This window comes from Prionailurus bengalensis, chromosome B3, assembly GCF_016509475.1.
Source record: "Prionailurus bengalensis isolate Pbe53 chromosome B3, Fcat_Pben_1.1_paternal_pri, whole genome shotgun sequence".
Classification (NCBI taxonomy): domain Eukaryota; kingdom Metazoa; phylum Chordata; class Mammalia; order Carnivora; family Felidae; genus Prionailurus; species Prionailurus bengalensis.
The window spans coordinates 45,410,031-45,531,926 of NC_057355.1; the positions used below are offsets into that span (position 1 = coordinate 45,410,031).

The window sequence follows — 121,896 nt, forward strand, 5'->3', positions numbered from 1 at the left end:
AGAGAGAGGGAGAGAGAGGGAGAGAGAGGGAGAGAGAGGGAGGGAGAGGGAGGGAGAGGGAGGGAGAGAGAGAGAGAGAGAAAGAGGAATTCCCAAGCAGGTTCCGCACGGCCAGCACAAAGCCAGATGTGGGGTTCAAACCCACGAAGCTGTGAGATCATGACATGAGCCGAAACAGAGTTGGACGCTTAACAGACTGAGCCACCCAGGCGCCCAAACCAGCTCAACTTTTAAGGTGTAAAACTTCGAAGGAAGTTTCAGAGGAGGGGACAAAGGCAGGCTGGCCCCAAATGTGCCACTGGGGCATACTATTTTAAATAAAAGTTACTTAAGAAACAGCTAATACAAAAAGAACATGCTGACCCCACCCCTACTCCACTCTGTCTTTAGAAGGCAGGAAATAAATCTCCCGTGTGAAAGGTGCCCTCCTGGTACCAGGATGTAAAGAGACATCCTTATCACCAGAGTTAGGGAATTCAGAGCCAACAAGTTCATACAAACAATCTTGTTACTTTTTTACTAATTTATGATCCCAGCCCCAATTCTGTGTACAATTCCTTACTAACTGAAGCTCAAGAACATAGAGTGTCCTTTATCCTGTCAATTCCTCAAAGATTTATTGCCTCTTTGTCTAAATAGTATAAAAACTGCTGGTCTTGGTCATTATTGGGTCTCCAAGCACATGTAATTAAACTTTCCCCCCCTCCTGTTAGTCTGTCTTGTATCAATTTAATTCTTGGGCCACCCTGGAAGAACCTTGCTGGACAGAGGCAACCAGAGCAAGCCCGTGAGCAAGGCATTATTACTATTCTAATTTTACATTTGAGGCAGAGAGAAATTGAACCATTTGCCCAGGGCCATATAGCAGTGAGGACAGAGCCAGGTTTCACCCATTGTGCTCTTCACCTTTCACATTTCCTCTCCTGAAGGTGAGGAAAAACGGATAAAGATTCTGGAGATAGAAAGAGGCAGAATAGACAGGACCTTGTCATCAACTGGGTGTAAGAAAGGGAAGAGTCACACACGATTCCCACATTTTTAGCTCAGGCAACTGGATGGATGGCAATGCCTTTCACAGAGACAAGTTGCACAGAAGATGGTCAACATCTGTAGGAGAGACGAGGAGCACAGTTTTAGACATGTGGAGCATGAGAGGACTATGGAAAATTCAAGTGGAGATGTTCGGTATGCAGTTGAACATACAGTTTCAGAGTCCAGGAGACAGACCTGGAAAGGAATTCTAGAAACAAGAGTCATCGGTAACTATACCCAGGGAGAGTATGAGTGAGAGGACGTTGGTATTAGAACCCTGAGGAAGCTAACGTGTTAAGAAGGGCCAGGAAAGACTATTCCCAGGAGAGCTGTGGAAGAAACTTCTGAGAAAATAAGCCAACAGAAAGCAATGTCCTGGAAACCCAGAGAAGGCATTTCGAGGAGGAGGGGACAGCCAACACTGACAAATGCTGCTGGGAAGTCACAAAAGAAAAAGTCTGAAAGGTTTAAGAAGAGCAGAAGCAGTGGATTAGTTGACAGTAGGTTAAGGGGTCAAAGCAAGGTAGAGAAGTAGACGAGGTGTGCAGACAACTCCAAAGAAAGTTTGGTTGTGAAGTGGAGAAGGGAGAGAAATTTCCTATCAGGAAGGGCTTTGGTTGTGCTTTTGTATTAATATGGCAGAGACCTGAGCAGCTATGTCGGGTAGGAGGGAATATGAAGAGTGTAGACTGGGCTACGAATAACTCAGGTGGAGTCAGTCCAGAGTTCAGCGATTTTCTATCTGGTGGTTCCAGATTTTATGGTGGAAGGGTGGGACACAAATTTCTTAGATGGCCTGCCCAAGCTTATGCAAGCTTTCTTTGGGACAGGACGACGATTCAGATCACTGTATTCCTTCTGTTAAACAACTTCTTTAAAAGTTCATTTTGCTTTTTCTCAAGTAAATACAATTTTTTAAAGTTTATTTGTTTATTTTGAGAGAGACAGAGAGAGAGAATGAGCTGGGAAGGGGCAGGGAGAGAGGGAGACAGAGGATCTGAAGCAGGGTCTGTGCTAACAGCAGACAGCCCAGTGCAATTCACAAACCATGAGACCATGACCTGAGCTGAAGTCAGATGCTTAACCAACGGAGCCACCCAGGCGCCCCTTAAGCAAATACTTTTGAAATGTTACTTTTCTGAAAGGTGGAATTATATTGGAACACCTGGGTGGCTCTGTTAGTTAAGCATCCAACTCTTGGATTTTGGCTCAGTCATGATCTCACAGTCCTGAGATCAAGCCTCAAGTTGGGCTTTGCCCTTACCATGGAACCTGCTTAGATTCTCTCTCTCTCCCTCTCCCTCTGCCCCTCTCCTACTTGTGTACACGCTCTCTCAAAAAAAAAAATTTTTTTTTAATGTGGATTATATTTAGCATTTAAATAATCTTGTTTAATAAATTGTTTTCACTTTTTTTATTTTTAAAGAGAGACAGAATGCAAGCCAGGGAGAAGGTGGCGGGGGGAGAGGGAGTCAGGGAGGAGAGAGAGAATCTTAAACAGACTCCATGCTCAGTGGGGAGCCCGATGTGACGCTTGATCCCACAACCCTGGGATCATGACCTGAGCTGAAATCAACAGTTGGACGCTCAACCAACTGAGCCACCTAGATGCCTCTGTTTTCATTTAAAAAAAATTTTTTTTTCAATGTTTATTTATTTTTGGGACAGAGAGAGACAGAGCATGAACGGGGGAGGGGCAGAGAGAGAGGGAGACACAGAATCCGAAACAAGCTCCAGGCTCTGAGCCATCAGCCCAGAGCCTGACGCGGGGCTCGAACTCATGGACTGCAAGATCCGTGACCTGGCTGAAGTCGGACGCTCAACCGACTGCGCCACCCAGGCGCCCCTTCATTTTAAAGATAGGACTTTACTTGATAGGGATTTGTGGAGAAAAGAGGATATACTGCATGGTATTTGAAATTAATTTTATATTCTTGAGGTCTGGAAACTCATCTATTGAGAGGGACAAGAAATCACTTATGAATTTCAGAGTGCAATGCAGCCTTTAGAATTTCACTTATAAGTGATATGCCAAAAAATCTTCAGAAAAATGAGTGGTTTTCTCCATTTTGGTTTCTATAAAAAAAGAGAAAAAACTATAAAGGGTCAAATTTAAGATCATGCATGCTGATTTGGTAATGGATGATGTTCTTAACCTTTTATAGTAAGGTTAAGAAGAAATTCACTGTCCCAGAACCACAGTCTGTTCAGCAATATATCTGAATATAGATAGGTGAGTTGAGGGGGGAGAGAGAGGAAAAGAGAGCCTTGGAAAAACTTAGCAAGGACAATTAAGGACAAAATTTCATTCATCTTCTCATAAAACAAAATCTTGTTGGCCTATTTCTAGTCTTTTTTTAATGAATAAAAAGTCATAGTATGTATACAGTTATGGAGTCTGCTCTTTTCACTTGGTATTACATACTAGGCAATGACTCATGCCATGAGGACCTCTTTGTAAACATCATTTGAATGGCAGCAAGAGATCCCAGTCCACTGGGGGTTGTATGTAAGTGATGAATCACAGGAATCTACCACCAAAACCAAGAGCACACTGTATATATACTGTATGTTAGCTAACTTGACAATGAATTATTATATTAAAAAAAAGAGAGATCCCAGCCCAAAGATGTCCTGTAGGCCACTTTCCTCATTTATAGGCCTGCTCTTGGGCAAGGAATAGTTCTTTCTCACTTGCTTGTTTGCATAGTCAGGTGGGACCAGGGGCTTGGAGCCAACACAAGAATGTACAATGGGGAAAAGACAGTCTTTTCAATATTTAGTACTGGAAAAAACTGGACAGCTATATGCAAAAAAAACAAAACAAACACATGAAACTGGACCATTATCTTACATCATATACAAAAATAAATGCAAAATGATTCAAGACCTAAATGTGAGATAGGAAACCATAAAACTCCTAAAAGAAAAAATAAACAGGGGTGCCTGGGTGGCTCAGTCAGTTAAGCGTCCAACTTCAGCTCAGGTCATGATCTCGGGGTTCGTGAGTTCAAGCACCATGTCGGGCTCTGTGCTAACAGCTCGGAGCCTGGATCCTGTTTCAGATTCTGTGCCTCCCTCTCTCTCTGACCCTCCCCCGTTCATGCTCTGTCTGTCTCTGTCTCAAAAATAAATAAACGTTAAAAAAAATTTTTTAAAACAAACAGTAAGTTCTTTGACATAGATCCTGACAATTTTTTACATCTTACACCAAAAGTAACAACAACAAAAGCAAAAATAAACAAGTGGATTGATGTGGATTATATTTAGCATTTAAATAATCTTGTTTAATAAATTGTTTTCACTTTTTTTATTTTAAAGAGAGACAATCACATCAAACTAAAAAGTTTCTGCATAGCAAAGGAAACCATCGACAAAATAAAAAGGCAGTCTACTAAAGTCTACACAGTATTAAAAATAAAACAGCTAAAAAAGAGGAAGACCCAAATAGCCATTTCTCCAGAGCAAACATACAAATGGCCAACAGACACATGAAAAGATGTTCAACATCACTCATCGAATGCAAATCAAAACCACAATGAGCTATTACCTCCCATTTATCAGAATGGCTAAAATCCAAAAGACAAGAAATAACAAGTATTGGCAAGAATGTGGGAGAAAAAGAAACTTCTTGCACTGTTGGTGAGAATGTAAATTGCTGTAGCCACCGTGGAAAACAGTAGGGAGATTCCTCCAAGAACTAAAAACACAAGTACCACAGGATCTAGTAATTCCACTTCTGGGTATGAACAAAGAAAATAAAAACACTAATTCGAAAAGATCTATTCACTCCTGTTTATTGCAGCATGATTTACAGTAGCCAAGATATGGAAGCAATTAACTGTTCATCGATAGATGAATAAAGGAACTGTGGTACACACAACGGAATATTACTCAGCCATAAAACAGAATTAAATCTTGCCATTCATAACAACATGGATGGGCCTATCAGGGATTATGGTAAGCGAAATAAATTAAAGAAAGAGAAATACCATGTGACTTCACTTACATGTGGAATCTACAAAACGAAACAGAGACACCTGTCTGGCTCAGGTGGAGCGTGCAACACCTCATCAAGGGGGCAACTCTTGATCTCAGGGTTGTGAGTTCGAGTCCCACGTTGGGTGTAGAGATTGTGTACATTAAAACATTTATAAATAAATAAGCAAGGCATAGGTAGACACATAAAGAGAGAGAACTGGTGGCTGCCAGAGGGGATAGGAAGGGAAAGGCAAAATGGTGAAGGGGAGTGGGAGATACAGACTTCTGGTTATGAAATGAATAAGTCCCAGAAACGAAAGATACAGTAGAGGAGATATGGTCAGTGTTAATTGTAATACCACCATATGGCGACATGTGGTAGCCACACTTGGGGTGAGCAGAGCATAAGGTATAGAGTTGTCAAACCACTACTATATATACACAAAAACATATATATACATGCAAAGTCCTCAGAACAATGCAACCCACACCTGGATGAAAATAAATGCTTTATAGGTGTTAATTATTATTAATGAGATCTAACTCAACTCTTTTCTTTCCCTTTGAAGAAACAGTGAATAAACCATGGTCCCAGAGAAACCACCATTCATTTGATCATTCAGCAAATCTCTACCAAGTGCTAAGTGCTCTCAGAACTTGAGAGCATGGAGGGAACTACTATGCTGCTAATAAAATCTGCTGTGTTTGTTAACGAACACTTGTTTAGTGCTTTTTATGGGGTAGACATTGCTAAATGTCTTAGTTAGCTCCACAGCAATCCTATCAAGTTATTGTTCCCATTTTACAGACGAGAAAACAGAGGCTTAGAGCTATTAATTGCCCAGACCAGCAAAGGAGGTGAGGAAGAAGGCCACTTAAATTTGTGTACCCCATCTTTGGCAGAGGGAAGCGCATCTTATCCCCATAGATATCATTCACAGGGCCTTGCATTTAGCCAGGTCTCAAAAATATTTTTGAGATTAGTGTACAACTAGCTTGGCCTTTAAGAAAACGCAAACTTCATTATTTTTCACTTTTGAATAATACTTGTCACTATATCCAGCAAGAGACTTATTTAACATCTGACATTATTGGCTATGCACGTGGAAGACGTATGTTATATCTATACTTTGTGCCTTATACAAATTCAAATTGATTAAAACAGTCTAAAAATGTTTTTACAATTTACATAAGAATCATTGCATGTTAGATGAATGCTACATTTATTTTTATTTTTAACATTCATTTTTGAGAGACTGAGAGAGACAGACAGACAGAGCATGAGCAGGGGAGGGGCAGAGAGAGGGAGACACAGAATTTGAAGCAGGCTCCAGGCTCCGAGCTGTCAGCACAGAGCCTGACGCGGAGCTCAAACTCACAAACTGCAACATCATGACCTGGGCCGGAGTCGGATGCTTAAGTGACTCAGCCACCCAAGGCACCCCAGATGAATGCTAAATTTAAATATATATATATCGTGTGTATATATGTATATATGTACATATATATGTATATATGTATATATATGTATATACACACGATATATATATTATATATATCGTATATATTATATACATAATATATATATTGTACATAATATATATAGTATTTATACATATATACTTACATACTATATTCTACTAGAAAAATGGGTATTTGTATTGCTTAAAGTAAAAAGTGATCCTTTAAAGAAACGCAGATGCTGTATATAAAACAAACCCTCCTGAGATTTAACAGTAAAAGAATGAAACTTTCACTATGACAAAAGACACCACAAGCAAAGTCAAATGACAAACAGTAACAGGAAGAATATGTTCCCTTAACATCCATAATAAGCAGAGGACTCCTTCTATATGACAATCAGAGGTTGTCATGTCCTGCTAAAATTTGCAGGGATAGATCTTGTGACCTGCCCATGGTGTCTTACCAAGGGAGTAATGGGTTATGGGACAATGGGCTCTCCCTCTAGCAGAGGTGTAAGATAAACCGAACAAAGCAATTCTATTTTATTGATTTATCAATTTCAGACGTTAATGCTATTCAAATCCTTTTAGCAGCAACTGAGACTTTCAAAGTGCTTTTACACATCACGTCCCCAGCCTGGCCAATAGGCCCACCTGGCCCGGCTGTGGTTGATCTTCAACCACATTCTTCCTCTTCCTCATTCTGCTCTTCTATCACTTGCCTCTTTGCTACTCCTCAACACACACTAGCATCTAGCAAAGGCCTCAGTGCCTTTGCACATACAGTTTTCCTTCCGGTGGATACTCCTGCCCCATATACCCTCCTACTTCATTTCATTCGAGTCTCTCCTCAAATGTCCCTTCTTCAGCCAGGACCTCCCTGACCATAAGGGCAGGGACGCTGTTTTGTTCCTTTAGTGCCCAGAGCTCCTAACAGGAACTCAAATAAAAATCTGTTGAATCACAGAATCACTTCATGTAAGTTAATTCGCGTAATAAAAAGATCTGTTTATCCAGGATATTTGCATTTCTTTGAACACAATGCATGCCTGTTGCTTTTTTTTTTTTTAACATACCTCCAGCTCAACACACTTGCCTCTCTGACGCATTTAGAAGTTCATGCTTTCCAAACATGCTACTGTATTCACGTTACAGAGATTAGTCATTCTTCTTTCTTTGGTCAGTATGGAAACTCGAGCAATTTGACAACTGCTACCAAGCTGTCCCCTGTGGCATTCCTGTCCTATGAAGATTCCAGCTTTATGAAAGTGGCACTTCATTTCATTGTCCTGCAGTAATTTCCACCGAGATGTGATGCCGTCCCGCCACAATCCCTGTGCTCGCCTGTGGTCTCAAGACCAACCTCAGGGGGCACCTGGGTGGCTCAGTTGCTTAAGCAGCCGACTCCTGATTTTGGCTCAGGTCACGATCTCATGGTTCATGAGTTCAAGCCCCATGTTGGACTCTGTACTCACTGCTTGGAGCCTGCTTCAGATCCTGTATCTTCCTCTTTCTGGCCCTCTCCCACTTGCAGGCACATGCTCTCTCTCTCTCTCTCAAAAATAAATAAACATTAAAAAAAAAAAAAAAGACCAACCTCGGCTCCGTCCAGCAGGGCACAGGGATTCATGGAAAAGGATAAATGGTATTTCCATCATCTAGTGTGGGGTGGGGGGTAAACAAAATATATAAAACCGATAAAAAAAAAAAATCCTTGTACTCAAGAGGATAGGAGATTCAAGCCATGAAAACAGATTACATTAAAAGTCAGAATAGAAGAGATGTGTAATGGAAGGCCCAGCAACGTTCTGTAGAAAAGCACATTGAGGGAAAAAGGAGATAGAGCTTTTGTTTGTGTTCAGGGACAGGGATGCTTCGGTTAGACTGGGGTTGACTTAGGGGGTGGGAAGAAGTTAAAATGTAACAGAGGAGGAAAGCTCCTTGGTGAAGAGGAGGATAGGGAGGTACGTGGGTGCGGCATGGGGGTGGAGGGGCAGGACAGTCCTATTGAGGGACCGGAAAGTTCACACCACAGTCTTCTCAAAGAAGTGGAAGGCTAGGTCACTGGGTGTGTCGTGGCACAGGAAGGATGAAGTTGCAAAGGACAAGCCCAGATGGCTAGGGAGAATACCATAGTAACTAGGGGTAAATAAAAGCAGCAGCAGGCAGGGGCGCCTGGGTGGCTCAGTAGGTTAAATGTCCAACTCTGGATTTTGGCTCAGGTCATGATCTCACGGTTCATGAGGTCAAGCCCCACGTGGGGCTCTATGCTGACAGTGCAGAGCCTGCTTGGGGTTCTCTCTCTGTCCCTCCACCGCTTGTGTGCACATTCTCTCGCTCCCAAATAAACATTAAAAAAAATCAGTAACTAAAAGCAGCAGCAAGCATGCAGTCTCTGGCCAAAGACTGATCATGTAACACTGTGATAAAGTCAAGCAACGTGGATCTAGGTTTTTGTTTTTCCAGCACTATTTAAACAGCTCATGTGCACGTGTGCACAGGTTACAGGCAATTTTCAGCTGGCTTAACCTGTGGTGGGAAATCGATTAGGCTCCTGAAAAGAAAAGAAAACCAAGGGTGAGAAGAAAGGAGGAAGATTATGAGGGCAAAGAAAAGGTTGAACACAACGCCCACACTGGATAGGGGGACAAAGGAGGCCAGTGCAACAGGCATTGGGCAAATAAGGAAGACTTGAGGAACCAGAAGTTGAAATGCTATTACAGAGCAGGTATGAGTGCCGGGGGCGGGGAGAAGGGTGGTGTAGAGAGAAGGTAAAAGCTTACCCTCGAAGCAAGGGACTTCTGTGTAATTTCACATTCTGCAAGGGGGCCTGCTTAAGAGGGCTGCTAAGGTGGAGAAGAGGAAGACACAGGGAGGCCAGATACAGGATGAGGCAGTCCTCTGGACACTGGGGATGCCCTGGATGATCATCAGGCCCTGAGTTCTGGGTTAACCTAAGAGGATTAAGGCACCTGAAGGAGACCTGGAGGTAGAGGCAGAAAGCACCGTGGCCACTGCTAGTGGCTTCAGAGGGGATGATCAAATCATGGCCTGAAAGTAGAAATGGAGGTCACAGGTGATACAGTCCTGGCTCCAGTATGCTCCTGGGACTACGAGGTTGTGGGAAGGACTATTAAAAAGTTACCAAAAAAAAAAAAAAGAGCTGAGCCCACAGAGAAGAATGAGGGTAATGACAACAGCAGGGCATCTCAAGGCAAGAGTGGGAGGGTCAGGGGACCAGCACATTCCATGAAGGCCCTTTTCTTAAACTCCCCTGAGCTTCCAGAGCCTTCCCTCCTGCCACCTCCAACCCTAGCTCACTGTGATTTCCTTTACATCATAGGATTTCTACAAACTTTCCTCAAGTTAGGGATTCTGAGTTAGCAGGCTCCCTGCCCAAAGGACCCCCAGCACTTTCTGGGGCAAAATAACAGATTTTTTTTACATTTTCAAAGTAATTACAGCTGCCCTGTAGTGGACAAGAATTCTTAAGTTAACCACAAACAAGGAAATGTTGGTGAAGGCAAAGCCTGGCCAGGAAAGAATCTAAGAAAGAACCAATCGTTCTCAAGCACCTCAATCTTCTGTTCTCCCTCCCCCTGCCTCTCTGCGTGGCTGTAAGAGGCTGGAGTTCATCGCACTTAAGGTGCTACCAGGGGTCCATGCTGAGGAGCATTGACAAACACCAGTTTTGGTCTCAGAGGCAATTGTGTTCCAGTCCTACCTCTGCCTCTCCCCACTCTTGATAACTTTATATCATTTCTATCAGCTTCAGCACCTGCACCTCCAAGATAATACTATTTGCTTCATTTAAGATTCTGTGACTAAGAAGTACAGTTCCCAGAACCTGGCATGTGGGAGCTGTTAGGCATTATTACCTACACTAACCACATTAACGTCAACATTATTAATAATGAAGTGTTATACATATCACACGTATATCCTCAGAAGGTCTATTGAACAAATGCTCACTCACTTCTCCAGGGTTGCATTAATCTATTCATAGACATTTCAGATACAAAATCTTTCATAAGCAAGGAGGAAACCAAAAATAGATTCTCTATCGATAGATTTCCCCATTGGATGCAAGAGTCAAACAGGTCACCCCATTTGTCCTTACGACTAAGATCTATAAAGTCTACCACAATTGCCTGCTGCCTAATTTTCATTGCCTTTGGACTGGCCACCATTTAGCATTTCGTTCACCCTCCATGCTGAACTAAAAGAACTAAAAGAAGTCCTTTCTAAAAGAGCAGTGGTCTCAACATTGCTCTCCGGTATAATGTTGAGTAAAACTGGTACGAGGACATACCCTTGACTTGTTCTTAATTTGGGGAGGAAAGCATTCAATCTTCCACCACATATATGATGTCAGGTGGAAGCTGTTCATTTATTTTTTTAAAGAGGTCATTTGTCAGATTGAAGACTCCTAGTATACAGAGTTGTTTTGTTTTTTTTTACAGCAGAAATGGACCTTGGATCTTGTCAAATGCATTTTCAGCATCTATTGAGATGATGATGCTTTTTCCTTTGTCTTTTAATATGGTGAAATGCACGGATATTTGTATGCTAAACCTTTAATTCCTTGATAAATCTCAGGGCAGTACCCTTGTTATATACTCTTGGATTTGTTTTGCTAACCTGTTAAAATTTTGACATCTATATTCATGTGAGATATTTGCGGTATAGTATTTTCTTGTAATGTCTTTCTCTTGCTTTGGTAGCACAGAAATGCCAGCCGTATAGAAACGACAAATGTTGCCTCCTTTTCAATTTCTGGAAGTTTGTGTAGAGACGTTATCTCTTAAATATCTGGTAGAATTCACCAGTGAAATCAACTGGCTCCAAGATTGCTTTTATGGGTGTTTTTTAACTACAAATTTGTTTTGATAGATGTAGGGCTATTCAGGTTATCGGTCTTCTCAAGCAAGCTTTAGTTTGTGTTTCTCAAGCGTGTTATTTAGTCCAAGCTGTCAAACTCTTTGACATCAAGTTCATGATATTCCTGTGGTGTCATTTGACCACTACCCGCAGAATCTGTGCTGATGCTATATTTTCCATTTCTGATATTGGTAATTTAGGTTTCTTTCTTCCTCATCAGTCTAAAAGCTCATCAATTGTACCCTCACAAAGAGACAGGTTTTGGCTTTTGATTTTTCTCTAGTGTTTCTATTTATTTGATTTTTGTTCTGATATTACTTCCGTCTTGATGCATATTTTGAGTTTCATTTACTGCTCCTCTTGTAGTCCAAAGTGAAAGCTGATTTAAGACCTTTTTCCTACTACAGATGTTTAGTGTTACAAATTTCCTCTAAGTACTGCTTTAGTTACATTCCAAATACACCAATTTCCTGTTTTCATTTGCCTCAAATTTTTCTAATTCTACTTTTGACTTCCTCTTTGGGTTATTCAGAAGTGTTCAAGGATTTGCAAATGTTGAACTTTAAAAACCAATCAATAGAAAGTTAATTTGTTTAAGCAATCCCTGCACCCAACATGAGGCTCAAAATTATAACCCCGAGATTAAGAGTTGCATGCTCAGAGAGCCAGCCAAGTGCCCAGCTATTGTTGATTTCTAATTTCACTGTGATAAGATATACCTTAACATTTGAATTCCTTTAAATTGAGAATGGTTTTATGGTCCAGAATATGGCCTGCCTATCTTGATATTTTACGTCCACTTAACAATGTGTATTATGCTGTTAGGAAGGGTATTCTGTGATCAGATCAATTTGGTTGGTACTTCTGTGGCAGGAAAGGGGGAACTGTAGGAACCCCTCACTGTTCTTAAGTGATTCAGCTGTTACTTAAGGAGTTCATTAGCCAGAATGGGAGAATGGGTGCCATGGCCTACATAACAGCAAGGAGCTGGGAAATGGCAGGGGTGGGGGTGGGGGTTGGAACACACAGATACAGCAGAGGCCCTGGGGGCTTCTTAGCACTGAAGCAGAAGTGACTTCCCTAAACATACCACCAGGAGAGGAGACCTGGAATCCCAACATGAACTCTTGACACTGTTTTACAACTTTTTACCTGGAAGTGAATAAAAGGTCATTTCTTTTGGATTTAGGTCTTGGTCTACTCATTTCTAGTGGTAGGATATTTAATCCAGATTAAGTAAAAAAAAAAAAAAAGTAGTTTCATAGGTTGGGGTGTGTGTGTGTGTGTGTGTGTGTGTGTGTGTGTTTGTACATGCGTGCACCTGTTTTATAGTCCCATCTGTCCCTGGTAATTGCAGTATCATAAAATAGACTGACCTGGAGTTAACTGGAAGCAGCAAGATTAAGGTAAGAGCAAAGGTCATCGTCATTTATTAACTTAATTCTAATTGAACAGAAATTCTTACTAGATGCCTTTATAACCCCTTTTGGAAAGTCTTTCCACACTTGCATACATTTAGGCTGGGACAGTTTTCAGTGACCTTCATGCCCGATAGGGACTGAGATCCTGCCCTCTATGACAAGGTCATCCTTCAAAATCCAGGTCCCTGGTGATTTCCAGAAACCTGCCCAGCAGAATCGCTCCTGTGACCATCTCGCTGCAGCCCTGCCAAAGCTCATTCTAGGCTTCAGTACAGAGCCAAGGGTGGAGGCGAGGACGAGGCCCCCCACAGGACCTCAGCCCTAGTACTGAATCCCTGAAAACCCCCATGTGGGACAAGGGACACTTACTGGCGTTTCCCACTCTGTTTCCTAACACACACATACACACGACCCAAGTGTTGTGGGACTGCGTGAGGGACACGTTTCTTCAATTCCAGCCCCTCTCCTCCGGAACTCAGATCTGTATATTCCTCTCCTCACGTTTCTCCTACACTTCAAATGTCTAAAGTTAGGCCCCTGATATCCCCTCCGTTAACCGGTGCTGCCTCCCCCAACCAAATCCCCTTCTCTTCCAGGTGTCCCTTCAGGAAATGGCACTGGTGGCTTTCATGAGAAACCCAGTTGTTCTTCTTGGCACCAACTTTTCCCCCCTGCCTTTGGATCATCAGGTTGTATCAATATCACTGCCCTATTTCTTTAATTCTAAGACACTTACATATTCTCCAAAGCAATAGAGAAATTGCTTGGCATGAAGCAGGTGCTCCACACCTGGTATTGTCTTCTGACAACCTACATCAAGGGGCCATTCAGCCAAGAGATGGGTTGTGGCACAGACAGCGGTCACTGTTCTATGTGTGTCAACTTGGCTGGACAGGTATTCCTAGATCTTTTTCACCCACTGGTGGGACTCCTCCCAGTGGAACTTTTGTTTTAATCTGGGTTCTTTGTTCTTTCCTAAAATATCTTCAAGGAGACTGCATCATAACATAGTTTTCCCTTTAACTTTGGCCTACTTTAACTTACAGAAAAGTTGCAAAAATAGTGAGGGAGGATAAAATGAGAGAGGGAGGCAAGCCAGAAGAGATTCTTAGAGAACTGAAGGTTGATGGGGTTGGGGAGGTGGGGTAAATGAGTAAAATAAGATAAAGAGAGAAAGAGAGGCAAACCATACGAGATTCTTAAATATAGAGATCTGAGGGTTGATGGGGTTGGGGGGGCGGGTGGGATAAATGGGTGACGGGCCTTAAGGGGGTCACCTGTTGGGATGAGCACTGGATATCATATGTAAAGGATACATCACTGTGTTCTACTCCTAAAGCCATGACTATATTGTATGTTGAGAATAAAAAAATTAAATATTTTTTAAAAATAAGTAACGTGGGGGGGAGAATACAAAAAGTTCCCTTAGATCCTTCAGAGATTCCCCAAATATTGTTTGCTTTCTGAACTATTAAAAGGTCAGTTACAGGGGCACCTGGGCGGCTCAGTCAGTTAAGTGTCCAAGTTTGGCTCAGGTCATGATCTTGCAGTTTGTGGGTTCAAGCCCCACATGGGGCTCTGTGCTGACACCTCAGAGCCTGGAGCCTGCTTCAGATTCTGTGTCTCCTTCTCTCTCTGCCCCTCCCCTGCTTGCACTCTGCCTCTCTCTCCAAAATAAATAAAAGCATTAAAAAATAATAAAATAAAATAAAAGGTCAGTTACAGACATGGTGCCTGTTTATACCTAAAAACTTCAGTTCATATTTTTTTAAAAAATAAGAATTTTCTCTTAAAGTACCACTGTCCAATAGCCACAATCTGAAGACTAACATGGATACATACAGAGCTACCATGGTGGAGGCAAGGGGGTGCGTTGAGCCAGGACTCTGCCCTCACTGCCAGAAGGGAGTCCGAAGTTTGTGGCCAGCCTCCCTTCCTGTAGTCCCTCATCTTGTTTTCCCATCAGTTGCAATGCTGTCAGTTTGAGGCTAAACAGAATGTTCTGCTATTGATACCCACGGTGGAAAGGAGGCCAGTGTGTCACTGGCTCAAGGAAACAAGCCTCAGGGGTGGACAAGTTACCACACATAAAACCCTGGCTGTGGGGGCACCTGGGAGGCTCAGTCGATTGAGCGTCCGACATGGGCTCAGGTCATGATCTCACAGTTTGTGGGTTCAAGCCCCACGTTGGGCTCTGTGCTGACAGCTCGGGGCCTGGTGCCTGCTTCCGATTCTTTATCTCACTCTTTGTCTGCCTCTCCCCCGCTCACGCTTTGTCTCACTCTGTTTCTCAAAAATAAATAAATGTAAGAAAAAATTAAAAACAAAAACAAAAACCCTGGCTGTGGCCTGGTCCGGCCCCTCCCAGAACAGGGTCTGAAGTGGCTCAGGCCCAGGCCTGGAGACAGGCTCAGCGTGGAGGCGGGGGCCCGGTCTGACTATGCTCAGGCAAAACCCCACCCCTCCCAGCCAATCTGAAAACTGAACCGCCAATTCTCAGCTTAAAATGGGATATAGCAATACTTACATTTTTAAAAAAATTATCTACAGATCTTACTCACATTTTGCTAATTATATTAAGTCCTTAGCAGAAGAAAATTCTGGATCATGCACTGCATTTGGTTGTCATAGCTCTTTCATCTTAAATGCAAAGACTAGGGAAATGCTTAATGACATGTTGGAAGAATGCAGGCCAGTTATTTCGTAGAAGTTTCCTCACCTTGGCTTTGTCCGAGGTTCCCTCATGATTGCGTCCACCTTAGCCACCTGTGCTCTTCTTGGTACCGATACACCTTCACAATGGAAGTTTACTGCACACACCGAAGATGACCTAGCAATGCAGATAGAAATTACCCTGTTCCTTTCCGACTGGAGGAGTTAGGAAGTTCTTGAAGGACTGTCACTCAGGGCTGAAGGTCTATGTAAAGGATCCTGGTGACTTTCAAGAGAAGCTGTTTAATTTGTAACACTATAGAATTCAATTAAGAATAAAAATCTAGGAGTTATGTCAAATAGAAAATACAGATATACTTTCACTCCCTTAAAATTATACTTTCAATTCATAAATGTGGTTAAGAGATGGAGATTGCAAGCAAAAGTGTTTGGAGGTAGGGGATGGCGGGCGGTGGGATGGGGGACACCTTGAGCTGTTAACAGCTGAACGGGATTCAGAAATAGCTTTAGGCTCTGAGTGTCTGCAAACCTTAAACTCAGACTTTGTGTTATTTAAATAAATAGTTGTAATTCTATGAATAGGTGTAATGTTACTGCTCATTAATTTAGAATTGGTACATTTGAAAAAAAAGAATTGGTACATTTAATGTTTCCACATTGCCCTGATGCCAAGGCAAGTATTGCATCATGTTCTTATGCACAAAGCACATTCATACATATACCTGATCAGGAGAAACAAAACATTACTATAGAACGGCAAATGACAGGAGTGATTTTTTACTTTAACAAATAGTAATATTTTTATATAAGCTTGGCACTTTTGCCAATCAAGTGTCAGACAATTACGAGTCCTTAGAGAACAACGAAAAGTGGTAGGAAAAAAAAAAAAACAGCGCCCAAGGCTGTCTTCATTGAACTAGAAAGTTTAGCTCCCTAAAGGTAGTCATTTAAAATGTGTCCAATGTAGAGGGACGCTTGGGTGGCTCAGTCATTTAAACATCAGACTCCTGATTTCAGCTCAGGTCATGACCTCACGGTTCAGGAGATCCAACACCACATCAGGCTCTGTGCCAACAGCATAGAGACTACTTGGGATTCTCTCTCCCCCTCTCTGCCGCTTCCCTGCGTGTGCTCTCTCACGCACTCTCTCTCAAAATAAATATATAATTTAAAAATGAGTCTAATATAGAAAAAAACTGGTTTATTTTTCAACCTCCAGTAAATCGCTGAACCAAAGTTCATTTGGCATCAATGATATCACGGTAATACTTGGATTTTTATTATCACGAAATTCCTTACCAGCTCAGCATATCATATCAATTTTTAAGCTGGCACATTCTCCTTTATCTATAATTAAAGGTAAGGTTTCTTTCATCCCTCCTCCTCTCCCCCTGTCTGCTGCCACTGCCCAATCATGTTTAAGTTCTTAGTCTAAGAAGAAGCTCCTACGAGGTGACTGAGCCACCCAGGCACCCCTCCAAGACCCTGTGAAGAGGATGAGAAGACAAGCCACAGACTGGAGGGAGACCTTCGCCAATACTCTATTTGAAAAGAGCTTGGAGTCAGAAAATATAAAGAACCCTCAGAACTCAGCAATAAGAAAAACCAACTTTTAAGATGCACCAAAGGTTCAGAGGCACACTTCAGCAATGAAGATCTTTGACAGGCAAAAAAGCATATGAGAAGATGATCAACATCATTAGTCATTAGAGAAACGTAAATTAAAACCACAAGATACCATTACAAGCCTATTTAAATGGCCAAAGAAGATTGGCCATACCAAGTATTGTTAAAAAGTGGAGAAGTTGGAATGCTGCTGGTAGCATTGGAATGCTCTGCTGGTAGAAATGAAACTTGGTAGGACTTAGTAGAACTACTTTGGAGAACAATTGGACATTTTCTTTCTTTTTTTTTTTTCCAACGTTTATTTATTTTGGGGACAGAGAGAAACAGAGCATGAACAGGGGAGGGGCAGAGAGAGAGGGAGACACAGAATCGGAAACAGGCTCCAGGCTCTGAGCCATCAGCCCAGAGCCTGACGCGGGGCTCGAACTCATGGACCGCGAGATCGTGACCTGGCTGAAGTCGGACGCTTAACCGACTGCGCCACCTAGGCGCCCCTGGACATTTTCTTAAAAATATTATATACCTGGGGCACCTGGGTGGCTCAGTCAGTTAAGCGTCTGACTTTGGTTCAGGTCATGATCTCGCAGTTTGTGAGTTCAAGCCCCGTGTCAGGCTCTGTGCTGACAGCTCAAAGCCTGGAGCCCGCTTCAGATTCTTTGTCTCCCTCTGTCTCTGCCCCTCCCCGCTCATGCTCGGTCTTTCTCTCTTGCTAAAAAATAAACAAATATTAAAAAGTACATATAAAAGGACATAATATACATTCTTTCCTACCCCCCCCTTTTACACAAGATCTAAGTATATTGTTCTCCACCTTAATGTTTGTTGAATTTTGTTTGCTTTTAGTTCAAAGTCGATCTTCACACATAAATCTAAAGCTGTGTGCTTTTCCACTGGATCTCTGCACCGTGGCTAATCCTCTGCTGAGGAACATTCGGATCGTTTCTCATCTTTCACTAGCGCAAAGAAGGCTACAATGAATGGCTTCACATAGTTTCATAGAAGAACACGTGTACCCCACAAGTTAAAGCCCCAGAAATTGAATTGCTGCACCCAAGAGCATGGGCATTTGTAACTTTGATGTTTTCAACACGGAACCAATCTGTACTTCCTCCAGCCACGTATGAAAATGCCTCTTTCCCCACAGCCTTGTTGACAGGTGTTCAACTTTTTTTTTTTTTTTGGCGCACATCTGACATCTCAGCAGAGTGTTAATTGACTTTTATCATGTGTAAAGTTGAGCCCCAACTTCCCCTATGTGTAAGAGCCATTTTTGTTTCCTTTCTGTGAACTGTTTGTTCATGTTCTTTGCACGTCTTTCAAGTTTTATTGTTTTCTTCTCAGTTGCTAGAAGTTCTTTCCATATTGGAGACATTATTAGCCCCTTACTCATAGTCTGTGTTAAGTATTGCCATTCTTTTCCTCAGGTTGCCTTTTTTTTTTTTATCCTTTTCTTATGGTATAGGTTTTGTTTTGCCAGTTGGCAGGTTCTGTGGGGGTTTTAAGTGTGGTCAAACTTATATGCCTTCTCTTTTGGGATTCTGAACCTTGAGTCCTATTTTGAAAGGCATGCCCCACTCTAAGCCTATAAATGAATGCTTTCACGTTTTCTTCTAGTTCTTTTAGGTCTTCCGTATTTTTCTATTTAAATCTTCAATCCATTGGGGCACCTGGGTGGCACAGTTGGTCAAGCATCCAACTCTTAATTTTGACTCAAGTCACGATCTCATGGTTTGGGAGTTGGAACCCCTTGTTGGGCTGTGCCAACAGTGTGGAGCCTACTTGGGATTCCCTCTCTCCTTCTCTCTGCCCCTCCCCGATTCACATATATGCATACTCTCTCTCTCAAAATAAGTAAACTTAAAAAAATCTTCAGTCCGCTTGGAATTTATCACCTTAGTCAACAATGTGAGATGTGGATCCACACCAATTACCCTGTTTAATATCAGGGAAGAGGTAGCCTGAGTGATAGACTAACCTCCAAAGCCCTTAAGGTGGCAGGTCAGTGCTGGGTTCTGAGGTTCCAGATTAGTTAACTAAGGTCGCATCTTCCTTTCCAAAAAGTCCTGGTTGTCCAGTTCTAAATTCTTTCTAAGACTATATTAGCTAAGAAGCTGTTTTGAAAGTAACACTAAAGAACTCACTCAAGTAAACTGTGTGTGACGTTCCTTGTTTTCCCCCACTGCATCACTTTGACCCATGAAAATACAACGGCAGCATATCTCAACTGAAAATACAGGTTATTAAATAAGGTTGTGATGACATTGCAAATACATATTCCCATCGAGTTTAGTGGACAAGAGCAGAGTAACAAAGGCATATTGATAGCACTGATGTACATATGAGAAAGGAATTAAGGAACGTAAACTGTCAAGAGGACAGAGAACCAGGTGGTTTATTTTCTCCCAAAAAAAGTCTTTTTCCCCCCAATTTCTTTTTCTCTCATTTGACCCACAATGTTGAGTACTTCCTATAGGGCAAACCCAAGCTAACCCCTGCCGAGCTGTGGGTGTGTCTCCTTTGGAGGAAGTCTGAACAAACAGATAACTAAAGGGAAATTATTTCTTTCAGTCCTCTGGTATGGTGGAAAGGGCACTGGAAGAAGGGTATGAAACTTGGGAATAACCTAGGATAAGTCACTTAATCCTGGTCCAAATTCTCATTTCCTCATCTGCAACAGCAAGGAACAACTCTTCTATCTACACCCACAATTGGGCTAAAAATTAAATAAGGGGTGCCTGGGCAGCTCAGTTAGGCGTTGGATTTCAGCTCAGGTCATGATTTCACGGTTCATGAGTTCAAGTCCTGTATCAGGCTCCACGTTGGCAGTGTGGAGTCTTCTTGAGATTCTTGCTCTCCCCTGTCTCTCTGCCCCTCCCCCATTCATGCTTTCTCTCTCCCTCTCAAAATAAACTTAAAAAAACTAATTAAATGAGCTAATTGGTGCAAAAGGGCTTTTCACAACACAAAAAAGGATGATTCAGACTGTGAGAATTGGGAAAGAAAAAAAGCCACCGGCTCTAATTGAACATCGTCATGTTACTATATGGAAACTGCCAACACAGGAGGGTCTGAAAGCCTCGGCCAGGGGCACAGTTGGAATCAGAACACGGACCTCCTGATGCCAAACTTAGTGCTTTTTCCAAAAGCTCCATCAGCAAACTTGGCATGACAATACAGGCCATCAGCAAGGTGACAGGACAGGGAGGCTAGAGCATCACTCCATCGTTAAGCCCAGGTGTGTGTCCACAGCAGTGAGTACCACCAACTGTGTGCCCTGGGTCAAGACCCTCCTTCCCTCCAGGCTAGTTGGTCAAAGGAGTTAGGCTGAATGGACTCTATGTGTCCTTGTATCAATTATATTCCAGGGTGTTCTGTCAATGCAAATATTCTCTCATTTTCTCCCTCCCCTCCTTCCCCATCTCACCCACCCACACACACACACACACACACACATCTTTTACTTATTGCACTAACCACAGGCCACAGAACAGGCACATTGGTTATAGGAACTCTCACCCGCAATGAGTGGGCTTCTCATCTTCCTTGGATCAAGTCAAGCCCAAATTCCTCTTCTTGACATTAAAGATCCTACCAAACTGCCTTTCTAATTTTACACTAACTCACTTGAACTTCTTATTGGTAGTCTACTGTGCTCCATACCGTCCCCAAATACTCCTGCCACTTTTCCACCTTCATGCGTTTGTGCTGTTCCTGAATTGCCATCCTTTCCCCGTTATCATCGAGACCCTGTCTTTGGGGCGGGAGGATGGCAGGAAGGACTCCACCTGCACATGCCAGGTCACTAGGATTATAATGCTTTTGGAGACTAGGTACATGTTCTGCTCTTCTCCATCCTCACGATGCTCTGCGATGAGACTTCACCCACATAGCAAAGGATTGACTACAGACATTGTGTTTTTAAGTTTAGAGGTTTTTTTTGTGCAGTTGGGTAAAACGGTCAAGAGAAGTGAAGGGAGTGGCCTCATATCAAAGGTAGATCAAGGACACAGCTAAGAGATCAGAGCTGGAAAAGAAGCCTGGCTTCCAGGACTTCTAGGCTAGAAGTTTGATCAACTTCTCTCCCAGGGAGGAGTTACAGAATTGAGCATTTAAAATGTATGCATTTGTTGGGATTCCATTTTAAGAGTAAACAATTAAAAAGCAAAATAACCATGAATACATTACGGTACTTCCAAACTATAAAAGATTATGAAGTCATGAAAACATTTTAATAGTAATCTGAAGTCTAAAAAATGAATTAGAGCATAGAAAGAATGAAACAACATAATAGTCATGACATGTGGTCCATCAATGAAAATAGGTATGGGGTAATATGAACAACAATTAATCTGTAGAAAACAGAAACACTGCTATGCATACTTATGCCTGCAGACACACAAAAAAGCTTGGAAAAACAGATCTAAATGGTTAATGGTGCATCAATGCCCTGGCAAAATTAGGAGGAAAATTTTATATACACATGTAGTGTGTATATGCAGGTGTTAAAATGAACACACACTATTTTTATACTCAGAAAAAAGTTAGGATCCAATTTTGAAAATACAACATGTCTGAGAAGAGGAAAGAACTTTGCCAGGCATGACCCTCACTTTTGCGGAGTCCAGTCAAAAGGCCACAACCTATTCTCCAGAGGAAATGACCAATACAAAAGCAAACAGGGGAGTGTCTCACGATTGTGACTGCTGCCATCACTCTGCTAAGGATCCCAAACCTTACAGTTTAATTGCTTCCCAGATTTAAGAGCTTCCCTTTAAACCCTTCGCAACCAGAACAGATAAAAGCAGATTTACTGAGAGGCACCTGGGGATGGCAGTCAGGAAAGGCCTGAGGCGATTTTCCTGTGTGGCCCATTGGTAGCCTGAGAGCCAATCCCACACCAGTTTGAGAAGAGAACTTTCTGTTCCTCTCACTACGACTGCTCTCTTGGTTCATGTAGAAATAAGAACAGAGTCAGAAGACCTGGAATCAGTACTTTCATTTAATTGCAAACCATGGGGCTATGCTCTCCAAACTGGAGTTTTCTCATTTATAAAATGACACTGACTCTGCCTATCTCCCAAGATTCAGATCTTATTTAAAATAGAATACATTAGGGGCGCCTGGGTGGCACAGTCGGTTAAGCGTCCGATTTCTGCCAGGTCACGATCTCGCGGTCTGGGAGTTCGAGCCCCGCGTCAGGCTCTGGGCTGATGGCTCAGAGCCTGGAGCCTGTTTCTGATTCTGTGTCTCCCTCTCTCTCTGCCCCTCCCCCGTTCATGCTCTGTCTCTGTCCCAAAAATAAATAAACGTTGAAAAAAATAAATAAAATAAAAAATAAAATAAAATAGAATACATCCAGGGGCACCTGGCTGTCTGTCAGTGGAATGTGAGACTCTTGATCTCGGGGTCAGGAGTTTGAGCCCCACGTCGGATGTAGAGATCACTTAAAAATACGATCTTTAAAAAAAATAAAATAGGATACATCCATACCTTGCAATCGCCAGATGGGTCCTACGTAGGACCCATGGAAAAGGCACCAAGAATTGATTAGTAAATGAGGAAATACAGGCACAGAAGAAAATGTTCTGCGTTGACCCCGCTTGGGTGGTGGATAAGAATTCATGCTCTAGGTGCTAAAGGATATATCAAGGACCAAAAGAGGACTCAAAGACAAGGCAGAGAGGACCAAAGGGTCTTGTCTCACCTTTGTGTACCAGTCGGTTCTACCTGATTTCTAGTTTATCTTGTGCATTACTTTTCTTATAATTTAAAATGGGCAATGTTATCTACCTCATGAATTATTTGAGAATGAAGCAGATGTATAAAACCCTTCCGCAGAATAGAACACAATTCGCCAACTGTACTTTTAGGATTCTAAATAGGACCAAATATCCTTTTATTGCCTTCTGTTCTAAAATTAAATGAGAACGCCCCCAATTTAGAACTTTCATCTTTAATATTTTGGATGGTTTGCAACAGCAGACCAGCCTCCATCCAAGGGTGCCATGCAGGCCACAGGAACTTGGCAGACCCATCTGCACTACCACCCATAATCCACACCACCATCTAACGGGGGTCCCTGATTCTGGCCTTGACCCTTGCTGTCTCAATATGGCAGTTACAGGGAACAAGGAAAAAAATCTAAACCAGGTAAGTCATTCCTCTGCTCCCCTTCTAATTGCTGCCACCTAAGCCAAAGCCAAGGTCCTCACAAAGCCCAGTAAGGCCTCACAAAGCCTGCCTCACCATCTGCCTTTCAGCACACTTCACTTGCCCCTCTTGGCCTTTCCTGGAACACCAACCCCTCCCTTCCCCAGGCCCTCCATACGTGCTCACTGCAGGACCTGAACCCCAACCTCGCTTATCTGCATGGCTCCCCACTATGAGTCATTACTCAAATGTCACCCTTTCAGGGAAACCTTTGCTGCTTCCCCTACTTTCAAATCACTGCCTTACATACGTACACACACACACACACACTTCCCTGGTTTATTTACCTCCATATCGTACTTCTCACACTAGATCTTACTTCTTGGCCATCTCGCCCCACTGCAAAATTTGCTCCACGGGAACAGGGAGTTTGGTTTATTCACGGCTGTATCCCCAGGCCCTACAATAGTATGTGGCACATACAAGGTCCTGGATAAATATTCACTGAATTCTGGCCACAGGGAGATGGATTATGGCGTTGAACTAGTTTATGTAAGGTTCTTTAAGGTTTCTTTGAGTACCTGCCCTGCCCAAAGAAAGGGTAGGTAGGTGTGATGGAAGAAAAAGGGACAATGGCCAGACTTTGCTGTGACTCATATTCTCCCAGAAGGATTGCTGAGGCATAGAGATTCCAACATTCCTACAGCTCCCTCAAGGGCATCCTTTAATGTTTTACCACTATAGCTTTGCTATGGTTAGTGTTGCTTCCCTCTGACAACCATAAACATCCCTCCCCCACCCCCCCCCCCAGGACATAGTTTAGCAATCATCTTTCAAACATATGGACCACTGTTATCTTTTTTTTTTAATGTTTATTTATTTTTGAGACACAGAGTGTGAGTGGTCGAGGGGCAAAGACAGAGGGAGGCACCGAATCTGAAGCAGGCTCCAGGCTCCAAGCTGCCAGCACAGAGCCTGACGCTGGGCTCGAACTCACAGACTGTAAGATCATGACCTGAGCGAAGTCGGACGCTCAACCAACCGAGCCACCCAGGAGCCCCCAGCCCATTGCTATCTTAACAGCAGCTGGTGCCTCAAGGTCCTGGAAGGCTTGCTTCCAAATTCCTTAAGGACTTACACTATCTCTAATGCCCACTAACTGAGAAGTGTATCATCAGTCACTCCTCACAATCCCAGTGTAGCTCTTTCTGCCCATGGGTCCTATCCCCGTGCTGTAATAAAAGCACCTTTTGGCACTAAAAAGTTCTCAAGAATTCTTGATCATTCACTTGTGACTGCATATCATTTTGGCGCCCAACATGGGGCCAGTGTCCTCATGTGGACCTCGAGCATCGGTACAGACTTGGTGAATTACTCCCTCTCTTTCATTTCAGGGGCTTTTCCAGGAGTGTGGTCTTACTCAAACACTTTCATGTCAGTGGCTCAGGATACAATCCTCTAGTCTGTGGCTACTCTATGTTGAGGAATAAAAGCCTGCCTTTTGACTGGAAGCTAGTACCCTGGCCAAAATGGTAAGGAGAACCACAAACTTGATGCCCTCTCTATTCCTATTCTTATAAAAAGCACTCTTTCCTGGGCCTGGGACCACCACTTAAATCACTAGGACAGATGCCTATCTTCAGACTCCCGTGTGAGGTTTCCTCCTCATTGATCTAACATGATCCCTTCCACACATCCCTCGTCTAACTACTTCTGGTTTCGAGACCTCTGCTCAGAGCTGGCCGAAACCAATGCATGGTTGAATTAAAATCCAACCAGGGACCATTTCCTAGGGAAGTCAACTGCAAAGATCACACATGTTAAAATGTTTAGACCATGATGGATTTCTACCTTTACTATTTTTCATTACTGATCCCTACTGACTACTTAAATTACAACATTGGGTAATTTTCCTTTGTTCCACTTTTCTGGTGTTTCCACAGGTTAAAAACAGTGGGTTCTTCTCAGCATGATGACACAGCATTTTGGCCCATTCACCAGCACCCATATAGAGTCTAGAATGCAGTGGGGAGGGACGCCAGCACCCCTCCTCCAGGGCTATGATAATCAGAGCCTGTTGTCTGTGGTTAGTCTACCTCACGATGGGGAGGAACTTCAAGGAATATTCCCAAGCAGCTGCCAAAAGTCCTTTTGTTTCTAGGAAATTCCCCATCTTCCCCAACATGACATGGACTTCCTATTTTCACTTCTTGTTGGGAAAAGAATATGTGTCTGTTCATCTTTCCAAGCTGACAAGTTTTATTAGGTTTTTTCTTTTAATTGTTTACTTTTGAGAGGGGGAGAGGGGGAGAGGGGGGGAGAGGGGGAGAGGGGGGGAGAGGGGGAGAGGGAGGGAGAGGGGGGGAGGGGAGAGAGGGGGGGAGGGGAGAGAGGGGGGGAGGGGAGAGGGGGGGGGAGGGGAGAGAGGGGGGAGGGGAGAGAGGGGGGGGAGGGGAGAGAGGGGGGAGGGGAGAGAGGGGGGAGGGGAGAGAGGGGGGAGGGGAGAGAGGGGGGAGGGGAGAGAGGGGGGAGGGGAGAGAGGGGGGAGGGGAGAGAGGGGGGAGGGGAGAGAGGGGGGAGGGGAGAGAGGGGGGAGGGGAGAGAGGGGGGAGGGGAGAGAGGGAGAGAGAGGGAGAGAGAGGGAGAGAGAGGGAGAGAGAGGGAGAGAGAGGGAGAGAGATGGAGAGAGATGGAGAGAGATGGAGAGAGATGGAGAGAGATGGAGAGAGATGGAGAGAGATGGAGAGAGATGGAGAGAGATGGAGAGAGATGGAGAGAGAGAGAGATGGAGAGAGAGAGAGATGGAGAGAGAGAGAGATGGAGAGAGAGAGAGATGGAGAGAGAGAGAGATGGAGAGAGAGAGAGATGGAGAGAGAGAGAGATGGAGAGAGAGAGAGATGGAGAGAGAGAGAGATGGAAAGAGACACAGTGTGGGCAAGGGAAGGGCAGAGAGACAGAGAGGGAGACACAGAATCTGAAGCAGGCTCCAGGCTCTGAGATGTCAGCACAGAGCATGATGCGGGGGATCGAACTCACAAACTGTGAGATCATGACCTGAGCCAAATCAGACTCTTTAACCGACTGAGTCTCCCAGGTACCCCATAAGCTGACAAGTTTGAGGACCAGAAGTCCTCTTTCTTGTGTCTGGACTTTTACCTACCTCCAGACTTGCTGGCAGCACCTTAGCCCCACCCCTGCCCCGTTTCTGCACCACTAAGGGTGTGGCCTGCATCACCAGCTCCTATATCATCTTTGGGACTCCAACACCATCAGCTCCTCCTCCTCCTACAAGGAGCAATCAAGGAGCAAAGATTATCCCTTCCCGGGCCTAAACCACCCATTTCAGATTTCTCCATTGGTCCCCCAGGCAAAAATGGACAATGGGGAACAAACTGATTCACTTTTAAGCAGACATAGGTGCAGCATATTCTGTATGAAAGCTAATTAGAATTTGTAGATTTTTATTTTTGGGGCTTGTCAGTTTTATTAAGATGGACAGGTCTGTGGAGTTGTCAACAATATAAAACTTCTATTCTACCAAGGTTTACTGATGGTCAAACTGGCTTTGGATAGCTCTTGCAATTTGTCAACAAAAGATGGCTTCAAGTGATGGTTAATTTTGTCTGTCTCAAAATTTAATGGATAATTGTTAAAACAGCTTTCAAAATCTTTGGTGGCCTGAAACTTTCAAGTTTTACTTAAATGATGGGCTAGATTGGATTCATTGGATATCTAAGTCTTTTCCAAATGAGAGGATACTAAAACACTAATTACTAAATATAAAAAGCTTATCTGCTTTTGGTTTCCCATTGCAGAGAAGCGGAGGATACATGCTTTGTGTTTCCACTGTACTATGAAAAAACCAGTTTTTAGAAATTATAAAGTTTTAAGTTAGTCAATCTAAATTCTGGTGTAACAGTTCACAATTGGTTACTCTTTAGAAACTTTAGGCTCGGAGCATCTGAGTGGGTCAGTTAAGCATCCTACATCGGCTCAGGTCATAATCTCACGGTTTGTGGGTTCAAGCCCCGCGTCAGGTTCTGTGCTGACAGCTCGGAGCCTGGAGCCTGCTTCAAATTCTGTGTCTCCCTCTCTCTCTCTGCCCCTCCCCTGCTTGTGCTCTGTCTCTTTCTCTCTCTCAAAAATATTTAAATAATAATTTTAAAAAAACCCTTAGTCTCTACTGAAAACTAAGCATTAAAATTCTAATAAATGTAATTAAACGTTTAATATGACCCATTCACCTTTGGGATCTTGTTTCCTTCATTAAATCATTTTTATCTTATGATGATCTATAATCCTACTTAGGCATGTGCTTTAAAACTGAGGATTTTAACACACTTCAGAGATTTGGTTTGTAAATGAAATTTTTTTGACAAATTAGACTTATTTTGTATGTTACTTGGAAAACACTGTCAAATAAGCCTCCGGTTGTATTGTATGTGTAAATGCTCTGTTCTGGAAAACAGATAAAATTCCTAAAGTTTGATGGGTCCTAGTATAAAGCCATCACTTGATATTCTGACTATTGAATGGTTGTGTCACAGAAATGACTAGATTTCCTTGCCAGCTCTACTGTAATAACTCTTATCAGATTTTTTTTTCTCCCATCAGATGTTAACTGTGGCCATTTTTTTGAGTCTTTTGTCATTTACAGTTATTGTTCTGATGTTCTTGCAAAATGTGTTTTGTCTTCAAGGAGACTCATGAAAAGAACTTTTTATTATTTTGAAGTAACGCCTGCACCCAGTGTGGGGCTCCAACTCATGACCCCAAGATCAAGAGTCACAGTCTTCTGACTGAGCCAGCCAGGTGCCCCTCTCTTTTTATTTTCATGTTTTGCTGTTTTCGGAGGCATTTGAGGCCTTTGTGCCTGGTGCTGACGCTCCTACAGTGCCGTTGCTTCGTTCACACAGGTGTTCCTTTCTGCTCAAGAGACCCCCACATGTTATCAGTCCCAGATACAGCTGCCTCAGCCTTTCGGCCTTTCATGACTCAACCAATCAACTTTGACCCATAGGTATGGGCCTATGTCCCAAGGCAGCAGGAAGTTACAGAAGGTAAGAGCTCTCAGCCGCAGCAACCTTCAAGATTTGAGGGTCAAAGTTATTCAGGGTGGAGCATGGTGGACAAAAAGGAACAAAGGCCAGACTTCCTTGTGGCTTGTAGAGATTCTAACATTCCTCCAGCTCCTTCAAGGGCATCCTTTAATGTTTTACCACTATAGCTTTGCTCTGGGTAGGGTTACTTCCCTCTGATGAAATATAGGTTAGCAATCATCTTTCAAACTTACGGCTTGCTGATAAACATCTCAAGAGGCTCAAGACTTACGTTTTATTCGACAGTAGTCAACAGCCTTAACAGCAGCTAGCCCCCCAACGTCCTAGAAGCCTTGCTTCCAAGTTCCTTGGAGACTTACACTATCCCTGACCCCGGCTAACTAAGTATATAGTCACCCCTCACAATCCCAGTGCAGCTCTTCTTGCCCCTGGGTCCTGTCCCTGTGCTACAAAAAAAAAAAAAAGCACCTTTTTGCATGGTAAAGGTTTTTAAGACTTCTTTCTTGACTGTTTGCTCATAGCCGCACATGAGGTAGGCCACCCACTTTTTGAAGGTGCGTTTTAGTATTAAAGGGGGTGTTGTGTGTGATGAAAGCAGCAAGAGACTCAGAGAGAGAATCATTCCCTTAAACCGACAAGAGTTTATAGGTAGACAGGAATCATACCGTCACTATTTGTCATAAAAGGCTTCTAGCTGTCAGGCAAAGTGTAGGATTACAGCCTTCCCAGGGGAAGATGGGAAAACACTCTTCCAACAAGTGAACACATAATTAATATAGGTATTAGAATGGATATTAGCATAAAGCGAGCAAAGTTAAACAGGGACTCTATGCTCTCATGGTAAATGCACTTGCCGGTTATCGAGGCTGTGAGACATGAAGACATTCCCTGGGTCGAGGGAATCCGATTAGAAGTGGTTATTGCCTCTCTGCTAACTCCACTGCAGTTCCTTCCCCAATGTTAGGGGTGCTGGCAGCTTCACAGCTGTGCTCATTCAGCCTGAGGCTCAGGCATGTGGTTTTAGCTGTTGAGAGCACAAATATGAAGTCTTGGAGAAGGGCAGTGTCGGAGGGCCTGTCCTACTGAGGTAGTGTAGTTGATCACTGCTGGGCAGGACCCCATGCTTACCTGAGTCATGGGCAAACCGCAAGGGCCCAAAGCTGAGGAGAAAGGACCCTCAGACACCCTGGACGGCCCAACAGGAGAGGCCACACTTCTTTTGACACACCTGTACGTAGTGGCTGATGTTTGGCCAGCTAAGTGTGGGATGAGCTTTGTAGTGCTTGAGGTCTGATCTTCTGTATGAAGAGAGGGAATCTAGTGCCTCAAGAGCAATTTCATTCTGCCTCAGGGAGGAGTTCTGCCCTGCTCTCACCACCTCTTTCCAAACCTCCTCTGTAGCTTATTTCCTCTTAGATCCCGAATGTATTTCTCTCCCCCTCTCTAATGACTGTCACAGAACTGACACCTAGGAATTGGAGGGTGCTGGTTGGGGTGGGAGGAAAAGAAACTATCTTCTTTCTTCTAGAGGTGTTTAATTCAAGGAAGCCTAAGTTCATGTTCATGTCATTTCTTGTCTTAAACATTTATTTTGAAAGAGAGAGAGAACATGCACGCACTCCTGAGTAGAGGAGGGAAAGAGGGGCAGAAAGAGAGGGAGTGAGAGAGAGAATCTCAAGCAGACTCAGCACGATCGTGCCGAGCCCAGTACAGGGCTCAATCTCATCAACTTTGAGATCATAACCTGATCTGAAATCAAGACTTGGATACTCAACTGACTGAGCCACCCAGGTACCCCTTCATTTCCTTTCCTTACACCCATACTTATCCTAAAAAGAACTACAATAAATATATAATATACTTTAAAAGTTAGGAATGAGGAGGAAGCAGTGAAGTAATAGAAAGGACAGGTCATACGAGGCAGCAAATACACAAGGCATAGCAGCAAGACTTACATCCCTTTAATAAGGTTATAAATCCAATTCTAAATTTGCTAACTGGAAGAAAAAAAGCTCACAAAATAAGAGTAACACAAATTCTAGGGTCTGCTTCAAAAAATAAAATGGCTTGAGAAACACCTACCTGCCAGTCAGAACAGTTTTACAGGTATGTAATGAATGAATGAGGTCTTTAGAATGGACCAAACTATAGCTTCACAGAAATACTTAGAAGATTCCACAAGAACCACGGGCATCGCTCCAAAGAGCCACTTGTTGATAGCAATTCTAGGATGTCTGGGCTCCAGACATCTGCTAATGTAGCATACCCACTCTTAAATTTGAAACCTGGAGATAGGCTTGGTGTAGCTGGGACTGTTTTGTGATTGTTATTGCTGTTGTTTTAAATTTAATGCCTTTAGGAGGGGCACACTGCCTCATTTCCCCACTCTCTATTCTTCTTCCAGTAGCTTATACACTTATGTTGCCTAACTGGCCCTGAAAGCATTGCCTTAGAGACTCGGTCACTCATTTACTCCTTCAGTAGATATTTTTCAGTACCTTTTATCGTTTGGCACTATTCTCTGCAAGTAAGCAAACAACCCATCCTGCCTCAGGAAGCTTAAATCCTTGTGGGAATGAACAGAAAAATAGATAATATGTGGTTTATCAAAGGAAAAATATACGGGATTACCAGGAAAGTCCAGACAAAGATTGCATTTATTTAAGGACAAGTGAGGAAGCTGGAGCTATCTAGGGGAACAGCAAGTTCAAAGGCCCTGAGGTAGAGAGGCACTTGCCTTGGAGGACCAGCACCCAAGCTAATGGGAACAGAGCAAAAAGCACGGGTGAGCTAAGAAGCTCTAAAGGGAGAGAAGAGAATACAGGACCTGTTAGATCATTCTAGGTACTTGAGAGGAGGCCATCGGCGGGTTTTAAGGGGAGAAGTGACATCACCTGACAAAGTATTAGGACTACTCGGATCTGCTGGAGATCAGCTCACAGACTATTACAATCATCCCCTGACTTAGAAAAACAGTAATTGTCGATTCTTCAAGAAGTTCCCTATAGATAGGATTATTTTCTGAACGCTGTGGTTGCATCCCTGGCAAACAGCAGTGGTGTGATCAGTTGGGGGGAGACGTGGGAATGGTCCCTGAAGAGGCAGGGGCTCCTCCCCTTCAGAGGGGAGCTGAGGAAGCCAGTCTGATTCACCTGAAGGGGACTCACATCGCCTGGAGCAGAGCTACACCAAGTAATTGTTGGCTGGAAAATATTCAACAGGCAGGTACAATAGAACTTTCTTCTCAGGCATGCATCACTCACACACACACACACACACACACCCTTTCAAACACTTTGCTTTGAGCACAATTACTTCCCGGTGAGCCCTCCAAGACAAATGAGCAGTAAAACAAACTGGAAAGTAACTGAAATCAAAGATTGGCTTCCTGGGATTAGAAGAACCAGCTCAAAAAACAATTAAAAGCCAGAGAACCCAGGCCAGAGAACTCTGCATGGGCTATGGTCCTAGAGAACAATAACGCTTTTGTCTGGTCCGAAAGGGAGTATCTATTTCCTTGTATCCCAGCAGTAAAGCACCTGAACAGGAAGTGCCCCCCACAAGGGCCCAAAGCTCTGTGAGGGCACCAGTACCAAGTGGAGGAGACCTCCCAACACCCCAACTCTGCCTCTCACTGGGTGGGTAACTGAGAGCCAAACTGGTTCCTCTGGGAGCCAGGGTCTCACCTCTAAATTGGGAGTTTTCAGAGGATTAAAAGATAATAGGAACATAGCACAGTTCATACTAGGGATTCACTCAATCTATGTTAGCTCCTTTTGCCTCCCCTCAGTTCCCCCAAAATAGGAAAACCAATGCAAGGTCCCAGACTGCTTTTCCATCTGACTTGCCTTTTCCAGGTCCTGGGTAAAGGGTCTGAAGCTCCCCTGATGAGGAGTAAGGCCCGAGAAATCTGCCCCCAGTGCTCACACCCCTCCACACATGTCCCTTACCCCCCAAAACACAGAAAAGGGAGAATGCCCTAGGCAACCCTCCATGATGGGGGGCAAGGAAAGCTCCGGAGGACCAGCCCACCTAAGCTCTCACAAGAACTGGCTCCTAGAAACCCAGCCTAACTGTTACTCTGAATGTCTTGCTCTACCAAATAAAATGCAAGATCGCCTAAGAGGGCTTTGTGTTTCAAGAAAGACCAAAAAAAAAAAAAAAAAAAAAAGCACATTCCTTTGTGGAAGAGAAGAGTTCAGGTTACAAGGATAGGACCTGCCCCAGGCCTCCATCTGGTCTAGGAGAGCCAGTCATGAGGCCACGGGCCCTAGACAGAGAGTCTGGACATGCTGCAGCGTGGAGGAAGCTGCAAAGAGTCTGGGGAACCAACTGACATTGAAGACACATACACGTACACAGGAAGGGAATTGTGCAAAAGGAAGCTCGAGAAGGACAATCTAGAAAGTCATGCTGCCTACCTGTGGAGCCACCTGGGGCCCAGATCTCTCCATCTGAGTCCTCCCTGGGTGGAGTCCATTCAGTTTCCCCTAAATTCCCAAGTATACATCCTCACAACCAGCGTACCTTGCTTGACATAATTGGACCCTAGTCCTTCCATGCAAGGAAGTCAAGGTGTTACTTTTCCCCCTGCCCTTACCAGAACTGTTTCTGCCTGAAGGACCAGCACGAGGACACCCAAATCCAAACCCCTCCTGTCTGCTTGGTGCAGGATAAACACCCTCCCCCAACCCCACTCCCATTCCCATTCTCAGCCTCAGCCCTGGCTTTCTTGCCCCTCATAGCCCATCGGTTGCCTGGTCACACCTTATTACCTCCTATCAGATTACAGCGTGACACCCAAGGGAACTTTGGAACCTGAGAATTTCGGGGTTGCATGTCCAGACTCATGGGCTCCCAAAACTCCTCCCATATAGCTTTGTGTAACATATAGGTCTCCTGTTTGTGGGCATCTCCCCATATTATGTCTTTCAATCCAAGACTATGTACTCGTCCTGACCTCAAAATACGTTCCATCTCAGCTCCACAGGTGCTATGTTCCCAGGTGACCCGACATTTTTGCCACTTCAACTGTACAGCCGCTAAATTTCAGAATAACAAAAGAGCTTACAAGTCACAGACTCTTTGTGACGCCTGAATCCCTCTACTGTAATTAGGGGAGCGTGTCCTCCTTGACAACAAAGATAGCCCAGAGGGACCAGCCACCACACTGTTCAGGAAGGAGTCCTCCTGAGTGCCCGGCTTATTCTTTGGGACACAGAAAGCCAGCCCCCTCCCTCTTCCTTGGAGTAGCCATCCGAGGGTCAAGACACTTACCTGCCTCCTTCTTGTTCTTCTTCTGGCTAAACATCTCCAATCTATCCATGCTGCTTGGATGCTCAGTTTTGAATCCCCTGACCACCCTACCTGCACTCCTTTACATATGCACTGGGCTCACTGAGCTTTTCACACCCTAAGGTGCATAAAAATCACCTGGGCTCTTCTCCTTCCCTCTCAGGTCTGGGTGGGGCCCAAGGAGTCCAAGTTTCTAACAAGCTTCAGATGATACTGATGCTGCTGGCCACCACTTTGACTAGTAAGACTTCCACTTGGGATGGACTTTCTCCTTAGAATCACCTCTTGTTAGAAACATGACTCTCAGGGCAACCTGGGTGGCTCAGTCGGCTGAAGCGTCTGATTCTTGGTTTCAGCTCAGGTCATGATCTCACCGTCTGTGGGATCCAGCCCGCGTTGGGCTCTGCGCTGAGGAAGGTGCAGAGCCTTCTTGGGATTCTCTCCCTTCCCTTCTGTCTCCGGCCCTCCCCAACACATGCTGTCTCTCTCAAAATAAATAAATACAACTTTAAAAAAAGAAAAAGAAGCGTGACTCTTGGGCCCCATCCAGATGTCCTGAATCAGAATCTGCATTTTAACAAGATCCACAGGTTTATAGTATCCCCTTGAAAGTTAGAAAAACAAGCTGGCAACCGTGGCTGCATATTAGAATCACCTGGAAAATTGGCAAACAATCCCATGACCCAGCAGCACCCCAGACCAATGATATCAGAGGATGGGATTCAGGCATCAGCAGTTTTAAAGCTCCCCAGGTGATTGCAATGTGCAGCCAGTGTTGTGAACCCTGCCAGAGAGCACTTAAAGCGTATGGGGCACCTGGGTGGCTTCATCGGCAAGTGTCTGACTTCAGATCAGGGTATGATCCTATGGTTCATGAGTTCGAGCCCTGTGTTGGGCTCCATACTGACAGCTCAGCGCCTGGGGCCCGCTTCAGATTCTGTGTCTCCCTCTTTCTTTACCTCTTCCACTCACACTCTGTCTCTTTCTCAAAAGTAAATAAACATTAAAAGAAAATTTAAAGTGTAGGCCTACCCTTGAGACTTTTGCCAGAGAAGGGCAAGGACATGCTGTCATCTTTAGCTCCTCCGGTCGTGGCCTGAGGTCCTCTTTGCTCTAGACAACCATCCGTAATGCTAACTCCTTTTGAGGCAACACAGAGTAGTGGTTAGGAGCTCTATTCTGGAATCAGGTAGATCCCGATTCGAATTCTGATTCCAATACTTACTAGCTGCGTCATCTCAGAAAAGTTACCTAATTTCTCTGTGCCTCATTTCTTTGTGTGCACAGTGGAGCCGAGATAGTACCTACCTCCTAAAGTCACGGTGAGGGTTGCATTAAATGACAAAAAGCATATACAGTTCTTAGCGTGGCCCCAGCACCACAGAAGTGCTCAGCAATGGTTAGTTGCTGTTCTTAACATTGATGCTAGAACTCCTGGACGTTTTCCTGAGCCACTAGTATCCTGGCCAGATTCTGGAGGGCCCAACTGAGGGCCTGGGAGTTGCTAACGGACCAGGAGGAGCCTGGGGCAAGGACAAAGGGGCGGCTCAGCCTGGCGCTTCTTGGTAGATGTGGGGATCGGTGATAGCACACACTCAAAAAACGTTAGCCAGTAGTAGAGGTGGTATTGGTTTATCGGAGAGCCCAAGCCGGGAACTTGCAAGGAGCCGCACAGATCCAGGCACAGGTGTGGAGAAACCATGATAATCACAGATAAAATTGGCTCTCCTTGCTTGGGGCCATTCAGGAAAGCAGAGCCCTCACCAAATATTTCAAACAGGAAATTTAATACAGGGAATTGGTCACCCAAAGTGTGGAAATGAGAAGGCAAGAGGGGACGGTGAGATGTTCAGAGGTTATAGCAGCAGAAAGCCCCTACTAACCTGTACCTGGAAGAACAAAGAGTTAGCCACTGGATGGACACTGCATGCTTGAATTATACATAGTTTTATCTGCTAGCAATAAGATGTAGGTAACTTATTCCACCGGGTATGAAATTCTTCCACTGCCTGGCTCCCTCTTATCTTCATCAGGTCTTTGCTTCGCAGCAAGCCTTTCCCTGCCATCCTGTTTCCACGTGTAGCTCCCCTCCTGGCACTCCCCTCCCTCAGGACCCGCTGTATCTTCCCCCAAAGCTCTTATGATCATCTGACATACTGGTATTTCCTTGTTTGCTTATTTTCTCTCCCCACCTCTACCTCATGCTAGAATGAAAACTCCATGGAGGCAGAAATTTTGGTCCGTTTTATCCACTGCCATGGCCCAGCCAGTGCAGAGTAGGTACTAAATCACTATTATGGTTACAGCCTATCCCACTAGCACACTACTTACTCCCCTACAAACCCACTTGTAACTTCTCTGGCACTCTGTTTCCTGTTCCAGAAAATGAGGGAATTGAGGTCAGTGATCTCCAAGGGCCTTCCCACTGAGGCATTCCTTGGTTGTGGTTCTTCCTACTGAACCAGATTTCCTCCGAGTTTCCAGTGACCACACAGGGGCAGCAAAGGACAGCAAATCCCCAGGGCTGGCCCGGTGGCAGGAGAGATTCCCCACTCCCCTGCCATTCTTCCTCGAGTCTCAAAGAAGAGTCAGATCTCTTCATAATGTGTGGCCCAACCTGGTTCCAGGAAGAATTAAGTCACAGGTCTGAAAATGAAACAAAGCGTGGCAATTAGGGATAAAAACAGACCAGAGACTATCTAAAGCAATCAGACACGCAGGAGATAAACTAATTATGGTAACTGAGTGCTGAATTTAGCTCCAACTTTCCAGACACCTAGGCAGGGCAGCGATTAGGGTGAGGTGAGTAAGGCACACTCTTCAAATGGTAAATGTAAGGAGCAGTCAGAATCCTGTCATCAAGATAAATGTTAGTACAATGTTTCTAAAAATCTACATAAACAACAACAAAGTCCGCAATAAACAAAATGTCAAAAATTTTAAATTACATGCAACATGTATTTAGGGGAGCAGAGTTTTCTGTTTTGCGTCAGTTCCAAAATGGCTCTGGGCAATGTGGTTGAATATAGTCTTTCAGGTTTGAAATGTTGCTCATCGTGCATTTTTGGCATTAATTTTGATCTTTAAAAATACTGTGTTGGGGCGCCTGGGTGGCGCAGTCGGTTGAGCCTCCGACTTCAGCCAGGTCACGATCTCACGGTCCGGGAGTTCGAGCCCCACGTCAGGCTCTGGGCTGATGGCTCAGAGCCTGGAGCCTGTTTCCGATTCTGTGTCTCCCTCTCTCTCTGCCCCTCCCCCGTTCATGCTCTGTCTCTCTCTGTCCCAAAAATAAAAATAAAACGTTGAAAAAAAAAAAATTAAAAAAAAAATAAATAAAAATACTGTGTTAACACATTATCATTTTTTTTTTTTAATTTACATCCAAATTAGTTAGCATATAGTGCAGCATTGATTTCTGGAGTAGATTCCTTAATGCTCCTTACCCATTTAGCCCATCCCCCCTCCCACAACCCCTCCAGTAACTCTCTGTTTATTCTCCATATTTAAGAGTCTCTTATGTTTTTCCCCTCCCTGTTTTTATATTATTTTTTGCTTACCTTCCCTTATGTTCATCTGTTCTGTGTCTTAAAGTCCTCATTAACACATTATCTTGATTAAAGTTTTTGCTGTCCCTTAGAATTTTCCAAGGTGAAGGGAGCCTGAGTGGCTGAATTGGTTAAGAGCCTGACTTCAGTTCAGGTCATGATCTCACAGTTTGTGGGTTCAAGCCCTGCGATTGGGCTTTGTGCTGACAGCTCGGAGCCCGGAGCCTGCTTCACATTCTGTGTCTTCCTCTCTCTGTCCCTCCCCTGTTCGCACTCTGTCTCTGTCTCTCAAAACTAAATAAACGTTAAAAAATTAAAAAATATATATTAAAAATTTCCAAGGTGAATGCCTCACTTCGCCTCACCCTAATCCCCTAGAGACATGGGTCCCTCTCTCTAGGGAGCCTCTGCATCACTCAACAGTCCCCTGGCTGACATCCCCTTGCCAGGCACATGCCTTAAATGTCCGGGTACAAACCTACCACACAGCCCCGCCCCTTGGCTGACATACTTTGGCTCTTCCCCTTGAGTCTCACACCAGCCTCCCTGTCCTTCTCTATACAACACCCCCAGCAGTAGCATCTACTGATCAGAACCAGCAAGTGGGACAAAACCTTATAAATAAAGACCTGCGAAATGATCTCTAATAGGGACAACTGACATAAGATTGTAGAGATGAGGGGCACCTGGGTGGCTCAGTTGGGCAAGTGTCCAAACTCTTGGTTTCAGCTCAGGTCATGATCTCATGGTTGGTGAGATTGAACCCTGCATTGGGCTCTGCGCTGTCAGTGCAGATTCTCTGCTTGGGATTCTCTCTCTGTCTGTCCCTCTGCCCCTCCCCTCTTCTCTCTCTCTCTCAAAATAAATAAATAAACTAAAAAAAAAATTGTACAGATGAGACAGAAGGAAAGTTCTGGGTCCAAATCCCATTCTAGGCTGACAGATGAAGGTACAGAATTTGGACAGAGTGGTCAGTTGAAAGAGCAAGGAACTTACTACTCTAGACCAGGGCTGTCTGATACAACTTTTTGCAATAACAGAAATGTTCTACGTCTGCATGGGACAATACCGCAACCACTCACCACAGGTGGCTATTGAGCATTTGAAATGTGGCCAGCGCAACCAAGGAACTAAATTGTTAAATGTATTTAATTCTGATTAATGTATATTTAAATGTAAATGGGCTAAGGACTAGTGCATTACAGGACAGTTCTGTATCAGTGAGTCTCAAATTTAACTTGCATTAGAATCATTAGCAGGACTTATTAAAGCAGGTTGCTGAGCCCATCTCAGAGTTTCTGATTCAGGAGGTCTGGGATGGAGCTGAGAGCTTACATTTCTAACAGTTCCCAGGTGAGGCTGATGCTTCTGGTCTGGGGATACTTTGAGGACAACCAAGCTAGACAGTATTCTCATTCCAAACAATTGTTAGATATTGAACAAATCACCTTATATGTAGGTATGGGCTTTCTTGAAGCAAAATGGCAGCCTAGACTTAGAAGACAGGTATGGATTGAAATCCCTGCTCCTCCATCAATTAGCTCAATGTCCTTTGTTTCATTTTCAACTTCTATATACAGTTGACCCTTGAACAATGTAGGGGATTAGGGACATTGACAACCCTCCCCCACCTCCTCTACACAGTCAGAAGTCTGCGTATAACTTTTGACTTCCCCAAAACTTAACTACGAATAGCCTACTGTTGACAGAAGCCTTACCGATAACATAGTCAAGTAACACATATTTTGCAAGTTATATGTATTATATACTGTATTCTTACAACCAAGTGTGCTAGAAAAAAAATTTTATTAAGAAAACCATAAAGAAGAGAAAATACATTTACAGTACTGTACTGTATTAAAAAATCCACATGTAAGTGGATTGCGTAGTTCAAATCTGTGTTGGTCAAGAGTCAACTGCAATATTAGTCAATATTTAACCTCCCTCTCTGCTCCATCCACAAAATGGAAATAATAGTACACACCAAGTAGGGTAATTACAAAGATTAAATGGGATAAAGTATATATGCCATTCAGTATAAGTTTTTAAAGATCACGTCTTGCTCAGAAAGTGTATGAGATTATATATGTAAACATGTAATTTGTAGCACAAGCAATGAGCAGTTCCACAAAATAGCTCTGTCAAGATTACACAGTGCCAGTGCATCAGTGATCTATGGCTGCATATAACAAATTAACCCAAAACGTAGCAATTTAAAACAACAAAAATTTATCATCTCGCGGCATCTGTGGGTCCGACGTGTGGACATGGCTTAGCTGGGTAACCTCTGGTTTAACATCTCTCATGAGGTTGCATTAAAGCTGCCAGGGCTGCAGTCTCACCTGAAGGCTCAACTGGAGGGCTTAGGAATCCACTTCCTATTTTTTGTTGTGATAAGATATGTGTACATTTTAGTAATTTAACCATTTTTAAATGTACAGTTCTGTGTCATTGAGTACATTCACATTGTTTGCAACCATCACCACCATCCATCTGAGAAGTTTTTCATTTTCTCCAACTCAAACTCTGGACCCATTTGGTACTGGCTCCCCATTCCCCACCCCACCCCTGAGCCCCTGGCAGCTATCAGGCTACTCTGTTTCTATGAATTGGACTCTTCCATGTACCTCATCCAAGTGGAAATCTACAAGGTTTGTCCTTTTGTGACTTGCTTATTTCACTCAACAAAACCTCCTCAAGATTCATCCATGCTGTTAATGTGTCAGAATTTCTTGTTATGGCTGCATAGTATGCCATTGTAGGTATATACCACATTTGCTTATTCATTCATCAATGTACACTTGAGTTGTTGTCACCTTCTGGGTCTTACCCCACCTTCCCAGCCCTCTCAACACTGGCCCCTCAGTGGATGTGGCTCCTCCCAGGCTGAGTCCTGGAGAAGTCATGCCTGCCCCAAGGATGAGACTAACTAGCCTGTGGTTCTGCCCAGCGCTTCCCCAGATTCAGGGACTGACCCAGTCTGGTCCTGTCTACTTATCTCTGCATCCAAGCTGCTCTTCTGTGTTTCAGGCGGGATATCACTTATCTTTGGAGGTTAGAGTCACTTCCCATAAATGATCCCAGCAGGTAATGGGATGCTCTCAACCAACACATGGACCCTCCATTTACCTGCTATGTCCCACCACCACCATCTCCCCGCCAACATCCCATATTTCACCACTTAATACCCAATTTTGCATTAACTACTTCAGCATTTCAAAAATAATAAGTGAGCCACTTCTTTTATATAATTATAATCTCCACTCTGCAGATGAGAAAACTGAGATCCAGAAAGGTGAAGAGAACTGCCCAAGGTCACACAGTGAGAAGAGGGCAGTGACAGAACCCCGTATAGTTATCATTGAGTTTCCAGGATGTCATGAGTGGTTTGTGGGTTTTTTTTTTTCCAGGCTGAATAGCTGAAAGCCACCTAACATAACTCATCTCCCAATGCACAGAACCACAGTCCACTGCCTAGGACGGCCCAAGCACAGGGGACGAAGTGTCTGGGACCCTACCGTCCTATGGCACCAAATGGCCCCGCCTCCGTTGCTTCCACTGATAAACCAGAGGAAGCTAGTGGACCCAAGTGAAGCTAGTAAGGTGCCTCTCTCGGGTGCTTGGAACTAGGGCATTAAAGAGCAAAGGGCCTCGGATGGTGGAGCTGTAAGGTCATGTAGAGATGGGGCTGTTGTCGGTGGGCTGGCAAGTCAGCTATGTGGGAAGCAAGGCTGTATCTTTAGAGGTGGGACAGTGGTGTACTTGTTAGGTGCCCAGAGAGTGGAAGGAGGTTGCCTGGTTTGAATCGAGGATCCCACTTACCAGCTGCGGGACTTGGGGCAAGTTGCCCAACCTTTAGGTGACCCATTTTTCTCATCTGTAAAATGGGGAAGTGAGTAGTCCTTAACTCATCACCATAATGAACTGAGTGAACACACACCAAGTTCACGGCACAGGCACACGTGCACAGTAGGAACTGCCAGCTGGCATTATTCCAGCCTTGAAGACCCACAGACGGAGCAGCTCCCCGTGACTTTCCAGTTCCCAGTAGGTTGCCTCACTCTAAAAAAACTTTTAAGTTTAAAAATCATACACCACATTTATTTGGAAATTTTATTCTTTTTATTGCAAATTTCTGGTAAAGGAAAGAACACGGAAGCTGATCCTCATTTAAACTTTGGTCATAAGAGCACGCTGTAGCTCAGTGGCTTACAACCTCAGCAGCCTTTGAATCACCAGGGGGCCTTTGACACCTTACTGATGTCTGCCTCCCTCCTCCCAGAGGTTCTGGCTTAATTGGTCTAGGGGGGCAGCCCAGGCATCAATAGCTTTTTGAACTCCGCGGGTGATTCCAACATGTGGCCAGGGTGGGGGACCCTGCTGGAGCTCATGGCCTGAGCTTGGCAGCATCAGGAGCACCCAAGCAATTCCAGCGGACATCCAACCGTCGCCTGCTCACGTCACCCCACAACCCGAGTCCAGCTGGCCCCCCGTCCCTCTTCCCAAGTGTCACATGTGCTGACTCTTCCTCCTCAGAGACCGCAGAGGAGAGAGACACCGGAGGACGCGTGATTCTCTGTGCTGTGGCTTGTGCGTAAACAGGGGAAACTGTACTAAATGTGGTTATTCTATCACAGAAAGAAATTCACTGTCTGGTTGCAAATGAGCACTAACCTTTTTTTTTTCATTGTCAAGTGGAAATAGTCTTCCTATAGAGAGAGATGCAAAGATTTGTGACAAAATAAGGAAATACGTGTTGGATGACACATTCCTTAGATGATTCCTCAGGTCTAATTAAAAAAACATTTTTTTGTCAAGCCAAAGAAGGTAAAATACTGTGTAGTGTAGCAGCATATTTTATATGGGTAAACAGTAATAGCCAGTTATATAATTCATTTATGAGTTATCCTAAAAATAGAAAATGCTTTAATTTTCCTGAGTCCTTGGCAAACAACAAAACACAATTTTTTTTTTTTTTAAATTTTCAAGAATGGTCTTCCTTTTCCTGGGTACCCTCACAGTTTAGGACAGTGTGTGTCTCACCATCAGGTTTTACATCCACGGGTCAACAACTTCACTGGCACCAATTTTCAATGACTAGTCAAATACGGAGATTGAAAATAAAATACCCATCCTCTACAAAGCTGCTCAAAATGAAAGGTTCTTGACAGTGTTATAAATGCAATATCAATTTGATTCTCTGTCCATACAAAAGTATGAATTTCTATTCCATTAATAATACTGAATGACTAATGTCTTAACAGTGATAAAATTTTCAGAACATTTAAAAATTACAAAGGATCCCATTTTTACATCATAATTCTGATGTATTATCATGCCTTCTATTTTGTCTGTAAAACTTTTATAGGATACAGTGCATTGACGTGGTAAAACCAAGGCACAAGAATACAGTTACAATAAGTGTATATAAACCTTAGCACTTTGTGCCAATTTTGGAAACATTTAGAGAGATCATAAAGCCTGAAAAATTCTCACATCCTATTATGATTAACAAACGATTAATTGTGCAATAAACAGACTATCAACCACCATTCCATTATTAAATATATGGCTATCACTATACAGGCTGTGGATAGTTGAAAAAAGTTTTCAATATTAAAATCTGGCTTAATTAGGTGGTCACTGTAGATATTGTGCCTTGCATTATCTAGATAATTGTCTTAAGTTTCCATTTTAATCTGCAATGTATATGGCAGTTATCAATTTTTAAGCTTTTTTCATCATGTAAATGATGAAGGGGGTTTCCAAATGTTAAATCCCTTGTCTCTACAAAAGACAGAAGATTTACAAGAAGATAACCTTATAAGAAATGCACAGATAACAATCATAAAATCCAAATATGGACTAAAAGGTTGAATTCTAATCTACCAGGACATTCTCTTAATTTAGGGGAAGGAGAAACACATTCCTGTGATAATTCATTAGTTTCTTAATTTTAAAAAAATCACCATGACATTTTTCAAAATAGTAAAGTCTTGGCTAGAGCGTCAAACATTGAAGGAAAGTTAAGTCTTTTCATTCATAAAATGAAGGGGATAAAAGCCTTTCAAAATCCAGGGGCGGGGAGGATATTCCAGTGAATTTAGAGAAGTGGAATAAAGTGGTAAAAGTTGTATTTCATACTTTTAAAAAAAGTGTTTTTGAGACTCAAGGTAAACGCTTAGACCCATGAAAACACATTTCTTGGCACATGCACGCCATGAGTAGAACAATCCCGAATGCAGTGACAGCCTGGCTACACAGGTATCTAGCTCTAGCCCCATGAGCAAAACCACGTTTGAGGTCCTTGTCCCAGCCCCCTTCACATGGGACCTTCTGGCTTCTGCATCTGTTGGATTTGCTTCTGCAGCTGGTCCTTGTCCAACTTCATCTTGGCTTCAAGAACTTGCCTGAGGGATCCTATACTTTCATAGATGGCTGTAAACCCTTTAAGAAGAGGTAAATTTCACAAGAGTTAATATTAAAAAACAATGTGTGTCAAGTTCTACAGCATATAGTAATAGTTGATTTGGGCAAAAGCTATTAACAGATGCTAAAACTAATGAAGTAAAAGTTTGATAGGAAACAAGACAGTTACATAGCTTGGGAGTATCTCCCTACAGGTTACTTTTTTTTTATTTTTATTTTTTAAATTTTTTTTTTAACGTTTATTTATTTTTGGGACAGAGACAGAGCATGAATGGGGGAGGGGCAGAGAGAGAGGGAGACACAGAATCGGAAACAGGCTCCAGGCTCTGAGCCATCAGCCCAGAGCCCGACACGGGGCTCGAACTCACGGACCGCGAGATCGTGACCTGAGCTGAAGTCGGACGCTTAACCGACTGAGCCACCCAGGCGCCCCCTTACAGGTTACTTTTTAATTACAAAGGGGGAAAGGAACTATTACAGTGGAGAAACCTGGCAGATACTGCTATAACCAAGGGATCAAAGCTAATGTCACCAATGCCGGGAGAAACCAACACCAGGTACCCCTGATAAGGTTCCCTGAAAAGTGAAGGACACACCGCTTCTGTGGCATCATCTGTCCAAAATGCACACCCTGAGGGGCACCTCGGTGGCTGAGATGGTTAACTATCCAACTCCCGATTTCAGCTCAGATCTAATGGTTCATGGGGTTGAGCTTGGGATTCTCTCCCTCTCTCTCTGCCTTTTTCCCACTTGCGTGCATGTGCACACACACTCTCTCTCTCAAAATAAAAAAATAAACATTTTTTAAAATGCACATACATACATACATAAATAAATAAATAATAAAATGCACAACCTGAATCTAATTAAGAGGAAGCAAACAGATTCAAACTGACATTCCACAAAATACTGGCCTGTATTCTTTAATGATGTCAACATCACTGAGAAACTGATCCACTACAAGACAGTAAATACAGAAAAATGATAACTAACTATGCTGTATGATTCTGGAATAGAACTTAGACCAGGGAAGGTCTTCTATAAAGGAAACAATGATTAAAGTTGAAAACTGAATATTGAAAAAATCTACAACATATTACACTATATTATAGTTATTTAAGAGAATGTCCTTGTTCTTAGGATATATAGAATGAAATAATACAGGAGCAAAAAGGCATCATGACTTCTGCAACTTAGTCCCAAATTATTTAGGGAAAAAAATTATATTTACACACACACACACACACACACTCATATCACACAATAAGATTAAGCAAATTTCCAAAATGTTAACAACTGGTTATATAGAGTTTTTGGGCTACTCTTACTGATTTTCTAAATTTGAAATAATTTCAAAAGAAAAAGCAAAAAAAAGAAAAAAATTCTCCATCAAAAACACATTTCATACTATTCTATATTTATGTGGGTTTTTACGATAAATGTTTAACAGCTCCTGTTTTATTAGTAAATTTAGAATTTTCTCAAAAAGTGTTCTCTATATTACAATTAATGTCATATAAGGAATAAATATTACTTATTTTTAAAATGTTCTTATTAGAAAGATACAACATATGAAAGAGTAGGTTACAAATCAGCATGAGCTTCCATTTGAAAAAGCACATATATATATCACATATGTATAGAAAGATTTATATAAAGATGACAGCTGAGTGAGAGAAGTTATGAGTATTTAAAAAAATATTTTGCACTTTCTTATTTTCCATTAAGAAACATATTGTTTTTAGAATAAGAAAAAGTAAATATTTTTATTTTTAAAAAGCTCATATACCTTTCTTAGTAGTAGTTACTAAATCTTAACAACCTCAGTGGCATGTTGAATATACAATAACAAACCCACCCAGAGAATGATTCAAAGGTAAACACTGATGAGGGGTGCCTGGGTGGCTCAGTTGGTTAAGCATCTGACTCTTGGTTTTGGCTCAGGTCATGATCTCACAGTTCGTGAGTTTGAGCCCCATGTCGGGCTCTGCGCTGACAGCACAGAGCCTGCTTGAGAGTCTCCCTCTTTCCCCTCCTGCACTCATGCTTTCTCTCACTCTTTTTTTTTAACTTTTTTATTTTTTATTTTTTTTTATTTTTGGGACAGAGAGAGACAGAGCATGAACGGGGGAGGGGCAGAGAGAGAGGGAGACACAGAATCGGAAACAGGCTCCAGGCTCTGAGCCATCAGCCCAGATCCCGACGCGGGGCTCGAACTCATGGACCGTGAGATCGTGACCTGGCTGAAGTCGGACGCTTAACCGACTGCGCCACCCAGGCGCCCCTCTCACTCTTAAAATAAATAAATAAACATAAAAAATCACTGATGAAATATTCAAATACCATATTCTAATAGCCCCAAAGACAAAGAAAGAAAATTCATTTTTATCTTCACAAGTTCTTGAATTCATAAATTTATTTGTGATTTCTACTTAAAAAAAATAATAAAACTTCTGGTGGTAACAACAAAAACTATTCTTGGGATAATTAACTACTTTTATTACCATGTGGCCAAACTAGAACGATTCCGCAGGGGAAAATTATGGAATCATGGAATTGGAGGCAGCTGGGAGATAATGTAGTCCCCCTAGTCACATTGTAAGACTGTCTTGTTTTTCCCAATCGCACCCAACCAGCTTCCACTTGAATACTTTCAACAGCAAAGAACTCTCAGGCTCACAAGCCACCAGTGTCTTTTTAAAAAGAACCCATTACCTGAGGATATTTCTGCCCTGTGTTAAGTTAAAATCTGTCTTCAGGTAACTTCCAATTCACTTACTGGTTCCAGGTCTGTATTCCTGAATTCACAGAGTAACTAAGTCTAGCCCCTCTTTTATATGCAATAATACTTCAGACGTGGAATATAGCTTTAACAGTTTCTTCCGAATAAGTGTGAATTAATGGGCCCTGTTGACTTGTGAGCAGAAGAAAATCATTCACTGCTGTGGTAGCATACTGCCAGCTGTAATAAAAGAAGCCTTCAAAAGTCCCGCAAAGATATGTGTTTATTTCTGAGACACACCGACAGTGGCTATAACCAGAAAACAGCCCTCAGATGGCATTAAAGAAAACGCACACAAGGGACGCCTGGGTGGCTCAGTCGGTTAAGCGTCTGACTTCAGGTCAGGTCATGATCTCACAGTCCGTGAGTGTGAGCTGCGCGTCAGGCTCCGTGCTGACAGCTCGGAGCCTGGGGCCTGCTTCAGATTCTATGTCTCCCTCTCTCTCTGCCCCTCCCCTGCTCACATTCTGTCTCTCTGTGTCTCTCAAAAATGAACAAATGTTAAAAAAAGAAAGAAAGAAAGAAAGAGAGAGAGAGAGAGAGAGAGAGAGAAAGAAAGAAAGAAAGAAAGAAAGAAAGAAAGAAAGAAAGAAAGAAAGAAAGAAAGAAAGAAAGAAAAGAAAATGCACATTTGCAAGCTGAGCAATTTTGGTTGGTTTGCCTGTCCATCACAGTGGCTTTCCATGTACTTGGAAGTGACAGAACATTTTAGTTCACTACAGCACAGCTACTCAGAAAATCACCTAAGGACATTTTACCGTTATTACCATCAGCCGGGGTCACAGTAGTTGCATTAACTGGTTTTCAGATCATAGTGAAAATAAACCATGAGAGCTGTTTTCTTTTTGGCCTACCAGCGTCAACTTCTGCCTTCATTTCCTTCATGTCCTCATTCATCTGTAACTCCAGCTTGTTGATGCGCCCATGAACCTTCTCCTCTTCCTGTTTTGTTCTCTGTACCTCCATATTCTTCTTCTGACTCTCTTCTATTTTGTCAAGTCTGGCTGACATCTGGCTCAGCTTCTTCTCCATGTCCCTTTCACTGGCTCCCTGAGATCCGTGATAAGAATTGCACCTGATTATTCCAAAAGGAAAGTCTGTACTGCACTCGCATCAGTCCTAGTATCATTTAACAACAATCTGCAGGGAACAGAATCGCAAAGGTGGCTTGTTGCTCACTCAAACATCCGTTCTCCCCTGTTTCCTTAACAGACCCCCAATTTTCAGCACGGTGTAAGCTCACCCAGAATTAAGGCTACATTTTATATAGTCCCCTGAGTTTAGTGTGGCCATAAGATTAAGTTCTGGCCAACAAGATGTATGTGGCAGCTTCTAGGAAGAGCTAAAAGGCAGCTGAGACATAGCCTCATCCCTTCCTTTTTCCTTCTGTTCCTGCAATTCAGACGTAATAGGTTGAGCACTAGCCATCATCTTGAACTATGAGAACAAGGGTCACTCTCTAGAATTGGCAGAGGTAAGCCAGAAGAATCCTAGGCTGCTGAGGACTGATAAGCTACCACATCAGCGCTGCACTCCCTACACCCAGACATCTTTTATGTGAAAGAGAAATAAGATGCCATCTATCAAAGCCACCGTTATCCTGAGGTTTGCTATTAGTTATTAACCAATCCATGTGTAAAAATAAACAATGATCCAAAGACACAGAAGCCTACAAATGTAGTAGTATGAAATTAAGCAAATCAATCAGTAGATCTGATAATATATGGGAGAACACTTAAAGAAGTATTTGATATATTAAATATTGTCTTTCCTTTTCTTTCCAGCGTGCTTGGTTTTTGTGGGAACCTGAATCTGCAGGTGAGCCTTGGAGGCCAAGACTACAAACACTGAGCTTTCAGTCAGCTATTGCATGACCTAGCTCTCTTGATGTTATACAATGTGGTCTGCAATCCAGCGGATCAACACTGAGAGCCAGCAGAGTCAGAGATGCAGACTACACCGGATGCTTCTGCTCCATCAAAGTCCAATAGGAGGAAGCAGTGCAAGAGAAGAGAAGGGAGAGGAAGAGGGTCAGGCTAAACGACCAAAACACAAAAAGATTTGCCTGCCAAATACCAGTTTCAGAGCCTACAGACTTTGAAGACTCTACATGCAAGGCTTTCTTGATGGTTTTATGGGGCAGTTCTGCAAACCTTAGTTCTATGGGAGAATGGGCTAAAAAGAGAAGGAAAATGGAGAAGAAAACAGTAGATTTTGTTGACGTGTTGCACCGTGAGTGTGCATACTGTGGTTGTAGTGTGATGGCAGGGCCTAGTGGGAGAAACGTGGCCAACGTCGTGTTTTCCAGACGAAGAAATTAAACCAAATAGGATGAAGTTCGCAGCTGTTAGTTTTATTTAGAAATGCAGGTGGACAATTTGGTTCACTAAGGCCTTGACTTAAATTCATCTTAGCTGAAAGTACTAAAATTTTCTATTTAGCCTTTATTAACCAAAACAAGTCCAAGTGCTCTCTTTATAACGAGTACAAAGAAAGGATTTTAAGGCAAGAAACAACCGAACAACTTAATGTGGTGCTACGTAAGTCAATACTAAGTTGCAAGGGATTATTCATAAACTTTGCAGGCCCCCACTGAATAATTTCACTATATTGTGCTAAACACCAATACCTACACTGTTTTCCTTAACAACCAAGGAAAGCTGATCGATTTTCTGTAAAAGTTCTTTCTCTATCCGTTCTTGTTCCTGTTGCAACCAATTCCGTGCAGATAAAATCTCATTACTGAGCTCCTCAATCGTACCTTTAAATCTAAAATAAGAAAGTTAGTAAGTTAGATGTAAAAAAAATTTTTGAATTACATCATATAACCTCAGTCTCTGGCTATCAAATTTCTCACAAATATGTCAGCATTCACCTCGGCTCCCTTGGAATTACAAGCTTACCTTCCCTTAGAATTGTCCTTAGCACTAAATTGGGGATGGGGTGCCAGGAAGGATGACACAACAGATAAGCACCTGCTAACACTCCTACTGGTGTAGAGCTGATGGTGTGGGTGTTGAGGTGTCACACAGTGACACACAGCCATGCCCGGTGCTCATCTTTGCCTTCAGAAGGCCCCCAGTGCTCCTGGCTCAGAGGACACAGTATCTTGGCACCCTTCCAGTCTCCTGTCTTTTCCTGGGCTCTTCCTCCCTCTCCCTGTTATCTCCCAGGACTGGAGCCTGGCGCCCCTTCTCTCAAATGTTCTCCAAATTGCTCTTGCCGGATACAGATATTTCCTGAAAGAAAACTGAAAGAAAAAAACCCTAACCTCCATTCCTCCAGTCCTTGTCCTTTCCAAATACATTAAAATTACACTCCACACTTGCTATCTCCTCATTATTTTTGTATTAGTTTTATTATGAAATAGAATAAAAGCAGAAGAGAACATATGACTTAAATAATAGTAATAATAAAATGGACACTGTGGTAGAAGCCCCTAAATTATCTGCTACATGTTTTCCTCTTCTTTCCTATTAAGAAATCCTCAAAGAGGCGCACCTGGGTGGCTCAACCAGTTGAGCATTTGGCTCTTGATTTCAGCTCAGGTCATGATCCCGGAGTCGTGGTATCAAGCCCCATGTCGTGCTCCGTGCTGAGCATGGAGCCTGCTTGAGATTCATATTTCTCTCTCTCTCTCTCTCTCTCCTCTCTCTCTCTCTCTCTCCCTGTCCCCCCCACCCCCACTGTCCCTCTCCCCTGCTCACTCTCTCTCTCAAATAAAATAAAATAATAAAAAATTATTTAAAAAAAAAGAAAGAAAGAAATCCTCAAATGTGAACTGGGTACATGGCTGCCTGGCCAGAGACTACATTTTCCAGCCTCTCTCGCAGCTAGGTATGGCCATATGACCAGATCGGGCAATGGATCACAACTGCCCGGGTCTTGCCACTATTAAAAAAGCTTCCTGGGCAGGAAACGCAAGCCAGCAGCCCCTCCCAGCTGTGGAGCTCAGCCTACAGCCCTGCCTGACCAGGAAGACTGACCACAGAGGCTGCAGCTTAATGCCTTCACTTATTCTAGCAGTATTCTGATGTAGTCTTTAGAGTTTCTCCATATAAGATCATACCATCTGCAAAGAGGAATAGATTTACTTCTTTTTTTCTAATTTGGAGTGCTTTTATTCCTTTTTCTTGCCTAAGTGCCCTGGCCAGGACCTCCAACACTGTGTTGAATAGAAGTGGGGAGAGTAAACACCCCCACCTTGTTCCTGATTTTAGAGGAGAAACTTTCAGCTTTTTACTGCTGAGTAGATGTTAGCTGTGGGTTTGTCATATATGACCTTTATTATGTTGAGATACATTCATTTTATACCCAATTTGTTGAGTCCGTATCAAGAAAAAGGTATCAAATTTTGTCAAATGCTTTTTTCCATACTGAGATAATCATATGATTTTTTTATCCTTCATTCTGTTAATGTGGTGTATCACATTTATTAATTTGCATATATTGAACCATCCTTGCATCCCAGGGATAAATCCCATTCCCTCATGGTGTATGATCCTTTAAACTTGCTGTTGCATTTGGTTTGCTACCATTTTGTTAAGAATTTTTACATCTATGTTTATCAGGGATGTTGGCCTGTCTTTGGTATCTGGGTGATGCTGGATTCATAAAATGATTTTGGAAGTGTTCCCTCCTCTTTAATCTTTGGAGGGGTTTGAGAATGGGGTTTGGGGTGGGGGTTATTGAATTTGTTGGCATTTAATGGTTTATAATAATCTCTTATGATTCTTTGTATTTCTGTGGTACCAGTTATAATGACTCCTATTTCATTCATAATTTTATTTATTTGAGTGTTCTTTCTTTTTTTTCTTGGTTAGTCTACCTAAAGTTTTGTCAATGTGGTTTATCTTTCAAAAAATCCCCAACAATTAGTTTCATTAATTTTTCCCATTGTTTTTCTTTCTTTTTATTAAACATTTTTAAAAGTTTATTTACTTATTTTGAGAGAGACAGCACGCACAAACTAGGGAGGGGCAGAGAGAGGGAGACAGAATCCCAAGCAGGTTCTGCACCATCAGTGCAGAGCCCAATGCAGGGCTTGAACTCACAAACTGTGAGATCATGACCTGAGCCGAAATCAAGAGACAGACACTTAACCTACTGTGCCACCCAGATGCCCCTTACGTTGTTTTTCTATTGTTTTCTAGATTCTATTTATTTTTGGTCCAATCTTTATTATTTCCTTCCTTCTGCTGTCTTTATGCTTTGTTTGTTCTTCTTTTTCTAAAAGAAAGAACATATCTTTCAAGATATCTCATATATTTCAAGAGTATCTCATATTCCTTGAGATACAAAGGTAGGTTGTTTATTCAAGATCTTTCTGTTTTCTTAATGTAGGCATTTAGTATTGTAAACTTTCCTCATAAAACTGCTTTGGCTGCATTCCATAATTTTTGATACTTTGTGTTTCCATTTTCATTTATTTAAAGATTTTCTAAATTTCCCTTTTGATCTTCGTTGGCCCATCTGTTGTTCAGGAATGTGTGGTTTAATTTCCATATATTTGTGAATTTTCCAATTTTCCTCCTATTATTGATTTCTAGTTTCATGTTATTGTGGTCAGAAAAGGTACTTGATATGATTTTGATCTTCTTTAATTTATTAAGACTTGTTTTGTAACCTAACATATGATCTATCCTGGAGAATACTCTGTTTGCACTTAAGAGAAATTTGTATTCTGCTACTGTTGGATGGAAAGTTCTGTACATGTCTGTTAGGTTTCTAGTTGGGCAGGGCTTCTGCCTATGCTCTGAGGTCAGGGGATGGGAGGAACAGCTGGCTGGGCTCCCCAGTCAGATGGGCCTACAAGCTGGGCTCTACATTCAAGCAGGGCCGCTGGCTGGGCACCCTGGCCAAGTGGGGCTGCTGGGCTAGACTGCACGATCAAACAGAGCCACTAACTGCACTGGGCAATTACCTCTGGCCGGCTGAGGTCTCAGACTGTGTTCGCTGGCTGGGCAGTTTGCTGCTATTTGGACTCCATGATTAAGGGCTGCAGGCTGGGCTCCACAATTGCACCCAATCAAGTGGGACCCCCAAGCTATGCTTCCCAGCCAAGTGTTACTACTGGCTAGCCTCCAAGTTCAGCTGGCTTCATCATCAGACAGGGCCTCAGGCTTGCTCCAGGACTGGGCAGGCTGCTGGTTGTACCACACTGTTGAGTGAGGTTCCTGGCCAGGCTTCCTGGTCAGGTGGTGCCAGCTGCTATACCTCACAGTTGGGTGAAGCTGGTGGCTGGGTTTTGAGATCAGGCAGAATCATTGTCTGGGCTTCTGTTTGGGGGAGGGGTTACTGGCTGGGTTCTCTGCTTGGGCAAGGCTACAGGCAGTGCTCAACAAATAAGTGGGAGCAGTCTGGGCTCCACTTGCTAAGCAAGGCTGTAAGCTGGGCTCCACAGCCAGGTAATGTAGGGGGGCTCCAAGGTCACCTGGGGTCACTATGCAGGCTCCCCAGTCAGGTAGGGCTACAGGTTACAGCTTTTATTTTTGATTATTATATTTTCTAGAAGTTCTATTTCGTTGTTTTCAATTCTGACTGATCATTTTTAATTATCTCTCATTCCTTAGTGATACTTTCAAAATGTGTGTGTGTGCGTGTGTGTGTGTGTATACTCACACATACATATACATCACATACAAATGTATGTACGTACATGTATATTTTATCCAATAATTCCTATATATGCAGTATTTGGACATCAAATTCCTCTTTTCTCTGTTTCTCCTGACTCTATCACATGTGTGACTTTTTTGTTTGTATTGTTTTACGATTTTTGATTATACATTCATGCTCCTGAGAACTTGATCTGTTCTGGGAAGATCTGGGAAGCCTTCAGGACTGGGTATTTACATCTGTTTCTTCCAGCTTCTTAAGCCACCACCAAAACAGGATCATTCTAAGATTAAACTGTCCACTGTGGTTTTCTTCAAGCTGCTTGGGTAATGTGAATTCTAGCTCTAAATTTATATGAAGGCTGTATTGTGGGGGCACATGGCTGGTTCATTTGGTAGATCTCAGGGTCATGGGTTCAAGCTCCATGTTGGGTATAGAGCTTACTGAAAATAAATAAGTAAAATAAATAAAGGCTATATTGTGGTCCTGAATTTTCAAGGAATATCTTCTATGCCTCTACCCAGAGCCAAGATTTAGACAGGTGAGTTTCCTTAGGCTCTCTTTGTGGAAAGGGCATTTTCCCTAGTTCACCCAACCAGGGTTTTCCCTTTGGGTAATCAATCTGACCTTCTGCCCCAGGCTTTGTCCCCTCTCCCCTGTGAAGAGCGTTTGTGTCTAGACTTCTAGACTTTAAACTGTAGGAAGGAAAATAAAGATGTTCGTGTCTGCTGACTAGTAATATCTCCTAACGAAGTAATTTACATAGGAAAAAATACCAACATGTTTATTTTTTCCTCTGTGATGGAAGGAAGAGGACTGAAGAGATTTTTCTGTACTTGGCAAGCGTGTAGGATCTATGAGAAGTGGTGACATAACTCAACGATTATATAATGCAGACAATTAGAGAAAAAAGAAACATGCTTGTCATAAGAGAATTCCTGTTAACTCAGCAACAACCTTGACACAACATTAAATATGGTGATGATAAGATATAAGAACCAGGAGAATGATTAATTTAAAATCTCCACAAGTCTCTAACAAAGTTCCACACTAAAATCATTGTTAAACAATATATTAAGTCAAATACACACACACACACACACACACACACACACACACACACACACACATAAACATATATAGTGATGACTGGCTCTGCTTAGGCAGGAAAATGCCAAGCTCATGAAGATTCATGATGGGAGAAGATGTATGGTTTTGTGACTGAGTAGAAGGGCAGATGATGAGTTTCACTGTGGGCAAGTACAGTTCAAAGTGTTACTATAACAAAATGGGAAAGTATAACACATCATAGGGTGCTGACCGGCTAGTTTACAATCACCCTAGTGCAAACCTCTCCCACCTACACTACTGCAGCAATGCCCCCACCTGATGATGTCCCCATCTCTGCTTTGCCCCCCACTTTTTAAAAATTTTTTAATCTTGTGCTCGGTTCGGCAGCACATATACTAAAAATTTTTTAATCTTTATTTATTTTTGAGAGAGAGAGACACACACACAGTGTGAGTAGGGGAGGGGCAGAGAGAGAGCCTCTGGAGACACAGAATCTGAAACAGGCTCCAGGCTCTGAGCTGTCCACACAGAGCCCGACACGGGGCTTAAACTCACTGAGCGCTAGATCATGATCTGAGCTGAAGCCGGACGCTTAACCAACTGAGCCACCCAGGCGCCGCACGCTTTGGCCCCTTTTGATTCACTTTTTTTTTTTTTCTTTCTTTTTTTAATGTTTTTAGTTATTTTTGGGGGGGGAGAGGGAACACATGAGCAAGGGACAGGCAGAGAGACAGAGGGACAGAGGATCAGAAGCCGGCTCTGCGCTGACAGCAAAAAGCCCAATGTGAGGCTCGAACTCCTGAATCTCACAATCGTGACCTGAGCCAACGTCTGACACTCAACCAACTGAGCTACCGTGGTGCCCCACCGTTTTCTGATTGCCACCAAGGCCATTTAAAAATAACTATAAATCTTATTATATCACCCCATCTGCCTCAAGCCCTTCAGTGGCTGTCCTTACTGCACTAAAGCCAGAGACAACAACCCCGCGTATGGTCTACAAGGCCCTGCTGCCGGCTTGCCTCCTCCCCAGGCCTCACTTCCCCTCCATCTCTCTTCCAGCCACCCTCGCCATCTTGCAGCTTCTTGTATGCCACACTCCTCCATCCCATACGTTCTTACCTCACTCTTCACCTAGTGAATCCCATTTCTTCTTCAGCTCTTACTTCAAACATCACCTCCTCAGGAAGGAGGCCCCACAACCAGGCCTCATAGCACCATTCATTGTATTAGCTTCCTGTGGCTGTGGTGACAAATTGCCACAGACTTGATGGCTTAAAGCAACACGTTTATTCTTTCATAGTTCTGGAGGTCAGAGGTCTAAAATCAGTTTCACTGCACTAAAATTGAAGTGTGAGCAGAAGTGGTTCCTTCCGGAAGCTCTCAGAGGAGAATCATTGCTTTGCCTCTTTCAGCTTCTAGTGGCCACCTGTATTTCATGGTCTATGGCCCCTTCCTCATCCTTAGAGTGCATCTCTGAGTCTCCAGTCTCTTTTTCCATTATCACGTGACCTTCTCTCATGACTCTGACCCTCCTGTCTCCCTCTTACAGACACTCTAGGGATTACATGGGGTCTACGAGGTAATCCAAGGTAACCTACCCATCTTAAAATCCTTAATCACATCTGCAAAGTCCCTTTTTGCCATATAAGGTAACATATTCACAGGGCTTGGGCCATGGTGATCTTTGGGGGACCATTATGCAGTCTACCACAACCATGCACCTTTTCTTCAAAGCAATTACAACCATTAGTAATAATAAGGCATACACTCACTCAAGTCACTATTTGATTAATGCTCATCAACTCCTTAGACTATAAACTCCACAAGGATAGGAACAGAGTCTGTTTTTCTTTATTTCTGGATCCTTAGCAACTAGGCCAGTGCTCCCTATATATCTACTGGATGAATGGATAATTATCCAACTACTAAAAACCATAAGAAGGAATGTAAAGTGGCAACATGCTACAAGGAAACTTTTCCTCTTAACTTCCATTATTGTTTTCAGTTTGTTTTATGTGATAAATAAAAATGAAAAGGACAAAAACGTACTAGTGAATAGGGCTATCAAGAACTCGAACCAAAAAAGAAAACGTTTATAAGCTGACTACTTACTTCGTATCCAAAAGCTGCAGCTGGTGGTTACTGTCTCTGTGGGACATCTTCAGTTTGGTGCTTTGCTCTGATATCGACAAGTCCACTCTGTTCAAAAGCTGAGAAATCTGGGAAAGAAACCTAGCTTGTAATATCACATATGATCTTTAGAGGTAGTTTCAGGTAACATTTGGCAAGCTATATTCTAGTCGATGACATTAAGATTCAATATGATTTAATATATTCTTTTAGGAGTTCACCTCATCTTTCCACTTCCATTTTCTATCATACACACTCATCAGAAATCAAGACCAGGAATGATGCCAAAATCCATGACGCTCTGAGTACTTAACTTTATAGTTCTCTGATGAGCAAGCCTAGTTTCTGCCCAGGACCACTACTTCCACCTGCTGGCACAAAATACAGTTATGTTTACTTTGGGATTTCTACCATTAATGTGGCTGCTAGACATAGAGAATGGAATTCTTATCACTTGCAAAATCCTTTGAGGTCCCAGATTTACCTCCATATCAAGTCAAGTCACCAGAAAATATAATTTGTAAATTCCATCCCTCCTACTCCTTGTTCCCACCACCCACCCCTTTCCCTGGTCTTTCTACTAAAAGTTAATAGAAACTCGTCCTATATGAAATGTCTTTAGTTTCTTCAGGAATTACGGTGTTCGATATTCCTCACTCACAGATTCATGGGACAAGTATTTATTAGATCCAGAACAAAAAAAAGTATGTCTCCTTCTATAGATTTCTATATGCATCCGACTTGGCTCGGCCACCAAGAAGCTTAGTATCTGCTGAGCATTTATTTTCTGTTGTGGTAATTCTGTCCTTACTCATTCTCCGAAAAAAAACTATTGGAATTTTGTTTTATTGTGGGGTTTTTTGGTGGCTTTAGAATATCTGTGTCCTTCACATAAGCAGATTTAGATCTTTATTGAATGTATTTTGAACACAAGTATTTTTACTCCAGCAAATTGACCAGGTGCCCCTTTTTACTGGAATGGTCCCTCTTTGCATGAAGAACAGCAAGTAGGGCAGATACTGTGGGGCAAATCCTAGAAGACAGGCCCCTTGATGGCAAAGGGAAGCCTTTAAGTGGCCAAAAAGCAAATGGTGAAATGCCAAAAGTTATGCTTTATAAAACTGATCTGTGTTTCAAGGTGCAATACTCTAAAATTCACCGGCCAGCCTACCTCTACCTTTGTCTGAATCCTTTCCCACCAAAGACTATGTGATGAGGTAGCACGTAACATGAGTCCCGGGACAGTAACTATTTCCTGAACCAAAAATGGGGACATGGCATATAACAGAATGCCTGATCATTCACCTATGCACGAAGTAGTTTTGGAGCCATAATTTAGAATTTCTGGAATATATTAATTGTTTTAGGAATGAGGGAAAAGAACCTTTAAAATTAGGACTCTACCAAAAAATTTGGCGCTTTGGTTGCCGTACCCGTGAAGGGCCACTGCACTGAAACAGGGGGAAAGAAGGAGTGAGGAAAAGATATGCATGTGCTAGGCGTCCCGGCTGGTTTCTCATCACCGTGTTATTCTTACTTAGCTAAGAACAAATTACCTCCTTTTAAAAGGCTACCTGAAGTAGGCCATACCTGCCCCTCTGCGTCTTTGATTTTTGTTTCCAATATAAGTTTGGCAGCTTGCTGTTCTTTGTTCAGGTGCTGGAGCCCCTCATAAGTCGTTTTGTGCTCTGCAGAGAGTCTGGCTATGCTGGCGTCACACCTGCCAGGCAAACGACAAAGCTAACTCTGAGTGAAGTTTAAAAACAAGCACTGAAGCTCCTTGACATACTCAAACACACAACCCCACTCAAAGAAACTGTACTTTGACTCCTTCTTTTACACAGAGGTTCAAATGAATATAGAGAGCTGCCCTCGTTATGGGTTTTAAGTTAAACCACAGGGATGCTGCTTAATAAGAGTAGGGATGTCACCATCAAAGGAGCAAAGGCTTTACAATGCTCATGAGTATAAAACCGTACATGCAGTAAGAGCCCAATTACAGAAGGCCTATACAGTGTGCCGGACGGGGTCTGTCACTCTTCAGTGCCACCTCCACGCCTCTGGGCCTTCTTTGGATCGTGAAGGCAATTCCTTCTACATTCGAAAGTACTACTCCTAACCTTTTACCAAATCGCCTCAAGACGGTCAGCTTTGAGTGGGGTCCAGAGCTCGAGAAGGCTGTGCAGTGGGTCTGAGCTGCAGTGTAGGCTGCTCAGTCCCTTGGGCCTCACAGCTTGGCAGTGCCAATGGTGCTCAAAGTATCTGTGGCAGAGAAGCCGTGTGCGAAGCCTCTGTCGAGCCCTAGTAGGAAATTCACAGAATAGCTCCCCAGGAATACGAAACTAAGTCAGCCCCGTTCCAACCCAATCATCCCGCTCTGAAAAGTAGCCATTGGCTTGCTGCTGGGCCCCGGTAGCAAATGCGTTCCTGAGCACGGGACATTAAGTGACCAAGCAATCTGGCCAGTCCATCCTGAGCACCAAGCCATAAAGGGAGGCATATGAGCAGTGCTCCATCTTCAAGAGGAACAAAAGCATAGACATCACGCTTAAATAGGTCCCAAAGGCGTAAGTACACTGCATGAGCCCACACTCCTGTGGCATATACTCTTGCTTCTGCCAACTTTCCTTTAACTCACACATACAGCCTCTTGAGGAGCTCCTGATGACCAGGTGGACCAGCGGAGGAAAAGCCAGACCTGGTTTACGAAAGGTGTCAATATGCCGACACCTTCCAGAAGTAGACTACTGACACTTAAAAGCCCACTAGGGAGTGGATCTCAAGGGTGTTAAGGAAGGGAAACCCCCACAGTTGGCAGAAGTTCAAACAATGTATCTGCCTAGAACAAAAAATAGCCAGATGTTCATGATTAATGGTGAGAGACATAGAAGAAACATATTGGAGGATTGGTGACAACAGGAAAAGAGCCATATATTTGGATTGCTCAGAACTGACACAGCATTTTTGGGGTGCCTGAGTGGCTCAGTTGGTTGGGCGTCTGACTTCAGCTGAGGTCATGATCTCATGGTTTGTGAGTTTGAGCCCCATGTCGGGCTCTGTGCTGACAGCTCAGAGGCTAGAACCTGCTTCAGATTCTCTGTCTCCCTCTCTCTCTGCCCCTCCCCTGCTCACGCTCTGTCTCTCTCTCTCTCAAAAATAAAGAGACATTTAAAAAAAATTAAAAAATGAAACAAAACTGACAGAGCATTTGTGCTCCTTGTGAATGTTCTCTGTATCAAGGGAGCAGAGGCCCAAAAATTGTACTTCCCAAACAACCTTGGCAGCTGGTTGTAAATAACCGTAAATTACTTATACAGAGAGGTGGAAGAGAAGCCCTTATGTTCCCCTGGCAGGGATGGGCAGACATGGGATAAACTGCACACGTGAGGTTTACAGCCACTTCTAGGCACACTCCTGCAAATCACTCACTCCCATGTTATAGGCAGCTGATGTTTTCAACGGCTCCGTTCTGTGATTCTTGCACATCCCACTTTCCTGAAAGCCAACAGCAGTTTCTTTCACTTTGCTTGCTTAAATCTGCCAAAAGCTATGCAAGCTCTAACCTCCTGGATTAAATACCTTCCTGCTAAAATACTTAGAGTGGTTTCGGTCTTCTTGACCGAACCTTGATGCATATAGTCATATATCCATATAAAATTTTACAAGGAAGCATGCAAAATATTAACCAGCTATCTTTGGATCATGTGTGATTTTTCTTTGACTTTTCATTCTTTTCTAAATTGTGTAACTTCCCCACAATAAGTATGTATAATTTCTCTGATCAGAAAAATAATTATACAAGGAAAATATTTTAATCAACGGCCATGTACAAAAAATGGGTTCCAATTTTATGGAATATGCACTATCCTACCATCTTTCTCTGGGGTCCCCATGAAGCAGAAATTAGGCTGGACTACAAGGAATCCAGAGCTAGAGAAATGTGGGTTAGAGTCACTGTCATGAAAGTTAGGTCAGGTTCAAGGCAATAGGTAGCAGAAGCAGAGAGGCGACAGTGGGAACCCCACTCCATAATTTACTCTTTCAGTCAATAAGTATTTGTAGAATGGCCACTATGTGTCACATACTAATTATACAAAATGAAGACATAGTGGGAACTTTTTTCTTCAGTACACATACCATACAATCCAGAAATTTAAAAAGAGATTCTTATGCCACCACTATAAAAATCCTACTCAGCTTACATGTATATTTTCTTCTGTTATTGGTGGAGATTTTATCTGACATTTTGTTCTTGTTCATTATCCCTCAAATCAGACAAATCAGCTCAGAAGATTGGGAACTTGCTGAACAAGTCATTATAAATACACAGACTGAAGATGGAGCCAGTGACAGGTCCCAGTTTCAGTAAATCAGCGGTCTGCAATCTTCCTAAAAGCACCAGGAATGAATTCTTTACGATGTAGATCTGCATTTAGGCCTCAACGAGCTTTATAAATTGTTCCCTAAGTGACTCAGACACTGAAAAGAATCTCATTGACTAAGTCATACAAAATATTTGCAACAAGCTTAAAAAAACAAAATATTGATTTAGGGTATATAAGCCATGAATAAAGATTAAAGAGCATGCCAGTGCTTTGTAGGCTTTCTAATAAGCAATAAGATTTAACTGGTTTACTAATCATTTTGCACTAAAATGTTGCAAATTAAAACTACTACCTGGTCTGTCAGTTAAACATGGTGGACAGAACACGTGCCCTTATTTTGGCTCCCTCCTGAAAACCTATCAAGATGACTCCAGATGAATTTTAAGAAGGTATAAATCCACAAGGACAAAAAATAATGGGAGGGAAAAAAAAGTATGGGGGAAAGTAGAAAGCAGACAGATGGTGCAGGAGATGGAGCAAAGCGTATATTTTGCTACGGCCGGTGCTGGGAGCTTGAAGGGCTCTATATCTGAAAACCAGCAGAAGCGAGAAGAAGCTTTAGTTCCCACGCGGCAAGACAGGCAAGAACCGACTCCACTCAGGAAGCGCACAGGAGCACACTTGTGACAGAACACAGGAACCAGGGTAACTGAAACCAGAGGTCTGAGTGGGGGGCCCTATTAGCTATGGAAAGCTCAAAAAACAAACAAACCAAAAAAAACAAACAAAAACCTGGATGAGGGGCACCTGGGTGGCTCAGCGGGTTAAGCAGTTGACTTCAGCTCTGGTCATGATCTCACAGTTCATGAGTTCGAGCCCTGTCTCATGTTCTCTGCTGTCAGCGCAGAGCCTGCTTCGGATCCTCTGTTGCCCTCTCTCTGCCCCTCCCCACCCTCTTTCTCAAAAATAAATATTTTTAAAAACTTGGACCAAATGAGTTCTTAAATAAATATGTTTAAGATACTGAAAAAAATCGAAGACAGATTAATATCTATAACGAGAACTCTGAATTATTAAACAAAAACAGGCAGAGGGGAAAGAAGAACAAGTGGGTGAGAGAAAAATGGAAAATCCTGGAAGTAAACTACACAGTGTCTTCACAGACCTGACAAATTCTAGACTGGACCTGACTGAAGAAGGTCAGTTAGTTTGAAGACAGTAGCAAGGAGCTCACACAGAAGGAAGCAAAGACAGCGATGCGAAACATGAAAAAACAGGTAAGAGACAAGGAGGACAAATAAAGAGATGCCAACCTAAGTGAAAGAGGAATTGAGAAGCCCCCAAAAGAATGAGACAGAAGGGTGGAGAAACATCCTAGGAGTGAGGAAAAAGAACTTATCATCCCAGGATAAAGGCAAAACAAAGACAGACACAGATTTAAACATGCAAAGATAAAGACATGTATTGACCACAAACCCATACTGAAAGAGTCACTAAATCATGTACTTCAGTAAAAAGAAAAGAGCACCCAGGGACATCTGGCTGGCTCAGTCAGTAGAGACCGTGACACTTGATCTTGTAAGTTTGAGCCTCACGATGGGTGTAGAGATTACTTAAAAATAAAATCTTTAGGGGTGCCTGGGTGGCTTAGTCGGTTAAGTGTCCGACTTCGGCTCAGGTCATGATCTCACAGTCCGTGAGTTCGAGCCCTGCGTCGGGCTCTGTGCTGACAGCTCAGAGCCTGGAGCCTGCTTCGGATTCTGTGTCTCCTTCTCTCTCTGCCCCTCCCCTACTCATGCTCTGTCTCTCTCTGTCTCAAAAATAAATAAACGTTAAAAAATAAATAAATAAATAAATAAATAAATAAATAAATAAATAAATAAATAAAATAAAATCTTTAGGGGTGCCTGGGTGGCTTAGTTGGTTAAGTGTCTGACTTTGGCTCAGGTCATGATCTGAGTTTGTGACAGCTCAGAGCCTACAGCCTGCTTCAGATTCTGTGTCTCCCATTCTTTCTCTGCCTCCTTTGTGCATATGCTCTCTCTCTTTCTCAAAAATAAATACACATTAAAAAATAAAATGAAATAAAATCTTAAAAAAAAAAAAAGCACCCACAGGAAGGAGTGGGATGCAAGAAACAAACGTGAGCAAACTGAGAAAATTATTGGTAAATTTAAGTTATTGTCGACTCTGAAGAAAGTAAGCTACCAGATCAATTATTCCAGTCTTTTAAAAATCATTTCTTGGGAGGCACCTGGGTGGCTCAGTAAGTTAAGTGTCCAACTTCAGCTCAAGTCATGATCTCCTGGTTCGTGGGCTCGAGCACCGTGTCAGGCTCTGTGCTGAGAGCTCGGAGCCTGGAGCCTGCTTCAGATTCTGTGTCTCCTTCTCTCTCTCTCTCTCTCTGTCCCTCCCTCACTTGTGCTCTATCTCTCCCTCTCTCAAAAATAAATGAACATCAAAAAAATAAAAAATAGGGGCGCCTGGGTGGCGCAGTCGGTTAAGCGTCCGACTTCAGCCAGGTCACGATCTCGCGGTCCGTGAGTTCGAGCCCCGCGTCAGGCTCTGGGCTGATGGCTCAGAGCCTGGAGCCTGTTTCCGATTCTGTGTCTCCCTCTCTCTCTGCCCCTCCCCCGTTCATGCTCTGTCTCTCTCTGTCCCAAAAATAAATAAACGTTGAAAAAAAAAATTAAAAAAAAAATAAAAATAAAAAATAAATAAACATCCTCTTTAAAAACAAGAAAATAAAAATAAAAGTCATTTCTTGGTACTAACTCACATTTACTTGAGGCTGAACAACTTGTTTAGCTCAGTAATGTTGTTAAAATGCTATAATCCTTTTCAGAAGTAACAGGAAAAAAATTAATGGAACAATTTTTTTTTAATATTGACTTAAATACTTAAAATATTTTTAAAAAATATTTTAAATAATCTGATAAAACTGCATATATGCATTTAAGTATTTTCAATATTCATAGTACGATGTATACAATTAAGCAATAATTATGCCATTGTTCTTCTGTATTCGAAATCTTTTTTGAATGTGAATGCCCATTGTTGGAGAAAGTTTGTAGAATCAAGCTATATCACATACTACTGGTGGAAAAATACATTTTACAAGCTTTCTAGAGGGCAACCTGGCAGTATATGCCCCAAATTTTGAAACATAAATATATTTCTATGTGCCTTTCAATCTAGGTATTAGCCCCAAAGAAACAAAGTTTCAGGAAAGAAAAAAAAAAAAAAGCAAACTAAGTACAATTCTTTATCTGTATAAATGCCTGCTGTTTAACTTGCTACTATTTTAGAATACTGGCCAAAATCCTTTAAAATGCCCCCAAAGGGTTGCTCCCTATCCATCTAACTTCCAGCAACATCTCACACACCTCAGTCCCTTTTCCCCTCTTCATCTAGTCACACTGATTATATTCCAGGACTTCGAACTTACCTCACTCCTTCCCACTTCAAGGCCTGACCCATGTTGTTTCCTGTCTGGAATGTTCTTCCCTGACCTCTTCACATGGGTACTTACCATTCCACCCTCAGAGCTAAGCACGCAAATCACATCCTTAAGGAAGCCTTCCCAGAGCCCCCAGATGAGACACACCAGTTACATACTTGGAGAACGCCCCACATAAATCTTTCACTGACTTGCGATTAAAACTTATTCTTGTTATTATTTTGGATATCTTCCATAACATACTCTTGTTTCATAATATACTCTCATCACTGGCCCAAGCATGGCTCACTTTGTTCAGTTAACTATTTTGAGTAATGGCTCCCATGAAAGTAAGCATTTTGAATCCCGTGTCATCATTCCCTTGTTTTCCTATTGAGACGATTAATGGCAAGCCAAGAAACAGACTCTTAACTGGTGGTTGCCAGAGGGGAGGTGGGCGGAGGGATGCATGAAATAGGTGATGGGAATTAAGGAGTGCACTTGCCCTGGGTGATGTTTGGAAGTGTTGAATCAGTATATTCACACTTGAAACTTAAATAACACTGTATGTTAACTGTACTGGAATTCAAATAAAATAAAATAAAATATTAAAAGACAGTTAATTGCATATACACATGCATGTATGTAAGTACATATATATGCAAATACATGTGTATATATATGATGGCATGCTATTTCTTTTTTTTATTTTAAGTCTATTTTGAGCAAGAGAGAGAGGGGGAATGCGAATGTGGCAGAACAGAAGAGAGGGAGAGAGAGAGAATCCCAAGAAGGCTCTATCTGCATTGTCAGAGCAAAGCGTGGAAGGGGCTCAATCTCTGCAACTGTGAGATCATGACCTGAGCCAAAATCAAAAGCCACATGCTTAACCAACTGAGCTACCCAGACAACCTTAGCATGCATTTTTTAAAAGTATATATATGCATGTTTTAGTTGAATTTAACTTTTACAAAAGACATTATGTCAGGGGCGCCTGGGTGGCTCAGTCGGTTGTGTCTGACTCTTGGTTTCAGCTCGGGTCATGATCTCACGTTTCTTGGGTTCAAGCCCCATATCGGGCTCTACGGAGCCTGCTTGGGATTCTCTCTCTCTCCCTCTCTCTGCACCTACCCCACTAGCTCTCTGTCTCTCTCAAATTAAATAAACAAACTTATAAAAAAAAAGACATTATGTCATATGCAATATTTTGGTATTTATTTTTTCCACCTATTATATTGCTAAGATTCATCCATATTGCCATACAGCACTGAGGTTCATTTTGACAACAGAATAATATTCTGTTGTTTGTTACAATTGATTTGTTCATGCTCTCGTTGATGGGCACTTTGGGTTATTTCAGTATTTTCTAGTGTGAATGATGCTGCTATTAACAAGACCCCTCATACAAGAATTTCTCTCGGGCAGAAACTGATGGATCATGGAGTCTGTGGATGTTCAACACTGGGAGGTAAGATCAGATTCTAATTTATACTCCCACTAGCAAGGAATAAGAGACTGTAAGAAGCCACATCCTCTCTAACGCTTATTTTCAGACGTTTCAGATGCCAATCAACTGGGTGAAAAAAAAATACTTTGTGCTTTGAATTTTCATTTCAACATCAACCACTGAAGTTAAATCTCTTTACGTGTTTGTTGACCACATATGTTTCTGCTTTGGTAAAATGTCATTCATGTCTCTCACCCATTGTTACACTGGGTTGTTTGCATTATTCTTATTAACTTGCAGGAAATCTTTAAATGCTCTTAGCACTAACCCTTTACCAGCCAATATCGTCCTCAGTTTGTAACATTTAAGTTTCTTCTTTAAAGGGTCTTGTGATGAGCAGCGTTTTAAATTTTAATGTAATCAAATCCATCAATGCTTTTTATGTCAAGAAGAAATTCTCCCCTACTGAAAGATCTAAAAGATTTGCATCTATATTTTTCTATTAAAAATTTTTAAGTCTTATTTTTAGCGCTTAAGCCCTCTACCCGTCCAGAGCTGATTTTGTATCTGGTAGGAGGTAGAAAAGAAATTACTCTTTTTTGGTATGTATAATATATTTTTCAGCTTTACTTATGAGCAATCCCTCCTTTCTCCACTGATCTGCTATGCCATCTATGACATGTGCCAAGGTCCCACACATATGTGGTCACAGTCCAATTTGTGCATGCTCTATTTTATTCCATTTTCACTTTCTCTACCCCTAAGCCAATAACATAGAGTTTCACAACAAGTCTTGCTATCGGGTAGGGCAATTCTCCCCTCTCTGGTCATCCTCAGAAGCGTACTGGATATTTTTCACTCTTAACCCTTACATATAAACATTAGGGTCATTTGATCAAGTTCAATGTAAAACTCTGTTAGGATATTAACTGGGATTTCATTAATTCTAAAAATTAACTTGAAAGAATTGATATCTTCAGAAATATTAAGACTTCCTACCCTTGAATATAATATCTATCTCTATTTACTTATGTTTTCTTCTTATTATTTTTTTTAATGTTTATTTATTTTTGAGACAGAGAGAGACAGAGCATGAACGGGGGAGGGTCAGAGAGAGAGGGAGACACAGAATCCGAAGCAGGCTCCAGGCTCTGAGCTGTCAGCACAGAGCCCGACACGGGGCTCAAACCCACAAACCATGAGATCATGACCTGAACCGGAGTCGGACGCTTAACCGACTGAGCCACCCAGGTGCTCCTCTTATCATTTCTTAATCAAATTAAAAAAAATTTTTCCCTTTAGAGGTCTTGAGCAATTTTTGTTAGATTTCTGCCTAGTTATTTTATATTCTCTGCTTTTATTTTAAATGGTATCTTCATTTTGGTATGTTTTGTTTAATAGTAAGGAAACTGACTTTTGTATATTAATACATCTAGCCATTTTGCTAAGTATGCATTAACAGATCAAAAGGGAAGGATATCAAAAGATTTGAACAGATGCAAAAAATACTTGAGAAAACCCAATACAAATTCATAGAATCTTAGTAAATTAGGAATTGAAGAAAACTTAATCTGATAAATCTATGTTAAAAAAAATAACACGAGCAATTATCATTCAAAATGGAAAAACAATGGAATAATTTCACTGAAGTAAAAAACAAGAGAAAGATGCCCCCAATCACATCTACTTAACATGGTATTGGAGGGGTTTGCCATTGTAAGATGACAAGAAAGAGAGACTAAGGATACAAGGATCAGAAAAGAAGAAATAAAATTATCATAAGTTGCAAATGATATGATTTCTATAGAAAACCCCAAATATCGGGGCACCTGGGTGGCTCTGTCAGTTAAGAATCTGACTCTTGACTTCAGCTAAGGTCATGATCTCATGGTTTATGAGTTCAAACTCCATATAGGGTGCTGCACTGTCCTGATCTCCTTGGGATTCTCTCTCCTCCTCTTTCTCTGCCCCTCCCCCACTTGTGTGTGTGCACATGCGTGCTCTCTCTCTCTCTCTCTCAAAATAAATAAATAAACTTTAAAAATATTTAAAAAATAAAACTCCAAGTATCTACAAATAAATCATTCAAATAACAAGTGAAATTAAATAACTATTTGGCATTAAGTTGTTTGACATCTGTGTCCCCTCCTAGACAGAATATAAACAGCAAGACAGAGGGACGACATTTGCCTTTTTCATCACGAAAACCCTAGTGCCCCGTTCATTGCCTTACATGTAGAAGAGGCCCAACAGATATTGTGAATGAATGAATGTATTTGTGAATGGATGAATACACAGAAAATCACTGTACAGTGCAAAGTACTTGATTCATATTACTTCCTTTAGTCTTAAATCATCCCTCACTTCACAAATGATAGTAAAACCAACACCAAATAAAGACCTTTCTTTTTTGAGTTCATAACTGTTTAGCAAAATATTATTTAAATCTTATTTGGGGATATCATGGGTTTTAACATACCATGAAATACAAAAATATTATACAAAAGCTTTATTTTCCAATCCAAACACAGCTTTTACTGGGTAGGAACTGTCAGGTATCACTACATCTGACCAGTTTCATTATCTTTGCAAAGCTGTTTGAGGGATGGACTCTGTTTGAAAAAGTTATTTAGAAAGATCTTGAAATTATCCTGAAGTTCATGGCTCACTGATTTTCCCTAGCTTTGGCTTGGCTTCAGTATTATTTCTCACTTGGAAACACAAATACTACAACATAAATTTCCATTAACACCAAGCAGTAGTTAAATACAATAAATTATGGCACACAATTGTAGCAGGATGCTCCATACCCAAGTAAGCAGTATACTAGAACTATGCATATACTCAAAGAAAGCCCACAATGTACTGTTATGTGGGAACACTTCAGTTGCAGAATAATATATGTAATACTTTGTAAAATCAAAATCAGACTGTTGTGATTGTTAATTAATTGTGAGGCTGAAAATCATGTTACTACAATGATAAATTACTACCTCATAACTATGTATGAAAAAGTCTGAAAGGACAGGCATCAAGCTGTTAATATTAGTTACCTGTAAGGAATAAAACAGAGCAAGGGGCTGGTGAACTTAATTTTTTTCTCTACTTTACATATTTCATAATGTTTCTGACTGTTTAATACCACACACTTCATCTTCGTACCTTTATAAGTAAGGGGACAAAGCAGGTGGGAAGGGCAGGGAGGGCTGCAAGGTAAGATACCAAAGCCTGCCATCAGAAAACATACACAAAGAAATCAACTCTGGTTTTCTTATGTTAAAAACAAAGTTATCCTTATTCTCAAATGCTGTATAAGAATATTACATATGAAAGAACAGAACTGGGACACCTGGGTGGCTCAGTTGATTAAGTGCCCAACTTTGGCTCAGGTCATGATCTCGCTGGTTCACGGGTTCAGGCCGCATGTTGGGCTCTGTGCTGACAGCTCAGAGCTTGAAGCCTGCTTTGGATTCTGTATCTCCCTCTCTGTCTCTGTCCCTCCCCACCTCATGCTCTGTCTCTCTATCTCTCAAAAATAAATAAAAACATTAAAAAAAAAAGAAAGAATAGAGTAAATGGAACGAAATGTTAACACTTGGTGAATCGTGCAAACTTTCTGTAAGTTTCAAATTGTTTGTTTGTTTGTTTATTTTGAGAGCGGGGAGGGGCAGAGAGAGAGGGACAGAGAAAATCCCAAGCAGACTTTGCACTTTTGGCACAGAGCCCCACACAGGACTTGATCTCATGAACTGTGAGATCATGACCAGAACCAAAATCGAGTCAGATTAACCTACTGAGAAACCCAGGCACCCTGCAAATTATTTCTAAATAAATAAATAAGAAAAAAGGGGGAAGCTATATTGCTACCTCAGCTAATATTGAATCAACGACACTGTTCCTGTCTTTTCAAAAAAAACACTCATAAAAGACAGCCTCAGAGTTCTAAATATAGCTGTGTGCATGGCTCAACAGCTTTAGTTAAACGAGAATTTGCAATCAATCTGACAAGTTGCCCTATTTTATCCTGTTATGTTATAAATGAACCAATAATGTAGTCGTTTCAAAATTTCCCTTTTCAGGTCTTTGGATAACTGTTATCTCCCAGGTGCAGTTCTTGGTTGTAGCCATTGTGTGGCACAATAACTTTTCATCTGGTTATCAGATCAGTGGCGAAGAGGTGGTCAGAAGTTCATTAACAGAGTACCAAAGGTCTAGCCACAGACCTGACCAGGCAACATGCTTAAAGTAAACATCTCTTACAGTTTGTGACATGGTGGCATAGCACACCAAAGGCAGTGACATTTTTTTTTATTATTTTTAAAAAATATTTACCTAGAGGCACCTGGGTGGCTCAGTTGATTAAGTGTTCGACTTTGGCTCAGGTCACGATCTGTGAGTTCAAGCCCCGAGTCGGGCTCTGTGCTGATAGTTCAGAGCCTGGAGCCTGCTTCAGATTCCATGTCTCCCTCCCTTCCTGCTCCTCCTCCTCCCCCCTGGTCATGCTGTCTCTGTCTCTGTCTCTCTCTCTCAAAAATGAATCTTAAAAACAAATTTTGTTAGTGTTTATTTGTTTATATTGAGAAAGAGAGCATGAGAAGGGGAAGAGGCAGAGAGGGAGAGAGAGAGAGGGAGGGAGGGAGAGGGAGAGAGCGGGAGAGAGAGAGAGAGACAGAGAGAGAGACAGAGAGAGAGAGAGAGACAGAGAGAAAATCCCAAGCAAGCTCTACACTGTCAGCACAGAGCTTGAGGTGGGGGCTCGATCTCATGAACCGCGAGATTATGACCTGAGCCAAGATCAAGAGTCGGTTGCTTAACACCCAGGCTCCCAGAAAGGCAGTGACATTTAAAACATTAAGTTGTTCATGTTCCATGTTATAATTACCTATACATATAATAATTCTTGTATATATACATAATTAAGCCTTTAAGGGCTGGCAATAATTTAACTGAATCAGACTCCAGAGCAATTTATGTCCCAGGGTATTGTCAGAAACAATCCCTGTACAGCAATCTGCCAGAAATTAATGGCGATGAAGATCTGGATGTGATACCTGTAGAGGCAGACGGCTTAATAAAAGATCAAGGAAAGAGGGGCCCCCAGGTGGTGCAGTCGGTTAAGCATTCCACGCTTGATTTCAGCTCAGGTCATGGTCTCACAGTTGTGAGATCGAGCCCCTCGTGAGGTTCTGCTGGGTGTGGAGCCTCCTTTCTCCCTCTTTTCCTCTGTCCCTCCCTGGCAAGTGAGCGCACTCACTCTCACTCTCTCTCTCAAAAAAATTTTTAAAAAGATCAGGGAAAAGAGAGAGTCTTGCTAAGATCACTGACATCACCAGGCACCTGTGCGCTAGATGCTTCATACTGCCGGAGAAAGAGACATCTCTAAAACAATCCGGCCAAGTCACTGAACAAACAACCAACCAAAGCAAACAGAGGGAAGGAGCTGTCAGTATCCAGTATCCAGCAAAGACACCAGAAAATATGAACTAAACACAGAAAAAAAGCAGGCAAAAGAAACTGGCAGTGAGAGAGAAAGAAGTCAGATTTAAAAGACACAGACTTCAAGGCAGCCATTATAAACACTGGATGACCAAAGAAATAGAGAAAAAATGATTTAAAAAAGTAAAGGAAGGTATGGGGTGCCTGGGTGGCTCAGGTGATTGATCTTCTCACTCTTGATTTCGGCTCAGGTCATGATCTCATGGTTTGTGACTTGGAGCCCCGCACAGGGCTATGGGCTGACAGCACGGATATGCTTGGGATTCTCTCTGCCTCTCTCTCTCAAAATAAATAAATAAAAACTGTAAAAAAAAAAGGAAGGTATAATGGTAATGTGTCATCAAATAGAGAATATCAACAAAGAGACAGTAATCATTTTTTAAAAGAACCAATTGGACCCAGTCAAATGAAAAGAAAACCCTTAGAACGGGGGAAAGCTTTTTCAAATCAGGTATCTGGTAGTGAATTGAATCTAGAATACATAAAGATCTTCTGCAACTCAATAATAAAAAGACTATTAATCCAGATGAAAAATTGGCAAAGGATCTGCATAAACAGCTCTCCAAAGATCTACAAATGACCAATAAGCCCACTGAAGGGTGCTCAGCACCATTAGTCACTAGGGAAATGCAAATCAAAAACAAGATGTTACTTCATACCCATTAGGTTGGCTCTATCAAAAAGGTAAGTGTTGGTGAGGACGTGGAGAGATCAGAGCCCTTGCGCAGTGTCGGTGGCATTGTAAATGGTGCAATCGCTTTGGAAAACAGTCTGGCTGTTCTGTTCCTCAAAAGGTTAGATATAGAGTACCACATTACTCAACAATTATACTCCTAGGTATGTATATATATATATATATATATATATATATATATATATATATATCCAAGAGAAATGAAAACATATGGCCACACAGAAATTTGTCTGTGAATGTTCATAACAGCATTATTTAAAAGAGCCAAAGATTTTTTAAGCTGATGATGTCTAATTTATTCATTTTCTTCCTTTGCACCTGGACTTGCTTACCTGGAGGGAACTTGCACACCTGCATCAGTATATAGCTATTTCTCCTTTAAAACTCTGGCACCATGAAAACAGACCTCAAGGAGGAATGGAAGTGGCCGCTGAGCACTGGGAAAAATGAAGAAGACAGGCCAAATAACGGACCCACTGTTCCAGGAGGAAGAGGAAAGCTGGCCTCCCTGAGCTCTGCTTTAGGGAGAAATGGGAAATTCTCTAAGAAAGTCTGTTCAGAGCATGCCACTTTTAGTGGGGTGAGGGTGCCCCCCACCTCCACAGGGAAGCACAAGGGGGAGCATCAGGGCCAGCTTCCTACCAAGGGCATCACTGGTGGATCCATAAACACTATAAAATAAAACCTGAAATAATGTAGCAGCCTAGTAATTTAAGACCATCACTTAGCACGTTCATACAATTCAATACAAGAAAGCCAAAACTTTGCCAAAGATTTTTTTTTCCACACAAGTTTATTCCAACAAAGTCTTATTAGCATTCCAGGGGAAAGACGAGTAGAACCACAAAACAAAGCAAAAATAGGTGGTGCTCACAACAAACGTTTGTGATTGTTTCACTGCAAACGTATTTGCTATAGGGAAGGAACGTACTGCATAAAGAACTGAATGTGAAACTGCACAGGAAAAATGTAAAATTCCTGAAAATAGTTCCAAGTCATTTCTCCATTTGGTCATTAGAACAGTTTCATGAGGATAATGTCACTGCCGCTGCCCTTGAGATTCACAAACGCTCCCACTTGCTCTGTGTTCACTCCATGCCATGCCCTGTGCTAAGCCTCGTACATAGCTGGCCTCACATAATCTTCATCTGCAACTAAAGTGCATAGGCAGATCCTCAAAATTTTCCACAAGTCCCTATTCTGCCCTGTAGCTCTGAAGCCCTTCTAACTTCTCACTCTTCTGGGAGGTCTCACAGAGTGGGCTTTCTGTTAAGCCAATCTCCACAAAAAGACGTCAAGTTTTTTCAGTCCTATTACAGTAATTTTTCTAGATCATTAATTCATCCAAACAAATATGTATTGAGAATCTACTGCTCTCCAGAGACTGTTCTATGCATGTAGGTTACAAAAATAAAAATGTACTCTGAAAACAGTAGAGAGACTCAATACAACAGAATGCTTGGAGAGCTCAGGAGAGTAGGGTATCAGAGAAGACTTCCTGGAGGAGGTGACATTTGAGCTGAACTTGAAAGTCTGATTAGAAGTTAGAAAAGAAGGGGGAAAGGCATGGTGGGTGTAGAAGCACGTGCAAAGGCACAGAGATGGGAGAGCATGACCCATTCAGGGACTAACAAGTAGCTGATTACTGACGAAAGGTACAGTGCAAAGGTCGAGAGAGATAAGGAGGTCAGTGGGGGGTTCATCTCTAAAGGGCATGCTAAGGAGACTGGCGCTGACCCAAATGAGAAGAGATAACTACACAAGAGTGGCAACTAGGCCTCCATTCATTCTATAGGGCCATCTGCTGTAAGACTGATGTTCACCCAGCAGACCGAAACACACATGCCCAGCATCTAAGGTCCTTTGTGTGTTGTCTTGCACAGATCCCCCAACACTACTCTCCTTTGCTCCAAAGAGGTCTTGGATCCTGTGTTCCTGTTCTATCTTCCATCTCACCCTTTACAGACCACCCTCATTTTCACCTCAGCCTGATTTGAATTGTTTATTGGCTCCACAGCTCCCCTTGTAGACTTGTGCTTGACTCTTAACAGCAGCAGAGGGCAGAAGAGGCCCATAAATATTTTAAAGATCATGCATTTCCAACAAGTTCTGGGGTGACTCCAATGGTGCTGGTGCACAGAGCACTCCTTCAGTAGAAAGGGGCCGGAACAGCACCTTTCGTACTACCTGAGGTCAAAGATCTTCTCTAAATTTCCAATCTATCACAGACAAAAATTTTCAGAAGATAATAAAAAAATAAATTACAAGGGAAATGACATTTTTAAAAGAGACATACAAAATGTAAGTCTCAACTTTGTATTACTGGAGACAGTAAACATAATTATTACCCGGCCAAATTACACAGGTCAGCCGAGCCCTCCCATCATTTCCTTTCACAAACACAACTCCAAGATAAGAAATCGTGGCATGCTCATAATCAGGTGGAACATCTACCCTTGATTTTTATGGGCAAAGGAGGGAATGTCTTAGAAGAACGCAAAGAATTTGCTTTGGGACTTTGTGAATATATACTTTGTAAAATGGAGTTGATGAAAAACAGCTTTCGATGAGTACAGTCCCAAACACTTGACCACCTACCTTGCCACTCTCCCCCGAAGGTCTCCCAAACCGGAGAGCTGACGCATCTCCAGAGTCTTTAAGGCAGAATTAGTTCCATAGCTGATGTTGTCCCGAGCCCGGATCTGCTCCTGGAGTACCTGGGCAACACAAAAAAACCACTAAGAGGGTCTTCTGAGAATTTACATGCTGGCACAAAAGCATTTTATACTTTTGATAAAAATAAGAACATTTAATTCCATTCCTAAGAGCTCCTTTTTGACAGCCACCTGATATATACACGTGTACAGAAAGTACTTACATGTGCTTAGAGAGACCTCAGAGATCTCTCTCTCTCTCTCTCTCTCACACACACACACACACACACACACACACACAGTCCCTTCATCTGCCAGTAAAAACACTGAGACTTGGGGGCGCCTGGGTGGCGCAGTCGGTTAAGCATCCGACTTCAGCCAGGTCACGATCTCGCAGTCCGTGAGTTCGAGCCCCGCGTCGGGCTCTGGGCTGATGGCTCAGAGCCTGGAGCCTGTTTCCGATTCTGTGTCTCCCTCTCTCTCTGCCCCTCCCCCGTTCATGCTCTGTCTCTCTCTGTCCCAAAAATAAATAAAACGTTGAAAAAAAATTAAAAAAAAGAAAAAAGAAAAAAAAAAACACTGAGACTTGGATGCCACATGACTTGACAGAGCCCCTCACCACCTCCCTGGCCCCCCACGCTGCAAGAAAGGGCAAAGCTCGGACTAGGTCCCTGGACTCTTGCTCTTACAGTTCAAAGCTCTTTCCACCACTCCAGGCTGTTTTTTGATAGTCATTGCTCTAGGCGAAGACTCCCTAAATCGATCAGGAAATAATAAATCAACACCAAGCAAGGACAGGGCTGGGCAGGGGGTGTCAGACAAACACGTCCAAATTCAGTTCCTCTAGCTGAATGACCCTGGGCAAATGTGTCAAGTCCTCTGAGCTTCCTTTTCCTTCTCTGTTAAGGAAACTTACATCTGTTAAGTGACTGTACTCTTAAGGGCACAGTAAATGTTTCGTGACACGGTGCGCAAAAAGCACCTACAATGTCTAGCACAGAGCCAAGACAGCAAATGTTGATCCTCTTAGGGTACTTATCTGATGACAGCACTTCTGCTGGAATAGCAGAACGGGGTCCGTGGAAAGGCATTCAGTGAGAGCAGGTGCCCCAACACAGCATGGCCTGGCGGAGCAGCCATCCTGGCAAGTCTAAGGAACGGTGGGGATGGTGAGGACACCCCTGGTGTTTACTGAGCATGTACCAAATCCACACTCTTGGGGTCCCCCGTGTTTCAGGATGAAATGATGCACCCAAAGTCACACGGACGGCAAGTGACCAGTCAGGACTGACCGAGCAGCCTGGGCCCAAAACCCACCCTCCCTGTAACCACTCTGCAAAGAAGATGAGTTGAAGCGCGACAGTCAGAAAGACAGACAGACAGACAGGAGAACCGGAGTCCTAGGTCGCAAGAGACCAATGTTCCTTTGGAATATTTCCTTATTCTTTCGCACATGGCTTCCTTTCTGCCCTCCCTTCCTCCACCTTCATTCTGTCCCTCACACTCCCCTCACCACACCACCTCCTCTCCCCTTTGCAAAGAAAAAGCTCTTGATTCCTTACCTCCTTTTCAACCATTTAAAATTTCTCATTTGTTTAATGCCAGCTTAAGTATTTTTTAATTTTTCTTGCTTTTCTTTTGGTTTTACTCTTTCTTTTAGTAATTTTAAAATAGGAGTACTAAGTTCCTTAATAACAAAGACTTTTTTTTTAGAACAGTATCTGCTGTGTCCATAGAATGAGTGTGAAGTGCTTTCCTTATTAGTTTTAATTTCCATTTTGTGTTCCTCTTTGATCTTTTGATATTTAGGTATCTAAAGGATTACTTAGAGTTGTGTTTCCTCATTTTCAAGCAGTTAAGTGTTTTGGTCATTTTTATTTGTTTATTTATTTACTTTTTTAAGATTTTACTTCTAAGTAATCTCTACACCCAATGTGGGGCTTGAACTCACAACCCTAAGATCAAGAGTTGCACGCTCTATCAACTGAGCCAGGCAAGCGCCCCATCATTTTCATTATTTATTTCTACTTTATTGGCTTGGTATCAAAAATATGGTCTGGAATATACTTAATTTTTTGAATGTATTGGGGTATGCTTTGCAGCACATGTTTACTAAATGTTCCATGCAAAAAAACTATTCAAGGAACAAAAGGTTCAATATCGTCTGTTAGATTGAGTTTGCTGATTCCAGTATTCATTTTCTCTAGATCTTATTTATTTTTGTCTAGCAGATTGCTCCATCTGGGAAAGAGGTTTTATGAATTCCTCCATTGTAAAATATTTTCATCAAGTTCTCCTTACATTTTTAACACTTTTCATTTTATTTAGCCACCATTTTATTTGACACATACAGATTTGTGATACAAGTGACCTAAACCATTACACAATAATTTAGTGCTTCTGATTTAGTGCCTTTTTTAATTTTTATTTAAAAAAAAAATTTTTTTTTCCACGTTTATTTATTTTTGGGACAGAGAGAGACAGAGCATGAACGGGGGAGGGGCAGAGAGAGAGGGAGACACAGAATCGGAAACAGGCTCCAGGCTCTGAGCCATCAGCCCAGAGCCTGACGCGGGGCTCTAACTCACGGACCGCGAGACCGTGACCTGGCTGAAGTCGGACGCTTAACCGACTGCGCCACCCAGGCGCCCCTTAGTGCCTTTTTTAAAATGTTTATTTTTGAAAGAGAGACAGACAGGCAGACAGAACATGAGTGGGGGAGGGGCAGAGAGAGCAGAAGACACAGAATCTGAAGCAGGCTCCAGGCTCTGAGCTGTCAGCACAGAGCCCAACGTGGGTCTCAAACTCACGAACCATGAGATCACGACTTGAGCAGAAGTCGGACGCTTAACCAACTGAGCGACCCAAGCGCCCCTGATTTAATGCTTTTAACGTTGTTTCATCTTACCTAATATTAACACTGTGACCATACTTTATAAATAATAAAGCAAATACTTGCTTGGTCTAGCACAGCATGCACTGTTCTGAGTGTTGTAGCTACATTAACCCGTTTATCCTCACAACACCCTCCGAAGTGGATACTATTATTATCCCCATTTCACAGGAGGTGAAATCTCTGAGATATTAAGTAGCTTGTCCAAAGCCAGTTAATAAGTGACTGAGCTGGGATCTGAACTAGGAACTCTGGCTTCACAGACTGTGCTCTCAGTCATGACACTACAATGCTTTGTGTTTTCATTTGACCTTTCATCTCACTTTATATTTACAATTTATGCTGCTTCTGGTTGCTGTTTCCTTGCTCCTTTTCCTTGTTTTGATGGGTTTAACCAGGTTACCATCCAATGTCCTCCCTCCCCTTGTTGACTGGGGAATGTTCCTGGACATCGCTATTCTATGAATGGCTCCCTTCCCTTCCCCATGTCCATAACCACACACGTCTACTCCAGGCTCTGTTCCTGCACAGCTCCCCCCTCCTTGGTATGAAACACTCAGCACACCTCAAGCTCACCCTCCTTCGCCCTCCAATGCGGGTGGTTTATCAGGAAGGATTTTACTTTCCTCCCCTCTTGCCCTTCCCTCATCCCAGTTATGCTTTGCTAAAATAACGTGGTACCTCTAACTGGGCTGGAACTAAAATTTTTGCCTGTAAAATGTCTCTTTTATTTCAATAATCTTTTCTCCTTTTTTCAGTACTTCTGTTACCCAGTCTCAAGCATTCCTCAACCTCTACTTACATGAAATAACATAGGTCTTTTTTTAAGGATCATTGATGACCTCTGCCTTCTTCCTTTTCCTTTCCCCCTATCTTAGGGTCTCTGTGTAGACTCCCTAACACTTTCCTCAGATCAGGCGCTTGGATAAAAGACTCTCTGAATCCCTGCCATGTTGACAACCCTCCTTCCCTCACCCCAAAGGCTGGGGATCAATTGAAAGGGTATGGAATTCTTAACCTCAAGGCCCTTCCTCCCAGCGAACTTCGAGGCTGATGGGAAGTCTGGTACCTCTTCCTCTGTAAGTTTCTCGGCTCCTTATGCCTAGAAGCTTGTAAGATTTTATTCTTCTACTTCGGAGTTCAATTTTATCAGAATGTACCTAATTGTGGACTTCAAAAAAAATTCAATTCTACCTGGAACTCAGTGAATTTTTCAATCTGTAGTCTCAGATGATTCTTCTATGTAGCTACTGTTTGTTCTCCATCTGTTTCTTTGTCTCCTTCTGGAACTCCAATTATTCACATGCTGGGTGCCCTAGATCTGTGTCCCCACTGAGTCTTCCATCTTTTCCCTCACGGTTTCTCTCTCTTTTTATTTGGTGCTGATGTTTCTCTCTCTTCTACTTTGTCTTGTGGGCAACTAATTCAAGTCATAAAAGTTAACCATCCTTGCCTCTGATTCATCTACCGGCTTTTAAAAACGTAAGTTCAAGAAAGAAATTTTATGTTGCACCCAGATCTCCTAAGTGTCCTGTCTTAGTCAGATGGGGCTAAAAGAACAAAATGCCACAGACTGAGCAGCTTATAAACAACAAACATCTATTTCTCGAAGTTCTAAGGCTGGGAAGTGCGGGACCAGGGTGCCAACACGGTCACGTTCTAGGGGAGCCCTTTCCCTGGCTTGCAGATAGCTGTCTGCCTTCCTTCTCACTGAGCCTTTACAGTGGAAAAACAAAACAAATGAACAAACAAAAAGCAGAAACAGACCCATAAATAAAGAACAAACTGATGGCTGCCGCGGTGGAAGGGGACAGGAGGATGGGCAAAACGAGGGGAAGGGGAATGGGAGGTATAGGGTTCCAGTCATGGAAAAAGTCACAGGAAGAAAAGGACACAGTCAATGATGCTGTAATAGCACTGCACGGTGACAGACGGTAGCCACGTTTGCAGTGAGCACAGCATAACATACAGGCTTGTGTACAGACATGTACATAAATTGTTTTTGTGCTGCCTTTTCTCAACTATTCTTTTTCAAGTATGCAGGCAACTGCACTTACATACATTTTTCAAGGATTTTTCAAACTTCCTGGTAAAAATGAGAAATTAGCAAATCTGAGGATTTTGCGTTTTCCTCATCGGAAACCTGGTTGGAGCCACTATAGACGGAGTGACAGTGACAGTAAAAAGAATGTTTCACTGAAGGGAATTTGGAAGTACTAGACCTATCTGTTCTCTGCTATAGTTTCCAGCTTTTTCTGAATGAACCCGCTCTGTTAAGAAGAATGCAAACCAGCTACAATACCTGTGAATGACAAAATGTTAGTCATCTGAACACATTCTTGTAAGAAACCTTCAGATCTGACTAATCTGGTTCTGACACTCTCCCACTGATGAAAAGGCGCTGGTGTTCTCTCTTTCAATAGGAAGTAACACTTATTTGTTAGAGTTTATAGAAAGGAGTAGGCCATTTTTCTATGTAATGCTTCAAACCTTTGTTTATAAAAAGGTTTAAGACCAGGGGTTCTTAAACGTCTTTAGGGTGCATAAGAATCCCCAGGTGGCTTGTTAAATACACAAATCCCTGGGCCCCACCCCCGGAGAGTCAAAGCTAGGGAATGGGCCCAGGAAAGTGGATGTTCAAGGTCCACAGAGCACTCCTGGAAGAAACACTGCATCAGATGCTGTACAAATGACAAAGGCTATAACCAATCCTATTTCCTCTGAGCTGTCTCTCAATCAAGACATCACCAAGCACATGAAATGAAGAGCAACCCACAAAAGAGGTGCTAAAAATAATTCACACCATTTTTAAAAGGTTCAGTCTTTCTAGTAAGCAAAGAAATGAAAAATAAAAGTCATACCATGATAATGCAACACTATGGCATGGATATTGATAATGGGGGACCCTGGGGAAGGGGAACATCTGGGAACTCTGTGTTTTCTGCTCAATTTTGCTGTGAACTTAAACTTCCTCTAATAAAGTCTATTTAAAATTAAAAAGTCATGCCATTTTCATCAATTAAAAAGCAAATGTATTAAATTTATAATACTAAAATAGCATTTCAAAATTAAAAAGGCATAGCTGACCCTTCCTGATACATCTTTCTGGAACACGATCCATCAAAATATATTCACAATGTTCATAACCTTTGATCCAGTAACTCTAGCTATTTAAATTAATCAACGAAATAAGAAAAATGGCAACAATGTACTTACAAAGATATCTTCCTAGTAAGATACACCAAGTATTTTCCAAGGTTTTATACGTTATTACACAACCAGGAAGAAGTTCACAGAGAGCTTCTAAAACTAAGGGAAAAAGGGGCACCTGGATGGCTCAGTTGGTTAAGCATCTGACTATTGATTTCAGCTCAGGTCATGATCTCACAGCAGGTGGGATCAAGCCCCCTGTCAGGCTCTGTGCTGGCAGTGCAGAGCCTGCTTGGGATTCTCTCTCCCTCTCTCTCTGCCCCTCCCACACTCACCCTGGTTCTCTCTCTCTCTCTCAATATAAATAAACATTTAAAAAATAATAAAACAAAAATTTACAGTTTAATATCATGCAAAAAAGAAAGGGTACAAAATAAATATACAGCATGATTCCTGCTGTGTATAAGATACATATAAAATAATACTGGAATATTAACGCTGTGCTATTCTCTAGAGTGGGATTATGTTTGCTTCCTCTTTGTATTTTCCACAAAGGCCTTACATTATTTTTATAACCAAAAAAAGTGTGTGTGAGTATGTGTGTTTTAATGCGTACAAGTAAGAAAAGCCCATTTAACTTTCAGAATTCTTAAGCAGATGGGTAAACTATCGTATTAGAAGTGCTTTCTTTGAATAATACAGAAAAGCATTTCATCAAAACTTAATGCAATATTCATGCTACTGAAAAGTTATGAGAAAACAGAGGGTATTAGAGAATTCTATGAAGTCTTAGAAAAGCAAACCCTGTGTACAGCCAGTAATGTTCCCTAATTTGTCACTTCGGAACAATGTAGCAAAATGATATGTTTACTTTAACAAGGTTACACCCCCACTCTATCACGGACACTCCATTACTGTCAATTCAAAGCAAGAAACTCGTTTCTGTGTGCCTAGGACATACTGTGCCCCAGGCCTGCCCTCAGGGAGGCTCAGCTGCAGTAGCAAAGACAATAGGGTGGCAAGTGCACGCCCTAAAAGCATACAATAACATGTTTCCAGAGCAAAGAGACACTTTGAAAAAGTGATGTCCCAGGGTGCCTGGGTGGCTCTGTCAGTTAGACATCTGACTTTGGCTCTCATAGTTTGTGGGTTTGAGCCCCACATTAGGCTCTGTGCTGACAGCTCAGAGCCTGGAGCCTGCTTTGGATTCTGTGTCTTTATCTCTTTCTGCCCCTTCCCAGCTCTCTGTCTCTCTCTCTTCCAAAGAATTAAGAAAAAGATTAAAAAAAAAAAAAAAAAAAAAAGGAAAGAAAAAGCGATGTCCTAAGTCTTCATTTATTTTTTCTAACATATGCCCTATGTTTACAAAATCTCCCTTCCCAAAGACAGTAGAAAATGGTGCCCTGTGTAAGCCCCACAGTGCTGTATCATGCTGTGTCTGCAAAGGTGAGACCCATGCCCCCTGGACCTCGCCCCCCCACCCCCCCAGACAAGCTAGGATTGCCAGGAATGACCAGAACAGAAACAGCTCTGCTTGTTTCTCCTTCTCCAACTCCTCCCAGATTTGTGAGGACTTGGAAACTGAAGTGTAACTCCAGTATCACCTGGAGAAGGGCCCGACTGCAACAGGTCAGGGCCTCATAAGATAGCATCTCTCTACATGGCTGCTTCATCTGCACACTAGGACTTAAAACGTCCCCGAGTTCCAGCTTCGTATCAAATTGCCTTCTTGGCATTTCCATATGGACATTCAATGGGTCCCTAAAACTTGCCACGTCATGCACAAAGTCTCTCTGCCTCCAATGTGCCGGAAGTCCTGTTGGGTCTACCTCCAGAACAGATCCACAACCCATCTACTCCTCCCCATCTCCACCATGACTCCCCAAATCCAAGTCACCTTGCCCCTGAACTACCATGGGAGCCACGAACCCATCTCCCTGCCTCCATTCTTGCTCCCCTACAACCCCTCCCCCATGTAGCAGCAGAGAGATCTTTTTGAAACACAAATCAGTCTGTAAGCAACAGGAGGGCAAGGGTTTTTATCTGTTTTATTCACTGATGTATCCCCAGCACCAAGCGTATGAATTAAATTCCTTTGCTTAAAATTAAATAATGGTTACCCATTTCTAAACTCCAAACTTCCCATCATAACCTTCCAGGCTAATGATCTGTTCTTATTCCCACACACCTCACCCACCTGCCCCCACTCATTCCATGACACTCCAATCCCACTGGTCCTTTTCCTGCTCCTCAAACATGCCAAGCTTCCTTATGCTTGTGACTTTGGAACCCGCAGCTTCCTCCCTCTGTAATGTTCTCTGCCCTGTGTGTCTCCTCTTCCCACACCACCACCTTGGCTCGGCTGGCCCCTTCCTTTTTTTTTTTTTTTTTTTTAAGTTTATTTATTTATTTTGGGTGAGAGAACGCATGCTTGTGTGAGCAGGGAAGGGGCACAGAAAGGAGAGACAGGGTCCAAGCAGGCTCCATGCTGTCAGCATTCAGCCCGATGCAGGGCTTGATCCCACAGAGAAATCACGACCTGAGCCGAAATCAAGAGTCGGACACCTAACCGACTGAGCCACCCAGACGCCCCATCAGCTGGCCCCTTCTGTCACTTAAGTCTCTGTTCACATGTCACCTAAACCACCTTCTTCCTAAAATAGCCCTACAATTACTCTCCTTCATTTTATCTTACCAGAACACTGGACTGAGGCTGAAATTACCTTGGTTACTTAGTGTTTATTGGCTGTAAACCCTACTAGAATGTGCAGCAGGACTAAGAGTAAGGGCCTTCCATGTCTGGGTCACTACTGTAGTCCCAGTGCTTCTAATAATGCCTGACTCCCACTGGAGACCAATTAATTTAGCTTCATTTTCCAGGATTTGGTCTTTCACATTCAAGTCTTAGAGATTGTATTTAGCCAGTGCACAGAGGTGATCAGGTCCTCAAAGATGGACCCAGACAAGCTAAAATGTATTAGAGACGAGCAAACAATAGAACACCAATTTGTTAATTTACACTGAAAAACCTCCATCACCAGAACTGAACAAACACTCAAATTGCATTCAATTCACTGTCTTCTCTCCCTAGAGTCAAGACACAGGACAAGTCACGTCTGGCAGGTAGACTTAAAACAAAATGAATATGGATGATGAGGTGGTTAATTATATGTCAGCTTAACTGAGCCAGATAGCTGGTTAAACATAATTTCTGGGTGTGTCTGTGAGGTTGTTTCCAAAAGGCATTTGAATTGGCAAATGCCCTCCCCAAAGTGGATAGGCATTATCCCATCACTTGAGAGCCATGGCAGAATAGAAAGGAGGGGGAAAAAAAGGGAGGAAGAAAGGGAATTCACATTCTGCCTGAGCTGGGACGTCCATCTTCTCCTGCCCTCAGCACTGCTGGTGCTCAAGCCTTCAGACTTCAACTAAAGTCTACACTATCAGCTCTCTGGATCCCAGCACTTAGTACTATACCACTGGCTTTCCTGGGTCTTCAGCTTGCAGATGGCAGATGGTAGGACTTCTCAGCCTCCATAATCATGTGAGCCATTACCTTATAATAGATGGATGGATGGATGGATGGATGGATGGATGGATGGATGGATATCCTGTTGGTTCTGTTTTTCTGGAGAAACCTGACTAATACAGATGATAATCACCAAAGTCCCTCTGCTGAGACACCTGTTCCAACTGGACAAGATCACTCAGCTTCAGCTGGAATTCCCTTTTTAGGTAAAATATATGAAGTCTGGAGCATCTGGGTGGCTCAGCTGGTTGAGTGCCAACTCTTGATATCGGCTCACGTCATGATCTCACGGTTCATGAGTTCAAGCCCTGTGTCAGGCTCTGCATTAACACTTGGGATTCCCAAGCCCACTTGGGATTCTCTCTGTCTGTCTGTCTCAAAATAAATAAATAAACTTTTAAAGATATGTATATACGAAGTCTGGCAGCCTACACTCGCTTTGCTGACAGTGCTAGATGCACACTGAACCAAGTTCCCATTTGTGCATCCAAGTATACATGAACATGATTGTCCTCACCTCTGCTGTGATATGCTGATAAGGCCCAACTCTGCACTCATCGCTTGAGTTTACAAAATTCTTCAATAGCCCACTTGCAAAATTTAAACTAGCAAATTATGTGTAATTGAATCAATAGGTGAGGGCTTGATACAGTTTCCCAAAACTTAACTAGGTCAGAGCCACCCCAAGCCTGACACACATGGAAAGCCTGAGCACATGGAAACCAGGAGTAGGTCTGCAGATTCCAACCAGCAAGGTAGCAGACCCCACTGCCTGACTCCCCAAAGGCCAAAGACACAGTGAAAGCCCTTAGGGGACACGGGGGTCTCAACCACTTCCCAAGCCATCAAAGTGTCATAGAAGGGGAAGCTTACCACCAACAAAAGGCATGGACTTCTTATCAGGAGTTGGCCTCCAGGGATTGATAAAAGCTTAAAGACAGTACAGATAATCCAGACATGTATAATTCATAACTGACCACATTACCTCTTCTAAATTTATAATGATGATGATTATTTGTGGAATGTTTCCGTGGAATAAATAATTGATAACATACTCCACATCGTAAGGCAAACTGCCAGTGGAGACAATGGGTGGGGAAACATTAAAACAATAGATTCTTTCCTTCAACATTTATCAAGCACCTACTATGTACCAGCACACAAGAGTCATCTGTTTTGACATTAGAATCCACTGATAAAATATGGGCAATAGTTACAGGGTTCTGGAAGGGTCAAGGTCCCCAGAGCCTTTAAATATGAAACTTTTTTTGAGAGACACCTGGCTGGCTCAGCCTGTTGAGCGTCCAACTCTTGATTTCAGCTCAGGTCAGGATCCCGGGGTTGTGGGATCAGGTCCTGTGTTGGGCTCCATGCTGAGCATGAAGTCTGCCTGAGATTCTCTCTCTCTCTCCCTCTGCCCCTCTCCCCCACTCACACTCCCTCTTTCTCTAAAATAAAAAAATTTTAAAAAGAAACATTTTTTGAGCTCCTACTCTGTGCCAGACACTGTGGTAGGTGCTAAAAATAGAAAAATGAGGACTTAGTTCTAGCTCTTAAGGATCACACAGGCTAGAGGTTTAACAATACATTTCACTTTTCTTCTTGTATACTGTGTTCAAAGCCACATGACAGAGAATCATAAAGACTTAACCAGGCAAATTTGCCAAGATATAGTATTAACATATCTCAATTTGACTAGCTCTATCGGGAGCCTGGAGAGAACTTTACTACAGCTTTAGTTTTGTGACACAAAATCATCTGCAGGGACAGATTTTTATAAAACAAATACCCAGTAAGTTTTTACTTATTGAACTGAAAAACAAGTGTAAACCAGTAATACAAATAATTTTAACACCAGGCAATTCACTGAAGAAATTCATTAAGAACCTACAGACAAGGGGTATCCAGCTGGCTCAGTCAGTAAAGCATGCGACTCTTGATCTTGGGGTCATGAGTTCAAGCCCCACATTGGGCACAGAGCCTACTTTAAAAAAAAACAACCAAAATACATCCTTCACATCATTTAAATACACTTTGAATATCTTCACACCTCTTTGCTTTAAATATGCAAATATTGTCTTTGCATAATATCCACCATCCCAATTTTATAGTACTTATAAATAAAGACTTCTTTTTAGTACTTTTTAAATTTTAATCTACACCATGATTTTACTTTAACAAATTTTGGCTACAATGTGGCAATTCTGATATCTCATCAAGCATCCTAATTTTAGTTGTGTTTGGGTAAACACGCTCAGGCTCATAATATATGTAAAACCATGTAATTAGTGTTTTATATTGGAGTCTATTAAATTTCTAAACTTCCTTCTGTTACTTTATAATGATACATAGTTATTACCAGTTATAAAAAGTAAATGCTCATACATGCAAAGTAAATTTTTATCAGAATCAGATTTTATTCAGTTCTTTCTCTCTACAACGGAAATCATCTTTTCATTTGCAAAACCACAAATCCAAAAATATATGTAAATGGAAAAGAGTGCTGTCTGGTTAAGGCAAGAATAATCATCATATACAATGTGTTTCAGATGGAAAAGCAGCAAAATTGAAATTACTTTAAAATTCATTGCATTGCAGGGAGCTTGGGTGGCTCAGCTGACTGAGCGTCCAACTCTTAATTTTGGCTTGAGTCATGATCTCATGGTTCGTGGGATCGAGCAGCCCTGCATTGGGCTCTGCCCTGACAGCAGGAGCCTGCTTGGGATTCTATCTCTCTCCCCCTCTCTCTGACTCTCCCCCAATCTCACTCTCTGTCTCTCTCACTCTCTCTCTAAGTAAATAAATAAACATTTAAAAAAATAGTTTGAGCATCTGGGGGACTTAGTCGGTTAAGCGTCCAACTTCGGCTCAGGTCATGAGCCACGTGGTCCGTAGGTTTGAGCCCTGTGTCACACTCTGTGTTGACAGCTCAGAGCCTGGAGCCTGTTTCAGATTCTGTGTCTCCCTCTCTCTCTGCCCCTCCCCCACTCGCACTGTCTCTCTCTCTCTCTCTCTCTCTCTCAAAAATGAATAAATAAACATTAAAAAATTTTTAAAAAGAAATAAATAAAATAGTTTAAAATATATAAATAAAAAATAAAATTCACTGCATTATAAATTGTTAAAAATCACATTTTAAAAACACACCTTAAAAGCAATTAGCAAAATCCTACATGACTGATGATGACTGGATTCCTAGGGATGTTTGCTAATAACTGTAATTAAGCAGTTTAATGAACTTGCATCAAAGGAATGATGGGGCAGGAGAGAACTCAGTATGAACCAAAGCTAGAATTACCTACTTTCATGAAGAAATTCTTCCTGACAGGGTAGAAATATTCAGAAAGCAAAGAATGGCTGAATATTTGAGAGTTGGCTACCTAAGGCCAGGGTTCTAGAAGAGCTTCCAAGAGGCGAAGTAGAAAAGAAAAAGAGCGTATTTTTGGATTTTAACGATCTGAGTTTAGTCTCAGAGCTGCCACTTACTGGCCTTGAAATCTGAAAGTCCCCTCACTTCCTGAGCCTTGGCTCCCTCATCTGAGAAGGTTGTAGTCTGTAGAGATGACCTCAGGGTCTCTTCTCCTTCTCTTTATGCTACCGGCAAATCTGCAACCGGCTTCACTATGAATTGGGCATTTGTTCACTTAATAAGCATTCATGGCATTTTGCTCCACACGCTGTGCTGGACAATGCACAGATGAATAGGACAAGCTTTCTTTCTTTTTGAGGAGTTCACAATCTATTGGGGAAACAGACTTGTAAAGGAACAATGCCAGTCCTATTCCATAAATGCTGTGGTAATGCTGGTAAGTGCTGGGTGCTCAGGATACCTAAGGGAAGGGAAATTAGAGGCAAAGGAGGAGGTAGCACGGAGGTCTTCCTATCAAGAAAAAAACTATTAAATAAGACTGAGGGCTCAACTGAGGTTGGAAATTATATGTTTTAAAGTGGTTCTCATCATTGGATTAGTACATAGCAGCTACCAAAGAGGAAATTATTCCCTGGGCCCCATAGTTGCAACTAAAGCACTATCAGCTTTCATGACGGCAAAAATTAAGTCTAGGGTTTTCTTTTCTTTTTTTTATTTTATTTTTTTTTTAATTTTTTTTTAACGATTTTATTTATTTTTGAGACAGAGAGAGACAGAGCATGAACAGGGGAGGGGCAGAGAGAGAGGGAGACACAGAATAGGAAACAGGCTCCAGGCTCTGAGCTGTCAGCACAGAGCCTGACGCAGGGCTCGAACTCACGGACTGTGAGATCATGACCTGAGCCGAAGTCGGACGCTTAACCGACTGAGCCACCAGGCGCCCCTCTTTTCTTTTTTTTAATGTTTAAATTTTATTTACTTTTTTAAGTAAGCTCTATGCCCAACATAGAGCTTGAACTCACAGCCGCGAGATCAAGAGTCACATACATGCTCCACTGACTGTGCCAGGCAGACGCCCCAAGTCCAGGGTTTTCTAAGGGCACAGTTACTTACACTCTATGCTTTTCCTGACAACAGTACCGCCAGAGTAGGTTGGCTCCAGGCTCCAGTCTGTCCAGTACCCACACAGGCAAAGGGAACCTAGCTGAGTACCTCCAGGGACATGCTGGGCATGGAAAGGCACGGAGAGGTCATAATATTTTCTAACATGAAACACAGGGGTGTTTGTATTCTTTTATGAAATACTTCTTTGCCACTGGTTAAGGGATGGAACAGCAAGAATCATTTATCCCCAATTACTTTGATTTTATCTATCTCCCTCTCTAGATTTGGGTACAGCAGGGATATCAGTCCCCTAATGGACGTCTACCCCTTTTCAAAATTGAAATCTTTAAGTTGGGATTCTTCAATTTAGTAAAGGTACCAACTTGGGGTTGGCAAGTTATTCAGCTTCTGGGTTGAATAAAACTGCTTTAGCTCACAAATATGAAACTGGAAAGATCATTCTAAGTAAAAACACCACCTTCCAAAAACATGTAAATTCATCTTTGGATCTTTTAAACTTCCCATGCCCTTCTGATGTCATTTGAGTTCTTTGGTTGCAGGCAATGGAAACTTGCCTCTGGGTTAACTTAGGGGAAAAATGGAATTTACTGGAAGGATCAGAGGAGAGATCTGAGGACAGAGGACAACCAAAAGGGCAGCTGGGGACCTAGACTGAAGGGGACATAAAAGGTGTTTCCTAGGGTCCATGCAGCAGGAACACTGGCCAGTATCCTGCAGACACAGCTGCTGTGGGGAAGACGCTCCAGTCATTTCCACTCTGAATCACCCTGCTCAGGTTTCAAGCTCCAGGGAGTGAGAGACTCAATTCTGTGGCCTGAGTTACTGGTTCCAATGCTCTTTAGCAAAAAAAGGTGATAAGGCAACTGATGAACAGCCATCCAGTCTGTGTCCGATGGAAGAAAGGTAAACACCGAAAAGAAATCAAGTTTCTGTATACCAGAAGAAATTGGAGTGGATGACGTCACGCACCAAAACGGCAAAGATCCACTACATCCCCTGAATAACAAATACATAATCCTTTTCTTTAAACATCATAAGAAGAATAGATATTTTAGAACCCTGAAAACAAATATACTTTGATTAGGGTACAGTTTTGAGTGAATTCCTGTCCTTAGTAAAGGTATGTGAGAATCTCAATGAACAGTGAAGGTTGGTTTCCATGTGGTACACCAGGACCTTACTTGGGTATAAGCTAAGAGAGAATTATCACAAAACGAAATTAAATATGTACACAGTAGCCATGAAAGATAGTTCATATATAACTTGAGTTCAATATAACTTGAGATAGTTATATTAATATCAGACAAAACAGACTTCAAGATGAGAAATACTACTAGAGAGAGAGAGAAACATTTTTTTAAAATTTATTTTTCAATATATGAAGTTTATTGTCAAATTGGTTTCCATACAACACCCAGTGCTCATCCCAAAAGGTGCCCTCCTCACTACCCATCACCCACCCTCCCCTCCCTCCCACTCCCCATCAACCCTCAGTTTGTTCTCAGTTTTTAAGAGTCTCTTATGCTTTGGCTCTCTCCCACTCTAACCTCTTTTTTTTTTTCCCCTTCCCCTCCCCCATGGGTTTCTGTTAAGTTGAGAGAAACATTTTATAAAGATAAAAAGGTCAATGTATCATTATAAATGCATATGTACCGAGCAAACAGAACCCCAAAACACTTGAAGCGAAAACTAACAGAGTTGAAAGGAGAAAAAGATTTTTCAACAACAAGAGTTGGAGACTTAAATAACTGATAGAACAAGAGTCTCAATAAATGTGAAGTGATCAAAGATAGAAAAAGTATGTTCTCTGCCCACATGGAATTAAATAAGAGCTCCACCACATGAAATAAATTTTGGGAAACCCCAAACATTTGGAAATTGAACAACACACTGCTAAATAACACATGAGCCAAAAATAAAGTTACAAAAATAAAGTGAAAATTTTAAGTATTTTCAACTGGGGGTGCCTGGCTGGCTCAGTCAGTTAAAGCACGTGACTCTGGGTCCTGAGGTTGTGAGTTCAAACCCCATGTTGGGTGTGGGGATTACTTAAAAGTAAAATCTTAAAAGTAAAATAATTTTCAACTGAAGGAAAACAAAAACACAACATACCAAAATTCATGGGAAGCAGCTAAAGCAGCTGGAGGACACTGGATAACTTTAAACACCATTATCAGAAAAGACTAAAGATCTCAAACCAATTACCAAAGTTTCTACCTTAAGAAACTAGAAAATGGTAAGCAAACCTAATAAAAGCAATCAGGAAAAAAGGAAATCACACAGAGTTGAAATCAATTAAATAGAAAACAGAAAAGGAAGAGAAAAAAATGAATAAAACCAAGAGTTGGTTCTCTCAAATGATTAATGAATTACTCAATATGGTGAAGATGGCAATTCTCCCAAAATTGATCTGTATGTTCGAAGCAACTTCTGTCAAAGTCTCAGTAGGCTTGCAACTAAGACAGACATTTACATTTTATTTTATTTTATTTTATTTTATTTTATTGGTTTTATTTTAGAGAGCACAAACAGGAGAGAGGGATGGGGGAGGGGGAGAGAGAGAGAGAGAGAGAGAGAGAGAGAGAGAGAAGGAGAGTGAGAGCGAACCCCAAGCAGGCTGCACGCTCAACACAGAGCCCAACATAGGGCTTGATCCCACAACTCTAGGATCATGACCTGAGCCTAAATCAAGAGTTGGATGCTCAACGAGCTGAGCCACCCAGGTGCCCCTAGAGATTTACTTTTATCAGTTTGTAACACAGAACTCTTTCATATTTAAAATTTTTCATAATTATATAATAATTAAAATAATTATGCAATTACCAAAAAAATCTCAGTAGGCTTTTCTATAGAAACAGCAAGCTGATCCTAAAACTTACATGAAAACACAAAGGACCTAGAAAAGCCAAAACGATTTGGAAAGGAAAACAAAGTTGGAGGACTTATAGTGTCTGATTTCTACTTTTTAAAATATTTAAATTTTAAAAATATTTTTAAATGTTTATTTATTTTTGAGACAGACAGAGAGAGAGACAGAGAGAGAGAGAGAGAGAGAGAGAGAGATAGACTCCCAAGTAGGCTCTGTGCTGTCAGAGCAGAGCCCCACATGGGGCTTGATCTCACAAACTATGAGATCATGACCTGAGCCAAAATCCAGAGTCAGATGCTTAACCAACTGAGCCACTCAGGTGCCCCAGTATCTAATTTCAATATGTATTCTAAAGCCAGAAATTAATTAGGGCAATGTGGTATTAGTATACAAAAAACATAGAGATCAACAGAATCCAGGAAAAAACACTTGTTTTATGATCAATTGATTTTCAACAAAGGGACAAATGGGAAAATTTTTCTTGAGCATCCAAATGGGGAAAAAAATTAACTCAGACCTTTATTTCACTTTTTACATAAACATGAACTCAAAATGGATCACAGACCTAAATGTTAAGAATTAAAACTAAAACTTTAGAAGAAAACATAGGAGAAAATCTTTGTGACCATGGGTTAAGCAAGACAGTTCTTAAGACACAACACTAAAATTACAAGCCATAAAAGAAAAAACTGGTAAGCTGACTTCATTAAAATTTTTAAGATGCTGCACTTCAAAAGACACCATTAGGAAAATGAAAACGTAAGCCAGAGAACGGGAGACAATTTCTGCAAATCACATGTATGATAAGGGACTTGAAGCTAGACTAACTTAAGACTTTTTACAACTCAGGAATTAGACAAATAACCCAACTTAAAAATAGCTTCTAATATTTGCTACAACATTCAGCTAAGTGACATAACCCAGACACAAAAGGACACGTACTGTATGATCCCACTTGTATGGTGTACCCAGGATAGGCAAACTCATAGAGACAGAAAGTCAAATAGAGGGTAGCAGTGGCCGAGAGGGCTGTGGAACTGGGAGTTATTGTTTCATGGAAACGATGTTTCTGTTTGGGATGATTAAAAAGTTTGGAAATGGGTAGTGGCGATCATTGCATACAAGACAGTGAACGTACTTAATGTCACCGAATTGCATGCTTAACGGCTAAGATGGTAAATATCTTACCACAATCAAAAAATTAACTTTAGGGGCGCCTGGGTGGCGCAGTCGGTTAAGCGTCCGACTTCAACCAGGTCACGATCTCGCGGTCCGTGAGTTCGAGCCCCGCGTCAGGCTCTGGGCTGATGGCTCAGAGCCTGGAGCCTGTTTCCGATTCTGTGTCTCCCTCTCTCTCTGCCCCTCCCCCGTTCATGCTCTGTCTCTCTCTGTCCCAAAAATAAATAAACGTTGAAAAAAAAAAATTAACTTTAGGGGCGCCTGGGTGCCTTGGTCGGTTAAGTGTCCAACTTCGGCTCAGGTCATGATCTCACGGTCCGTGAGTTCGAGCCCCGCGTCGGGCTCTGTGCTGACAGCTCAGAGCCTGGAGCCTGTATCTAATTCTGTGTCTCCCTCTCTCTCTGCCCCTCCCCTGTTCATGCTCTGTCTCTCTCTGTCTCAAAAATAAAAATAAACGTTAAAAAAATTTTTTTTTAAATTAATTTTAAAGACTGGGCAGAAGACTCGAGGAGACATTTCACCAAAGAAGACATACAAATGACCAATAAGCACCTGAAAAGGTGCTCAGCATCCTCAGTCATTAAAGAAATGCAAATCAAAACTACAGTGGGACACCGCTACACGTCCATTATAATGACTATAATCAAAGAGAGAGAGAACACCAAGTGTTGATAAGGATCTGGAGAAACGAGAAGTCTCATATATTGCTGATGAGATCGTAAAATGTGTACAGCCACTTTGGAAAATTATTCGGCTATGTTTTAAAAAGTTAAACATACGCTTACTGTAAGACTCAGTCAGCAGTTCTACTCCTAGTAATTTACCCAAGAGAAATGAAACCATGTCCACACAGGCTTATATAAGCAAGTGTTCACAGCAGCTAAAACCTGGAGACAATCCAAATGTCCATCAATTAATGGATGGATAAGCAATATGTGGCATATCCATAGAGTAGGATACTACTCAGAGATAAAAGGAAATGAACTACAGGCATACCTTGTTTTATTGTGCTTCCCAGACACTTCAGTTTTCTACAAACTGAAGGTTTGTGGCAACCCTGTGTTGAACAAATCCACTAGCGCCATTTCTCCAACAGCATTTGCTCACTTCATGCTTCTGTGTCATATTTTGGTAATTCTCACAATATTTCAAACTTTGTCATTATTATTATACTTTTTATGGTGATCTGTGATCGGCGACCTTCGACGTTACTACAGTAATTGTTGTGGCATGCCACAAAATGCACCCATATAAGACAGTGAATTTAACGGATAAATGTGTGTGTGTTCTGACCGCTCCACCAACCAGCCATTCCTCCATCTCTCTCCCTCTCTTTGGGCCCCCCAATTCTTTGAGCCACAACAGTACTGAAATTAGACCAACGAATAAGCCTGCAATGGCCGCTAAGTGTTCAAGTGAAAGGAAGACTCGCATGTCTCTCACATTAAATCAAAAGGAGAAATGAAGAAACTTGGTGAGGAAGGCATGTCGAAAGTCAAGACAGGCCAAAAGCTAGGCCTCTTGTGTCAAATGGTTAGCCAAGTTGTGAACGCAAAGGAGAAATTTTTGAAGGAAATTATAAGTGCTACTCCGATGAACACTCAAATGATAAGAAAGCCAAAGGGCCTTGTTACTGATATGGAGAAAGTGTGAGTCATCTGGACAGAAGATCAAACCAGTCACAGCATTCCCTTAAGCCAAAGTCTAACCCAGAGCAAGGCTCTAACTCTCTCCAATTGTGTGAAGGCTGAGAGGTGAGGAAGCTGCAGAAGAAAAGTCTGAAGATAGCAGAGATTGGTGTATGAGGTTTAAGGAAGGAAGCCGTCTCCATAACGTAGACGTGCAAGGTGAAGCAGCAAGTACTGATGTAGAAGCTGTAGCAGGTTATCCAGAAGGTCTAGCTAAGATAATGAATGAAGGTGACTATACTGAACAACAGATTTTCAATGTACATGAAACAGCCTTATATTGAAAGAGGATGCCATCTAAAATTTTCATAGTTGGAGAGGAGAAGTCAGTGCCTGGCTTCAAGGCTTCACCCCCTGTTAGGGGCTAATAATGTAGCTGGTGACTTTCAGTCAAAGCCAATGCTCATTTACCATTATGAAAATCGTCGGGCCCTTAAGAATTATGATAAGTCTACTCTGTCTGTGCTCTATAAATGGAACAACAAAGCCTGGATGACAGCACATCTGTTCACAACATGGTTTATTGAATATTTTGAGACCATTGTTGAGATCTGTTGTTGAGAAAAAAAAGATTCCTCTCAAAATATTACTGCTCATTGACAGTGTATCTGGTCATCCAAGAGCTCTGATGGAGATGTACAATGAGATTTATGTTGTTTTCATGCCTGCTCATACAACATCCATTCTGCAGCCAAAGGATCAAGGAGTACTTCCATCATTTAAGAAATACATTTCATAAGGCTAGAGCTACCATAGACAGTGATTCCTTCTGGAAATCCCTCTGGAAAGCATTCACCATTCTACATGCTGTTAAGAGCATTTGTGATTCATGGGAAGAGATCAAAATATCAACAAGAACAGGAGCTTGGAAGAAGTTGATTCTAACCCTTGCGGATGACTTTGAGGGGTTCAAGACTTCATTGGAGAAGGTAACTACAGATATGGAAATAGCAAGAGAACTTGAATTAGAAGTGGAGCCTGAAGATGGGACTGAATTGTTGCAATCTCGCGATAAAACTTCAACAGATGAAGAGCTCCTTCTTATGAGTGAGCAAAGAAAGTCTTTTCTTGAGATGGAATCTACTCCTGGTGAAGATGCTAAGAAGACTGTTAAAATGACAACAAAAATTTAGAATATTACGTAAACCTAGTTGATAAAAGTTTTGAAAGAAGTTCTACTGTGGGGAAAAGAGGATCAAACACCATCATATGCTACAGAGAAACTGTTGATGAAACAAGAGCCAATTAATGCAGCAAACTTCATTACTGTCTTGTTTTAAGAAATTGCTGTAGGCACCCCAACTGTAGCCACCACCACCCTGATCAATCAGCAGCCATCAACACTGAGGCAGAACGATTACGACTCATGGGAAGCTCAGATGACGGTCGGCATTTTTTAGCAGTAAAATATTTTTAATGTTTTTTTAATGTTTATTTATTTTTGAGAGAGGGAGAGGCAGAACACGAGTGGGGGAGGGGCAGAGAGAGAGGGAGACACAGAATCCGAAGCAGGCTCCTGGCTCTGAGCTATCAGCACAGAACCTGATGCGGGGTTCGAACTCATGAACTGTGAGATCACGACCCAAGCTGAAGTCGGATGCTTAACCGACTGGGCCACCCAGGCACCCCACAATAAAGCATTTTTAAATTAAGGTATGTACATTTTCTTGGCATAATGCTACTGTACACTTAATAGATTACAGGATAGTGTAAACATAACGTTTATATGCACTAGGAAACCAAAACATTCATTTGACTTGCTTTATTGCTATATTCGTTTTATTGCGGTGATCTGGAAACGCACCTGCCAGATCTCTGATGTATGCCTGCACTGATACATGCTAGAACGTGACTGAACCTCAGAAAGATTATGCTAACTGAAAAAAGCCAGTTGCAAAAGACTTCATATCCTAAGACTCCATTTATATGGAATTTCCAGAAGAGACACGTTTATAGAGACTGAAAACAGTTTAGTGATTGCCCAGGCCTGGGGTACAAGTAGGGATTGACGGCAAAGAGACCTATAAAAATTTTCAGGGTGGAGCGCCTGGGTGGCTCATTTGGTTGAGCGTCTGACTTCGCCTCAGGTCATGATCTCATGGTTCGGTTCGTGAGTTCGAGCCTCGCGTTGGGCTCTATACTGACAGCTCGGAGCCTGGAGCCTGCTTCGGATTGTGTGTCTCCCTCTCTCTCCGCCCCTCCCTCGCTTGCACTCAGTCTCTCTGTATCTCTCTTAAAAATAAATAAACATTAAAAAAATTTTTTTTAAAAGAAATTTTCAGGGTGATGGAAATGTTCTACAACTGAGTTGGGTTGATGGTTGCACAACGGTATAAATTTCCTAAAAATACTGAATTGTACACTCATACTGGGTGGATTTTTGTGCCTTATAAATTATACATCAATAAAATATTAAAAAGTAAATAAACACAAATCTGACATGGAAAAAAATAAGGCTTAATTTCAGGAAGCATAAGTCAGGTACAATCTCTATGACTTGAAGCAAAGGTTTTCCTTAATCTATCCACATATCTTTTATTTATATATTTAAAAATTAATGTGAAGGATATCAACACTGTTCAATGTGAAAACTCAGGCCCCAAACAATCTTAAGCTTCTGAACTAAATTGTGTGCTGCCTGTGATTATTCAATAAATAGCAGTACATTTACAAATTTTAAAAATTTAGCCACTACTGGCCTTTCATTGGGCTCATTTCAAAGAAAAAAATAAAGCAATAAAAGGGAAGTCTGAGAAGCAATCCAAATGCATAAATTGTTTGAATAATAAACTGAATTATATGTAATCATTACGACCTAGAAACATTTAATCTGAAGCAGCAAAGGCTGGCCTAGTAATTGACTTAATAGCTGTCTTTGACAATATGAAGGGTTTTACAGGGAAACTATTTGACTAGTTCTTCTGCCTCTTCATTGAGAGCCGAACAAAACGAAGAGATTTCATAGTCAGCAAGGTAAATTTAGATTAAACATAAATGACACTGACAGTAACTGCTATCAAATACTGAAATAAATTTAATTAGGCTATTTGCTCAAGCGGGTTTCCTTGGCGAAAGCTAGAATACACAGCCCGAAAGCTTTGGTCTGAATGCATTACTGCCTGGCAGGCAAGAATTCCGCCTGCTGAGCCCCTGCAGGTCTGTGGGAAGGATCGCGGCCACGCTGACTTGCACACACCTTACTCACCTCAATATCCCGATTGAGTTGCTTCACTATGGCAGTGATGTTTCTGATGTGCTCCTCCAAGAAAAGCCTGGCCAGGCGGTCACCTCCCCCTTTGTTTTGCATTTTCTGCAAACTGCTGACAATGTCGTCTTTAATCCGGAAGGCGTGCTCCACAAGGGCAGCGGTTGTTTTCTCGTGGCAGAGGATTCTATCTTCCAGTTGTTCCACTAGGCTTACAGATGAGTAGGGTGCCATGGTCAGGGACTGGCTGTGTCGGGGCATGGTTCTAACTCGCCTGTGCAAGGGAGCCACATTACTAGGGTTGTTAATTGGGAAAAAGTAATTTTCAAAGCCAGAGTCAAGACTTTCCAGAGAAGGAAATGCCAATTATTTATCCCTACAAGCTAAACAGGGTTTGAGGGAGGGTTTCTGCACCAAAGAGTTTTCCTTGTGAGCCAGGAAACTTTAAACAATCATACGCAGACACTTCAGTGTGTTGGTAGTAGGTTCCATGACCGCCAAAATCAAGAGGCTGGTGGAATTGGGCACACAGATGTCTCCCCAGTTGAAGCTGTGTTATCAAGACTAAGCTGTATCATCGAAGTCAAGTCTCCTGACATGCCCTCCTCCTCCATTCCCCTACAGCAGTTTTCTAACATACTAACAAACTCAAAGGCCTACAAGGGTTAAGCAGGTAACATAAATGAATGATGCATATCACATATGATCGGGAGGGGACTGCAGAGACCTGGAAAGGGCATTCCTCCACTAAAGGCAGCCCCAGTTCTGCCCCATCCATGAGTAACCATCTGGGGATGTGGGTCTATTTTTCCAGATCATCTCATATTTTAAGAATAGCCAGGAAATTCAGACTTGTATGTGAAATCACCTGACTTTTAAATGTTAACAAGTCATTTAAAAAGTATTTTAAGATAATGCAGGCCAAACAATGCGCTTCCATGAGCCAGTTCTGGTCTATGGACCCCCAATCTGCAACTTCTGATTTAAAAGGGTTAGTGGTTGGGGCGCCTGGGTGGCGCAGTCGGTTAAGCGTCCGACTTCAGCCAGGTCACGATCTCGCCGTCTGTGAGTTCGAGCCCCGCGTCAGGCTCTGGGCTGATGGCTCAGAGCCTGGAGCCTGTTTCCGATTCTGTGTCTCCCTCTCTCTCTGCCCCTCCCCTGTTCATGCTCTGTCTCTCTCTGTCCCAAAAATAAATAAACGTTGAAAAAAAATTTTTTTTAATAAAAAAAAAATTAATTAAATAAAATAAAAAATAAATAAAAATAAAAGGGTTAGTGGGACACTAGTCTCCAGGCCTCCACAGTTGCGTTTTACCAGTGACCAGAAGTACAGCTGTACTGCAGGGCTATTATGAGGTCTTCACGTCTCACTATCGCTGAGCAGCCAACAGCATTCTACACAATGGAAGCTGGAGAGGGAACACAACTGTACTTCTATTGCCCTTGAACAAAATCATCCTTGGGTAATGTAACAGCCGCAAGCCTTCATTTATAATAACCATCACACCCACTAGCAGCCCTCATGGGATTGGTGGAAAGGAAAAGTATACCTTAGATGCATATTTTCCATATATTATACCTTTCCTCGGTGACGAGAGAAGGAAATACAGGGCACCATCGGGCCATTTTCTTTTTAATAATTCACATCTGTTGAAAAAAATAAGCATTAAATTATTTAACAGTTTATATCTGGAATTTAAATGACGTCTAAAGCTTATTATTAACTTACTAAGTGGATCGTAAATTATGCCAACACACCAATCAGTTGTATTATTAAATGTCTTCTATCTTACATACGGAATAAACAGCAAATGCTTCTAAATAAGGAGAAAAGAATCAAGCAAAATCAAAATTAATACTACGAAGCTTTGCTAGACAGATCAACAAAGACTGCTAAGTGGGTTTTCCTGAAGTTTCCTCATCCCGTACCTGCATGTCAAGCTTGAGAAACCCCTTTTAGGGAAACAAGATAGTTTCTTTAACAGGCTTTTTCAATCATGTAAGGTAGGAAACTACCTTAGTGAATGTGAACTCAGCAAATTTAGTAAACTCCATAGCAGATTAAAAGCACTTATTTCTAAATCAATCTTAAACAATACATCAATCAGATCTGACTTGGGGAACCTATCTATCCACTAAGAGAATAAGATTGATATTTATTAAAACTGTACAATAAGATATCATCATTCATATTATTCCTTGCATATAAGGAACAGTTGATCATCCCAGCACACTAGAAATTTGAACAAAACTGGAGAGTTTTTAAAATATTTTCTTACTTGAGTTTCTCAATACTGCTGTTAATTGCCTTAACACAATGAATGCCTAGTAACCATGATCTGATTCAGTAATTAGTTCTCATTTAGATGCTGGATTCAGAGAGCATTTGTGATTGAAACCACTGTTTTGGCATCATCTCCCCAGTGTGTTATTTTTAGAGTTTCAAAATGCGAACATTTCATTTTCCTAGACAAAGAACTTTGAATTTAAAGAAATTACATTTAAGAAAAAAGTGATTCATGCCAAACAAGTTATGATGCCAAAGGACTTCTTCAGTTCTCAAGATAATAATCTGTCGTTTAGATTACATGAAATCAGGCCAGTGTGGAAGATGTTAGTATTTAGAATCATAGAATCTTTACCATTTAAAAGTTGTAATATACCTTAGTTGAGATATTAATCTATAGAATAGCCTAACCTACGAAACATTTATTTGGCTTCTGTTTTGCAGCTGAGTAACCTAAATGTGTAAGACCAAAAATACCCTCCCCCTCAAGGGTTTCACAGCCTACAGAGAAACAATGGGATAAATGGCTATGAACGAAAAACACATAGGGAGGAAAAAAGAAGATGCCTTACTGTTTCCTGGGTAGCAGCAGGTCAGGGAGGAACTAAGGAAAATGAGTAGGATTTCCCAACGTGGAGAACAGAGAGACTGTTCCACACCTTCCCTCAATACTCCAACACCACCTGTACTTTCTACGCTCTTGGAACACTCTGGCATAGGCCCCTCTCCCAGCTCCATATGGGGCCACTCCAGCCAATGCCAGCCCCCCCCCCCAATGCCACACCACCCACCACGGTCCGTGAATATGTCATGCACTCTTCTGCCTTCATACCTTTGTCCATGAGCTCTATATCACAAACACCCTTCTCATCCCTGCCTGCCTAGAAAACTCCTATTCATCCTTTAGGCCTCACCTGCCTGCCCCTCAATTCAATAAAATGGCTCCCTTGTTTGTATTTCTTCAGCACTTATTCTGTATGTCTTATACTACTTATTACACCCTATTATTTTTAGCCATGTAATATTTCATCTCCCTTAAGCTACATGCTCCTTACAGGCATATTTCAAATCATAATAGACATAGAGCTGACCTAGAAGATTCCGTACGTGCCTGTTAATGGGAGCATGACTTGCATTCCAGTGTCAGAAACTGTAGCAATGAAGGCATTAGAGAATGTTTTAGTTAAAAAGCATAGTTCTTTCCTGAGACTGCATCCCAAACAGCCACTTCATATAATTATTTGCAAATAAATGGAGACTTTTGGAATCTCCTTTTCTGAAGGTCATTTCATCCCTCTGGAATTATCCTGCCTGAGCCACAGAAACCCAGCCACATTTCTGAAAAAAAGAGTCTATCCACCACTCATTGTCTAAGATTGCTTTTCAGAATAAACCTATTACCAAGCACTATGCACTCTCTACAACGGGAAATGTCACATGGCATGAATTCACAACACACACTGAGGTCCGTTCAGAACTGGTGCCCTCTGCATGGCATATGGTAGGAATTGGTTTATGTTAGTTTTCTTGGTTGGTTAGTATCACGATCCTTTGCCAGAACAATGGGATCTATATTGCAAATGAATAAAGATTAAAATTAAGGAAGTCACAGGGTTAAATAACTTCCCAAAGATCATTCCCAGATCTTCCCATTGTCAATCCTGGCTTATGTGCCTGTGGTCATCAGTTTCTGCACATTTATAAATCTGAACTCCAGCACCACAAGTGGGTCTACAACATTATTGGGCAGATCCGGGTTGTATACTGCTCTGACTGTGCTGTGTTTTGCTGTAATAATATTAATCTCCAGTATGAGTTTAAAAAACTTGGGGAAATTAGGGGAAGGGGTAGGTAGATAAACAAGAGAGAAAAAGAAGTGAAAGAAATAAGAAAACATAAAATCAGGGGCACCTGAGGGGCTCAGTCGGTTGAGCATCTGACTCTTGATTTCTTTTTTTTTTAATTTTTTTAATGTTTATTCATTTTTCGAGAGACAGAGTGTGAGCAGGGGAGGGGCAGAGAGAGAGGGAGACACAGAATCCGAAGCAGGCTCCGGGCTCTGAGCCATCAGCACAGAGCCCGATGCGGGGCTCGAACCCACAGACTGTGAGATCACGACCTGAGCTGAAGTCAGCCGCTTAACCGATTGAGCCACCCAGGCGCCCCCTGACTCTTGATTTCTGCTCAGATCGTCGTCCCAGGGTCATGGAATCCAGCCCCACATCAGGCTCCATGCTGAGCATGGAGCCTGCTTTAGATTCTCTCTCTCTCTCCTCCTCCCTCTGCCCCTCTCCCCCAACTCACACTCTTTCTCTAAAAATAAAATAATAATAAAACAAGAAAAAAAAAAAAGAAAAAGTGAAAGTAAAATCGCAACGCTCCAAATATGCAGTATACCTATACCATTTGGTTGTTCACACAAGAGTAAAGGGAAACGCTATTATCTAAACCAAAATAATTATTTGGGATTACAAGGATTCTTATTGGGTAGAAATACCTACAGTATCACTTAATGTAAAATGATATATGATTTTTATAAGTTAAAATGACAGGTTTTACTGAAAAATTAAATTCTAATCATAAAAATATTTAGTTTTTCAGTTTCCTATTAAAATACAGCACTGAAGTGCAGCGTGTCAGAATTTTTTTTAAAAATAGGCAAAGCATGTATGAATAAAGGGGTTGTAATCTGGTGGTAGGGGGGAAAGCCTATTTTCTTATAGTTAAAAATACAGGGAAAGGATAGAGAGCAGAGAACAGCGGAAGGTGTGTCTAGAAAGACGGGTAGGAGGGAGGAGAGCTCTAACCCACCTCAGGGCCTGAGACTTTGTCCTGGGGCAGTGTGGGGACGGGCAGCGCGGCTGCGCCAGGGCTGGGACTGGGAAAGGCAAGCTACAGAGGGGTGGAGGGTTTAGAGAAGGGAGAGGTCCCTTGGACCAGAACTCAGCCCGGAAGGGCGGGGCCTGGGGGAGGAGCTTCTTCCCTCCTTACTATTCCCACTCTTCTCCTGGCCCCGCTCTGCCTGGGCTTTCTCCACTTTCTTTTCCTTTTTTACCCCTCAGGGCTCTCCCTGCAATTTCCTTGGCCCTTTCCTTTTCCTTAACTCCCCATTCTCGCTGCTCATTTTCCTTTCCCCTACTGCCTGTACTTCCCTCCTTCTGCTTCGTGCAACCGCGGACAAAATTCTCTAGCGTGTAAAGCATGGGCACCGAGGTCAGAAAAACCCTTATTTGAATCCTGGCTTCTCCGCTAACAATACGATCTTAGCAGGCTGGCCTTACCTTGTTGGGCCAGCGACCTCATAAAGAATAGCTGCTCATTCTCACCAAGTGTTTACCCATATCAGGCACTCCTGGAGCACATTTATGTGCATTAGTTGAATTCATCCTCAGAGTCGGTGAAGGGGCTGCGCTTATCGCCATTTAACCAAAGGAAACAGAAATGTTCAGCAAGTGGCCCAACCATACATGGCCAGGAAAGAACAGAGCAGGGAACCTAGGGCCTCCTCCTCTTCCTCCCCAGGCATTAACCACTGAAGGATTATGGGGAATCCAGAATGCGGTCTGGCCTTAGGGCACTGAATGCGCTTCCAGTAAGGGCTGGTTCCTTTCCCTTCCCTGGCTGACGCATATCTGATAGAAAATACATCCATTGCTAAAAATAAAACTTTATATAAATGGCTCAGCAAATAGTACTCATTTGTTTAAGGAGGGAGATATGATATTGTTTACTATGTGGGGCTAGTGGGGAAATGATTAGGCAGCTGCTATAATTCTTTCATTTGGCCAATGCTATTCCTCCAGGCCCCACCATGTGCTGAGGTTACAGCTGGACTGAAGCAATGCTGTCACTTGTGTTTTCTGAACCAGGGCACATATGTGAAAAGAACAGTTTGCAATACACATATTTCATATGGAGAAATTTGAAACATTTTAAAAAACACCTTTTCTTAAAATGAAAAATGCTTTTTGTGACTATTAAAATTTAAGGTCTACAGAAAGGCATAAAGTGAAAACCACCACTCAGAAATTGCTGATGTTAATGTATCACTTTACTATTTTTTTTAATTTTTTAAAAAAATTTTAGAGACAGTACTCACTGCCCACATGTGAGTCAAGTCAGGGAGGGGCACGGGGGGGGGGGGGTGGGGGGAGGGAGAGAGAGAGAGAGAGAGAGAGAGACAGACAGACAGACAGAATCTTAAGCAGGCTCCAAACTTAGTGCAGAGCCAGACATGGGGCTGGATCTGTGACTCTGGGATCATGACCTGAACCAAAATCAAGAGCCGGACATGAACCAACTAAGCCACCCAAGCACCCCTGAAAAGTTATATATTTTTTTAAATTTATTTATTTATTTTTGAGAGAGACAGAGACAACATAAGCAGGGTAGGGGCACAGAGAGAGAGGGATGGAGGGAGAGAGAGAATCCCAAGCAGGCTCTGAGCAATCAGTACAGAGCCCAATGCCGGGCTCGAACTCACAAAACCATGAAATCATGACCTGAGCCGAAACCAAGAGTCCAACGCTTAACCAACTGAGCCACCCAGGTGCCCTTGAAATGTTATTTTAAATCATGATTCAGTTCAACTTTTTGGTCTCTTATTTTCCTTTCCTTTGTTTTATGAAATGACGTAGGTAGTATAAAAGTCAGTGGGGCAGAGTGCAAGCTACTTTAAAAACAGGTTGAGGTGAGACTCAGACAATAAAATCTAAAGAATCAAGAAGGGAGAAAATCAGTGGATCTGTGAGAACAATCCAAGACACTGCTGATAACTCACAACTAAAACAGGGCAAACAGTCCTCACACTTGTGATTACTAGTTCAGTGTTAGTCTCTGGCTCTATACTGTGGGCTCCATGAGGAGCTGTATTGTCCACAGTATCCCAAGCACCTGGCACACGGCTGATGAACTGTTTGCTAGACGGACAAATCTCAAGGTCAGATGACAGAAATGAAGACATCTCATAATGTTGAATTTAATCAACCGAATTATATCCTGACCAGAGAATGAATGTGTGACCATAAAGGGGGATAGTGTACATTGCATATCTAGTAAAAGCAGAGTGTGAAGAGGCAAAATTCATCACTGATCCCAACAACCTAAGAATCTGCAGCAGCAGGAAGAGTTCTATAACGCTGAGGGATGTTTTAAGTTCTCATGGCCCAATGACATCAGCCACTGAGATATTCCTGCTCACTCTTCTTGCCCTGAGCCCACACTCAACCACACACATCATTTAGCTTCCCATGTGGATGTGTGTAAAAGGAGAACGTGCAGGAAGCAGCATGAGCCCCGCTGTCAGCTACTCTTCTCGTGGCGCTGGGAACCAAAGTCTGTCTCCTGAAATCGGATGGTCTCTGACTGCTGTAGCAGAGCTGAACATCTAAACCTGAAACAGCTGATGAGCACCACCTGGTACCTATTGTGGGGAACAGACTAATGTGTGAGGTAGCCCCCAAGATCCCTGCCTCTTGAAGTCTGTATTTGTGTGATCCCCTCTCCTTGAGTATGGCGGGGCCTGTGACTTGCTCCTGACCAACAGAACACAGCGGAGACCAGTCAAGCGGCAGTCACCTGTACTCAGTCCGCAACTGCAGTCACCCAGGATTCTGATACCAAATCACACGGGGTGTGGTTCTCCTCGCTGGGAAGAGATTTATTTATTTTATAATCCACCTTTTAAGTCATTTAACAAATTCCTAACTGGTTGCTTTGCTTTAAAAAAATCTCAAAAAGGGGCGCCTAGGTGGCTCAGTTTGTTAAGCATCTGACACTTGATCTCAGCTCAGGTCTTGATCTGAGGGTTGTCAGTTCAAGCCCCATGTTGGGCTCCACTCTGCCTATGGAGCAGACTTAAAACTAAATAAATAAATAAATAAATAAACAAACAAACAAAAAAATAAATAAATAAAATCTCAAAAAAACAATGAAGAACAAGAACTTTAACAAGTTTTTTCATAACATTGGCTCTGTGCTGGCCAATGGAAGCAAATTATAAAATAAATCTAATTGGCCATAATAGATAAAATCACAAGGGATACCATTTCACCCCATCATATTGGCAAAACTCAAGTGTGGCAAGATCCAGTAATGACAGGAATATATATGAAACAAACAGGAATAGCAAATGGGAGTGTGAATCAGTACCACCACTCTGGAAAGCAATCTTCAACATCTAGTAAAGCTGACGATGCACAAACTCCATGACCTGATGATTCCACTGCTAAGAAATACCTCAGAAACTTCTCAAGCATGTTCAAAAAGAGACACTAACAAGACTACTTAAGGTAGCATTGTTTCTAAGAGCAAAAAAGTAGGTGGTGGGGGTGGGGGAAGTGGATTGAACACCCATCATTAGGCAAAGGGATGAATAAACCATGACACATTCATGCAATGGAAGAACCACCAGTTGTGGAAATAAATGGGTTAGAATTACACGTCCCAGTGTGAATGAATCTCACAAATATATTAAGCAAAAAGACCAGCTGAAGAAGGATATGGACAGCATGGGGACCCTTTTTTTTTTTTATTAAAAGAAAATTTTTTTAACATTTATTTATTATTGAGAGACAAAGAGAGACAGAGCATGAGCATGGGAGGGGCAGAGAGAAGGGGAGACACAGAATCTGAAGCATGCTCCAGGCTCTGAGCTGTCAGTACAAAGCCCAACGCGGGGCTCGAACCCACAAACTGCGAGATCATGACCTGAGCTGGTCCAACGCTCAACCGACTGAGCCACCCAGGTGCCCCCATGAAGACCTTTTTATAAAGATTTAAAATATGCCGGGGCGCCTGGGTGGCGCAGTCGGTTAAGCGTCCGACTTCAGCCAGGTCACGATCTCGCGGTCCGTGAGTTCGAGCCCCGCGTCAGGCTCAGGGCTGATGGCTCAGATCCTGGAGCCTGTTTCCGATTCTGTGTCTCCCTCTCTCTCTGCCCCTCCCCCGTTCATGCTCTGTCTCTCTCTGTCCCAAAAATAAATAAACGTTGAAAAAAAATTTTTTTAAAGATTTAAAATATGCCAAATAATATGCTGAATCTATATCTAAAGATGAGCATGGAAATGGCAGACACCAAGTCAGAGTCCTATTTGTCACTGAGTGAGAGAAAGAGGGGATCAGACACAGGGATACAAAGGGCTTTAACTAAATATATGATTGTTTTTGATGTTTTACTTCTTAAACTTAATTTTTCGTTGTATCATTAAAAAAAGAAAATAACTTCTTCCCACCCCCGCTTAAAAACAAACATGTAAAGACCACGAGATGGAAGGAAGCCCTAGTGTTAGTCTCTTCAGTACATGCACAGAATGCAATCTTGCCCTAGACATTCTGAGGACCATGAAATTAGAACAGTAACTAATCTTTATCAAATCTCTAGCCCTAAAGCATTTTATCCATACTTGGTATGTGATCGTATCTAAATGTTAGTGTTTCTATAGATGGCTATTGGTTAAATGTCCAACAGTAAAACAGTAGTTAATTAAAACATGGCAAATCCACACAAGAACATATCAATAGTTACTTAAAATAATGGTTGCTTAGGGCGCCTGGGTGGCTCAGTCTCAGGGTCGTGGGATCAAGCCCTGTGTCAGGCTCTGTACTGAGCATGGAGCCTACCTGGGATTCTCTCTCTCTCTCTCTCTCTCTCTCTCTCTCTCTCTCTCTCTCCCTCTGCCCCTCTCCCCCATTTGTGTGCCTGCCCTCTCTCTCTAAAATAAATAATAATAACAAAAAACTTGGACTTTTAAATAATAAAAAAATAATGGTTATAAAGACTATGAAGTAACATGGAAAATATTTATATGCTAGCTATAATGTTACTTTTGTTAAAAGAACAAGATTTGAAAAAGGATTTATAATACTATATAAAACCATAAACAGGGCCTGAAACCACAAGTTGGCTCCATTGCACCACAATTTAGATGGTACAAACATTTTAACTTGAGTTTAAAGGACCTTCATATTTTTAAGTTCTACCCCTCTTTCTCCTCCTCCTCCCCAAGATGAGGAGCTCACCAGACCCTGGGCCTGTGGAGGTGGGTAGAGCAGTCAAGGGCACGACAACCACCACCCCACTGTGTGCAGAGGCCATCCTTCTCTGCCTTCCTCCCCTCTCCTACCCGACCGACCACGGGACTCTGCTTCTATGAGTGGACACTTCCTTGACTTGCAGCCACGTTTAATACCACTGCCCCAATCCACCCTGTGCCAAGTTGCTGGCATTGTTCTGGGATGCTAATAGCTGGTGTTTGGGTAAATCATTTGTTTTCAGTACAAAGAGGAGGAAGAGAGTTGTGCAACTAATTTCAAAGCCAAAATATTAGATTGATAAAGAAAGCCCAAGAAAAACCACTGATAATGGCAGGAGGTTTCCACAAATTAACCACAGGGCTCAGATTGAAGGAGTGCCTCCAAGTTATGTGCAAAGAAAATGAAACCGCACAAGTAAGCATGCCCTGTCTTCTTCTTAGTAGACAGCTCCCCTCTCCCTAAACCGGACGGAGTTTTGGAGAACAGATAGATGAGCCATCCTTGCAAGAAATGTACTAGGCTAGCACTTTGGGGGATGGAAATGGCATTATCGTTATAAGATACATCCAGAAGAAATTTGGGTAAGTCACCAAAGAAGGGGATGTTATAACATCTCCCCACCCCCCAACACAGCCCCTAAGACACTGGGTATCCTCCCACCAAAATGTGCCTTTCTGGATACCTTAGGTCAAGGGCAAGTGAATCTTCCCTGACATACCTTCACATTTCTTTCCAATTCTACATTACCCCAGCAACCCAGAAATCCCTCACCTGTCCTGAGGGGAGTGTGGCAGGGCTTCAGTACTAAAAGTAATAATATTTTTTAAAACAATGTAGGGGTGCCTGGTTGAGCGTCTGACTCTTGATCTTGGCACAGGTCATGATCTCACTGTTTGTGGGTTCAAGCAATGCATCGGGCTCTGCACTGACCATGTAGAGTCTGTCTGGGATTCTCTCTCTCCCTCTCTCTCTGCCCCTCCACACCCTGCACGTGTGTTCTCTCTCTCTTTCTCAAAATAAACATTAAAAAAAAAACTTTCTAAAACAATGTAAAGAAACAAGCCAAAATATAAATAGTGACATTGGGTACGTTTGTGCACCCTTTCTCTCTCTAAAATACAAAATAATATTCTACTTTTCCTTATTTTCAAAACACTTTAATAAGTACACTATTTTCACAGTGACAAAAGTTTAAATAACAACTTCTGGAATAAAAGAATGAACAAAAGAGAGAAAATAAAACAAAAAAATCAGGAATTGTCCATTTACAGTCATCAAAACCAAGAGACAAGCCTGATTCTGGGTTTAACAGATATTCCAAGGTTCAGAAAAATAAGTTTGCTGGAGGTTTTTTGTTTTGTTTTTTGTTTTTACTGTGGTTAAAAACACGTAACCCAAGATTTGTCATCTTTAAAAAATTTAAATGTGCAGTACCATAGTGTTAACTTTATGCACACTGTTGTGTAACAGATCTCTAGGGGCACCTGAGTGGCTCAGCTGGTTACGTGTCCGACTCTTGATTTCAGCTCAGGTCATGGTCTCACAGTTTGTGAGTTAGAGCCCTGAGTGTGAGCGCAGAGCCTGCTTGGGATCCTCTGTCTTCCTCTCTGCTCTCTCTCTCTCTCTCTCAAAAATGAATAAACTTAAAACACGCACACACACACACACTAAAAAACAAAAAAAAACAGACCTCTAGAACTTTTTCATCTTCCAGAACTGAAACTCTACACTCATCAAACAACTCCCAGTTTGCTGTGAATTGTTACCCAAGCCCCATTCTCTCCTGTGTACATAATGAGGCCTGAGCCCAGTGCCCTCACTGAAGCCCTCCTCAAGGCCCTGGATTGTCCTCACGTAGGCAATCAGGCATTGTGTCCAGGTCCAGTGGCTGCCATTGGTGGGAGCTAGCAGCACAGCATTCCAAAAATCTTAGATTCCAGAGATAGCGTGAGTCCCTCCGCAGGTCCCAAGGCAACTATTTCTAATGCCTTTTATGAAATGGCCTTGATTCCACTTTGCAAGACTTATTTTCTTTCCCTTCCACTCTATCACAATTCACAAGAAGAATTCTGTTGAACGTAGAAAGGTGAAGAATGGCTGTATTTCTGAACCATAAAAAAACCAAAAACAAAACAAAACAAAAAACTTTAAAATGCTCAAACCATTTATGGTGGCTGCTAGAAAGGACAGGGATTGCTACAGAACTGAAGAGATCCAGTAAATCTGCAACATACATGTGGCCTCTGTCAGGTCCAGATGGATTCACAAATGGACTGGAATCATCTGAACCCCCAGAACCCAAGGAATAGCCACCGACGTGACTTTAATCCATTCTCTATACTTCAGAACAATGTGAACATTTTTAGGAGAAACATTGCAAAAACAGATTGGTTTCTGTTCCCGTCTATTAATAACAGCTATTTTGAAATACTATTTAAATCTTCTATTGTTAGTTGAACTTTTCAGGGATTATGTCTCCCCAACTGAGCTACTTTGGGGCAGCAGGGACATCCTGCCAAATGATTCTGGAACCCTCAGGAAGCCCAACACAGCACCTCTTCACAGACACTCATAAATATCTGTTCACTTGTTTGTTTTTCTAATTTGGTAAGGCCCATCATTTCAATTATTGAGTTGCTGTGCCCCGATGACATATCGATTGCTGACTCAAGGTCCCTTTCGAGCTGTAAGCCTGGCTGACTGCTTCAGGTTGCCCTACAGTGTGCACAGGCACTGATACATGCATGTACCTACACCACAAAGAAGTGTCTTAATATTACTTTTAGGGTGTTTTATTATGATCAACAGCTATATTTGGCAACTTTTCTTTTTAGCATTAGAGAAGACACATTACCAAATGCTAAAAAGGGAATCTGCCAAATGCAACAGCTAGAACAGAAAAAATATTACTAAAAGCTGGTGTAAACTTTCTACCTACTAAATTACCTACACACCCAGATGCACCAAGGGCCATGGAGAGGAAGGCATGACTTTGTACACTTGTGTAGACAGAATGCAAGTTGTGACTTCTGGGTTCTAGCCTATATGCATCTCTGACTGAAAAGCTATGCATCTGGCCACGGAAGAAAGATCCAGCCTCCAGCTTCTGCCCTTTTTCTCATACACAGTGGGAGGGGGCTGGACGTATCTGCTGAACACAGGAGTCGGTGAGAGACTCTTTTATTTGGAGTAACAGCTTGAGTTCAATGCATTAATTTTATAACTATTTTAGAGAGGGCAGGGGAGGACTCCTGAGCTCTTCCAGAGATAATTAAAAATGAGGAAAAAAGAAATCTGAAATAAACAAAAAACAAGCTGAAAGCACCAGAGGTTTCTGAATAACATCTTCCCGGTTAAACAATTTTAAGAATTCCATAATGTGAAAGCAACCCCCACACATTCTCTCCCACATAAACACGCTTTGTATGTAAGCCCCACTCAGCTAAGCAACAGAATCTCTTGCCTTCACTTCTGTAGCTACTTTATCCAGAGAAGATGTCATCTGCACAAAAGCATTCTCTTAAGAATGAGAAAAAAGCTGACCACCAGCCAGCATGCGCAGGCACGCCTTGAGGAGGAATAATGTCTTTCCAACAATCCCAACAACTCACCACCATAAAATCTGATTACTGACTTTAAATGCCAATCTTGCTTTAACAGAGACTGAAAAATTCAGGCCTTTTGATGTCTGTCAACCAGCACATTCCCAGTAACCGTTCCTGGTGTACCAAAAAGGTAACTCAATGAGTGACTCAATGAACCGCTTTATTGTAACTGGTAACAATGTTCTTAAAATACCAAGAACCACTGAGCCATGGGGGGTGAGGGGGGATCAATAGAAGACCAGCAAGTAGTAAAACAAACAAACAAACAAACAAAACCTGTTTATCTCTTTTCACCTGTTTTTATATTAAAAATGCATGGAACATAAAACCATATCCAATAAGCCAAAAAGAAGAATAATCCATACAGAGAGAGGGCTGAAAGCAGAAGAGTTGTTAAGAGAAGGGAACAGGCAGGAAGAGAGACAAGGGAGAAGAGGGGCAAGAGTGAAGGCAAAGAGGCAGTGCCAACGGGTAAGCAGAGGAGGAGAGGCGGCTAGACAATGAAGAGGAGAGAAACAGGTGGTCCGAGGGCTCCAAGGCAGGATGTGAGCCCGAGAAACTACTCCTCACACATGCAGCTGCTCATTTGGGGTGTGAAGAACTAGATGGGCCATTTTTAATATGCTATGTTAGGTTTCTCTAGTCTTTTTTTTTTTTAAATCAGATATGCCATGTCTTTGTCTTGACGCATATACCCAAAGTTAAGGTGTCATCAGGGGAAAATTACTTATTCCACTTACAACATGGAAGCACCTTTTCAAATCATCCATCGCTTCGTAAAAGGCCCGATTTTGAACCCACATCTACCTGACTCTTGGAGTGAGGCATGGGGTCTCGCTCACACCCACCAGCACGTACCAGAGGCTAGCAGACAACTCTAAGATCATCCTGAGCATTTTTCTAAAGGATTTTAATCAAGTAAATTCATCCAGTCAGCAAATACTCACTGAGCCTCCACAATGCTGAGCAAGACACAGCCCCCACGCTCAGAAGCTTCAATTCAACAGGGAAAGAGAACAGGCCGCCACGCAAGAGTAGAGAAGCTGGTACACGCCACGTAAGTGGTACACACCAGGCGTTGCTTCTACGCAGAAGGCAGGACGGATGTGACCCGGGCCGTCAGGTATAGCATTTGAGCCGGACGCTCAAAGGGATGAGTTAAGGACACACAGGGCGGCATCCGCAAGGGTAGAGGGAGGGCAAAGCAGAGGAAGCACTGACTACTGAAAACTCCTGGCACGTGGGTTCTGTTGGTTCGCAGCGGAAGCAAAAGCTAGGAGGGTCGCCGGGATGGCGAGCAGAGGCGCCGACTCCCAAAATAAGAGAGAGGCAGTAGGAACAGAAAGGAAGTGATGAACTGAGGGAGACTGCAGGGAGCACCTCACCACTCACTCAATGACCACCTGGATGTGGGAGTGTGGAGAACGGGAGAAAAGTTAGGAAAACCCCAGCGCTCAAGAGCAGGTTACAGAGGATGGTGACAGGCATGGAAATCATGAAGGAATGCACTGAGAAGGGCACACTGTCGTCTCATGGGTGCCTCCCTAAATCCATCATGAGAAACACCAGGCAAACCCAAGTTAAAGGATACTCTACAAAATAACTGCCTGTACCCTTCCAAAGCGTCAAGGTCAAGGTCATGAAAGAAAAAGAAGTGAGGAACCATCCGGATGAAAGGAAATTAAAGAGGCGTGGGGGGGCAGGGGACCCAGGTGGCTCAGTCAGTTAGGCTTCTGACTTTGGCTCAGGTCATGATCTCACGGTTTGTGAGTTCGAGCCCCATATCAGTCTCTGTGCTGTCAGCTCAGAGTCTGCTTTGGATCCTCTTCTTCTCTCTCTCTCTGCCCCTCCCCTGCTCTCTCTCTCTCAAAAATAAACAATTAAAAAAATAATAAAGAGGCATGACAACTAACATAGGAAAAGATTTTTTTTCCCTCCTCTTTTACTATAAAGACATTATTAGAGCTATTGGTGACATTTGAGTAAGGTTTATAGATTAGATAACAGTACAGAATCAATGATAATGTCTTAATAATCATTGAGTATTATGCTTATTGTACAAGAAAATGTCCTCGTTCTTTTTGGAAATACACACTGAAGTACTGGGGGAGGTAGGTACATGGGCATCAAGTCTACAACTTAACTCTGAAATGGTTCTGAAAAAACCACGACATATGTATGTGAGCATGTGTGCGTGCATGCATATGTGCATATACAGAGAATGAGAAAGAGGAGGATACAGCAAGTGTGGCCAACAGTTAATATTTATGGAATCTGAATTAAAGATGGGAATTATTTAAATTATTCTTGCAACTTTTCTGTAAATAAAAAGTGAAAGAGGGGGAACTGATTAAGGAAGCTACAGACAAAATAGCCGGGCTTCTGGGTATCAGATTCCAAATGGAATTTGGGAGAAGGCAGACTAGAAATGCAGATTTGAAGACTGCTGGAGGGCCTTGGGAAAGCCCAGTCAGAGCAGGCTCTAAGGTCAGATTGCCAGAATTCCTCTCTCAGGTCTGTTCCTTCACAACCATTCACTTACTTCGGTTATTCTCATTTCTCTCTGCTTCAAGTTCTCCACCTATATTAACAGGAACGATAGGAGTATCTGCCTCACAGAGGCGGAGCGAGGACAAAATGACAGGATACGAGTCAGGATACGAGTGAATCGTGGTGCCCAGTAAAGCACAGGGCAACCACCCATTGACAACTAACATAGGCTCTGAGGGGAGTTGACTCTGGGAGAGAGAGAAGGCAGGAGGCCAGCAGAGGAAGAGAAAACGGCCAAGAACAGGACCCGACAGAATCTCACATTCAGGGGCACCTGGGTGGCTCAGTCGGTTAAGCCTCTGACTTCAGCTCAGGTCATGATCTCGCAGTCTGTGGGTTCAAGCCCTGTCTCAGGCTCTGTGCTGACAGATCACAGCCCGGACCCTGCTTCAGATTCTGTGTGTGTGTGTGTGTGTGTGTGTGTGTGTGTGTGTGTGTGTGTCTCCCTCTGCCCCTCCTCTGCTCGCGCTGTCTCTCTCAAAAATAAATAAACATTAAAAAAAAAATCCTACATTCAGAAATCAGGAGGAAACAGGAGACAAAAGAGGTTCGAGTTGCACGTGGATAACCAGTGACATGGAGACAAGGAAAGAAAGATAGATCTGGGTAGCAGACAGCAGGGCAGATCAAGGAGGGAAAGACAGAGTAAAGGCCTCAGCTCTGCAACCAGGACACCTCTGCGGGAGCCCTACGACAAAGCAGTTTCAGCACAAAGGTGAGGGTGGGGCCAGACCAGTGAGCGGGCAGTCAAAGGAGGGAAGCCCGTAGGATAGTTTAACACAGCAGCAGGGCGCACAACTATCCTGCCAGATACAGCAGCCATCGCTCCGTGTGCTCTTTAAATTAATTTAAAATTAACAAAAACTAGAAATTGAGTTCCTCGGTCACACTAGCCATATTTCATATGCTCAGTGACTACCATACTGGACAACACAGATACAAAATATTTCCATCATCGCAGCAAGTTCTATTAGGACAGAGCTGGGACTCCAGCACAGCTTCTTTCGGTATGAGGAGGATGACCTGATTATATGCTTGGATGAGGGCTGGGCAGAGCAAGGAGGGGCCCAAGAAACTGAAGAAAGGGAGTAACAAATGGAGCAAGTTTCCACATGAGGCAAGAAGGCAGGGGAAAAAGTCCAGAAAATGCAGTGTGTGGAGTGTATGTGAGTTAATCTTGAGGAGGAGACTTGTAGACATTTTCCCCCCTCGGAGAAAGAGGAAATAAAGAAGAACAAAGATGGGTAAAGAAAAATGCTTGGGGTGGCAGGATGGGTACAGTGGGAGCTTATATTGAGGTACAGGGCACTAACCCAGGGCATGTACATCGTTGATCTTGTTAGTGAAAAAAGGCTATCTCCTGAAAGGAAACTGACTGGAAGTTTAAGGAATGGGAAAATCTGGCACAACCTCTAAAGGAATGCGGTCAAGAGTTAATAAGAGATGGATTTTTTTTTTCTTCATAGAAAAGCAGGACCTAGGTGAAATTAGAGCCAGCATAAATTTGCAGTGGAACCGGTCCATAGGTCTTTGTGACTTTCTCCTGGAGAACTTGGCAGGCTGGGAGAAGAAAAAGTAGATAATGAGGGTGATTTTGGACTGAGGACTGGAATATGAGAAGCCCAATATGTTAAGAATAAAGATTCCAGGATTCGAGACAGAACTGAAATGGCTGGCAACATATAGACTCCAACTGGAGAAATGGAGCCATAAAGGAATTGGAACAGCAAGCAATTAAGGAACCAGAGTCCTCAATAATAGCTAAAATCCTGTGCAGTAAGTGGAAAGAATCAGTTGAATGGGCTGAAGTCCAAATTGAAGTCCAGATTTTGAAGGAGGAAGAAATGCCCAAGACTAGACAAGTGCAAAATGTGAGTGGTTTAAATAAAGTGGAAATTAAGGCCGGGGGAATTGCTGTTGAAGACCTTGAGGAACTTCAAGGTCAATGGATTAATAGAGTCTCAACATAAACCCCAAAGTCACGGGCAAGAGACAGGTAGGGAAGACAACCAAGCTGGTTGCTCATGTTTGTCTGTCTGTCACTTTTTTGTAGCATCAAGCAAAGGGCTTGCCAAACCTCGGTGTACATCAGAATCACCCACAGAACTCTGTTTTCTCTCCCCATCCTCCTTCCTCCTCCTTCTTCTTTCTGCGTTTGTTTTTAAAATAAGGATTTGTAGGTCTTGCCCGTCTTGATGATTCTCATTTGGTGTGTTTGAGGGAGTCTCAAGAGCCACATTTTTCACAATACTCCAGGTGATTCTGGGGAACCACCGGCTTTGGCAAGCACTGACCCAGAACAGAAGAAGGAGGGCACGGGGCACAAGCAGACAGAATGGCCTCCTAAACTGAAGACTTTGTTAGTGATGGGTTAATGGTTTGGAAGTGGCACGGAGAAACCGGAAATCCAATCCCTCTCGGATGTGACAGGAGAGGGCTGTTCTGAGAGAAATTGTTCACTCAGGCTCTGATGCTATGGGAGGGACAGAAAATGGGCTCAGCTTCAGAAAAACGAAAATACAGGAGTATGGCTGCAGGATGTGGAAAACAAGAGACTGAAAGGCAGGTTTTGGAGACATACAGGTCAGTGGCCTACAGACAGAGAAGGTGGAATAGTTTGTTAATGAGGTTTCCAAGTGTAACAAAGTGTGATTCATGAAAGGATTTGTAGGGCTTACTGGCTGAATTCTTGCAGTAAGGATTTTTCTATCTGAATGCTATCAGATTTCTAACATGTAAACCATTAAAGATTATTAAACCGTCAGGTAAACAAGCTCACAGCAGCTTATTCATTAACACCAAAAATGTTTTTCTTCCCAAGCCACATTTTTATACAGATGAAATCAGACTGGAAGGAATATTTAGGGTAGCTTTGGAGCAGAAAGCCAGAAGGGGTATTCCCAAGGATCCATGAGAGGGACAGGGCATTTCCTCCCTTCCCTCTCCTTTGGAAGAGGGAAGTGTATGGACTGAGAATAAAGAAAGAGCCTGAGTATCTTTTTAGCACCAGCCAATGCTAAAAATAGAAGAGATGTCACAGCCTACTCGGTCTCGGGAGTACCTTCCTCACATACACACACTCCGTGACAGGGCCCCGAAGGCCGACACAACGTGCAAATCCTAGGGATGGTCCTCAGTAAAGAACATATTTACTTTCACAAACCCAACTGCCTATTTAAAGAGCAAGCTGCAAATGTTTGCCCGTGCTTCCCAGGGAACTGCACTCTTGGGGATTTAAATGGTTCTATCATTATTTCTGGTTACTCCTATGAAATAATTTCTAACACGGACATACTTTAAGATGAGAGCGCGAGCGCAGCCGGGGACGCGCGTGTGTGTGTGTGTGCGCGCGCGCGCGCACACACACACACACACACACACACACACCCCTCGTGCACACTGAAGAAATGACTCACTTAATTTGCTGCTGCCTGCCACTATTGGGTTTTGATTTTACCTGTTCAAATACAAAGTTTCCTATGAGATCAACTACAGGAAAGAACAACTTGGGAGTATTAACACTGATTTTGTTCATGACTTTTAGCGCACCCGAGAGGTTTTAACCTGGGCATCCTGACAAGTCACTCCCTGGACCACCCACTGCTTTCTGTCCAAAATCTTCCATAAAACGATAACATTCCTTGCCACTTTGAGAGCCAATTAATGCAAATCTCTTACAGAATAAACATGGTTAAGTCCTGTACATCCTGTACCCGCAGAACCATACTTTGGGGCCCTTTCTCAGCTCACAGTACAATGGCACAACAGCACTGTGGAACTGCAAAGAGCCCAAGCCCGTTTTAATGAGAGAGGGGTGGGGGAGGCAGAGAGGTTAACCTGTCCAAGGTCACTCAGCTCTTAGTGGGACGGCTGACTTACCACCACCCCCTGGCAATCTGTGCACCACCCCAGCTCCCACCAACAGTCCCTCCCGGCTTCTGTTGGTTTGCTAGCACGCAACTCCCCCCCTGCCCCCGCAAAAATGCAATGCCAGTTGCGTTCTGTGCCCAACTTCATCCCCTCGCGTCAGCATGCAGTTAACCCTCTCGCCGGCAACACGTCACATGGGCCACGCGCAGCTCTCGCTCTGCCCCCCAAGCCGATCTCCCCGGCGGCTGCCCCAAGGTCACCGGCCGTCCCAGGGAGCTCCCGCCGCCGGGGCGCGGAGCACGCCCCGCGGGGGGGGGGGGGGGGAGGGGGGCCTCGGGGCGCGGCACTCACCGGCGCGGGGGGCCGGCGCGCCGCGGCTGCCCATGTCCTCGCCGGCGCGGCTGGGTGCGGCGGCCGCTGGCGCGGGCTGTGCGGGGCGCCCGGCTGCGGGCCCGCGCCGCGGGGAGCGCCGTCCAATCAGCGCGCGCCTGCCGCCTGGCCCGGCGCGCGGCCCGGCCGGGTTCGCGGCTCCCGGGGGGCGCGAGCCGCCGCGCGCCGCCCGAGCCGCTTCCGGGCGCGTTGCCTGGACGCGGTTGCCGTGGCAGCCCGAGCTGGAGGCTTTCCCCGCGCACCCGCGCCCAGCCTGGCGGCGCCGCCCCTCCTCCCTCCGCGTTCCCACACCCAAAATAGCCTCTCCTCGTCGCTGCTGTTTCCCACAGAGCTCTCATCCAAGCGGCTCGGAGTCGGCGGGCGGGGATTTCGCTTATTGGAAAATAAATCCTGTTGTAGGGCTGGTTGACTTGAAGGGAGAGGTGTTGAAATGGTGCCCGATTAGGATAATAGCCGTGGTGCCTGCACTGTAATTCTCTTCGGAGCCCTAGCATTCCGTATTCGCTAAACCTCTTTCCCACAAGAAAGCGTTATTTATCTCCCTCCACCCCCCACCCCTTCCAGATTGAGGAGAAGCTATTTTATGAGGCCACCGTCTGGTAGGCAGCTCGCGCGCTGACGCCCCACCTGTGCAGGTGAACTAACCCTCTCGGCTGCCAAGTGCCATGTCATGAATCACCTTGACACCCCCCGCTGGGTCCAAGGATTGTGTTGCGTCGCAACAGACGACGCAAGAAGGAATTGCTACCACCCTTCCTCGCAGCCCTTCCTCCTCCCCTCTCCTTCATTCCTTTGCCGGGGCGTCCTAACTCTGTCACCCTTCCTCTCAATTTGGACTCTGAGCAGGATGCACGAGCCGATCCACTCAGTTTCGCTTCCTCTGGGTGGGCGGGATTTAAACAGAGTTGAAGACCTCCACCTTTACACGCCTCACCGCCTCCGGTTCATCTCTCTTTCGTGTCGCTAGTATTTACCCAGTGCAAGTATTCCTGTCTGTCTCTCCCACCAGTCTGAGCCCCTCCAACCCAGGGAATGGAGCATGACACAGTAGAAAGATTCTGGGTTGTGGAGTCAGCTGAGCTGGTTTGGAATCCTCCCTTCATCAGTTACTTCTGTGAGGTCTTGGGTATTTTATGATTGTTTCCACACTTATAAAGCAGGATAATACTCCCCTCCCCCCCAACACACACACACACACACACACACACACATACACAAAGGGTTAATACATGGTAACATCTATTCAGTCAACAATATTATCAGATGCCTGTCAAATACGAGTCTGTGCTTAGCTCTGAGACACAATGGTGGAGGAGAGGCATAGCTCTTTGCTCTCATCGAGCTTACAGACTGAGCGGCAGTAATGAAACAATCACAGACGCGTGTGAAACTGCCATTGTGCTAAGGAGAGTACATGGCCTTGAAATCCATGATACGGAGATCTGACCTAACAGCATCCCTTTATGGCTGCAAAGTCTCAAGGATTAATTTCTTTCCTTCCTTAGATTCCCACTGCCTGGCACATGGTATGCAATCAGTAAATGCATATTGAGTTGAATCCTATGTCATGGTGATAACAATATCCCTTAGTTTCCCAGTGACTTTCATATGTAACTTTGCCACCATGTCTGCAAGGCAAGGGTGTGCAGGTATTATTGGAAAGCGCCCATTCAAACCCAGAGCCCATCCTCAAGAGTCCTGAGAAAGGTTCAAAATGTTTCTTGCCTGTCCCCATTGGGTTGCCTTCCAGCGTGTAAGGCGTGTATCTCAGATGGGCACATGCAAGTCCTCTTGGTCTCATTTCCCCTCTCTGTCTACTATTACACTCTCTTCCTTGGTTCCAGTTCCACCCTGCCCCTCCTCCTTAAATCAGAGCCTCAGAGCACCCATCCCTGGCTTCCTAGGAGGGTGACAGTGGACCCTTCCATCCCCAGAGTAGATCACCTATAAAACAGGAAACTCCCTGCTGCTGTTGCTGCTGCCCTACAAAGCATAATTTTGATGCTCTTTTGCTGCAAGACTCCATCACTTCCAAGGGTAAAGAAGGGGAGGGGCTGGAATGCTGAGGGCCCTTGCCACATTTACACACCCTCCTATTTAGGCTGACTTTAATATCCTTCTTAAACAAAACACCAATGAACATAAAATCCAAATTTTTAAAAGATTAATTAAGACAAACAGCTCTTTCAAACTTGGAATTTCTCAGTAGGAATCCTGAAGTTTCACAGCAATCTTGAATCAGACCCAGAACTTCCCACTTACGACTTTTTTTTCCCTTCCAGGTGATTTATTTTGAATCCTGAGAAGACAAAATTTAGTGCACAATGATTTAAGCCTATCCTAGTTTTCCAACTCTTAAACTATTTCTGTAGGAAAATTTCAAAGAGCTATCTAGAGTCATTGGTTGTGACTCGTTATAGGAAATGGATTTTTTTGTATTACTTTAATTAAAAAGCTATGATTTATCACAAATTACTTTATGCTGGCAAAGGGTACCAGAAATAGTTTCATCAGGAGAGCAATTTTATAAAGTTGATGGCTTTCATACTATTCACCAACAAGTCATTAAATATAAATACCTGTGCAGTATAATGTGCTAGACACCATGGAAGTTTTTTTTTTTTTTCTTTTAGTGATTTATTGCAGGGCTAAATTCTGGTCCTACCTGTGTCTCAGCACCACCTTGAATCATTAAGATATGATGTATGGGGCATCTCTGAGACCAGCAGGCACGCACATCTAGGTAAAGGTCAAGGACTTGTATAGGTCAAAAGTGGTATTTGTAAAAAGGCTAGAATGCAGTTAGGTCAATAATGTGGTGAGCCCTGCAGGGTAGAGAGTTAACACTTTATCTTGTAGTCAGCAATTCTCAACCGAGGCTTGAAATTCAGTGAGGTGTCAAGATCCATCATGAGGTATGTCACAGGGTGTCGCACAGAGTCACTAATAAAAAGGTGCCAAGGGACTGACTTGCAAGGAATGGTCACGTATATAGGGACCAGAAAAAGGAAGAGGGTTACCACAAAGGGAACAAGGAGGAAAAACCAGAGGAAACATAGGGACAATGTCAGAGAAGCCACATGTGGAAGAGTTTAAGGTGACAGTCCTACAGAAAGCCAAGAAAATTTAGTGAACAGAAGGTGACTGGTGATCTCCATAAGTATTTTTTAGTTGTCAGATTGCTGTGGGTTAAGAAAAGATGGACTGCTGGAGAAATGGGTGTGGGTCCCTTTTTAGAGAAGCTGGCAGTAGAGGGAAGATGAGAAATGAGATCAGTAGGTTTCAAGCACCAAGTAACATTTTCAAGATAGGACAAAAAGGTCTCTGCATTTGTATATATGGTTGCAGTCATGAAGAAATGGAAAACGCAATATATCATTTTGTACTAACTCAATCTAAATTCTACCATTAAGTTCATCATCACTTTTGCATTTCCTTTTCAAGATTTTATTAAAAAAACTTTTTTAATGTTTATTTTTGAGAGAGAGAGTGAGCATGAGTAGGGGAGGGGCAGAGAGAGAGAGAGAGAGGCAGAATCTGAACCAGGCTCCAGGCTCTGAGCTGTCAGCACAGAGCCTGACATGGGGCTCAAACCCATAAACCTGTGAGAACATGACCTGAGCTGAAGTCTGATGCTTAAGCAACTGAGCCATACAGGTGCCCCTTAAGATTTTGTTTTTAAGTAATCTCTACACTCACAGTGGAGCTTGAACTTACAACCCTGAGATCAAGAGTCACATGCTCTATCTACGAAGCCAGCCAGGTGCCCCATTTCAATTTTTAAATATTTCATCAAATAAGAAAGATCTTGCATAAGGTGGGTTCAGACCTTGGGACAATATTTTCTTAATAACCAATTCAAAATTTAGGTTACCAACCAGTTAACATAATATATATCGTTCTCTATGGCTTTTCTTTGTTGATAATAGTAACTGAA

General features: G+C 42.6%; 1 protein-coding gene across 2 annotated transcripts; it reads right to left on the reverse strand.

Annotated features, from left to right (window-relative positions):
* Positions 1-38,914: 38,914 nt before the first annotated feature.
* Positions 38,915-118,061, reverse strand: FAM81A (family with sequence similarity 81 member A). Of its 2 annotated transcripts, none has more exons than XM_043555305.1 (9): positions 117,921-118,061; positions 98,774-98,870; positions 97,224-97,497; positions 74,160-74,278; positions 57,751-57,880; positions 56,143-56,249; positions 48,972-49,107; positions 47,193-47,388; positions 38,915-43,574 (listed from the first exon to the last, which is right to left on the reverse strand). In XM_043555305.1, exons 2-9 carry the CDS (start codon positions 98,791-98,793, stop codon positions 43,450-43,452), a joined length of 1,107 nt encoding a protein of 368 aa, XP_043411240.1. In that variant the 5' UTR covers positions 98,794-98,870; positions 117,921-118,061; the 3' UTR covers positions 38,915-43,449. The 2 variants fall into 2 exon arrangements, with proteins under 2 accessions (XP_043411240.1, XP_043411239.1); XM_043555304.1 differs by having other exon boundaries at positions 98,803-98,870; positions 117,921-118,046.
* Positions 118,062-121,896: the final 3,835 nt, after the last annotated feature.

Bases quoted from the DNA above. Each gene is read 5' to 3' on its own strand.
- FAM81A (XM_043555304.1), bottom strand. From the start codon at position 98,849: ATGGCCCGATGGTGCCCTGTATTTCCTTCTCTCGTCACCGAGGAAAG. The intron at 74,279-97,223 runs GTGAGTAAGGTG...TGTGTTGCCCAG, and splicing joins AACTCAATCGGGATATTGAG to GTACTCCAGGAGCAGATCCG. The intron at 49,108-56,142 runs GTAAGTAGTCAG...TTCTTATTTTAG, and splicing joins CTGCAGCTTTTGGATACGAA to ATTTAAAGGTACGATTGAGG.